Source organism: Aquarana catesbeiana, linkage group LG09, assembly GCF_042186555.1.
Source record: "Aquarana catesbeiana isolate 2022-GZ linkage group LG09, ASM4218655v1, whole genome shotgun sequence".
Lineage (NCBI taxonomy): Eukaryota > Metazoa > Chordata > Amphibia > Anura > Ranidae > Aquarana > Aquarana catesbeiana.
Window position 1 is genome coordinate 64,633,794 of NC_133332.1, and position 144,179 is coordinate 64,777,972.

The 144,179-nt window shown below is 42.7% G+C and overlaps 1 protein-coding gene across 1 annotated transcript; it reads right to left on the minus strand.

Moving 5' to 3' along the window:
* Positions 1-7,642: 7,642 nt before the first annotated feature.
* On the minus strand, positions 7,643-70,922 carry TGFB1 (transforming growth factor beta 1). Its single transcript, XM_073598670.1, has 7 exons — positions 70,044-70,922; positions 25,850-26,016; positions 23,921-24,032; positions 16,823-16,921; positions 14,381-14,528; positions 12,164-12,317; positions 7,643-9,663 (listed from the first exon to the last, which is right to left on the minus strand). Exons 1-7 carry the CDS (start codon positions 70,360-70,362, stop codon positions 9,505-9,507), a joined length of 1,158 nt encoding a protein of 385 aa, XP_073454771.1. The 5' UTR covers positions 70,363-70,922; the 3' UTR covers positions 7,643-9,504.
* Between the last annotated feature and the right edge of the window lie 73,257 nt (positions 70,923-144,179).

Here is a 144,179-nt window from a genome sequence, read left to right on the forward strand (position 1 = left end):
CCTAAAGTCTGACCAGGAAGTAAGGCAGAAGTAATCAAGCAGTGTGTTTAAACATCTATGAAGAGAGTGAGGTAAGACTGTGCAGAATTAATGGAAAGCTGTTTTATTTTTGCAAAATAAGTACATTAATGCTATATTGGTACATAGGGGAGTTGGAATTTAGAAAAAAATGTCCTAATGTGCATGGACACATAGAATAAGATTGAGCTGCTTCTACAGGCAAGAGAAAATAGCAGAAGTCTTGCAGAAGCAGTGTTTTTTAAGCCCATGGACCCTAAATATACCATTGAAAACACTAATAAGTGCAAAAAAACGCTGAGGTTCCAGCTAGAATTCTTGTGAGCTGATAACTTCCTGTGCTCCTGCCTGTGCTGGCTGTTATTAGTTGTATTGTTCCCAGTTCTCCCTGTGTCCTTGGATAGGAAGTGTGTTACTGGCAGGATCACCACGTGAAAATAAAGCGGAAAAAGTCTGACAAAAAGAAAACTAATACAGCCACAACTAATGACTGCATTTTCTTTTTCAGACTATTTTCTCTTAACTGGTAAGCTATAATACATTAAATTTTTGTTCTTTGGTTTAAAGTGGTTGTAAAGGCAGAAGGTTTTTTTTTTATCTTAATGCATTCTAATCTCTCCTCCACTCTATCCAAAACTAAAAGAAAACAGTTATACATTAAAGGGGTTGTAAAGGTTCCAGTTTTTTCACCTTAACCACTTAAGCCCTGGACCATTTGGCTGGCCAAAGACCAGAGCACTTTTTGCGAGTTGGCACTGCGCGCTTTAACTGACAATTGCGCGGTCCTGCGACGTGGCTCCCAAACAAAATTGATGTCCTTTTTTTCCCACAAATAGAGCTTTCTTTTGGTGGCATTTGATCACCTCTGCGGTTTTTATTTTTTGCGCTATAAGCAAAAAATAGCGACAATTTTGAAAAAAACGCATTGTTTTTTTACTTTTTGCTATAATAAATATCCCCCAAAAATATATAAAAAAACATTTTTTTTCCTTAGTTTAGGCGGATACGTATTCTTCTACATATTTTTGGTAAAAAAAATCTCAATAAGCATTTATTAATTGGTTTGCGCAAAAGTTATAGCATTTACAAAATAGGGGATAGTTTTATGGCATTTTTATTTATTTTTTTTATTAGTAATGGCGGTGATCAGCGATTTTTATCATGACTGCGACATTATGGCAGACAAATCAGACACTTTTGGTGCGATTTTGGGACCATTCACATTTATACAGCGATCAGTGCAATTAAAAATGCATTGATTACTGTGTAAATGTGACTGGCAGCGAAGGGGTTAACCACTAGGTGGCGCTGTAGGGGTTAAGTGTGTCCAAGGGAGTGATTCTAACTGTGGGGGGGTGGGGCTGTGTGTGACACATCACTGATCACCGCTCCCGATTACAGGGAGCTGTGATCAGTGATCAGTGTCACTAGGCAGAACGGGGAGATGCTTGTTTACATTACCATTTCCCCGTTCATCCTCTCCGTGAGACAATCGCGGGTATCCCAGCTGACATCGGGTCTGCGGGACCCGCAATCACGCTCACAGAGCTCCCGGGCACGCGCATGCCCGCAAGCCGCTTCTCTTAAAGGGCAACATACAGGTACGCGATTCTGCCTGCACGTGCCCTTCTGCTGCAGTATATCTGCGTGAGGCGATCGGGTAGCGGTTAATGCATCCTATGCATTAAGGTGAAAAAACATTTGATGCTTACTGGCCCCCCAGCCCCCCCCGTTTACTTACCTGAGGCCTCGAAAGTCCCATGTTGAGAACGCGCTGGATTTCGGCCCGATCTTCTCGGCTCTTCATTGGATAGATTAATAGCAGCGCAGCCATTGGCTCACGCTGCTGTCAATCAAATCCAAATGTCGCGGCCGCCGGGGGGGGCGGGACTGAGACATACACTCTGTGTCTATGAACGCAGAGTGTATGAGAAGGGAGCGCGCCCGCAAGGTAACCCCCTCGGGAGAGTGCTTCTCAAGGGGGTTATCTATTGCGGGGAGGAGCCGAGACAGCTGCCGTGGGACCCCAGAACAAGAGGATCGGGGCCACTCTGTGCAAAACGAGCTGCACAGTGGAGGTAAGTATGACATGTTTGTTATTTAAAAAAAATTAAAAATGAACCTTTACAACCACTTTAAATCTAAACAATTTTTCGCAGACATGTAAAGGAGGAAAGAAGAATATCACCATGTGCACCCCACTTTCTGGATCAGGTCTGATGATCCCACTCAGTTTAGGGTCATCAGACTTCGTTGTTGTTGTCACAGTGACAATCGATGGTACATCTGAGAACAGTCAGATATACTGTACATTGCATATCTTTTGCAAGAGATGTTGAGGCTGGTCACTGGCCACATGCAGGAATAAAAATTCAAACCTCTCCACATGTTTGCTGGCTAAGGCATAGGGACAATGTAACATGATTTCTGGATTTATATGGCCTTTGTAGATCAACATTTTGTTCAACTGATTTCACATTTATTGCGTCAGGTAATTGGATCAATGACGCATGCGTTCTGAACATCCAAGAAAATATCCTTTTATTGTAACTGGAAATCCCTCAGCACTGACGTGAGAGCTCTCCTCACTGCGTAGTCACTGTTTGCCTGTGACTGGATCAGCGATGACGTCACTGACAGGAAGCAGAAGATTATAACTGGCAGGAAATCTGTTGTGTACCCGCTCATACGTGCCGCTCTTTATTTGAGCTTTCTATAGAAAAATGATTAATCCAAATATTAACATTAATATACACAGATTGGCGTCTTGTGGGACTAGAACTATTGGTCATGTTTTGCAATGCTTAACATTGTAACCACAACAGAGGTCTTTTATCGATCATTTGAAAAATTAAAGTGAACCTAGCATCAGATATATTTTTACAGTTAAGTTCAGCATGCTAAGTATTGTGTAATTGTAACACCCCCTCTTACAGTACTACCCCTGAACGTGCCTCCGAGTGCACCATCTTTCTCTAGGCATCATCCAGGGTCAACGTTTACTTCTTGACCTGGGATAATAGATCAGAGATGCCATTATTATGTAAATCTTGGTGGCTGTTGGTGTTCACAGTATCTGACACAGGTCAGCCCCTGCTGCAGTCTCTAACTATGTGAATGGCTACAATGTTACAGTGTTGAAGACTGATCTGTCTGGATTTCATCCTGGACACGCCACAGAAACTGCTCTCCTGAAACAGGTGTTCATTCATATTTTTATTGCCGGCAAATTTTAAAGTTTTATACAACATTGGAATTTTTTTTGAACAAATAAATGAACTGTGTTTAAACTATAACACACTATTAGAGGCATTTTATTCTCCTATACGCTACACTCCCATCTGGGAGATCGTGTCTCTGAGCACAGTGGACAGAAGGCCCTTTCTGAAGTGAGGAGGACGCCTGGATCGCAGTGGAATGGGCATCCTGGACTCATCTCAGACCCCGCAGAGGGCTATATCTGCAGGCGCTGGTGACCTCGCTTCTAACAGGAGGTCCTGTTTATCTGGTAAGAGTTTTTACTTCTTCCGGTGTATACTCCAAGGAAGTGTTCATCCCAAGTTCCCTTCGGTGGTGGTGGAAAATCTGGAACATCTTCCTATCTTCTCTGTAATCCTTTTTCATTTCTGGATTGGATTCACTGATTACCCTACATGGACTTTGCACATATATGTTTGTGTATATTATGTGATTTTCATTTGGATTATTTCACGTGGACTTTTTGCACACGTATCTATATTGTCATATATATATATATATATATATATTTTTTTTTATTTATTTGTTTTTGGTTTATGAATCATATTATTATTCATTTAAGGTTTTTTCAGACTTTAATCCTATTAAGTAGCGCAACTACTTCCTATTATACACCTTGTTTTCATGAGTTTTTCGCATGTTTGTGTTGCCGCTTCTTTTTCACAACTAGTTTAAAATTCTTTTTTCATTAGCACGGTATATACCCCACTTCATTACATCACTAGCCTTGTCTCTAAATACCAACCTATTCGTTCACTTCTTTCCTCCCAAAACCTTCTGCTCTATAGCTCCCTTGTCACCTCCTCCCATACCCCCCTCAGGACTTTTCTAGAGCCTATCCCATCCTATGGAACTCCCTACCCCAATCTGTCCAATTATCTCCTACTCTGTTAGCTTTTAGACAATCCCTGAAAACCCTTTTCTTCAGAGAACCCTATCCTGCCCACACCTAAGAACTGTAATTTATTTTTCTCCATCAGCTCACCCCCCATAGCTATTAACTTTTGTTTCACTTGACCCTCCCTTCTAGATTGTAAGCTCTTATGAGCAGGGCCCTCTGATTCCTTCTGTATTGAATTACTGTCTGCCTTTATGTTGTAAAGCGCTGTGCAAACTGTTGGCGCTATATAAATCCTGTATAATAATAATAATAATATGAATCACTGGGAGAGAGGAAACTGAGGAAATGCTTCCTCTTGCTTGCAGCAAACTGATGACATCATTCCAGCCTAGGCAAAGCCACTGGACTGGATCCCCTGAACAGACTTGTAATGATAGAAGGTACAGTTAGTTTGAAAATTATACTATTACTATATTTTCTGACTTGTCAGGAATGTATCATTGAACACTTGCAAAGTTAACATCTGTATAATGCAAACTGATCGCTTTTTTTTTTTTTTTTCTGGAAGCCCCAGCTGACCTCATTATTTTGCTCATTCAACTAGCCGAATAAATTCAGTCTTAACTGCATAACTGAGCCCTGAAGTTTATATTCCTCCTAACTACGGGGCTCTGTTATTTGATCCTGTTTTGCACTCTAGGAGTTGGCAGAGCGGCTAAAGTGTCAGATTCAGACTAAAGTAAAGCTAAATAAGGGCATATAAATCCTAAACCTGCACTGTTAATTTAAGGTTGAATATTCAGATTCTTGGATTATTGTAACCAGTTGCAATTTATAAAGTTTAATGGCTGTTTTTAGGGCTCCATGCACACTATCGTTTTTTTTTTTTTTTAGCTCCTAGAAGCGTTACCATTTTTTCTGCTCCTAGAAGCTAATGTTGTCCTATGTGTCCATGCACACTACTTTAGGCTATTAGCATTTTTTTTTAATTCAGCATCTAGGAGCAAAAAAAAAAACAAACAACTTTTTGTAGAGTTTTTTGGGAGGGTTTTCTCATCAGAAAAAACGCTAAACGCTTCTAAAAGCTACTAAAATGCTACTAGAAGTTGCTGTTATCAGTATTTTTCATCCAGCATTTTTTTCTAACGTTTTTTGAGCTTAAAAACTCTAGTGTGCATGGAGCCTTAGGATATGAGGAGGCTTTTCCTGTCCAGAGGAGCCATCCTGTATACTGGTATGTCCTTCCTGACAGCATGCCAAATATTGTCAGGAGATGGTACAGCACAGTGCAGGATCATTTTCTCCTGAGATATGGGATGCCAGGATCTCGCCAGATGCAGGTTGCTTTCACTGTCACCTAGGCCCCACGGGTGGAAATCTGGGGTAGGGTAAGTATATTTAATAGCTTTTCACTGTAAAGCTGCTATTTGTGAGGAGCCCCGGATTTTCAGGAGGAGGTCAATTTGGTGCCATCACTGTCAAGTAAGGTAAGGTAAGTATATTTAATATTTTTTTTTTACTGTAAAGCTGCTATCCATGAGGGGCCCTGGTGTTTTCAGCAGATCACATTTTTACTACAAGGTTCCCTTTAACTATTTGACATTGCATTGGGCTTATGGCATGCAGTCAGTTTAGATCAGGGGTCTTCAAACTATCTATATAGATATTTATATCTTATATTTATTATAATGTTTTTATCCTAAATTTATGGAGATATATCTCTCTTACCCTTCCTAATATACATTGGTATCTAAGGGTTGCGCCCACACTTAAGATGGTGCTTTGTAACTCCCTTTGCGGGACTCAGAGCGAGGCTTGGTGTGTCTATTTATGGTGGTTGTTCAGCACGCTGCCCGTTCCCCATTGAAAACGTCATTCTATGACGAAACGCGTCTGGGAGGTACATACGCCTCATTGAGGAGGACGGGAGAATTTTATGTCGCCGGCCGGCTTCGTTTTTAGCATACAATGATCATTTGTTTGTAAGTGTAATAGGGCGTACGCACGGTCGGACTTTGTTCGGACATTCCGACAACAAAATCCTAGGATTTTTTCCGACGGATGTTGGCTCAAGCTTGTCTTGCATACACACGGTCACACAAAGTTGTCGGAAAATCCGATCGTTCTAAACGCAGTGACGTAAAACATGTACGTCGGGACTATAAACGGGGCAGTGGCCAATAGCTTTCATCTCTTTATTTATTCTGAGCATGCGTGGCACTTTGTCCGTCGGATTTGTGTACACACAATCGGAATTTCCGACAACGGATTTTGTTGTCGGAAAATTTTATCTCCTGCTCTCCAACTTTATGTGTCGGAAAATCCGATGGAAAATGTACGATGGAGCCCACACACGGTCGGAATTTCCAACAACACGCTCCGATCGCACATTTTCCATCGGAAAATCCGACCGTGTGTACGGAGCATTATTCTTTATATCATTAAATAATTTAAACGCTATCACGCTATTGGGATTTTCTATTATATTTTTGGGACTGGTTTCATCTATACCATGGGAGTTATGGAACCTCCGGTTCAATGCTGCGGGTTATATCCATCCATCCATTAGCCCCATCATATCCAGCTGGCGTTCGATCTGCTCGTTAGGATACCTGCTTTTTGATTTTACAATTTGGTAAGGAGGCCCTCTGTGTGGAGTTGGTGCACTATATCTGTATCTTCACCGGTTGATGTTCTTACATCCGTTGGGATTTCTTTGTACTTATAATCTGCCATCTGGTAAGGAGGCTTTCTGTATGGTGTTGGTGATTGGAGTTTTCTTTACTGGTTTTACAAATGTGAGTGCCACTCTATTTTTCATGTACTATTTCTTGTGTGTCAGTATTACGCTATGTTATATATTTTTTTCTGGGATGCTATCAACGCCAACCTGTGATTAAGTTGTATATCGATCTATCTTGCTGGGACTGGTCCGTGTCAAGACCTTGGCAGGGTTAAAGCCACCTGTTTATTTGGCTTACGTTCTGGTAGGCATGCCAATTATCAGTTGGGGATATACTCCGTGTGTCAAGTCACTGAGTGTTAATTTCTGAACTATTTGAATATTATATTTTTTTGGACTTTTATTAGCACATCACCCAATTTTGTGTTTTTTGGGGTGTTCCAATCACCTTCTTATTTTCTTAATGTTCACATATTTTTATTGAATATTCACTCTTTTAGGTATAATGTATTAGCGCAGCTTTTCCGTTTCCTATATTGTTTTGTGTTATCCCACAAGAAGCTGCTGCTTTATCTTATTTAATCTGTCCTAGCGCAGTTTTTTTCTTTTCTATTGTCTTCAAACTATGGCCCTCCAGTTGTTCAGGAACTACAGTTCCCATCATGCCTAGTCATGTCAGTGAACGTCAGAGTTTTACAATGCCTCATGGGATGTGTAGTTCCGCAACAGCCGGAGGGCCATAGTTTGAAGATCCATGGTTTAGATAAAGACTTCTTAACTGATGTCCCCTTTATTATAAACTGTTTTTTCAAACCTTTGTAATAAACACACACAGATCTTTTCCAAGTACCAATTTTATTTATGAACTTTAAATCATTTATTTTTAAATAAGAAAGTCAAACTATATTAAAAAAAAAAAAAAATGATGAAGACAAAAATTTGCCTTAGAGAAAGAATCTGCCTTCCAAACCACTGCAATTAGTCAATTTATGTCAGGTGATTACAGCTCACCCTGAATTATTGTCCACCACTGCAAGTGATGGTCTATCTTGTGTTTGTTTTCCCTGAGTAGGCACCATTTCCATTCCAATCCGAAGATGCAGAATTGCTGAAAACTTTTATTGGAATTATTGAGTATTGCAATTTACAGAAGATGTCCATTAATAAATTATTTCTACTAATTGTACATCCCCTCCCCAGAAATTCTGTCTCCCAGCATTCCAAATAATCTGCCTGCTTCACAGACTGTCATTGACTCGTGTAAGAGTCAGCAGGTTTTCTGCGCAGAGGCTGTCTGACTCTAATAAGCGAGTCACAGCAATGTTGTAAGGACAGATTGGCCAGCATCTTTACTGACAGCAGCTATGACATGGCTCCAGCCTTTGAGGAGCAGAACTAGACTTTTCATGATGGTTACTAAGCACCTGTAAGCTTATGTCTGCTATTCTTACTAAAGAGTGGCTTTTCAAAAGCAAGTTTTTTTTGTAAAAGTTCTACCTTTTAGTCAGCAAAGGCAACATAAGCCTTGAACCCTAACTCTGGCTACATTAACTGCTCCTCCAGAACCCAACTGGTCTTGTGAGATCTTTCGAAGGGGAAGATCGGCCAGAAAGTGTCTCTACATTAATTTCAATACGCCATTCAGCAGGCAGGCATTGCATAAGCAATGGTCATTTAACTAGCCAATGTCTGTCAAATACCAGAACAGATGTTTCTACAGTCGAGGTAAGTATTTTATGTATTCTGCTATTTTTACTGGCTTTGACGGTCCAGGGTTGGCTGGTTAAAAATAGAGCAGTCTCATTTGAGTCGATTTAATGTGCCTGTGGATATCTGTGTATGCTATGGAATCAAATGCATTATTGTAATCTTTAAAATGAAGACGAGCGAGATAGCAAATGTGGTAGTGGATATAGGTACAGCAGCAACTGGTGGGTTATGATGCCACAATATAGGGACAACCTGCACATCAACTCATCCTACCTGATTTGAGGCACTCTTGGAATTATGTCTCATTCATAATGCATAGCATATAATACATAGCAGTCTGTTATCTTGTGTTGCCTAAGACAAGACCAATAAAAGGAGTGGAAGTGCCTTGACATGTCACTGAGCTGTATAAACTCAAAGCTCTGCTCAAATGTACTGAGCAACCTCCGTCACTCCTTAGTTCATTTCCTTGGTAATGACTGAGATGTCATCTAGGCTTCATGCTCATCACTCTACCAAGCTGGCACAGCCAGCAGAAGAAAGTCATAGCCATAGTGGATGAGGAAACATTCTTGGATTTTCTTTGCTTGTCCGTGGTTTGCTTGGTATGCTTATTAGGCTTGTATATTCCAGTTTGACTTTGGTGTTTCCCAATGACATACAATGTTACGAAAATCAATTTGACTGTAGTTTGTATAGCAAAGGGAGTAGAAGGGCAAGGCTCTTCGGGAGTGTTGAATTTTGTGGGAAAATGGTGAGTTACTGTATACTGGTGATGTTGCCGAGCAGCTATTTGTACTTAGCAGGAATATTGTCTGCTGAACTTTGAACCCAAGCACACTGAAAGCACAAGATAGGAAAGTTTCTTTTGACCTAAGACCTCAGATTTGAGTGCAAGGGCAAGTGCTGACCACAGGTCTCTCTGTTTATTGTTGGCGGCAGCAAAGTCCAGTACCGTGTTGTTTCCTTAACCTCTGACCTCCAATGTGATATCTCAGCTGCACTGACAAGATCGGACCACCATGTTTGACAGTTTCTCCACTTTTGGCGTTCGGCCAACATAGTAGATAATAGGGAGTGGGTCCAAGACTTCTGGTACACAGCATGGTGAGATAGAGGCACCTGGATTGTTCTGGTTATAGAGAGACAGGACCTGAAACAAATGAAAATTGGGCTTTATTATAAATTGTCAAAACTATTGCTTGTTCATGCGCTGGGAAAGCTTTCTCTTGTTGCTACATAAAAATACGGACATTGGACTGTTTTTTTTATGTTTCAATATATTGAGTCACTGACCCGGGGCAAGTAACTAGATACTGCTCAATGACAGTGGGAGGGGCAAAGATTATCTCTCAAAGCCCCTCTTCTATCTTTGTCACCCTGCCGTAGGAGGGACAGTCTCCATGGGGGCTATTTACGAAAACTGGAGTGTGCAAAATCTGGTGTGGCTCTGCATAGAAACCAATCAGCTTCCATGTTTTATTGCCAAAGCTTAACTGAACAAGCTGAAGTTAAAAGCTGAATGGCTACCATGCACAGCTGCACCAGATTCTGGGTGCAACATTTTTAGTAAATCTCCCCCCATGTCTCTTATAGCTCCCTTATAGCTGTGTAGCCCTTAGGTAGGAGAGACACACTCCATGGGGTTGATTTACTCAAGCTGGAGCATGCAAAATCTGGTGCAGCGCTTCACAGAAACCAATCAACTTCCAGGTTTATATTTGTCAAAGCTTAATTGAACAAGCTGAAGTTAGAAGCTGATTGGCTACCATGCACAGCTACACCAGATTTTGCACTCTCCTGTTTTAACCCCCCATGTCTCATATCCCCCTTCTGTCTGGTTCACCTTTCAGTGGAATTAACAATCTCATTTTCTTTTTGTGTCACCCTGCAGCTGGAGTCATTACTCCATGTCCCATAGCCCCCCTCTGCAGCGGCAGGGACAAGCTCCTTATTCAATAGAAATGCACAGGTGCAAGTTGCAGTGCCCCCAACAAACCAGTCATCTTGTGCTGGTCTGATTTTTGGAAAGTGAAATTAAGTGGTTTTTTTTTTGTTTTTTTTATGGATTACTGTACATATTTTGGTGCTTTTGGCCCTTGCCCTGTTCATTATTTGTGACCTGGTGTCTTTTTTCTTTTATCCAGTAGATCCAGATTTATAAAGGTGGTTCGGGTGCCACATCCCTGAAGAATAGTGTGTAGAAATAGTATGGGATTTTTTAGGCACCCAAAAAACAATTGAGATCAATTAAATCGAAATGCGTTGGAGTTTACTGCTATTTGTAACAGTTTGGGGTGACGTTTGTATATTGTATCAGACCATGTTGGTCATTTTATATCTATATGTGTTTTTAAAAGTACAATTTTGTCAATTTTATATACCCGTATATACTCGAGTATAAGACAAGCTTTTCAGCACATTTTTTAGGCTGAACCCCCCCCCCCTTGGCTTATACTCGAGTGAGGGTCTCAAGTGAGGTTTCAGCCTCACTGTGCCCATCTGCAACCTCACTGTGCCCATCTGCAGCCGTACCTTTGATAACTAAAACAGCGGGTGTCTCCTGCTGCGTCATGCAGTCTGTTCGGCGGCCGTCCACTGTAGCAAAGCCCCGCCTCCTCCTCGTCTTTGATAGACGGAACACTGATACAATGTTGGGAAACTGAATCAGTGTTCCATCTATCACGGACGAGGAGGAGGCGGGGCTTTGTTACAGTGGACAGCTGCCGAACAGACTGCATGACACAGCGGGAGACACCCGCTGTTTTCGTTATCAAAGGTACAGCTGCAGATGGGCACAGTGACGCTGCAGATGGGCACAGTGAGGCTGCAAATGGGCACAGTGAGGCTGCAGGTGAGCACAGTGAGGCTTCAGATGGTGACAGTGAGGCTGCAGGTGGGCACAGTGAGGCTGCAAGTGGGCACAGTGAGGCTGCAGGTGAGCACAATGAGGCTGCAGATGGGCACAGTGAGGCTGCAGATGGGCACTGATAATACAGGTGGGCACAGTGAGGCTGCAGATGGGCACAGTGAGGCTGCAAATGGGCACAGTGAGGCTGCAGATGGGCATTGTTTACCCAGTAGCTGCTGCATTTCCCACCCTAGGCTTATACTCAAGTTAATACGTTTTCCCAGTTTTTTGTGGTAAAATTAGGTGCCTCGGCTTATAGTCAGGTCGGCTTATACTCGAGTATACACAGTACTTGTTTTTGGGTGCCTAAAAAATCCCATCCTCTTTCTACACACTATTCTTTTTCTTTTAAAAACATAGACACAGAAAAATGATGGCAGAAAAAGACTGTGTAGTCCATCAAGTCTGCCCATTTATTTTTGGGGGTTTTGTTTTTTTTCATATTTTTTTTGTCTGAGTATAGATCTATGTTTGTCTCAAGCATGCTTGAGGCCATTTACTGCTGAATGTCTCACTACCTCAGCTGGAAGTCTATTCCAAGCATTAACTACCCTTTCAGTAAAATAATACTTTCTAAGATTAGCTTTAAACTTTCCTCCAGATAGTTTGAGGTCATGTCCCCGTGTTCTTGATTTTGGCTTTATTTTGGAAAAATTGCCCTCTTGAACCTTATTTACCTTTTAACATTCTCTTTGTTGGAAGGGCCTTATATACTCAGTTGCCACCATACTCCAGTGCTTACCTTGCTGTACTGTTTGTCCATGCTCCAAATAAATGGACAATTTCCTAAACAATAATTGGCTTCATATCCTTTAGGTTCGTGAATCCATTTCCAGCCAAGGTCCTTTCGGAAGTTAATATAAAGAGGTTTTACACAACAGTTCTTCCCACTGTTCCTGTAACGGAAACACAAAGTTTTCTAATTATCCACCAACTTTCAGAATGTCGGCACTTGTATAAGAGCTTCAGCTGGTGTTGGTGTATTGTGATAAGTTAAGGTAACCTGGGGTACCATAAAGTCTTCTCTGCACCGCATACCGTATATGCTTAATGGGTTTGGCTATTACATGGGAAATTTTATTTATTTATTTATTTTCTATTTATAAATTCTTTATTTCGAAAACATATTTTCCAATACAATCAAGCTGATCTCATCAAAAAGGACAGTCTATTACTTTATATTATTACATATATATAAAAAATACAGTGCAATTAATACTATTTATTTAATCCTCCTACCCTTAGTATTTATCCAGGGATTGTTTTTCTTTAATCTCTACACAATAAGGTACCCTCATTTGCCTTTTTTTTTTTTACTTCTACAGTTCCATCAAAAAGAATATTATGTACGGAAAGAGTAAATCAGTAAATCTTTCCATCTCTCCCAATATATGTATTTCTTGGATCCATTCTTTTGGCCTTGGTATCTGTCATTCTTTCCAGTTCTTTGGTATCAACATCCTAGCTACATTTACAATGTGAGATAAAAGTTCTTATATTTGCCAAAATCATGGCTTTAATGTAACCGAAACTACACTGTATTCTTCAGGCCCGGAACTTTAATTATTTTGCTCATTAAAAGCAAAAAAAATAAATCTGTTCAGAGGGAATTGTCAAAGTATATGGAAGAGGGAACCTTGATCCTCCATATTATCCAGCATTTTGTATGGGATAGCTGATACACTCTCTGTGATTTACCTATTAAAATTAGTGTGATACAATTTTAACCACTTAATCCCCAGAAGATTTACCCCCCTTCATGACCACGTCACTTTTTTTAACTGACAATTGTGTCGTCATGGGTGGCTGTACCCAAATAAAATGTATGTCCTTTTTTCCCTACAAATAGAGCTTTCTTTTGGTGGTATTTAATCACCTCTGCGTTTTTTATTATTTGCGCTATAAACAAAGATCGACAATTTTGAAAAAAAAAACAAAAACAAATATTTTTTTACTTTCTGCTATAAAACATATCCAATAATAAAAAAAAATGTCTTCGTAAATTTAGGCAATATGTATTCTTCTACATATTTTTGGTAAAAAAAAATCCCAAAAAGCATATATTGATTGGTTTGCGCAAAAGTTATACTGTCTACAAACTATAGGATATAATTGTTTATTTTTTTTTTTTCATTTTTTATTTTTTTACTAGTAATGGTGGTGATCAGCGACTTATAGCAGGACTGCGATATTGCGGTGGACAATTGGACGTTAACTGACACTTTTTGGGGACTGGTGACACTCATACAATGATCAGTGCTAAAAATTTGCACTGTCACTTTACTAATAACAGTGGCTGGGAAGGGATTAACATCAGGGGTGATCAAAGGGTTAACTGTGTACCTAGCCAGAATTTGTGCACTGTGTGGGAGGTGCAGGGAAGGCATGGATTCATGTCCTTTGCTTTGCAGGTACACAGGATCAGTGCCTTCCCTACTGACAGAACGGCAATCTGCCTTGTTTACTGCCTTTCTGCCTGTGTACTGAAAGATCGGCGAGTGTTGGCAGACATTGAGTCCGCGCTACCTGCCGCTGGGCTCCTGCTGTGTGAGATCACAGCAGGAGCGAGTCGCCGGTGGCGTGTGCTTGCATGCACGCCACCGGCAACTCGCTCCTGCTGTGATCTCACACAGCAGGAGCCCAGCGGTGGGTACCAAGGACTCGATGTCTGCCAACACACGCCCTACCCGGAATATATATGTGATCGAGCACACAGGTACCGCCTTGTAGCAGTAAAATTGTTAAATAGCAAGCACCCTCCAGTGCTTGTATGTACCTGTGAAAAACTTTGCTACATCCCCCAAAACTCAGAGCGCCCTGAAATGCAAATAGAAATATCGCTTTTTAAAATCAAGGGCCCCTCTCTTGCCTATGTTCATTCCTATTATGCATGGCTACATACTATATACATGACATTATATATATATATATTGTAAATTATTGTAAATTGGATACTAACGTGCGGCAGTATTCCTCATCCACTGCTCTCCTGCGGCGGGTGCTGGGATTCTGCTCCATTCGCCCCGCTGGGGTGTACGTGATTAGGAGGTAGGGAGGAAATTCATTCCGTGATAACTCTTGCATGTCTCCTCGTTTCAGTGAGAAACCTGAAAAACAAAGCAGAACATCTGTAATTTGCTCAGTCTACTATTGAACATAACAGAATGCAAAATCGTGAGCAATTCTTGGAACCCGATGTTCAGTCCATCATGCTGAGTTATCAGCATAATGTTATAATCATTAAAGTAGAACAAAAGCCAAAACTTGTTTTTTTTTTATTTTGAATAGTGTAATGGGGTGTTATAACCAACATCAGTTTTTTTTTTTTTTTTTTTTTTATATCTGTGTTTCATTGGGGAGAGTTTCCTTTATTTCCTGTGCCATAGACATAACAGGAAGTTATAGGAAAACCCTACAAAGATTTGGGAATAATTGATTGTCACCAGAAGAGTGTCCCTATCTGGAAGATTTCCCCTCTATTCCTGTTTATTTGATAGCAATAGGCACAGGATGTGCCAGGGCACACCCTAATCACCCCTTGTGGCGCGTATTCCCCCTGTTTAGACATATTTCACCAAATAAAAAGATGTTTCTCCTTTTTTCTCCTAAAAAATAAAAATAATAAAAAATAAAACAAATTGTAAAAAATAATACAAAATAAAATAATAAAAATAAAAACTACTGACACTGTCCACTGCCCTATTGACACCAATCACTGCCCTTATGACACCATCCACTGCTCTACTGACACTTTTTCTGCTCTACTGACACCATCAGTATATATACACATGCACACACACGTATATATGTTTGAGCATTGGGGTGCACACCGTAATTCAATAGGCTTTGCACACCTATAGTGATAACTGAACATTTGGGATTTTTTTTACTTACTCTCTCAGTGATATTGGTAACCAGGACAAATAGAGGGTGAATCTGAGTAACAGGGACACAGACAACAATACAAAAATAAGACCTAGCGTAATGGCTGCAATATAAGCCCTACCCCCCAAATAAGCCCTAGTTAAAGTCCTTGTAGGTCTTATTTTCAGGGTAGGGCTTATTTTCGGGGAAACAGGGTAGGGCTTATTTGGGGGGTAGGGCTTATATTGCAGCCATCACCAACAGTCACGCTAGGTCGTGTTTCGGGGAAACAGGGTAGAAACTTGACATTGGCTCTGATATTTTTCCACTCTATCCTAGACTACCCTTTTCCTTAAAGAAGAAAAGAATGCAGGCCCCTCTGAGTGCAGACTGTTAAAATTATATTTGTAAATCACATAGTACAACTCGCATTTTAGAATGCAATGACAGGCCAATCTGTGGTAGTTCGCCCATTTCTCATAGCTTGAGAAAGGAGCGCGCATTCCTCCCACCACCAGGATGTGCTAGCTCAAAAACGCATCCAGACCAGCGCTGCAGTCCTTCTGGACGTTCCACCCCTCCTTTTCGGCTCTCCTCCATCACACCACCATCTTGCCAGCCACAAGAGTCTACTGAGCGTCCAGGATGGCTCCCCTTGCAGACCAGTGCTATGGATGCATCACCGGGCGAACTACCACAGATGGGCCTGTCATTGCATTCTAAAATGCGAGTTGTACTATGTGATTTACAAATATAATTTTAACAGTCTGCATTCAGAGGCGCCTGAATTCTTTTCTTCTTTTACATATCCTGGAGATTACTTCTACTTCCCTGCATAAGGCTGGCCCTGATACAGTAGACTTCCTCTCCCCATTCTCTTGTTTGCTGCATTTGCAGCTGTCAGACAAAAGACTACATAGACTTTTCAGTACAATAGGATCTGTTTCAGATCTTGCGCCACATATGTATATTACCCTTTTCCTTAAACTACCCAGCACCTGATCATTCTCATCATGGGGTTTTAGTTTTTAAAAAAAAGTAAAAATTGTGTCCCATGACCCCTCTGGAACCTAACTTTAAAGTGGTAATAAACCCAAAACCAAAAATGTGATATATTTCAGCTTACAAATCCTTAGATATGGTGGCTACATTCGTTTTCTTTTTTAAGGCTTATTTCCCTATGTTTTTACCTGGTGATCTGGCCAGTAACACACCTTCTGTATTAGAGTGCCCCCACTCTGGATGAAGGAGCAACAAAGACACCCTTAGGCTTCACAACTATGGCTAAGTTGACCTGACATGTTGCGTTGTAGCCTGCTGCCCAACAAACACGGCAAGCAATGCAATGCACGCAGTTATAGTGAGATTGTTGGCCAAAATGGGGTTAAAACAGGTGGTGAGGAGGCATCGCATCGCTTCCTTATTGCCTGGCAGTAGCCTTTGTAGCAAGATCCAGAAGCGGATTGGGCTTCAGAGGCGAGAAAGATTTAGATGCACATCTGAATCTATCCATAAAAGAATATATATGTATCCTTACCACCAATTTCTATCTTTTCATCTTCCGTGACGCTTGAACAAGAACAAGGCATTTGCAGTCTGAAACTTTGCCTCTCATTTGTGGGAGGTGAAGCAATACCTGAAAATACAAACAGTTTTAGATGTGCTAAAGCAGTATTATTCTCATGGGTGCTATACATGAAAACTGTGTTGCCAGTAGACTATGGAGGCAATTTACTAAAACTGGAGAGCGCAAAATCTGGTGCAGCTCTGCATAGAAACCAATCAGCTTCCAGGATGCCCCTGGAGTCCAGCAGAGTGAAAGCTGGACAAGCTAGCTTTATAAGTCCCCCACACCGTCGGCGTCTGACGTCACCGATCGTGAGTGGACAACGAAGGCCCTCACGCATGCGTCCGCTTCGGCATCAAAGGCCTACAAGGCCCATAGTGCCGTGTGGGATAACATTCACATCACATGACAGAGACATCAACGTGAGGCGGGTTAAGGTGATCACCTTAACCCACGAGGGCCTTCGTTGTCCGCTCCCAATCGGTGATGTCAGATGCCGATCATATGGGGGACTTATTAAGCTAGCTTGTCCAGCTTTCACTCCGCTGGACTCCAGGGGCGCCTATGATTGCTGCTGCTAACCTGATGGTAGGCTATGTCACTTACCCTGATTCTTGATATTTTTATTTGGCGGTTTTGGCACTTTTTACAATTGTTTATTCATACTACCTTTCTAGGTGTTCCATCCCTCTGACATCAGGCTACATTTTGCTTTGTCAGCAATACGTCCCACCATTACCCTATTCGGGGGATTCATACACCCGGTATTGGGGTAGGGGATTAGATTGTTTAGGTGAGTTCTCTATTTGTGCCTCTGTGGTGTTTTAATTGTAGTTACCAGTCCCAGCTGTGTTTTTGGTGTCATACCGTAAATGTTTTATTTTTATTTTCCTTTTTTTAGTGTTTAATGGTGTTTGACTCACCCACATCCTTATTACCATCCTTCCTTTCTATGGTTAACACTGATATCCTTTTAACGCCCCTCCATTTATACTTATTTTAATATCACTTGCTTGTAAGTATTGAGGCTATGTTAGCCCTTTTGTTCGGGATACAATTTATTCCGACCATGTCTCCCATGTATTATACCGATACATTTTTTTCTCTTTAATCTGCTAAGTCTTTGTCAGCCCCCTGCAGCCACAATTGTCACGGCTCTATCCTGTTGATTGGTCTGAGGGGGTCCCGGTGCCGTGTTCGCCATCAGGGATATGAGGGTAGGTATTGGGGTATGGGGGGTTCACCATTCTTGGGGGGCCATTTGCAGCCATGTCATGCTTCCAGCATTTATATAAATATAAAATATGTTTATCTCTTTTTGTATATATGTTATTTATATCAATATGTTCATTATTGTGTGTTCTTTTTGTTTCATTTAGAACCTACATATTTGCACAGGTTATTTAACATCATTTTCCCTGAAGAAGCCAATGTTTTGGCGAAACATGTAGGGACATGTAAATGTAGATTCCGTTTTTTTGTTTGTGTTCACACACCCATGTATGTACATATCAAAATGTTCCTTGTTTTTATCTTTGTATCAAATAAAATTTAAACCCTTTGTGTATTCTATGTAGTAATTACATTCTATTGGCACCGTTACAATCCCCTTTCCCTATCCTCACTCAATCTTTTTAAAAAGGCACAGCCTCTAATCGGCATTTCTAAGAATCTGAAACTCCAATCTTGAATTGTAGCAACGGTGCAGCCTTGCTTATAAGGATTATTTGATTTTGATTTTTTATTATTTACTTGTATTCTTTCCCTGCCATGGAAATGTCAAGCTGTAAGGCCATTTTAATTCCTGCCTGAGCTCAGGACTGACAACAAAGTATGAGTCAGCAGCTGTCATTCATCATGACTGACGTGGACCTACATCGCTGGATGACATGATTGATGATGGATCTGCATCGGGGGGGGGGGGGGGGGGGGGCATTTTTTTTTCCTAACCACTTCCAGCCTAGGCCAATGCTGGCATTTCTCTCCTACATGTTATAATCATCATTTTTTTTTCTAGAAAATGATTCAGAACCCCCAAACATTATATATATTTTTTTAGCAGGGACTCCAGAGAATAAAATTTGCAATTTGTTATGTCACACAGTATTTGCGTAATTTTTTTAATGCATTTTTTTCCCAAAAATATACTTTAATGAATTTTAATGCAAAAAAAACACAATACATACCATTTTTTGGTAAAATATAAAAGATGATGTTATGCTGAGTAAATAGATACCTAACATTTCACACTTTAAAATTGAGCACACTCGTGGAATGGCGCCAAAAATTCGGTACTTAAAAATCTCCACAGGCTACGCTTTAAACATTTTTACAGGTTACCAGTTTAGAGCTACAGAGGAGGTCTAGTGCTAGAATTATTGCTCTCACTCTAACATTCGCGACGATACCTCACATGTGTGGTGCGAACGCTGTTTACATATGCGGGCACCACCTACATATGCATTCGCTTCTGTGTGGGAGTACGAGGGGACAAGGGCGCTTTCATTTTTTTTTTTTTTTTTTTTTTTATGTAGCACCCTAATGTTTAGGCAGGGTTGCTAGTAAATTTACCTGCCAAGTATAGTTGTCTTGGCACCTTGATGGCTGTCTGGGTGGACGTGTGTTGTACTGCCCTGGGCTGCTAGGCCAGAGCCTGAGGCCTATCCTGGGGACATCTGGCTGCTAGGCTGTCTGAGGGCCTATCCAGAAGCAAGAGAGCAGCGCAGGGTTGGGACTGCGGCTTGCAGTCCAACCAAGAGTAACGGTTCTGCCAGCCGGAGAACCTGTCGTGTTCAAAGGTAGAGGGGAAGCAGTTGCCACAGGGTGTGAGGAGAGGAGAGCCGATCAGCGGCATCTCCTCACGGGGGGACAGCTAGGTATGTAATCAGGGCACTGATCATCAGTGCCCTGATTACAATTAAATGCTCACCAGTGCCAGCAATGATTGCCCACAATTGCCACCAATCTGTGCCCACAAGTGCCAGCAATCAGTGCCTACAAGTGCCAGCAATCAGTGTCCATTAGTGATGCCAGTCAGTGCTGGCTATCTGTGCTGCCCATCAATGCCTATCACTGCTCATCACTGCTGCCCATCAATGCCCATCAGTGCTGCCCATCGGTGCCGCCTATCCGTGCTGCCTATCTGTGCCCACCAGTGCTGTCTATCTGTGGCCACCAGTGCCACCTATCTGTGCCCACCAGTGTCCCCTATCTGTGCCCAGTGCCCACCAGTGCCACCCATCAGTGCCACCTATCAGTGCTGTCCATAAGTGCGGCATATTCGTGCCTCCTCATCAGTGCCACTTAATCAGTGCCCATAAGTGCCGCTTCATCAGTGTCCATAAGTGCCACCTCATCAGTGCAGCCTATCAGTGCCCATCAGTGCCGCCTCATCAGCGCCGATCAGTGAAGGAGAAAAATTACTTATTTACAAAGTTTACTGACAGAAACTAAGAAAATTATTTTTTTTTTTTTAGAGGAAAAAATAAAAAACCCAGGAGTGATTAAATACCACCAAAAGACAGCTCTATTTGTGTGAAGAAAATGATAACAATTTCACATGGTTACAGTGTAACATGACCGCGCAATTGTCATTCAAAGGGTGACAGTGCTGAAAGCTGAAAAATGGCCTGGGCAGGAAGGGGGTGTAAGTGCCCTGTATTGAGGTGGTTAAAGAGGGGTGGGCTCCCTCCAGGCTCTACTGCACTCTGCCTATTCATTATAATGCATGTGCTTCCACTGGGGTGCCTTGACGGGGCTCTGCAGCTTAAGCGTGTGTTTGCAAATGTGTGCAAACCAAACCCCTGCTTTTAACGCATACTGACAGGATAATTTGGTTGGTTGCAGGCTGGTTGGTAAGTTGAGCTGGGAATATCTTTGCTTTTATTTTACATGCGCTGCCCTTCCATGTGCTCCTTGCTGCAAAGGCCAGTTATAGGTGAGGGCAGTGGGCATTTGTTTGCACATATACAATATATTTGTATGTTGTCAGGCTGGGTTCACACATGTTGTGCAGGGGGTCCGGTGTGTCCCCATTCACTGTTTCAGGTCTGAATTCAGCCCGAATTTTTGGCTGAATTCGGACCTGAAATGGACCAGAAGATGCACGGGACTCCTGTGCAAATCGCACCAGAGCTGCTGCGGAGATGTGTGAACCAGCTCCATAGAGAGCCGGTCACAATCTCCTGACATGCGAATTGGATGTGGGGATACCCACACCCAATTCGCAATAGTGTGAACCCATCCTAAAGGAAATAAGGAAGACATTATTCCTTAAATATATCAGTTAAAAAATGGAAGAGATTTGGATTCTGATTTGCTGAATGATAGTTGAGCTCCCTCTCAATCTTACTTGGCACACTGGCCTTGGTAACAAGACATACATGCACAAAGGAGTGGAGTAGGCTATAGGTTGCCCTTAAAGTGCTTGTAAACCCTTGAGGTTTTGCACCTAATGCATTCTATGCATTAAGGTGAAAAACCTCCTGTGCTGCAGCTGCCCCCCAGCGCCCCCCTTTTACTTACCTGCACCCGGTCTTTCCAGTGGCAGGGACAAGCATACCAGCTCCAGCCGGTGTCTCGGGTCCTGATTGGATAGATTGATAGCAGCGCAGCCATTGGCTCCCCCTGCTGTCAATCAAATCCAATGACACAGGGGGGAGGGGCCAAGTCCTGCTGTCTGTGTCAATAGAAGCAGTAGCAGGGCATGGGAACTGAACCTTTAGTTACCCTTTAAACAGTTGAAGGTTGGCTCATCATCAGACACAAATTGTAGGCAGTTGTATGTAATGCCTGCTACTGCACTGACATGTTTGCCCCACAGGAACTTGTTGCTCATCATGAAGATCAACTGAGCTCCTCTAACATCTAAATTATTTTAAATTTGGCCCATGTGTAATTACACTAAAATTATGATTCTATTACAAAAAATTACTAAATTATTTGCAAATTAAATAAATTCCTGTTTTTTTCAATTTTACATGTTTTTTTAATCATGTAAAAAAATTAAGGAATAAAACAATTAAAACAAAGAATAACCTCAGCTGCGGAAGGTTTTATCCCCTTCATCACCAGGCCATTTTTTGCTATTCAGCACTGCGTTACTTTAACTGGCAATTGTGCAGTCATGCAACAATGTATGTAAACAGTTATATAGTTGGTAAGGTTGAAGAAAGACACTAGTCCATCCAGTTCAGCCTGTGTATGTTCATTTTTTTTCACACAAATAGAGCTTTCTTTTGGTGGTATTTGATCACCACTGGGTTTTTTTTTTTGTTTTTGCAATATAAACGGAAAAAAAAGACATAACATTTTGAAAAAAAATGTTTCCTAATTTCTGTTATGAAACACATCCAATAAAATATAATTTACTCATAAATGTCAATGCCAAAATGTATTCTGCTACATGTCTTTGGTAAAAAAAAGTAATTTTGTATCATGTGATTAGCAACAGCTAATCACATGATACAGATGGGCTGTGATTGTCCTTGTCTGTACCATGTGATCACTGTGACCAATCACAGAGATCAACACAATAATACACAAAGGAGGGCATAAATGAAAGCCACCCATTGTGTACAATTGTCATGTGATCTGCTGTGATTGGTCACAGCGATCACATGGTACCAGCAGAGGTCGGTACACTTGTCCAGTGAACACAGCAGGTGACAAATCACGCCACAGCATGGCCTGTACCAGCGGGATGTCATATGACATCCACCCAGCACAGTGAATGTCCCACCAAGCTGTTATTTGTCTATAGGTCAGACGGGAGCTAGTTAAGGACCTCCAACATGTGTTCTTGAGCTTCCATGATTGAAAGAACTGAAAATCAATGAATGAAAGGGACAGACTAGGGATAGGCTGGGGAGGAAAGAGCTGGTCAATGCTGCATGTTATACAGCCAAGAAATGAGATGTGCTTTATCTGATTTGCTGCAGCTTCTAATGCACACTGTGAGAAGGTGACTGAGTGCATTAATATCAGTGTAAACGATTTCCATAGAGGAGAGAAGCCTGTACAACTGTGCAAGACTGAATGGAAAGCTGGAGTTCTCCTTGAAGATGGTGATGACAGGGTCTCTCTTTTTTTTTTCAAGTAATGAATTGCAAAATGCCAATACAGTACATTACTTCTATACAGCTGCTCATATAGGCAAGGCTTTCACTGACAGATACTGCACATTTCCAAACGCACTACTGCTGAACTGGCACATCCATCTACCAAAATGGGCTCATTCTGTGCTATAACCCTTCTCAAAGTAAACTATACTACCTCAGGCTGGTCTTTTTTGAACCCCCTCACCTGGACGAATGGAAGACAAACAATATGTTGAAATAGATAAAAACAGAGGGCACACTGACCTAGTGCATTATCCAACAACAAATTTATTAAAAATAAGATACAAAATAAAACTACTCACGAGTGTTGGTAGTAAAATTGTTCATAAAGCCACTGCAGGTGGCTGCAATCTCTTAGCTTGCCAAAGTCTCTAGTTCGAATCGAGGAGGTCCTCACCAGGGTCCCTGCTGGCTGACATGTTTCGAAGGATGTCCTTCTTCATCAGAGCCAGGGAGGTGAATCGGCTAAGGCGGAAGGTCATGTCCAAGGAAGAGCAGGAAGGGTCCACTGAGGAGGGACAGTAAAGAGTCTGGCGGTGGAGGAGCCTTCAGATTAAATTTTTTGTTTAGGGCTGATAATGAAGGAGATCCTTGGAAACGCATCAACCAGCAGGGGTCCCTGATGAGGTCCTCCTCAAACTAGAGGCTTTGGCTAGCTGAGAGATTGCAGTCACCTGTAGTGGCTTTATGAGCGATTTTACTACCTACACTTGTGAGTAGTTTTATTTTGTATCTTATTTTTAATAAATTTGTTGTAGGATAATGCACGAGGCCAGTGAGCGCTCTGTTTTTATCTTTTTTCACAGTGTTCTGAGGACAACCTCAGTCCTAGAGGACAGCAAGGCTTGATAGTAATATCCACTGCTGACTACAGAGATCTTTTTCTGATTTGGACTATCACACCAATGCGCAGGAGAATATTGTTGCTGTTGTACATAACGTATGTTACCTGACAGCCATTGCTTTATGGACTCTGTCACATCAAATGAAATCCAGTCATCATCGTTTGTTATCCACACATACATGCTATCAAGAAATCGAGAGGAGATGTTGCTGTCAACCTGAAAGAGAACAGGGAGCCTGATTGTTAAATTGGGTGTAAGGAAAAAACATTATTATAAAGTATGGGAAAACCTAATACAATATTTTTTTTTAATTGAATGTAGCTTCAGAATATTATTTTTTTTATGTTATGTGCATGGAATCTAAATAATGTGTAAGGGCTTTTTCACAATCGTGCAGGAATTGGCGGTTTTCTGCACTAGAACAACGCAGATCACTGCAAGGGCACACAGAAAAAAATTGCTTACACTTAAACGCAACCCTCAGGTGAGCAACAGTGTGGAAATTTGCACCATGTCTACAGTTTTCTGTCCCCCATCATGACCCAACTGTAGCTCCATTTCTGTCTGCATTTCTACGCACCACAGCTCAGCTTTGGTGCGTAGAAATGAATGAAATGTCATGTGTTTGAATAAAGTTTTAAAAAAAAGTAAACAGTACTCTGCTCACTGCTGGCCAGAGCTGACACTACCTGTATTTTGGCTTTCCATTTTACCATACAGGTAATATGAAACAGCCCTAAGTGTAACACTTCTAGGTATCCATTATTTCTTATAGGGATCACAGTACACCCCCTGACAAAACTTTCATCTCCTTTACTCTCCACAAGTACAGAGCCATTTTTGTTGCCGGTAACGTCAGTGCCTTTATATGGACACATGCCCATATTTAGTCATTGACTAAATATGGGCATGTGTCTATATACGGGCACGACTATTGATATTATCCTCATTTGTCAATGACTAAATATTGGCATGTATGGAAAAATTGGAAAAACTGCGCTAAAAACCAAATGAATAATTAGATCGTTTGAAAAGCTGCAAATCCGACAATAAACATTAATTGTGAATAAACATAGGAAAAATAAGGAGTTGCGCTAATACCTATATAACATACCATAAAAATCTACGGTGAAAGAAGATAATGGTGATAAGTATAAATAAAGGTGAATCTAAAAAGCATGTGATTATAATCAAAAAAAAGGTCCCATTGAGTGAAATTTCAATAGAATATCCTAGTGGCTGCAAATCATCAGCGAAATATAAAAAACAAGTCCACGTGATAATAAATGTTAATCCGTGACAGCAAGGGAGGGTCCACCACCGGGAATGGAAGGGGTTACTCCTTACCAGATGGCCATGACCCCCCACTACAGAGGATCACAGCAAGCAGATAACCTTGTGAGCCAGAGAATGGAAATTGTTAACGGCGTCCACTAGAGGTCATCTCATCGTCAGCCACACCAGCGAAACCCAGGGCAAAGGTACCATAAAATATATGAAGGGAACTCACATAGTGTAAAACCGACAAATTTATTCAAGTTTAAAAACCACAAAATGCACACTTACAAAGCGTAGTAGATAAAAAAGCCTTAAGTCCGGTTCCTTGGCCACAGGAGCGCGGACAAACCCGTCCTACTGGAATACAATTTGCTTGGGGGTGACGTCAGCGCATCGTCTGGCTCCGCCCTACGCGTTTCGTGACATCATCACGTCTTCCAGCCCCTGTGTGTCGGAAAATCCGATGGAAAATGTGTGATGGAGCCTACACACGGTCGGCATTTCCGACAACAAGGTCCTATCACACATTTTCCGTCGGAAAATCCGACCGTGTGTACGGGGCATTAGACAATTTTCAGAAGCTGAAAGCTAAGTTTGCAGGCGCCACAATCTGAATATACTTCAACCAATGTTAGGTTGGACAGTTTTCAAGGAAACTTGATTCACTAACTAAGAGCAACATGTAACATTTGTCACTACAGTTAAGTTATACAGTAATAATGCTAATGACCCCAACGATGTCCCCATAGACTCACCCTGTACAGCTCCACTCTGATCTCTTTACCCTCTGTCAGTTTTGTCGATTTTTTTCGAAATATTCGCAGTTCAGCCTGGTGCAGCATTTCTTGAGTTGCCACACTCTCTCTTACTTGGGTCATGTTGAAGGTGAATAGGAACTCGTTGGGCTTACCTTCTGGAGGTTCTGCAGGGAGAATCATATGAACAAACTATGTCTGTGCCATTCATGGAAGTATTATGTACATACACACATAGACCCTTGTACAGTAAAAGTCCACTGTTGGCCTATTAGAGAGCATGCACTCACACATCTGCTGCTGGCTATGAGTCTTGATGAGTGCGGTGATGCTTAAAGCGGTATTAAACTCCCCAAAATATTGAATATATTGCATTTTAGCAATTCAAAGATGTGGTGGCTGCATTTGTTTTCTTTTTTAGGCTTTGTTTCCTTATTTTCACCTGGTGATCCTGCCAGTAAGTCTGTTAATTTGAACTTCCTTTAAAAGACCAAGATGTGCAGCAAAAATGGCATTTTAGAGGATTGAGACAAACAATTTAATATTGGCAAGAGTACTTAAAATGGTCAGCTTTTTTAATTTATGTAAAACCTTAAAGTGGTTACAAACCCTCACATATACCCAGTGAAGTGAACAGCCTCAGATGATTCACAGAGATGAAACAAATCCTCTTACTTAAGTTGTACCTGTTTATCTGCAGTCTTCTCTTCTCTACAGCTGATTGTGTTAAAAAATCTTTCTTCATTTGGCAGCAGTACATAGGGAAGGGTGGAGAGACTACATTTACACTGTGTGAGAGCTGTTTGGTAGAAAGGGACACCCCCTCCACTTTCACATAGGCAGAGGAACGCAGTAACATGCAGAATAGACAAGCTCCCTGCTAATCTCCTGCTAAGACACAAATTTTAGCTCATGTTATTTCATGTGTCGGAGAACTTGTCAGAAGTGACTCATGCTGATAACAGAGGAACGAAGCACCAGAGAGAAACAACACTTAGAGCTTTGGCGAGAGATAAGTAAAAACTACAGATATACGTGCTTAGTTCAAATTTTATGAATGGGGTTTACAACCACTTTAAGGGCTCTTGCACAAAGATGCCTAAAACATTTTAGACATTCAGGCCTTTTTTTTACGGACTCTTTTTACTCTAAATGCAGCCCATTGTTTTTAATGAGCCTGTACACACAGGAGTGTAAACTAACACTGCATCTAGATCAGTAAAAAGATACAAAAATCTATATTGATGGTCGTCAGTATTTTTTGCGCATATGCCACATCCCTTGATAAAAACAAGTTGGAAAATGCTTTACACGTATACACATATGCACATTTATATGCATGTGCACATGTACTATACAGTCCATCCTTGCGTTTTTAAATAGGAACTTTTTGCCAGAAATATCCAATGTTCATGCATCAGTACCATGTGCAAGAACCCTATCACTAAAGGAGAAAAAAAGCGTTAGGGCGGCCATAGAAGGCTTGAATCTCTGCCAGTTCAGCAGGAACCAGCTGAGATTCAAACCATGTATAGGCAGGCTGAATGTACCAAGTTGATCAATTGATCAACTTGGGCACAACCAGGGCTGTAGATAAGGGGCTACCACCAATCCTCCTGCAGGGGGCCTGGGCCAGCAGGGGGGCCCAGGCAGCAGGTTGATTTGGATGTGGGCAGGGAAGCAATTAATGGAACCAATCCCCCGTATGGCTCTCTATGCAGCAGCTGAAAGCTGGCTTCTTCTCCTCTCCCTCCCATTGACTTTCAGATGCTGCAGAGAGAGCCATAAAATAGATCTGTTCTAGTAATTGCCCCCCCCCCCCCATGCCACACCAATCATCCTCCCTGTGCCCTGTGCACCATATGTTTCCCCCTGCTGCCCAGTCCCGCCTGTGTGCCGCCTCTTTCTACAACCCCGCAGTGCTGATGGCTTCCATCCTCTCCTTCCCACCAGAAGCTGCAAGCACACAATAGGATCCTTCAAGATTGAGAGTGGAGAAAGGGTCACATAAATATGTCATATTTAGCAGCCCCTTCCTTTCCTGAATGAACACAATGAGTAATCAGTACCGATCACTCAATATGTATATTCATAACTGAAGCATTGGCTGTACAGGGCCCCATGTTAGGTTGTCTGTAAAGGACAGGCAAGGCAAGGCACCCTTGTAAAGGCAAGGGTACTGCTCCCCAATGGTGTCTCCATTATTCCTCCACCCAGAGGGGCGACGCCCTAATACTGGAGGTGTGTTACTGGCCAGAGCACCAGGTGAAAATAAAGGACAAAAAAGGTTAAAAAAAGAAAACAAATAAAGCCACCAAATCTAAAGATCGCTTAGCTATAAAATATAACATTTCTGTTTTGGGGTTTAATACTGCTCTAAGGCTTAATTCACAAAGCTTTAACACAAGGATTCTTTATTTTAGCTATAGTGCATTCATAAAGTAGTCAGACCCCCTTCACTTTTTAAATATTTTGTTGCAGCCTGATACTGCAGTTGTTTAAATTCATTTTTTTTTCTCATTAATCTACACTTAGTACCCCATAATGACAAAGTGAAAACAGAATTTTAGGGATGTATGAAAAATTAAAAACTGAAATATCACATTGGCAGAAGTATTCAGACCCTTTGCAACAACACTTGACATTTAGCTCAGGTGCCTCCCATTTCTCTTGATCATTGCTGAGATGTTTCTACACATTGATTGGAGTCCACCTGTGGTGTGACTAAACCCAGGACCCTGCATTCACTATATCTGGTCTCCCACAGTACACAGAACATGGAAATGCAATTATTTTAGTAAATATAAACTGCTAAAAACCTTTTCTCATCAGCAGTATATAGCAGTCTTGTGACTTCTATCAGTGTCTGGTTAAAGCTTTTAGGAGGAGTTTGTATTCGCCCCTGATTGTCCTATGAGGCTGCATGACCCCCTGACCCTCTGTCTGGACAGTGTTGTTTGGCCCTGTGCTGATCACATGCACTCTCCCAAGAAAAAAAAAAACTCTCTAGCAATACACACCAAACCAAGCATGTGCAGAGTGACCCCAAGGCTCTGTTTTATTAGGAGACAGTTTGGGGACAGTGGAAGAAGAGGAGGATCAGAGAAGACAGGATCAAACAGCCTTTTTACACAATGCAAATGATTAACCCCTTAGGTTGCACAGTGAGTATAACAAGCATGCCTTACTGCATATACAGACTGATTTCAGTGTTGTGGGTTTAGTAACACTTTTAATTGATTGGACATGATTTGGAAAGGCACACACCTCTCTAAAAAAAAGGCCTCACAGCTGACAATGCATACTGTATCAGAGAAAAAGCCCTCACAGCTAACAATGCATACTGTATCATAAAGTCAAAGGAACTGTCTTCAACACTTTAAGAATTTTAACCACTTACTGACCGCTCCATAGCAGATTTACTGCTACAGGGCAGCCGTTCTGTGCAGAATCGTGTATATATATAATATATATGTGATTCTGTACTTCTGCATAGGGGGGACGTGCCGCTTCTGATGTGATTAGTCACAGCAGAAGCCAATCAACGATTGCCCGCCAATGGATGTGTGCTGGCACCCACCGATCGTTAAGAAAAGAGGCTGCATGGAGCTCTGCATATGTAAACAATGCAGAGCTCCGTCTTGACAGCGCAAATGGGATGGATTTTCTTTCCTGGCAAATCCTTTAAAAATCCTTCACATCCCTTAATGAAAGCAGCACACTCTGTACACAAAAACACAGGTTAGGCACACATTTAACCCTTTGATCGCCCTAGATGTTAAATCCCCTTCCCAGCCAGTGTCATTAGTACAGTGACAGTGCATTTTTTTAGCACTAATCACTGCATTAGGCCCTTTTCACACGGGCGCTTCCGTTTTGTGGAATCTGCTTTCTCAGCAGGGGATCGCTCCACTGAATCCCGCTGAGCAGGCGGATGACAGGTCCATCTTCGCTCACTGTGCAGAGCAGAGGCGGGCACAGTCCTGTTCTTCTCTATGGGGAAATAGGAGAAAATAGACCCGCCTATCTGATGCACCAGACGGATGGAAAATAGGACCACCATCCTTCTGGAGTTTGCGGGTAGGATCGGATCGGACATGTGTCAACTGACATCCGCCACTCCATAGGGGTGAATGAAGGGTCCGATCAGGTCCACCTGAAAAACTGACAGGCAGACCTGATCAGACAGCCCTCGTGAAAGGGGCCTTAGTGTGGTCCGGTGGTGTCCGATTGTCCGCTCCAATATCACTATCGTTCGCTGATCGCCGCCATTACTATTTGATAATTAGTGTGACATGCATGGCCATCATTCGGAATGTATACAAACGAGAAGAAAAAGGGGAAAAAGGGGAAGAAGGATATCTAACTGTACAGGCCAGAGAGAGGAGCATAAAGTCAACTGGTAAAAAATTACATATTTTATTTAAATATCAAACATTTTAAAAACATTGATGCCAACGCATCCATCTTCCACTTAAAACACAAGAGTTACATGAAGAAGTTTCCTGTATGTGGTTTTATAGCAAGAGAATTAGCACTAATGTATTGGGTCCTTACGTGCCAACACGTTTCGCCAACTTTGCTTCATCGGGGCTTATATAGACCACACAGTACTCATCTATGGAGGAAAATAATATCATTTACAACCATGTTTAGGTAGGTTACCTAAACACCTATCTATAGCAGAAAGTAAAAAAAATTTTTTTTTTTTTCAAAATTGTCAGTCTTTTTTTGTTTATAGCGCAAAAAATAAAAAACCCAGTGGTGATCAAATACCACCAAAAGAAAGCTCTATTTGTGGGGAAAAAAGTACATAAATTTTATTTATGTACACCGTTGCATGACTGCACAATTGTCAGTTAAAGTAACACAGTGCCGTAACGCAAAAAATGGCCTGGTCATGAGAGGGGGGTAAATCTTCCAGAGGTCAAACGGTTACTAAAATTCTGAAAAAATGAAAATAAGGGTCCTTATCCTGGTGTGGTAGCTTTGTGAAATGAATTCATAGTATGTAACAGTGACTGCTAATACTCCACTTTTAGCACCTTAAGGACGGGTTCACACATGTGTGGCCACAGGTTCGTGCCTGGGGTCCAGTGCATTACTATACAGCGGTTCAGGTGTGCGATTCAGGTCGGAATTTTAGCCTGGATTCGTAAATGAACCGGACCCAATGATGCACCAGACCCTTTTTCAATCTGAACCATGGCTACCATTGAGAGCCGGTCACACTTGCCTGTCATGTGAATTTTCCGCATCCAATTCACATATGTGTGAACCCAGCCTAAAAGACAGCAAGGCCAAGTATTTTATTCTTCCAAGTCCCTTATTATTGGGGCCTTCTCAGACATGCAATTTGTAGCTAACGACTTAATCTATAGTCGCTAGGAAGCGATTTGGTGCTGCTTTGGGTTAAGCAAATGCTTCATCATTTAGGTTGTTGTACTTTACTATAAATCACTCTCTGTCAGTGATCTGTAGCTAAGTCGTAGAGGTAAATATAGTGGTGAGTTGGTCAGTAAGATGAAATGTCTCACCAACTCAGCTGTAGAGCTACAGCTGCAAATTGCTGTAAAATTAGCAAGTTAGCAATTCCATAGAAAAAACTCTGATTTCCTTTAAAAAAACAAAAGAAGAGAAAAAAAAAAGAGGATCACTGCAAATAAATTGGCCACCTGATATGGCCCTCATGCTCCACCATCTCTTGGCTTATTAAAATAACAGAAACTAAATTTAATAAACACCATAATGATTATAAAAAAAAAAATAACAGATGAACAGGGACTATATACAAGATTTTAGTAATGAGAACGGTATCATTAGCAGTAATCAGCATGGATTCATGAAGAATCGTTCTTGCCAAACCAATCTATTAACCTTCTATGAGGAGGTGAGTTGCCATCTAGATAAAGGAAGGCCCGTAGACGTGGTGTATCTGGATTTTGCAAAAGCATTTGACACAGTTCCCCATAAACATTTACTGTACAAAGTAAGGTCCATTGGCATGGACCATAGGGTGAGTACATGGATTGAAAACTGGCTACAAGGGCGTGTTCAGAGGGTGGTGATAAATGGGGAGTACTCAGAATGGTCAGGGGTGGGTAGTGGGGTTCCCCAGGGTTCTGTGCTGGAACCAATCCTATTTAATTTGTTTATAAACGATCTGGAGGATGGGATAAACAGTTCAATCTCTGTATTTGCGGACGATACTAAGCTAAGCAGGGCAATAACTTCTCCGCAGGATGTGGAAACCTTGCAAAAAGATCTGAACAAATTAATGGGGTGGGCGACTACATGGCAAATGAGGTTCAATGTAGAAAAATGTAAAATAATGCATTTGGGTGGCAAAAGTATGAATGCAATCTATACACTGGGGGGAGAACCTCTGGGGGAATCTAGGATGGAAAAGGACCTGGGGGTCCTAGTAGGCTCAGCAATGGCGTGTTGCTAGCAAAGCAAACAGAATATTGGCATCCATTAAAAAAGGGGACTAACTCCAGAGATAAAACGATAATTCTCCCGCTCTACAAGACTCTGGTCCGGCCGCACCTGGAGTTATGCTGTCCAGTTCTGGGCACCAGTCCTCAGGAGGGATGTACTGGAAATGGAGCGAGTACAAAGAAGGGCAAGTAAGCTAATAAAGGGTCTGGAGGATATTAGTTATGAGGAAAGGTTGTGAGCACTGAACTTATTCTCGCTGGAGAAGAGACGCTTGAGTGGGGATAGGATTTCAATATACAAATACCATACTGGTGACCCCATAATAGGGATAAAACTTTTTTGCGGAAGGGAGTTTAACAAGACTCGTGGCCACTCATTTAAATTAGAAGAAAAGAGGTTTAACCTTAAACTACGTAGAGGGTTCTTTACTGTAAGAGCAGCAAGGATGTGGAATTCCCTCCCACAGGCGGTGGTCTCAGCGGGGAGCATCGATAGCTTCAAGAAACTATTAGATAATCACCTGAACAACCGCAACATACAGGGATATACAATGTAATACTGACACATAATCACACACATAGGTTGGACTTGATGGGCTTGTGTCTTTTTTCAACCTCACCTACTATGTAACTATGAACACAGCTTATTTCTACAAATACAAGTGCCTAGAGTAAAATAAAATCAGATATGAAAAATGCAGGATAAAAGAGAAAGTTTTACATATTCGTTTATGTCCAGATAAAACTAAATTTAACTCAGATAGAGTGGAGAGGGGTTAGGACGCCGTTTTTACTGCTATCTAGGGCTCCATTAGAGACATTTACCCTCACTTCCTGTTGCACTGTCAATGTGTTCACCAGACAGAAAATTATTTTAAATCTCAAGGGCAGGCTCTTTTCTCAGCTTTTTCTTGTTGGCCGTTTCCCTACTGTAGATTTTGGATCGCGTCCTGTCTGGTTGTTAATGTGACAGAGGCTGAACATGTACTTTAATGATTTTGATATGATTTTTGCAAAAAAAAAAAAAAAAAAAAAAAAAAAAAAAGATTTTCACTATTTAGGTGCTGCAAAATTATTATTATATTTGTTATGCTCCTTGTTTAACCTGATTTATATAAAGATTGCAATACTTTCTTTGTCCTCCAGGTGCCACTTTTACATTTGCTATCAAAGTGAACTTGCAGTCAGTAGGATTGATTTACTAAAGGAGCAAATATTGCGAAGTGAATATTCATGGAGCTTTATTGTGGAAACACAAAAGGTTTTATTGTCACATGGTTGGTTGATTAAAGTGAACACAGCTTTATGTTGTTCACTAAGCTCAATGAACATTCAATTGAGAGAACTGTCTGTATCTACTACTTTAGTGTATTAACTCAGGTATGTGAGTGATTTTTTTTTTTTTTTTTTAGCAATAACGGTAATACACTATATGGCCTATATGATAATACAATATATGGTCACTTTATGGCCAAAAGTATAACATAGTTACATAGTAGGTGAGGTTGAAAAAAGACACAAGTCCATCAAGTCCAACCTATGTGTGTGATTATGTGTCAGTATTACATTACATATTCCTGTATATTGCGGTCATTCAGGTGATTATCTAATAGTTTCTTGAAGCTATCAATGCTTCCCGCTGAGACCACCGCCTGTGAAAGGGAATTCCACATCCTTGCTGCTCTTACAGTAAAGAACCCTCTACGTATTTTAAGGTTAAACCTCTTTTCTTCTAATTGTAATGAGTGGCCACGAGTCTTATTAAACTCTCTTCTGCGAAAAAGTTTTATCCCTATTGTGGGGTCACCAGTACAGTATTTGTAAATTGAAATCATATCCCCTCTCAAGCGTCTCTTCTCCAGAGAGAATAAGTTCAGTGCTCGCAACCTTTCCTCATAACTAAGATCCTCCAGACCCTTTATTAGCTTTGTTGCCCTTCTTTGTACTCGCTCCATTTCCAGTACGTCCCTCCTGAGGACTGGTGCCCAGAACTGGACAGCATACTCCAGGTGCGGCCGGACCAGAGTCTTGTAGAGCGGGAGAATTATCGTTTTATCTCTGCATTTGATCCCCCTTTTAATGCATGCCAATATTCTGTTTGCTTTATTAGCAGCAGCTTGGCATTGCATGCCATTGCTGAGCCTATCATCTACTAGGACCCCCAGGTCCTTTTCCATCCTAGATTCCCCCAGAGGTTCTCCCCCCAGTGTATAGATTGCATTCATATTTTTGCCACCCAAATGCATTATTTTACATTTTTCTACATTGAACCTCATTTGCCATGTAGTCGCCCACCCCATTAATTTGTTCAGGTCTTTTTGCAAGATTTCCACATCCTGCGGAGAAGTTATTGCCCTGCTTAGCTTAGTATCGTCTGCAAATACAGAGATTGAACTGTTTATCCCATCCTCCAGGTCGTTTATGAACAAATTAAATAGGATTGGTTCCAGCACAGAACCCTGGGGAACCCCACTACCCACCCCTGACCATTCTGAGTACTCCCCATTTATCACCACCCTCTGAACACGCCCTTGTAGCCAGTTTTCAATCCATGTACTCACCCTATGGTCCATGCCAACGCACCTTATTTTGTACAGTAAACGTTTATGGGGAACTGTGTCAAATGCTTTTGCAAAATCCAGATACACCACGTCTACGGGCCTTCCTTCATCTAGATGGCAACTCACCTCCTCATAGAAGGTTAATAGATTGGTTTGGCAAGAACGATTCTTCATGAATCCATGCTGATTACTGCTAATGATATCATTCTTATTACTAAAATCTTGTATATAGTCCCTTATCATCCCCTCCAAGAGTTTACATACTATTGATGTTAGGCTAACTGGTCTGTAATTCCCAGGGATGTTTTTTGGGCCCTTTTTAAATATTGGTGCTACATTGGCTTTTCTCCAATCAGCTGGTACCATTCCAGTCAATAGACTGTCTGTAAAAATTAGGAACAACGGTCTGGCAATCACCTGACTGAGTTCCTTAAGTACCCTCGGATGCAAGCCATCTGGTCCCGGTGATTTATTAATGTTAAGTTTCTCAAGTCTAATTTTAATTCTGTCCTCTGTTAACCATGTAGGTGCTTCCTGTGTTGTGTCATGAGGATAAACACTGCAGTTTTGGTTACTGAAGCCCCCCGATTCACTCGTGAAGACTGAGGAGAAGAATAAATTCAATACCTTTGCCATCTCCCCATCCTTTGTAACCAGATGTCCTTCCTCATTCTTTATGGGGCCAATATGGTCTGTCCTCCCTTTTTTACTGTTTACATACTTAAAGAATTTCTTGGGATTTTTTTTGCTCTCCTCCGCTATGTGTCTTTCTTGTTCTATCTTAGCCATCCTAATTGCACCCTTACATTTCTTATTGCATTCTTTATAAATTCTGAATGCTGAGGATGATCCCTCAACCCTGTATTTTTTGAAGGCCTTCTCCTTTGCTTTTATATGCATTTTTACATTGGAGTTAAGCCATCCAGGATGTTTGTTCGCTCTTTTAAATTTATTACCCAATGGGATACATTGGCTAATGCCCTTATTTAATATGCTCTTAAAGTAAACCCATCTCTCCTCCGTATTCTTTGTTCCTAATATTTTATCCCAATTTATGCCTTTTAGCAAGGTTTGTAGTTTAGGGAAGTTGGCTCTTTTGAAATTCAGTGTCTTTGTGTTCCCTTCATGTTTCCTATTTGTGTGATTTATACTGAAACTAATTGACCTGTGATCGCTGTTACCTAAATTGCCCCGTATTTCCACATCTGTTATCAGGTCTGTATTGTTGGTAATCAGTAGATCTAGTAATGTTTTATTTCTAGTTGGTGCGTCTACCATCTGACCCATAAAATTGTCCTGCAAGACACTAAGGAACCGGCGAGCCTTAAATGAATGCGCGGTTCCCTCCGCCCAGTCTATGTCTGGATAATTAAAATCCCCCATTATGATAACACTTCCCATCCTTGCTGCTAATCCAATTTGTGATAGGAGATCCGTCTCCACTTCCTCCCTCAGGTTAGGGGGCCTATAGCATACTCCCAGTATTATTTTCCCCTTAGCTTCATCCCTTTGGAGCTCTACCCATAAAGATTCCACCTCCTCCCTAGCTCCCTCAGTGATGTCATCTCTCACATTCACTTGTACATTATTCTTGATATATAGGCATACCCCTCCCCCCTTTTTACCCTCTCTATCCTTGCGGTATAGGGTATACCCTTGAATGTTTGCCAGCCAATCATGAGAGCTGTTGAACCAGGTCTCTGAAATTCCCACAAAATCCAAATCCCTCTTGTACAACAGTATCTCTAGTTCACCCATCTTGTCCGCCATGCTCCTGGCATTGGTGAACATGCCACATAGTTTAGACCGGTCGCATATTGTCCTCGTATTGGGTGTTTCAAGATTGCAACTAGGACTTGCTACTATACTCACCTTGTGTTTTTGTGCTTTGGTTAACCTACCACTAATGCCCCCAATACTACCCTCTGGAATATCTTCCGCGCTGGCTATCACTGTCTCTGGACCCTCCCCCCCATCGCCTAGTTTAAAAACCCCTCTAACTTTTTGGCCATCTTCATTCCCAGCAGATCTACACCCTCCTCATTTAGGTGCAGTCTGTCCCTTCTATAGTACCGGTTACCGACTGAGAATACGGCCCAGTCCTCCAGGAACCCAAACCCCTCCTTACTACACCAGCTCTTCAGCCACTTGTTTACTTCCCTAATCTCCCTCTGCCTTTCTGGTGTGGCTCGATGTATCGGTAGTATTCCTGAGAACACTACCTTGGAGGTCCTTTTCCTCAATTTAGCTCCTAAGTCCCTAAAATCGTTCTTTAGGACACTCCATCTGCCTCTGACTTTGTCATTGGTGCCAACGTGCACCATGACAGCCGGGTCTTCCCCAGCCCCTCCCAGTAATCTGTCCACAAGATCCGTGATGTGCCGAACCCGAGCGCCCGGTAGACAACATACTGTTCGGCGCTTCAGGTCTTGGTTACAAATTGCCCTGTAAGAATTGAGTCCCCTACCACCAGAATCTGTCCTTCTAAGAATTGAGTCCCCTACCACCAGAATCTGTCTTTCCTTTCCCTTTGCTGCCCCCCCCCACTCTCACTGGAGGAGTTCTTCCCCTGGCAGCTAGGAGAGTCCCTCATCTCCAGCAGTGCTGGTCCCTGACTGGTTTCACCAATGTCACTCAATGGAGCGTACTTATTGGGATGCTCCAGTCCTGGATCGGCCTCTCTGGCACTTCCCCCTCTACCCCTCCTGACTGTCACCCATCTACTCTTTGCTAGTGCCTGCACCTCTTTGTCTCCACCCGCCTCTGTGCTGGCCCCTGCCGGCACCTGCCGTGTACGTTCCTGGCTCACCTTTAGTATGGAGGGACTTCTCAGTGCTGACAGTTGCTTCCCCAGATTCAGAACCTGGGCTTCCAGGGAAACAATGTGCTTACATTTTGCACAGCAGTATTCGCCCTCGATCGGATGATCAAGGAACGCATACATGCGGCAAGATGTACAAAGAGTCACCTCTCCACACCCGCCGGGCATCGTACCTAATAAATTTAGTGAGGATTTGGGGATTTTACTCTGTCCAAATTACCTAACAGCTAGCTTCCTGGCACTAATACTCAAGACAATACACAGGTACACGACAATACACAGGTACACAACAAGACAATACACAGGTACTCACAGACCTACGTGCACTCGCAATACACAAGTACACAATACACAAGTACTAACGATCCACACACACTACTCAGACAACACTCAGATACTCACACTACACAGGTACTATGACCCCTGTTATAACCTCCTGTTTTAAACTCTGGTTTTTAACTCCCACTTATTCCAGCTCCACTTACACCAAGCTCCACAGCTTCAGACTGAGCCAGTCTGAACATCAAATTATTGACCTCAGGCTACTGTTAATGCTACATCCTACAAAGTCAATTTTGGACAATTGTGCTCTTCCAACCTTTTGGAGGAAGGCCCTTTTTGGCATGTGCACAAAGCCAGCTCCATAAAGACATAGTTTGATGAGTTTGCATTGGGAGAACTTGAGTGTCTTGAACAGACCTGAATACTATGGGACACCTTTGGGATGAATTATAATGCTGATTGTGAGCCAGGTCTTCTAATCCAACATGATAACCTGACCTCACAAATTCCTATAGACACGCTCTTAAATCATGTGTAAAGTCTTCCCAGAGGAGTAAAGGCTATTATAGTCACAAAAGGGAGGCCAACTCTATTTTAATGCCCATCGTTTTGGAATAGGACATCCAACAAGTTCATAAAGGTAATGGTAAGCTGTCCAAAAACATTTGGCCATATAGTGTATTCTGATATGAGATGACCATCCAAAATTGTTTCTGCAGGCGATTTGCCAAATATAGCCCTGTGATCCACATACGCAGTCAGACATTTGCAGATCTGAAACGACAAGGTAAAGGGGTCTAAAGAAACCTGTAGTGGTTTACTCCCATGCTTCCTCTATTGTCTAGAACCTGTAAATGAATGAATCACACTCTGTAAAGGACCCTTCTACCATGTCATTTAATATGGTCTAAAAGTCTAAAATTAAGCAGTTACCAGTCTCATGGGTGGCACCATAACCATAACAAAAATGCAAAATTTGTGCAAAAAATCTTACATTGTGAAGATTTAATATGAAATGGACACTCTAAAACTTCCTAGTCTCTAGGTGCCCAGGCAACTCACTGTCTGCTCGATGCATTAGTTGAGATTGCTGTCAACCGTATTCTTCCTTCTAACTGGTCTTGCCATGCCCCTTAAGCTGGCCATGCACTGTTTAAATTTTATCTGGTTCCCAAAGAACCGGTTAAAATTTGCTTAGTGAGTGACCCTGTTGGTCCCTTTTCCCTCGTGACATCTGTTGATTCAAAATTGTCAGCAGTACGGCAGCTGCATCCAATCAGATGCAGTCACTGTACAAGTAATACAGTAGTCCAACATGGGATTTGTCCATTCTTCCAGGGATTCATCCAAGCATGTTCTGTCCTTGGTAAGCTCCAGTGGAGGGGTCGAATAGACTTACAGTATTTACTTAATGCAATCCTATATTTTACCAAAAAACTGGATATTATACTGTTTTTGTGCAATCAGAGTTGTGCAAATATCCTGTGACATCGGTCATGGATGCAAATTGAGTATAGTGTTTTGGATAGTGTGGGGTAGTTGAAAAACCCTGTCATGTATTTATCTCTCCTGTGTCCCAGCACCCTCTCTTTTTGTCCCAGTAGCCATTGTGAAGGAGTAAAAAGTGAGAGGATATCCACTATTTTGTTGTCAATAGACCTGGAATAGAGGGAAAGTGTTGTCACTGCAAAATAATTCCATTTCACTTCCTGTCGTGTCTGCAGCCCAGGAAATGAAGAAAAATCTCTCCAATGGGTTACAGGTGGCAAAAACAACCTGATAAATGTTTTAACCCTTCCCATTATCCACAACTAAAATAAAACATTTGACTTTAGATACATGTTAAAGTATAACTAAAAGCAAACCTTTTTTTTCATTTTGGATAGAGTGGAGAAGGATAAGAACATCTGTCAGAATTTTTATGTCTATGTCTCCATTAGGGAGATTCCCCCTTTCTGTTCAAAAGCAAAAGAAAATCCCACATTTTGGGTTGTCACCAGAACAGGAGTAGAGGGGAAATCTTCTTATGTGGCTGCTATTTCTGGTGACCATGGTGACAACCAGGGAATCCCTCACATTGAAGAGATTTCCTCCTACTTCCTGTTTTGTCTTTAAAAGACTCAATGGGACACAGATGTCAAAAAATGACAGGGGGTAATAATCCTTCCTTACTTTCCAAAATGAAAAAAAATTGCCTTTACTTCTACTTTAAATTCAAAGCTAAATAATATGGCACAGTACGCCTCAGATGATGTCCAATGACGAAACGCGCAAGGCTGGACTTCGTCAATGTAATTTCCGGAACTTCCGGTTTTCCAGCTGTGGTCTGTGGAACGCACGCTATCCAGACCCAGGAAATTGTCTGTGCGCTTATATAAATCGGGGTAATTGGAGCCCCTTCTTTTTAAGGAAAGATTTTTTTACTCTTGGCAAATAAATTTTGATTTTACCGGATTTACGTTATGAGTGCCCGCTTTTATTATTATTTCCATGTGGATATCCTATTGCACAAACAACGCCACAGAGCAGGAGGTCATACTGATTATTGGGACACCAGGATTGGAGGCATATCTGACTACATGCTTATTACCCCTGCAGGGGTAGGGGTTTCTAGTGAGTGCATAAACCTAAGCAGGGGGGGAGCGCGAAAAAGTCACTTCATTCATTTTCTGCACGGAAATTGTGATAAATCGTTATCACTTGGAATTTGCACAAGTCAATTTTGGGAATATGGACTTTTATTGCAGATAGTTTTATATTACAGAGTTAGACTCAATAGTGTCCTTAATTTATTACATTTTTTCCATATATATATGGTACGTATGGTACGGTGGTAGTATACATGTAATTTAAATATCTGTTGTAAGCAGCGCCAAATTCCCTTCCAAGGAGTCTTTTTTCAAGGGAGGCTGCAGCTTAGCATATACCTAAGCACGGAATTTTAGTTAAATAGATTCCCCTTTTCTGTTCGTACTGTTTAACATTATCACCAAAAGCGAAAAGAAAGTCCCACATTTTGGGTTGTCACCAGAACAGGAGTAGAGGGGAAATCTTCTTTTCTTGCCATTATTTTGATATGAGTGACCTGGACCCTGAGGGAAATTTCCAGTTTTCCTTCTTCGATTTTCTGAAGCTTAGCATACATCAGCTGATAACCTTCTAACTTTCCCCAATCATTACATGGTGAAGCTGAATTCTTAGAACATGATGTCAGGTTGGGTTTGTTTGCTGTCCATTATAAACAGAAAGCAGATTATAAAAATACCATTCATTCCATTTAGGTCAGTTACAGAGAAAGGGAAAAGCCTGAGATTTATGCAGATTCTACTCATAATGGCATACATACTATATGACCAAAGGACACCTGATCATCACACCATTATGAGCTTGTTGGATATCGCATTCCTAAACCATGGGCATTGGTATAGAGCCGCTCGACTTGTGTGGCTATAAGGTGATTGTAGCCGTATTGGTGCACTTGCGACAGAGACAATTGAGTGCTGTCCGCAATCCTTTTTTTTATTTGCACTAATATACAGTATTTCAGGACAGGCTTTCGGGGTATGTCCCCTTCTTTAAGTTCCAATTGATTAGTACTGCTTGAACCTTGAAGAAGGGGACATACCCCGAAGGCTTGTCCTGAAGAATTGCATGTTAGTGCAAATAAAAAAGTATCACGGACAGCACTAAATTGTTTCTGTGGCTATAACAGCCTCCAACTTTTTAGGGAGGCTTTCCACAAGATGTTTCAATTTGTCTATGAGAATTTATGTCTAATCAGGCAAAAGAACATTTGTGAGGTCAGGTACTGATGTTGAATGAGAAGATTTGACTCACAGTCGGCATTCCAACTAATCCCAAAGGTGTTCAGTAGGGTTGAAGTCAGGGCTCTGTGCAGGCCACCCAGATTACTCCATGCCAAACTCATGAAACTATGTCTTTATGGACCCGAACTCAAAAATTTGAATGAGTGCTTTGGTCATCTATCAAGTGGCATAGGAATATAGGTTGCAGTTGAGACTGGTCTCAACTGCAATCAGGTACTGATGTTGGATTTGAAGGTCTGGCTCACAATTGGCATTCCAACTACAGTAATTCCAAAGGTGTTCAGTAGGATTGAAATCAGGGCTCTGTGCAGGCTACCCAGGCTCCTCCATGCCAAACTCATCAAACTATGTCTTTATGGATTTGAACTAAAAAATTTGAAGGAGTGCTACGGTCATCTATCTAGTGGCTTAGCAATGTAGGTTGCAGTTGAGACCCTGGTCTCAACTGCAATAAGGTACTGATGTTGGATGAGAAGATCTGGTTTATAATTGGCATTCCAACTAATCCCAAAGGTGTTCAGTAGCGTTGAAATTGGGGGTCTATGCAGGCCATCCAGGCTCCTGCATGCCAAACTCATCAAACTATGTCTTTATGGACTTGAACTAAAAAATTTGAAGGAGTGCTTTGGTCATTTATCTAGATGCGTAGGAACAGATGTTAAGTCCCTGGTCTTGGAGGAGCCCATACAGTCATAGCTCCCAACTGTCACTCATTCAGAGGCATTGTTCCTTTTTTGAAACCAAATCCCTCTGTCCATATTTCTTCCTCAGTTGTCCCTTGACATTGGCCTGATGTATAGAACTCTTTAAGAAAATTTATTATTTAAATATCAAAAAATGTTTTATACTGCACTAAACTATTGATCTAACATTTCATTGATTCCACTTGTCATATGAAAAGCCAAAATAAAGGAAAAGTAGTGATTAAAAAAAAAAACAATTTTGGGTTAAACCGATTATTTTTTGTAAAAATTCTTCTTGAACGAATAAACAATGAATGTGGTTTTTGGCTGGCTAATTCCATTCACTCCAAAATCAAATGTTAAAAGCATATGTATTTTGAAGTACTTTCAAAGGACATTTGTCATGTCATGGAATGTACCTCTGAGAATTTTCATACAAATATTTGTAAATTTTGAAAATACATTAGTATACAGTAAAACCTTGTTTTGAGAGTAACTTGGTTTGAGAGAATTTTGCAAGACAAGCTAAATTTTTAAATAAATTTTGACTTGATATACAAGCGATGACCTGATATACAAGTAGCGTCATGTCACAACTGAGTATAAAAGAGAAGAGAGGCGCTTCTAAGTGCAGCAATACAGTTACATTTAATGAAGGCACAACATTTAGCAACTCACATGGTTGATGATTAAAACAGGAACATCTAAGTATGCAGGCATCTGGGGTAAGGCTGTCCACATAGACCATCCTCCTCACCGTCTTCAACATCGTCCCTTCCACACTGTGATCCATGAGCCGTTCAATCGCTCTACTGCAGGGTAGTCTTCCTGGTCACAATTGCAGACTCACAGCGATGAGAGCCGGCGGTGAGGAGGATGGTCTATGTGGACATCTTTACCCCGGATGCCTGCACCTTAGATGTGCCTTTAATCATCAACCATGTGAGTTGCTAAATGTTGGACCTTCATTAAATGTAACCATATTGCTACACTTAGAGGCGCCTCTCTTTTCTTTTATACTCTGTAGCTCCTGCTGGATTTTGCTTCTAATCCCATTGTGGAGGCTTCCATGTGTGGATGGACATTTTATGGTTACAAAACCACATTGCTTTAATCTTTTTATATGGACTTTAAACTGAAGGACCTATGAATAAATGGTTGTGGAACGAATCTTTTGAGTTTTCATTATTTCTTATGGGGAAATTTGCTTTGATATACAATCGCTTTGGATTAAAAGCATGTTTCTGGAACGAATTATGCTCGTAATCCAAGGTTTTACTGTGTAGCCAGTATTATGCCCCGTACACACGGTCGGACTTTGTTCGGACATTCCGACAACAAAATCCTAGGATTTTTTCCGACGGATGTTGGCTCAAACTTGTCTTGCATACACACGGTCACACAAAGTTGTCGGAAAATCTGATCATTCTGAACGCGGTGACGTAAAACACGTACGTCGGGATTATAAACGGGGCAGTGGCCAATAGCTTTCATCTCTTTATTTATTCTGAGCATGCGTGGCATTTTGTCCGTCGGATTTGTGTACACACAATCGGAATTTCCGACAACGGATTTTGTTGTCGGAAAATTTTATATCCTGCTCTCAAACTTTGTGTGTCGGAAAATCCGATGGAAAATGTGTGATGGAGCCTACACACGGTCGGAATTTCCGACAACAAGGTCCTATCACACATTTTCCGTCGGAAAATCCGACCGTGTGTACGGGGCATAAGAGTAGTGTGGATTTTCATAGATTTCACAAAAAAGCAAAGCATGACTGACTGTCTTTTATTTAAATGTAGGTTTTGTTACCGAAAGGTCAACTTTAATACAAAAAGTATGTTATAGATTTGTTCAAGCTAAGACATAATTTAATATGGACGTCATTGCTTTGTGGTTTGCTGTTACATAATGGATCATCTTTGGCAAAGATCAGCTTGCTCATTAGCAATCGATTCTACAGCGAAGGCAGTTATACGAGCGCAGCAGGCCGAGGTGTGAGCGGGCCTGTGGAAGACAGACGGGGACCTGCGCTGAGTGCAGACGTACAGCTGAAAATGCACAGAGTTGTCAGTGTAACAGAGGCTGCTACACATGTGTGCTCCAGACGGGCCTGTGCTTCACGTGTAGATCAGACGGCAGCTCCTGCGTGTTTACAATACAGCCTGTTGGGGACGTTTCTGTAACAATCGCTTCATAGTTTAAAGCCCTATGGGATACAGGGCACGGGGGCTCAGACAGACGGTCAAATAAATAGTTTACTATTCCCAGCTCTGCTCCCTCAGTAAGCGATTGAAAGCTATTAGCTACACAACCTCTCGTCTGACTGGCTTTCCTCTAAATCACGTTCCGATTATACAGCTCCTGGCTGTACATGAGCTTGTGTAAAATAATCCCCTTGCCCTCTGATTCATTTATGTAGCATCAGACCTGAACGGTGTAGGCCATGATCCTGGTTGGCACATCTGTAGACCTCAATTATAAAAGGTGGATCACTGAAGAGCAGTTATTTCCAGCGCTAACAACCAATGACATGCCTGTTTATTCAGGGCTTTTTTTCAGCAGGATCTAGGGGGAACTCAGTGCCACCACCTCTGGCTCAGGTCTTCTGCTCCCTGCTCACCACTATCACTTGGTAACACTGAAGTCCAGCTTCTGCTTTTCCAAGTGATAGCTTATCTCCCAGTAGCTCCCACCGGTCAGATCTCCTGCGTAGATCCCACTGAGTGCCAGACAGGGACAAGGGAAGTACAGAACAGGTGCCCAGGGTTCAGTGTAGTCATGGGCAGGAGAGGGTGAGTGGTAGACCGCACCCTCTGTGATCTCCATTAATTCCTTGGTGACCAGTTGTTGATACTCCTACTGCATGATCTCCCTTGTAAGTGACTGTAGTATAGTATAGTATGCTGGGAGGTACTACAGCTGGATAGGTGCTTCATCTTAAGAATATTACAAAGGTAAGATATATGACAGATGGTGGAGCTTTTAAGGAGGGGGGAGAAGATGAGGGCAGTGGAGGGAAGGGGTTGTATGCAGAGGGAAGAGCTACTATTTGATGCCATTTGGCAGGTATGTGAGTGTGGCGGGCATGGTTGAGTTCCTGCACCTATTCTCTGAGAAAAAAAGCCCTGTGTTTATTCCATTCAGCAACACTTCACCAGGAACAAGAATGAGGGTATCAAGTTGCTATAGATAACAAGGCCCGCTCTTCCATTATGATGAATAAGGCCTGCAATAGTAATTGTAAACTCATGTAGCCACCCTGGCAGTATGATTATGTCAGATATTTGCATTTCAAAGGGGTACATTGTTTTGCATAGAAATTTGGCATTTTATATTGTAGGCCTGTAATTTTTAGTAATAACACAGTGGTTGTAAACCCTTACAACACACTTTTTGCTACAGGTAAGCCTATAATAAGGCTTACCTGTAGCTACCCTGGATATCTCCTAAACCTGAACGGTTTAGGAGTTATCCCCTGTATTTGCATGTGCCAACATCATCACCACATGCGCACTGAAGCAAACCGAAGCAAGGGCATGTAAGTGCCCTTGTTTCAGTTAGACTGTGCCGTTACCACGGGCTCCCGCGCGCATGTAGTGACGTCATCGCAGCTCCGGCCAATCACAGCACCAGAGCCCGCGATACCCGAAAGTAACGCCGGGAGAGATGTCGCCGGCCGAAGTGGTTAATGAGGACTGCTGTGGGGGCTTCGCTCTAAAGTAAGTGATACATAATGAGCTAGTATGCTATGCATATAATATAATATAATATATAAAATATAATAGTAATAAAATTAATTTCCTCACGATTCACTATCGCTCAATTATGCAAGTGATTCTAATTTACTATCGCTGTTTTCTAACTGGTCTAAAAAACGCTTTTGACGTAAAGAGACACTTTTTGGTTGCTATGGACAATCTCCAGTTTCCAGGTAGAAAGAACAGTATATATCATATAAAACTGCATGCAGGACATTGGACAAAGAACTAGGGACAAAAGGGATGTGAAATTATTTCATACAGTAATGTAATCTATAAGATTACAGTGTACTGTAGGTGTTATGAATGTTGTACTTTTCGAATTTACCGCCAGGCTCCGCCCCAATTGGTCACGATGCTCGCAGGGAACGGAGCCCGGCACACAGCGGCATTGGGTGGAGGACACAGCCCGCAGACACAGCGGGAGGACATCGCAGGATCCTGGGGACAAGGTAAGTAACCTGGACCAGGATTCTGAGATGTAATCCCGAGTGTGGCTCGGGGTTACCGCTAATGGTACTAAAAGTTAACCCCGAGCCACACTTGGGAATACCCCCAGGGAGGTTAAACCAGAGCTGCTTTTTGTATCTTTTGTACGTATGTTTAACCACTTGTCCACTGGGCACTTCCTACCCAGGCCAATTTTTAGCTTTCAGCGCTGTCGCAGTTTAAATGACAATTGCACGGTCATGCAACATTGTAGCCATATGAAATTTTTATCATTTTTTTGAGACAGAAAGAGCTTTCTTTTGGTGGTATTTAATAACCACTGTTTTTATTTTTTATTTTTAGCTAAACAAATGAAAACAGACAGAAAATGTTGGAAACATTTTGTTTCTTAGTTTCTGTTATAAAATTTTGCACATAAGTATTTTTTCTCCTTCACTGATGGGCACTGATGATGCTGCACTGATGGGCACTGATGATGCTGCACTGATGGGGCGGCACTGATGGGCACTGATGAGAAGGCACTGATATGAGGCACTCATGGGTGGAATTGATGGGCACTGATAGACAGCACTGAATACAGCACTAATCTACACTGATAACCCATAAGTGCATATGTCCCTTGTGAGAATCGCCAGTTACCGTCCCTCTTCTCGTCACGCTGTCACGGCGTGCGAGGAAAAGACTGCCGATAACCGGAAAGTCTGTTTACACTGTGGACGGCTGTGACTGGACACAGCTGATCACGTGGTAAAGGACCATTGTGACTGGCCCTTTACCGAAGCACACAGTGATCGCAGAGCATGCCCCTTGTGTGCCCCGTCTATAGACACCCTCCCAGAACCAGCCGTCCGCGGTATAGCTGTTATTTGACTATAGCGCAGTTGGCGATTACTTAAAACCCAAGACATTATTCCTGCAATTCAGAAAGACTAGTGCAGGCAGATTTTGAGAAAGTGTCTCTCATGCATTCTAAAAGTGATATGAATGAAGAATGCACCAAATTCATATACCTGTCTAGAACATGTACTTGAATTTAGCTCATGCTGCACCACTTTTAGAATGCACACTTTCACAAAATCTGTCTGAGCTTCTCTGTACATCAGAAGAGAGTTGGTCTTAATTAGCTCCACTTTTATATTTGGCACATTCAATACAACACAATGAAAAAGTGCCGCATTCAATGGAACACAATGTGAAAGTGGTGCATTCAGCTTGAAACAATGTAAAAGTGACACGTTTTAGAACTACCTGAATTTAGTGCATGACTCACAGTCAGAATCAAAAGTGTCACAAATGCTTCATGAATTTGGCACAATACATTAACAAGACAGATGAACACCAGAAAAGTGGCGCAGCAGCTTTACTGAATCCCCCCCCAATATCTTCTCTGAAAGCAGACAACCGTGAACAATAAAATGGTGGTAGTGCCAATATTTTATGTCACACAATATTAGAGCAATGTCAGTAAAAAATACACTAACGTTCATTTTAGGGCACACAAATGCAATATAGAACCCAATTTTTGGTAAAATATAAAAGTTGAGGTTGTGCCAAGTAAATAGTTACCCATCATGTCAAACCTTAAAATTGCAGGCACCCATTGACAATATTGTGTTTCTTTACGTCAAGAATTTTTGTATTCTGATACACAACTAATGTACATTATTTGCAGTCAATGTACTTGTTGAATTTTACTTTTTTACCGAAAACTTTCAATAAAAACTATTGGAAACGAAAATTGCGTGCACCCGTGAAATTGTGATAGACTTTGTACCATACATTTTCTGTAGGCAATTGTTTAAAAGCCCCTACAGATCATCAGTTTAGAGTTAACTGTGAATAATATTATTATAAATGTGCTCCTACTATAGAGGCTCTCAAAATTCATAGAGTTAGGGCTGCAAATAATACTGGGGTGCCTTGTCGCGCCCTCTGCAGCTTACGTATGTATTTGCAAATGTGTGCAAACTAAAACCCTCTTTTTATCAAGAACTGTTAGACAAGACAATTTGGTTTGTTGCAGGCTGGTTGGTAAGTTGAGCTGGGAATTTTTCTTTGTTTTTGTTTGACATTCATTGCCCTTCCATGTGCTCCTTGCTGTTAAAGCCAGTTATTGGTAGGCGCAGTTGCTGTTTGTTTGTACTGTTGGTTATTTGGTGAGGGGGTGCACTGGACATCTTAGCCGCCATTGTGCTATTTGCTGGGTGTCCAGTGCACCCGCTGTGCCTTTAAGTAGGGGTGGGCTCCCTCCAGGCATACCTGCCCTCAATCCATTCATTCTATCTATCTATCTATCTATCTATCTATCTATCTATCTATCTATCTATCTATCTATCTATCTATCTATCTATCTATCTATATATCTCTATCTATCTATCTATCTATCTATCTATCTATCTATCTATCTATCTATCTATCTATCTATCTATCTATCTATCTATCTATGTGCTTCTTCTATGGGGGCTCTCAAAATGTATAGAGTTAGGACTGCAGATAATACCGGGGGGGGGGGGGGGTTTGTCGGGGCCTCTGCCGGTTACGCTTTGCAAATGTGTGCAAACTAAACCCCCTGTTTTTATTGTGAACGGTTAGACAGGACAATTTGGTTTCTTGCTGTTAAGTTGAGCTGGGAATTTTTCTTTGTTTTTGTGTAACTGTGAACAATGGCTCTAGAATTAGTGCTCTCACCCTTATGTGTGCAGCAATATGTAATATGTGCAGCAAAATTGATGCTTTTATGCTGAGGTGCTCCTGAAGTGTCTGTTTACAATCATATATGCGTGTATGTGGCAGTGGGGGGGGGGCTCAAAATATTTTTTGTTGGGGGGGATTTTGGTTGTTTTTTTTATCACATAGGGGAAAAATCTGTGTACAAGTTCAGCAATGCCGAGATGAATGAACTCCTGTGTGGGAGTGACATCAATGAAAATGGGTGAAGATCGGTATCCGGAAGCCGACTGGCCAGGGGGGGCTCAAGGACACCGCAGCATTGGAGAGAAACTAATGAATGGGGGGGGATGTATTGGGGTAGCTTGGAAGTGATTGGGGCACGATCTAACAGCAGATAGTGAAGGGGGCGTACGTACCGGGGGAGCTTGGAAGTGATCGGGACATCATCTGACAGCAGATAGTGAAGGGGGGCATATGTACCGGGGGAGTTTGGAAGTGACCAGGACACCATCTGATAGCAGATAGTGAAGGGGGGCATACATACCGGTGGAGTTTGGAAGTGACCAGGACACCATCTAATAGCAGATAGTGAAGGGGGGCATAAATACCGGGGGAGCTTGGAAGTGATCGGGACACGATCTAACAGCAGATAATGAAGGGGGGCATACATACTGGGGGAGCTTGGAAGTGATCTGGCCACCATATGACAGCTTCTCAGATTTACACATATTTCTGGATGCTGTAGCTGCCAGGGGTATTTGTAAACCCCCAAACCTACCCGCTAATGCCAACATATGAAATACGTCTGTAGCAGCTAAATGTTTAAAATCCGGGAAACGTATTAGTGGGGCTGCACTTGTACTGCAAGGGTTAATTGCTTGTTTAGTCTAAGGGAGAGGGCAAGCACTTTTACTTACTTGCTCCTCCACTCCCCCATGTTCCGTCAGTGGAATGCCCCTTGGAGTCATCATGTAAATATATATAGAGACCCATATAACTTGTATGTTATGCAGGATAACACAAGAAGATGGGCCAATAGGTGTTAAACATATCCAAGTCACATGACCTGCATGTCAGCGAAATGATGCATAGAGTATTAATCAATTTGGGAAAGTCCCTGGACTTTTCACAGTAGGTAAGAGGTGTAAAGTAGTTATTAAGTAAACAGTCATACAATACATGTTTTGGTAGTTAGAGAACAAAAGCATTACAAAAAACTTCCATTTATTACGTCCATATCTGTGATTTATGACACCCTTCATTAGCAGTTGGTGAGTAATCCACATTTATTAATTGCCGGGTTAAAATGAACCTATGAGGATATGAATATAGGATCTGTTGTAACTGACTTGGTTTGGAAAGGTACGACTCATTCTGGTTTTACTACCTAATGAGTCATTGATAAGGAACTAGCATGCAGCCAGTGAAGTCTAAACATCCATCCTATATCCTTGTTCCAGCTCAGTGGCTTGGTGGGTAAGGGCTCATTCGGATGGGCACAGATACCCGCAGTCCATAGTCACAGACTACGGGTTTGAGCAATGAGCACCCATCTGAATGAATCCTTATAAAGGTGGGATCAGGATGAGTGCTCTGGAGATGGCGATATCAGTAGTATTATGAATTAGAAATGGTAGCTTTCTTAGAACCTATTTGCACCTTTTCATTTTTCTGCAATAAATTAGACATTTTTATTTTATTTTAATTTGTGTGTTAAAATGATTTCAATGGACCCTGTTCTTATTGCCTTTCTGTAATTCATTGCTCTATTTTCATGTTAATGTGCATTCAGAAGACCAGTTAAGGTGAGGATTAATACAAACATGCATGTACAACACAGTGATGATGTCATTGTTTTTTTTTACAAGCTAATATTTGGGTTTAAAAAGGCCTTTGGTGCACACAAAGTGAATTTATATCATGTGTGGCTAATAAGGAAAATACACTATATTGTCAAAAATATTGGGACACCTGTTTTTAAATGCACATGAACTTTAATGGCATCCCAGTCTTAATCCTTAGGGATCAATATTGAGTTGGCCCACCCTTTGCATCTATAACAGCTTCAACTCTTCTGGGAAGGCTGTCCACAAGGTTTAGGAGTGTGTCTATGGGAATGTTTGACTATTCTTCCAGAAGTGTATTTGTGAGGTCAAGCCTGGCTCGCAGTCTCCACTCTTATGCCCCGTACACACGGTCGGATTTTCCGATGGAAAATGTCCAATCGGATCGTGTTGTCGGAAATTCCGACCGTGTGTGGGCTCCATCGGACATTTTCCATCGGATTTTCCGACACACAAAGTTTGAGAGCAGGCTATAAAATTTTCCGAAAAACAAAATCCGTTGTCGGAAATTCCGATCGTGTGTACACAAATCCGACGGACAAAGTGCCACGCATGCTCAGAATAAATAAAGAGATGAAAGCTATTGGCCACTGCCCCGTTTATAGTCCCGACGTACGTGTTTTACGTCACCGCGTTTAGAACGATCGGATTTTCCGACAACTTTGTGTGACTGTGTGTATGCAAGACAAGTTTGAGCCAACATCTGTCGGAAAAAATCCTAGGATTTTGTTGTCAGAATGTCCGAACAAAGTCCAACCGTGTGTACGGGGCATAATTCATCCCAAAGATGTTCTATCGGGTTGAGGTCGGGACTTTGTGCAGGCCAGTCAAACTCCTCTACCCCAAACTCACTCATCCATGACTTTTTGGACCTTGCTTTGTGCACTGGTGTGCAGTCATGTTGGAGCAGGAAGGGGCCATCCCCAAACTCTTCCCACAAAGTTGGGAGCATGAAATTGTCCAATATGTCTTGGTATGCTGACGCCTTAAGAGTTCCCTTCAATGGAACTAAGGGGACAAGTCCAACCCCTGAAATGCAACCCCCCACCATAATCCCCCTCCATCCAATGATTTGGACCAGTGCACAAAGCATGGTCCATAAAGACATGGATGAGCTGTTAAAGTGTGGACCAACTCAATATTGAACCATACGGACTAAGGCTCGCCATACTTGGTCGAATTTCGAAAGAATTTTCTTTTGAAAATCAGAAAATTTGTGCGTTTTGTGATCCGATGGTGCCACCATTGATTTAGAAATTCGACCAACCAAGCCTTCAATTTCACCTCATGTTGCTACAGAAAATAATTTTCGTGGCTGGGAATCTTCTTTTCTTTCTGGGAATTTTCTTTTCTTGCACATGCGCATTTCTTTCTCGATTACATTACTCGCATGATTCTCCCATCATTGATTAGAAAGTCGTTCTTTTTTCAAAAAACATATCCGATTACTCAAATTTGATTTCCGCACGAAAATCGGCTGTTGCTGCAGCCCACTAATGGTGCAAAATACGAACGAAAATTCTTAGATAAGATTTTCAAAAGAAAATTCTTTTGAAATTCGACCCATGTATGGCCTGCCTAAGATTGGGATGGTATTAAAGTTCATGTGTGTGTAAAGGCAGGCGTCCCAATACTTTTGGTAATATAGTGTATTTAAATAATTTTTTTGTACCCTGGAGTTCAGCTTTAACATCTCCATTTGAAGGTGCTTCTACTCTATCTCTTATTAATCTAGCAAAAGAGTCATTTTAAAGCAAAGCCCCACTTTTGTTGAGGAATAATCGTCTCTTTGTAGATTCCTCATTACTGCTGTTTAGCAGAAATTACCATGTAAATTCCATTCCCTTCCTCCTTCCTGTGTGCAGAGTAGAAGGGTCTGCCTGAAAATACGTATATTATTAGTGCCAGCGGTGTAATGACAGCAAAACTGCCTGAGCCACTTGCAAGAGCAGGAAATGACATTTCTGGGGACGTTCTGTACAATGAATGCCCCCCAGTTGCCATGGTTACAAGGAAGGAAGATCTGATTGTTTTGGCAGTTACAGAAAATCACAGCTGTCTGCAGATTGAAAGGGAAAGGTCATTTTTATTTTTACTACAATTAAATTACAGATAGCTGCTGCAGCAATAATAAATGTCATTTCAATTATTTTACAAAAGTGGAGTTACCCTTTAAGGGTCCTTCAGGTGAACAATCATCGGCATCATGCAGGCAAAGTGCAGCAATTGATTTGGTGAATTTCACATTTACTGATTTATAAATAGGTTCCTAAGAGTCAAAAATGCAGCCTGAATTATTTTCTGACCACTGAAATCGGATTCTATATTAACCTGAGCTGTATATGAATGACAGCTCCATTCATCTATAGACATGTACACAGGACATTTCAGTAAAGACAAAACTCAGGTCAATGGGATGTATCAATGATGACTGAGCTGTGAATATAGAGAGAAGGGTGATGCAGTGATACAGTGATGGTGTGTACCTATGGATTAGCAATACATTGATGGTGCATCAATGGATTAGGGATACAGTGGTTGCATATCAATGGATTAGGGATACAGTGGTTGCATACCTATGGATTAGTGGTAACATGGTTGCATATCTATGGATTAGTGATACAGTGGTTGTATATCTATGGATTAGTGATACAGTGGTTGTATATCTATGGATTAGTGGTACAGTGGTTGCATATCTATGGATTAGTGGTACAGCTCTTCTCAAGACCTCCTGCTCTCAAGCTCTCTCATCTCCTCCTCCCATGCTCGTCTCCAGGATTTCTCCAGAGCCTCTCCTATCCTCTGGAACTCGCTACCTCAATCTGTCCAGCTATCCCCTAGTCTTGCTACCTTCAGGCGATCCCTGAAAACTCATCTCTTCAGGAAAGCCTATCACATCTCCAACTAATCTCCTACCACTTCCATGAGCTCATTCCCCACAGTTACAACCTTTTGCACCACCTGCCCCACCCTATTAGATTGTAAGCTCTTCTGAGCAGGGCCCTCTTAATCTTCTTGTATGTTATTGTATTATAACTGTATTGTCTCCCTTTTATATTGTAAAGCGCTGCGTAAACTGTTGGCGCTATATAAATCCTGTATTATAATAATAATGATAATACAGTGGTTTCATATCTATGGATTAGTGGTACAGTGGTTGCATATCTATGGATTAGTGGTACCACGGTTGCATATCCATGGATTAGTTATACAGTGGTTGCATATCTATGGATTAGTGGTACAGTGGCGGTGTAACTATAAATCACTGGTACCATAATGGTGTAAATACGGATTAATGGTATAGTTATAGTGTAGATATAGATTAGTGGTATAGTGATGATGCAACTTTGGAGCAGTGGCACAGTGATGATGTAACTATAGATTAATGGTACAGTAATGGTGTATCTATGGATTAGTTGTATAGTGATGATGTTACTATGGGTTGGTGGTATTCTGTAGCAATGGTTTAACTATGGGTTTGTGGTTCAATGAAGGAATAACTGTGTAAAAGGCGAATTTATACATTGGTGGTAGTTGGATAGCATAACTTGGGAGAGTAAAATGAAAGATTGATGGTAGAAGGATAATGTAGCTATGAATCAGTGGTACCGGGAGGTGAAATTATAGATTGGTGGTAGAGGGGTAGTGTAGCAATGGATCTGTGGTATGGGGGTTGGTTGTAGAGGGATATTATAGCTGTGAATGAGTAGTACGGGAGGAGGTGGTGAAATTATAGATTGGTGGTAGAAGGTGAGTGTAGCTATAAATCAGTGGTACGGGGGGGGGGGTGAAATTATAGATTGGTGGCAGAGGGCTAGTGTAGCTATGGATCAGTGGTACAGGGGTGGGGGTTACATTTTAGATTGGTTGTAGAGGGATATTGTAGCTATGGATGAGTGGTTCAGGGAGGAAAAAAATACAGATTGGTGGTAGTAGGCTAGTCTATATATGGATCAGTGGTACGGGGGGCAATTGGGGTGAAATTATGGACTGGTGGTGGAAGGATTGTGTAGCTTTGAATCTGTGGTTCAGGGAGGGTACAATTATGGAATGTTGATAGAGGGGTAATGTGGCTATGGATCAGTGGTACGGGGAGGGAAAATAATAGCTTTACTATAGAGGGAGGGTGTCATTATCGATCAGTAGTACAGTGAAGTGAATTTACTTTTACGGTGAGGGTTTAGGAATAAATTAGTAGCACTGTTAGGAAATATTTATGGGTCATTAGTACTCCTGTTGCTAATTATATTCCGAGTTACTGTGAACGAACATGTAACTATAGATTATTGGCAACTACCAATCACTAAATGTAGTAATGGCAGACATCATGAAGGCGTAATGACTGTCATGGGACTTAGTGAGGGTTGAGTGGCTGATAAGGGACAATAAAATGCTGTTGCTGATAATAAGTCCTTCATGAGAAAGTAATTACATATAATTACTTAAAAGTGGCAGAGAGAGGATGTAATTGCTCCTAACTGGCATGGAGGAGATAATTGCTGATAACTGCCACAGAGGATATGACTTCTAATGACTGGTGATAAGTGGCACACTGAAGCTTCCCTTGGTGATCAGTAACATAGTTACATAGTTACATAGTTACATAGTAGGTGAGGTTGAAAAAAGACACAAGTCCATCAAGTCCAACCTATGTGTGTGATTATGTGTCAGTATTACATTACATATCCCTGTATATTGCGGTCATTCAGGTGATTATCTAATAGTTTCTTGAAGCTATCAATGCTCACGGCTGAGACCACCGCCTGTGGAAGGGAATTCCACATCCTTGCCGCTCTTACAGTAAAGAACCCTCTACGTAGTTTAAGGTTAAACCTCTTTTCTTCTAATTGTAATGAGTGGCCACGAGTCTTATTAAACTCTCTTCTGCGAAAAAGTTTTATCCCTATTGTGGGGTCACCAGTACAGTATTTGTAAATTGAAATCATATCCCCTCTCAAGCGTCTCTTCTCCAGAGAGAATAAGTTCAGTGCTCGCAACCTTTCCTCATAACTAAGATCCTCCACACCCTTTATTAGCTTTGTTGCCCTTCTTTGTACTCGCTCCATTTCCAGCACGTCCCTCCTGAGGACTGGTGCCCAGAACTGGACAGCATACTCCAGGTGCGGCCGGACCAGAGTCTTGTAGAGCGGGAGAATTATCGTTTTATCTCTGGAGTTGATCCCCCTTTTAATGCATGCCAATATTCTGTTTGCTTTATTAGCAGCAGCTTGGCATTGCATGCCATTGCTGAGCCTATCATCTACTAGGACCCCCAGGTCCTTTTCCATCCTAGATTCCCCCAGAGGTTCTCCCCCCAGTGTATAGATTGCATTCATATTTTTGCCACCCAAATGCATTATTTTAAATTTTTCTACATTGAACCTCATTTGCCATGTAGTTGCCCACCCCATTAATTTGTTCAGGTCTTTTTGCAAGATTTCCACATCCTGCGGAGAAGTTATTGCCCTGCTTAGCTTAGTATCGTCTGCAAATACAGAGATTGAACTGTTTATCCCATCCTCCAGGTCGTTTAATTGACAAATTGTCATTCTCCAACATTTTCCTAGTATAGGTTTGCGTGTGATTGGATGCCATAGGGCAACACAGGCAATCTGTAGTCCAGACAGTTTAATAAAGACCATATGATAATATTTCAAGGATCAACTAGAAAAATAGCTATGGGTTCATAGCATTGACGGGAGAACCATACAAACAAAAATTTGAGGGGTATCTGGTATTTTATTATTATTAATTTCAGCTAAAGTCAAGGAAATGGGTACTCTATATGTAAACAGGGTAGCACACAAATTTGAACTAACCATAGCAAAAATACCATACCATACCATAATGATGACAAATAAATCAAAGTACATTTATCAAGATCATAATGTTTATCACATCATCAAACTACACAACCCTATATATAACCATGGCACATATATGATGATAACCACTTTATTTATGAGGACAATACAAGATGCTCTATAATGTTGTGAAATTGTGTAAACAATCACCAAACTTGGAAGAACTCCACTACACTAGACCAACTGTAGGTCAGATGAAATCCACTTGTAAGGCTTAATGGTGCTGTTATGTACACTATATTGCCAAAAGAATTGGGACACCTGCCCTTTCACGCAACTTTAATGGCATCCCAGTCTTAGTCCATAGAGTTCAATATTAAGTTGGCCCACCCTTTGGAGCTATAACAGCTTCAACTCTTCTGGGAAGGCTGCCCACAAGGTTTGGGAGTGTGTCTATGGGAATGTTTGACCATTCTTCCAGAAGCGCATTTGTGAGGTCAAGCCTGACTCGCAGTCTCCGCTCTTATTCATCCCAAAGGTGTTCTATCGGGTTGAGGTCAGGACTCTGTGCAGGCCAGTCAAGTTCCTCTGCCCCAAACCCACTCATCCATGTTTTTATGGACCTTGCTTTGTGCACTGGTCCAAATCATTTGGTGGAGGGGGGATTATGGTGTGAGGTTGTTTTTCAGGGGTTGGGCTTGCCCCTTAGTTGCAGTAAAGGGAATTCTTAAGACATCAGCATACCAAGACATTTTGGACAATTTCATGCTCCCAACTTTGTGGGAACAGTTTGTAGATGGTTCCTTCCTGTTCCAACATGACTGCGCACCAGTGCACAAAGCAAGGTCCATAAAGACATGGATGAACGAGTTTGGGGGTGAAGGAACTTGATTGGCCTTCACAGAATCCTGACCTCAACCGGATAGAACACCTTTGGCATGAATTAGAGCAGAGACTGCGAGCCAGGCCTTCTTGTCCAACATTACTGCCTGACCTCACAAATGTGCTTCTGGAAGAATGGTCAAACATTCCCATAGACACACTCCTAAACCTTGTGGACAGCCTTCCCAGAAGAGTTGAAGCTGTTATAGCTGCCAAGGGTGGGCCAACTCAATATTGAACCCTACGGACTAAGACTGGGATGCTATTAAAGTTCATGTGCGTCTAAAGGCAATATAGTGTATTACTATATTACCACCATATTATGATGGATAGTGGCCCTCAGTCTTGTGTGGGACACAACATAAGATAGTTACATCACATGCTAAAAGTCCATGATGGTAACCTTGAGGCAAGGTGTAGAAACATTGCCAGCTATAGTTATGCACCAAACATGCTTTAAATATTGTACCAAATTGTAGTAGGTAGCTTTATCACCTCCCATGGCAAATATATAACGTTACACAAAAATCTCATAGTGTTGAACAAGTCATCAGATGGCAATACTGTATATTTATATGCAAATATTCTTCAGGACACGGTTGATAATCAATCCCATATGGCACAAACAAAGTATAAAAAATAGAAAAAAATGGAACACAGCGCCAAAGATCTTTGATGGGAACTGAGATATAGGAAATGCAGTAAATGTAAACTATAGATTTCGGCTACCATGATTTTTGGCAGGATCATAAAGTGAAACTAAAAAAGAAAAGGAAGGCAGCGCTGATCAAATATTAATCAATGCAAAAAATATTAGTTCATCAATGCAAAAAATATATAATAGTGACACTCGGTGATATCTTGTATGCCGATCAAATGTGAAAATAGCACCCAATGTGATCCAACACCAGTCTTACCAAACTGACTCACCAGGTCAAATGGCTGGTAAGATTATAAACCAGCAACTGTGCCTTTTTTCCAATCAATGCTTAGATCCAAGGTGCTGTTTGCAATGCACAAAGTCCTCTCCAAATCTTGTGCCATGATACACAAATATATGTAAAAAGGAAGAAGGAGGTTCCAAAAGTGTAATAACGCTTTTTAAAGGATTTATTAAAACAATAATATTAAATTCCACTCACATTTTAAAAGTGTCAGACCTGACACTAGGGATTATATGCATTTATGTATTCCAAATCGCCTCTGGACGCTAAAGTTTGAATGTGAGCAGCGAGTATGATCGTGGAGAGCGTGTCGATGTCAGCATCCTTGCTCCCCCCACGCGTTTTGTCATAAGATGTTTTCCCAGGTAACGGTTACTGCGGCAGGACGTTGCAAAAGACAATAGTCCATCCAGTTCAACCTGTGAAGGTGTATGTGTATTAGTGTCTATAATGATTTCCCATATTCCTGTATGTTGTGTCCTTTTAGATATACGTCTAAGAGTCTTTTAAGAATATCCATACTCCCCGCAGTCACCATCAATTGGGGAAGAGAGTTCCACATCCTTATAGCCCTAACAGTGAAGAACCCCCTACGCAGTTTAAGGTTAAACCGCTTCTCCTCCAGTCTCAATGTGTTCCCCCATGTCCTTATACACTCCCTCTAGCATTACACAGACACATTTGGGTGCCCCAAAGAGAGTGGTAATGTAGCGCGCTAGTGGGTGTGGCCAAATTGCCCTTGCTGAAATCATCACCTTTCAGTGAAGCCAAACAGCCGCCTACAGCGGCCACAGATTTGTGTATGACTATCTTGGTTACTTGGGGAACCACAGCCTGGTCCGGGTTATATGTCCGGGTCTCAGGTGGACTGAAACCCTGACAGATGATTCAAAACCCGAACTGTCAGGCTGAATCCTGGACAGGTGGCACACCCTAAGTGTCTGGTGCCCATGAATCTACTTTGCACTGCACCTACTATGCCTTACGACCCACTCTATGTGGAGGGAGGTCAACAACTCATGGCTCTGGAGGTTCTCATTGGACTGAAGGAGGCCTGGGTCCTTGCTACATATATTACAGATGCAGCAGTCTGCTACTCAAAATAGGGTGGCTGACCAGGAAGTCTACCCTAGTTGCTTGTATAACAACTGGAAGAGCACCCTAGCACTTTGACGGCTAGGGAGGCCATTTGGTTGAGACCCTGGGCTGCGTATTGCTTCCTAGAAACAAAAGTGGGGAAGAATGGAGGGGGTTCGAGAAAAATGCCCGTATAAACAGGCTGTGGAAACTGTATACCCTGAACAAGATAAAGGTCAACCTGCTCCTACATACTGTGGGCAATATCCAGCCCATGTACTGGGTGAGTCTAATGGGAATGGTTTAATAATTATCAACCAGCTGCTGCACCCGCATGGACTCTGAGGTGAGTGGCAGGGTCTGCATCCCTTTAGACATGATTTCCTATTGGGAGTTTCTTGCAAAAAATGACATTTTAGTAGCAGTGGATGCCAAAAATCTGACTTGTGTCTTAGAGCAGACTTCTGGGAAAATCAGTGAGCCAGTCATACAAGGGCATGCCCAGACTCTTAAGGTAAGACCTAGAAGGCACGCTTCACAGGTTTCTGGACAGCATGTTGTACAGAGCCTTGGATGAAGGTATCAGGCGCTTAGGGTTACTTTGGGAGATTCCTCAATGCTCCTTCTCCAGACCATTTCTCTCCCACGGAGCTGCCAAGTCCACCACAACAGCGGATGGGCAGCTACAATGCTTACAGACACCTCAGATTCAAGAGGGATTGCAGGTTTTCTACCCAATCCTGTTTGAAGTTCACAGGGGAGGTTGGTTAGTGTCCAGTTGCAGATCGGAAGAGGTCGAACCCTTTTGGACCCTCTTTGAGATCTTTAAGACAGAGTCTATTAAACAGTATAACCACATGGCTGGAGGCTGTTGCTGGATCGTCAGGATGCCTATCCTATCCTCACACCTTAGAGGGAAAGCAAAGCCAACTTTCTCCATCCCAAGGGTTAGTGTACCTGGGGGTGCTCTGCTAGTTCCTCTGGTTTACTTCTATCAGAGGAAGTGGTGACAGTTGGGAACAGATTTCTGAGGACGGATACTTCCGCTTGTTTGATGGCTTCTCAGAGCCTTAGTCATTTGGGCACAACGTCATCATGCGCATAGATGATTCCCAGGGTGCATGGGCACCTGCGCAAATTTCAACTAAAATTCTTAGTGGAAGGGAGGAGACAGGATCAAACACAGTTAAAAAGTGTTATTCAGTATGAGTAGCAGTCCGCGGTGATGGAAAGACCTTCGAGGAAGTCTCGGTCCGTTTGGACCTGTAGACTGGAAAATTGCTACGAATCATGTCTGCAAGACAGCCGGGAAGGTGCACTGCGAGGGACTTTCGGTCAAGGCAAGCAGATTCCCTGCCAAGGAGGGTAATCTTGAACGCGCTGGGGGTTCAAACAGCCCTTTTATCACTTTGGCCTTACTACACAGAATCAAGGAGGATCAATCTCCTTGCAGTTTAGCAACGGGGCAGCAGTTGCCTATAATCAGCTCAAGGGTAAAACTCGTAGTAATTTGCTATTGAGAGAGGTGAAACCTATAACGCCTGAGGTGGAAGATCACCAGCAAAATTCCGGAAGCAGTTTACCTTCCAGGGGATTTTTTTTTTTGAACAAGTACAAGCTTCCCAGAGCACGAGTGGGTCTACGTCCCAGGTCTTCTCTGAACTGATCCACAGGTGGGGCCTACCACAGACAGACCTCCTCCTTTCCCACAGTAATGTCAAACTTTGGTCTGACTTTGTTTCTGTACCCCAAGATGCAGGGGGCAGATGCTCTGGTCTCTCCCTGGGACTGCAATATAATCTATATATTTTTCCCCAACATTTCCCGTAAATGAGATTCCTCTTGAGGCCGTCAAGGGAGAACATAGTTGTCATAGCCAGTCCTCCATATTGACCAGGAGGCCCTCAGTTTTCCCTGGCCATTCATCCAGGATACAGAAGACATTTCCCCTCTAAAACATATGCAGACAGGGACTGCAAGCGGGGGGCACTAAAGGGGGAGGATGTGCAACTCCGTTGCTCCAGTTTCACTCCAGAGTGATCACTACTTTGTTGTGTGCGAGAATACATTCTACTTGCAGCATCTAGGCCTAATTGTGGAACAAGTTTGCTTTTTCTTGGTAGGGCGAGATATTGATCCTACTGCACTTCCAGTGTCAGCTGTTCTATACTTCCTCTAGGCCTTAGCCTATTCTCACATAGCTCACGAGTGTGGGCTATATTGGCAATAACACATTTAAGTGGGCCAAGAATCCTTCAGTTTGCACAACTTTTGAGGGCAGTTGTGAGGAGTCGGTCACAGGAAGAAAGATCTATTAGAGTTGCTATATATATTCCTTTCTTTCCAGAAAGATTAGAGTTGGGTCCTGTAGATCATCCTGCATCAAATGTAGCAACAGACTGCTATTTAACAGACAGCTGGACATTGCCTAACTTTCCAGAACATCACACAGGAAAGTCACATGTACTGTTCATTTTCAGAACTTTAAAGTAGTATCTCTCCACAATTGTCCCTTTCAGGTCATCTAAATAAACCTTTTGTCATTCCAGCTGGGAATCATCAAGGGAAAGAGGTTACTGCCTGGATAGCAGTCTTGGACTAGGGGTCACAAGCCTCCGTCAGTGGCGGCGGAACACTCTACCAGGGGGGTGGAAACCTCATAGGCAGCACATTCAAGAGAATCTATGATGCCCATCTGTATAGGGGTATCATGGTCGCTCCAACATTCCTACTCAAACTTAATGGAATAGACCCGGGGGCCTTGTCATCAGGGGGCTTTGTAGGAAGGACTATTCAGCCCTCTGTCAAATCCTAATTAGAAGATTGGTTTGACAAGTAGATCCCACCCTATCAGCTAGTTATTTATCACTAGTATGCTGCCATGTTGGTGTCAGGAAAACGGAAAATTGTATCAAATACTTACCGTAATTTTCCTTTCCTGACGCCAAACCATGGCAGAATATGAGTCCACTCATGTGTGTTCCGGTATGTGGCTTGTTACAAAGAATGGGGTGGTGGCTAACCATGCTTTCATTTATGGAATTCACTGGTCCTGAGGGAGTGGTCAAGAGGCGGAGCTCTATCACTAGTATGCTGCCATGGTTTGGCGTCAGGAAAGGAAAATTACGGTTAGTATTTGATACTGATTTTATAGTGATTTTCCCCCTTCACCAAATACTTTACGCTTGGCCCAGCTTTGACTACTAAAGTCGACTTTCAATCTTTAGCAAATTGAGCGACTTTTGTGGGCCCCTTCCTTTCCACTTTTTCTTTTTTTTTCCCTTCATTCTTCTTGCCTGTACATAGCCTCTCTTCACTACTCTATCATCATTTTCTTTTTTACTCCAGATTCAATTACTCGCCAATAATTGAATGCAAGGCACGATTCCTGTGCCTATTTGTACTAGTTTATAAGTAACATCATGTGACTAACATACACTGATAATTTCCCTAACATGGTGGTGGTTCCTCTACTGTTTTTCACAATTTCAATTTCTCACAGCCAATTTGATTGTGTTTTTTTCTTTTTGAATTTGTTCTTAACTCATGTCAAATGGGTCTAGACATGTGCAGAATGGAAAAAATGTGTCTTACTTTTCCATTTTTTCAGGTTCGGCAGTGCAGCGGTCATCGTGATTGACGATTGATCTATACTGTCTTTATTCACTTTTACACTTTTTTTGGTGAATGGGTAGTTGTATTATGTACCCCATACTCATTCACATGGGGGGGCCAGGATCTGGGGGCCTCCAGATTCCCATAAATCCCCCCCACCCGCAGACCCCCACAATCACTGACCAGGATTGTGGTAAAGAGGCTCTTGTCTCCATCAACATGTGGACAAGATGCTTTGGGGCGGGTGTTGAGGGCATTTGGCCTGGTATGGTTCAGGAGGGGGTGAAGGCGCTCACTTGCCCCCCTTTCCTGGCCTGCCGGGCTGCATGCTCAGGTAAGGGTTTGATATGGATTTTGGGGGACCCCAGACTCAAAGGACCTGGTATGGATTTCTTCTGAATTTTTCATTGGCAGCATTCTTTTGCTTACATTTCAGCTGCCAGTGGGAAAGCCCACTGACAGCTGATGAGTCATCGGTTGTTAAGGACGTGGCAGCTGGCTTCCGGGCCCGCTCCTTAACAACCAGCTATTCCTCACACAGAATTTGAATCCTTCCGAAAATTTGGAATTCGTTAGAAAACGAAACGAAATTTAACAAGTTTCAACCTAATTTGTTACTATTTTGTTCGTAGATTTAACATTGTTAGGCACATTACACGCTTTGTGCCTGTTTTGTATGAAAATTGCCTGTTGTTATCAAAAATTTTTTTTTATACCAAAAAATTACGTTATAGCAAACTTATGGTTTGCCCATGCACAGTTTACTTAACTGCTGTCTTCTCCAGCCTCAAATTCTACCCTTCCTTTCACTTTCTTGTGTCTGTATCACCATAGAGTAAAGAGAGGAAGTTATCTTCAAGTTCCCAAGTTGGCTATACACCAGTAGAATTTCGTTTGAAATGTTTTATTTTTGGAACCTTTGATTTGGGGTCACATTAGCATTCGTTTTCGACTGTATTGAGGAGAAAATTCAAAGGAGCAGGTTGGAATTTTTTTTCAAACAAAATTCCAACTGTGAATGTGATTTTCACTTGGGAAAAAATTGAATATGTGTGTTCTAGGCACAAAGGAGCCCTGTTTAATATGGGGGTCTATTGAAGTAACAGGACTAAACAAAATTTTTTAGGGTTTTCTGATGGAGTTAGTTGACTCAATGATGGCAAGATCGAATGCTCTGCTGCACATTTTTTTTAAATTTCTGTACAAACAAAATTCTACAGGTTTATAGCCAGCTTAAAGCAGAAATAAAACCACCAATTTAACAGTTGCAAAAAACAGTTATATTCCTGGCATGCCTCGATTGCTAACTGTCACATTTGCTTGTGTTCTCAACCAAACTGTCAAACCATCAATTGACTGGTGTCATTACTTATCACATTTTCAGCACAATGGCAGCTGCGGATGAAACAGAGGCCAAGATGGCAGCTTCCTTGGCTGAAAAGGAGTTCCCCCCCAAAATAATTAAAAGTCAGCAGCTCTAACTGTAGCTCCAGACTTTTAGCCCAGGTTCAGACTGCTGCAGGAGCTGAACTTGTACGATTCCATACTTGCATATCAGTCCAACTTCAGGGGGGGAGGGGGGTGATTTCAGAGACAGCTGTGTGGGTTTCTGCACAGATGTCTATTGAAATTGCACCCGAAGTTGCCAAAAGTAGTACAGAAACTACTTTAGGGAATGGGTGCCGCGCCACAAAGTCAGCGTCGCACTGTTTGGGATGGTGCCATTGCCGGCAATAGCCGCTAATTTGGCATGCAATTTGACATGTCAAATCGCATGCCAAATCGCGTCAATGTGAACCTGGGCTTACCATCAGGGCACTTACCTGTCCAGGCATCCAGCAATGTCCTCACCCAAGTCAATTCTTGAACCAACTCTCGGGTGCTTTCGCCACCATCTTGGCTAAAGAAAACCCTCAGTGGAGCCTTGCAGCTTCACAGCTGGTTTCCTACTGCGCATGTACGAATTGCGCTGTATTTTGTTAATGGGACGGCTGCGGGGGAAAGGAGGGGGGGGACTTCTGGCTTACTTCTCCATAGCAAACTGAGCCGGAAGTGGGATTGGGTTCCTCTCAAAGCCAGGTACCTGCTCCCCCCCCCCAAAGGTGCCAAATGTGGCAGCGGAGAGAGGAGGGCAGACAAGCGGAGCTTCCCCTTTTGGGTGGAGCTCCACTTTAAGTCATGACTTGGAGCCTACACAGAGCTTTCTCCTCGGCCCCATGTAACAGCTCTGGATATCTGATTGACCAATCATCGCATACAAATGCCGTTACATAGAGGGGAAGGGGAGCCAGTCACAGGCTTCCTCATAGTTGGAAATGCTGGGTATTTCCCTTTACTTCAATGAGTGAACAGACTAGAAGGGGAGTAAGGGATGATAATAATGTCTTTGGGAAGGGTTATAATAAATCGACTTCATTATTGATTTCATTACCTTGTATGGGCAAAACACACGTTCACTTTACGTTTAACATTACAAGAATAGCTTAAAATATGCACTGAATAAAATACACTATAGTTTCTCTTTAGAATAAGCAAACAGAAACAGAAAATAGATAAAACACAGCTGGAGAATAAAGGAAGAGCAGGAAGAGTGACCGGTGACATGCAAGGGGATATTAAAAGCTTTGACAAAAGAGGAAGGGGAGCAGGACAGATGGATAAGGAAATGGTAACCAAAAATACAGGAAGAGATGCAATGTGGTCACAATATGGTTCCTTTTACCCTTTCATTGCCTCAGCAGTGCTGCTACAACTGGATGTAAGTTAGTATTGAAATGTTTTTCATTATAGCCAGACAGCACTCCTTACTTTAATTAGTTTTCCTCTGACTTCTCATGTATGCTAGATTTACTTTCCCCATTCATAAACCAACAACAGAACCGCACATGCACAACATTCAGTTTTACACAAATATCGCAAAAATAATGTACAAAAACCACTAATGTAAAGCAGCTTAGGGCTCTTTCACATGGGTGGCAATCTCCACCGCCTTCTGAGAAGTGATCCCCCACTTTTTGGAACGTGGTAGAGCAGTGGCTTTTAGGCGTTCAAGAGGTGATCCTTTTTTCAGTCCCAAGGAGGATATTGTATTGAAATACACGCCACAAACCGTGCATCTGGCTCGCGGTTGCAGAGCAGTCCCATTCATTCCAGTGGTTGAGTTTGACGGGCGTTGGTGCCTATCCAACTCGTCAAGCTGAGGTAGATTTGCCGTGGCCACGGTATGTGTACCAACCCCTCCAACTACCGTGTTAGGCTTTAGGTGGGCAGTTGGGAGCTGGCAAAAATGAGGATCAACCACCTGGTCTAACTGCCCCCTTGCCACCCATGTGAAAAAGGCATAAGGGTGATCATCAGAGTAATGATAAAGCGCACTTGGAGTGTGTGAAATGCGCCTACCAGCTGTCTGTCAACACTTTGGGATGTTCTGAATAAAAGAATTTTGATCAAGTACAGAGTGCAGCCATTTCTTCTTTTGATTATATGCGTAGCGAGCCGAGGTGGGCACCTGTCCAGATCATCAGGCTTTCAAAACCTCACCTGGAGCAGCGAGTCTTCTTGTTAGGGTGATCATCAGAGCCAGATTTTATCACTGAAGCCTTTAGGCACAGCCTTTGCCACCAAATGCAAAACCCCTCTAGGAGCACTGCCTTTGCATGGAACATTTTCTTGTTTTACTGTTTCTAACAGTAAAAAATGTGTAGCTGATATTACACAAAGAAAAGCTGCCTCTTAGTCTCTGCCGCCTATAGGCATAAGCCTACTGTATCTAATACAGACCCAAATCTGTTGTCCAGGGAGGTTGAGAATTCTGTTCATCTTCCTTTAGACTGAACATTGCTTGGACTCTTGGGATGGATTTACTAAAACTGGAGAGTGCAACATCTGGTGCAGCTCTGCATAGAAACCAATCAGCTTCCAGGTTTTTTGTCAATGCTTAATTGAAGAAGCTGAAATTAGAAGCTGATTGGCTACCATGCACAGCTGCACCAGATTTTGCATTCTTCAGTGTTAGTAAATCAATCCCATTGTAACTTTCCTCCCTGACCAAGCTGTTAATCCAAGGATTTCCAATTGGTTATACAGATTTTCCAAAAAACTGAAAAATAGGTGACTTCAAAATTGAGCATTTCCAAAACTCCTTAATAGGCATTATCAATATTGCGTTCAGGAAATGCTGGAATCAGTCACATTCCTTGAGAACATGTGGCTGTGAATGGCTATTTAGAGCTGCCAACACTTTAAAATAATTTCTAGGGACATTTAGCTTCTGATTTAGTTTTTCTTTTCAAGCACTGTGTGCCAATGGATCATAGAGCACTTTAAAATACATTTCATAAATAGAATACAAATTCTGCTTGCACAAGGTATATCCTGCTAAATAAAATATTTTTAGTGAACAGGAATGCAAAGTGTGCACTAATACATAATAAGAATATCAGTTTATAGTCCATGTCATACCAGTGATCCTGTTGTTGGTGGCAACTTGTCAGTAACAGGATCACCAAAAGACCATACAGTACACTCACCTGCTGCTACGGCGTCACTCTCTAGTTGGCTGAACCAAAGAGCTGATGCTTTGTTGCAGTCCCTTCAGTGGCAAGTGAGATTTTGCAATATTTTGGACAGAGAGGGAGAAACGTAATAAGTGCACATAAGTGATCTTTTTGTTGCCATCAGTAACAAGCCCATTAGTGTGACATGGCCCTTAGCCAGATAAAAACAGTGGGGTTGATTTACTAAAATTGGAGAGTGCAAAATCTGGTGCAGCTCTATATGGAAACCAATCAGCTTCCATTTTTTTCAGCTGATGTGAACAAGCTGAAGTTAGAAGCTGATTGGCTACCATACACAACTGCACCAGATTTTTCACTCTCCAGTTTTAGTAAATCAACCCCAATGCTCAAGCTGGCCATACGCACAAAAATTGAACAGTTTCTCCAGCTGCGGCTATTGTATCCTGAAATCCGGCACCGGCACTGCCAGCTGTCAAAATACCAAACAGTGGCTGCATCTGATTGGATATAGGCACTATTCAGGTGACAGTTTTCCACCCAACTCCCAACTGCCTTCTGTTTTCTAATTGAAGGTTGTCAGATGCCAACAGGGCCACCCACAGAGCGAATTTTGCCTAAAAATCACTCCATGTATAGCCAGCTATATGTCACAGGGAGCCCTGGTAACCAGGATAATTTCCGGGAATAAACCTTTACAATCTAGTACAATCCCAGAAATTGTTGACAGTTAGCAAAATGCATATCAAAAATTAATAGTTCAGTGCAGTTAAATGCAAAAATCCTGATTTCTGATTTTTTTGCTATAGATAAGCATCATTGTTCTTTTCACTGTCTTATCACGGATCATTTCATGGCTGATATGTGAAAGGAGTTCTAAAGCAAAAATATTCGTGTTGGCTAAAGCGACCAATGAACTTTCAATTTTGCATTCCAGTTTTGAAAATGAAACAAGGGATGTGATTGGTTGTTAAATAAAACAAGACTTTTTTTTTTCCTAAATCACACTTATAATGCATCTGTGATACTATTGTACCATTAATGCTAGATATAGGCATATGGGTCACTGAGCAAATCCTACATTTTAAAGATTGTAGAATTTTGCCAATACACTTAACTTATAAAAATGTGTTTGGCTGCTTTGGCATGTACGAGAATGCTCAAACATACAGCTTAATCCAAAAAGGATAAACTGCGGGGTTTATTTACTAAAACCAGAGAGTACAAAATCTGGTGCAGCTGTGCATAGAAACCAATCAAGAAATCAATCCAGGATTTTTCATCAAAGCTTAATTGAACAAGCTGAAGTTAAAAGCTAATTGGCCACCATGCACAGCACCCAATTTTGCACTCACCGATTTTTATAAATAAACCCCTGTATGTTATATTCTAGCATCACCATCTTTTTACTAAAAAGGTAGTAGAGTCTCGTGTCCTGCAACCAGCAGATGTAGTGTCAGAATCAGTACAGAAAGGAAGTATGCTTCCAATGAAAACAATTAAAGAAAAAGTGTAATTAAACAAAATTAGCTAATTAATTGGACCACTGAAGAGCAGTGATGATGTACAAAGTGTAGCCACCCACATCAACCAATCTGACTGTATTTTCATTGGTTTAGAACGGCCAAAACGAAAAAAAAAAAGTTTGCCGGTTGGATGCTCTAGACTGTTAAACACGATACTCTACTCTTTACTCTATGAAAGTCTTTATTTGCTCTCAGCGTTGTGTTTCTGTGGACGTTTCTAAGAACTGCTGCCCATGCACTTCTATTAAATAGTTAGAACCTTTCGAGTTTAATTGGGATAAAGTGTTCAGAACAGCAATATCTCCATCCTCCCCTCATTTCTCTTCTCATTTTCTCTGTCGTTTTCTACTTTTTGTGTTGGTGATTTTTAATTTAATCAGCATACATTTCCCCTAACAAGCCTGTTATGTACTCTATAGAAATAAAATACAAAAAAAAAACAAAACATAATGAACACCCAAAAATATATTTAAGGAGGTTACGGTTATCTTACCAGTCGTGATAATCTCAATCTTTTCAACCTGTTTGGAGTAATATTCCTCCACGACAGGCTTTTCCTTCTTTATTTTTTCTTTTATCATGTCCACTGTGCTATTGTAAACAGACAGGACCTCTGTGGGAACTGTGATCTCCTCACTCTGTACTTCTGGAGGTTCAGTGAGCTTCAGTTTACTAAGAATTTGCCCTCTAATGGCTTCGATCCTCCTCCTCTTCACCTGTTCCATGTCCACTGCCTTGCACGTAGACATTGACATAGCCACATGGAGAAGGTCCACTATCAAAACCAATGACCACATCCATTGGAGCCCCATGGTCTAAATTTTACGACACGGCAAATAGAAGAACCTTCTTGACTTTCAGGCTTTAAGGGTTTCCTTGTTACCTGCCTTGTCCCTCCAATTTTTTCCCCCACTTGGCCGACTTAAATCAAGACTTGTTTTGAGCTCATCATCTAAATACTTTCAGAGCATCCACTTCCATGTGGAACAGTCCAGTCTCAAAGCTTGGATGATGTACAGCTTGGCCAAAGCATAACTTCACAAAAAAGAGAGGCAAAGTTTTTACTTGAGACTAGTAAACAGCATCCCACCTGGGTGAGGATGTAGAAGAACTTTAAGCTGCTTTGGTGATGTCTGACACTCCTTAAAGTGTGTGCCAATGCCAGTGCCTTGAATGTAGTTTGCTCCCACTCTCTTCTATGTAATTTGACGGCCTTGTCTCTCAGCTTGCTAGAACATGCTTCTACCGGCCCCCTGTTTCTCTCTCTCTCTCTCTTCTTCCTCCTGTGTGCTGTAACAGGCTGAGTTTTTTTTTAATGCTTTTTCTGTAACTTCAAGCTCCACCCAGGATATGATGGTATGATTTTAAGTTTGACACACACAGACACAGAGTAGTTTAAGGAACTGTTGCTCGGTCCTGGGGGTGGTGAGGGCGCACAGTGAAACCTGATAATGTTTTATTAGAAAACAGCCGCAGCAGAATGTACTAACACATGGAATATCTCACATGACCACTGCATGCTACGTTACACAGAGGACTATCATGTAACAATGTGGACCAGATCATGAAAGGAAAAAAAAAAATGTGCAGTTCCTTAAAATTGTCTGTGTGCCAAACTTCAAAGGAAACTTTTGTTAGACGAAATGTTTGTATGAATGGTGCTGGCATAATAAGGAGACTGCATGTTCTGTCACACACCCTGCAAAGCAATGTTATAAAAATTTGGACTTTGGTTTCTAAAGGTTGTTTCCTTCCAGCCTTTTGTACTTTATTACTGGTCAATGAGGCCCCCCATCATAGCTATCGATCAATTTAAGAATAAAAAATCCATAGTGCGACTTAGGTTGCTGAAGCACGAATATACATAAAATAACTCTCCCGGTAGAGATGTGCATGACGGAAACATTTGTTTATTTTATTTTTGGATTAATTTGTTAAAGTCGCAGCAAACTCTATAATAAGGCTTACCTGTAAGTACTGTGAATATCTCCTAAGCTTGCACTCAGTGGCGGCTGGTGGTATATTTTTTTGGGGGGGTGGCAACAAGCAATACACCCCCCCGGTCGGTTGGTCACCAGCCCCACTTACCCCATCTAGGTTGCGGGCAGCGCTTCCTCCGGCCAGCGGGCGGCAGCTTCACCCTGCTTCTCCATCTCCTCGGCTTTGGCAGCTTCCCCTGCATCTCCTTCCTCCTCCTCATCAGCGGCCAAAAGGACTGCTTCTCCTATCGGCCAGTTGGGTGACGGATCTTCCTGATTGGCCAGGAGGAGAATCAGGAAGACAATAGCGAATATTCATTCACACAACTGGGAGGGCTCGGGGCGCAGTGCTCTGCGCCCTGAGCCCACCCTTTTTTCAAGCCAATTAGAGCCTCAGGCTCTAATCAGGTGCTTCTAAAAAAAAAAAAAAAACCCATTGGAATCCAAGTGTCCAGAGCCCTGCATGTAAATTAGGGGCCGGGCGCATGGATTAGGGGGTCGGCACCCCTGCACCCGTATGGATGGGCTACCACTACTTGCACCGTTTAGGAGATATTTAGAGTGCATGCAGTCAGTGACATCACCAGTGCATACGCTCTGAAGGTCCGGCATACCTTTCCAGACCTTCAGAGCCCGTGCAATAAATGCGTAAGTGCCTGTCAGATGCAGCCTACCAGTGCCTGTTAGATGCAGCCTACCAATTGCCTGTCAGATGCAGCCTACCATTGCCTGTCAGATGCAGCCTCACCAGTGCCTGTCAGATGCAGCCTCACCGGTGCCTGTCAGATGCAGCCTCACCGGTGCCTGTCAGATGCAGCCTCACCAGTGCCTGTCAGATGCAGCCTCACCAGTGCCTGTCAGATGCAGCCTCACCAGTGCCTGTCAGATGCAGCCTCACCAGTGCCTGTCAGATGCAGCCTACCAATTGCCTGTCAGATGCAGCCTCACCAGTGCCCGGATCAGAGCAGCGATCTCCCGCTGTGTCACGGAGCTGGATTTGAATTTCCCGGGCCGGGTGGCCGCAGTAACGAAATGCCTCCTATGATACGTCACACTGATTCAATTTCCCAGCATTGGATCAGTGAGCCGTCTATCACAGGAGGCGAGAGCTTGTTACTGCAGCCACCTGGACAATTCAGCTCCATGACACAGGGAGATCGCCGCTTTGCGTGACGAGGGGGAGGGAGGGGAGGAGGAGGGAGGAGTGGAGGACTCTGGCTGACCTGCCAGGATGACACACCTGCAATGTGCAGCACCCGAGGTGGACCGCCCCCTTTTCGGTGTCATTATCGGCACCTTTTCTTATTTCAACCGCATGCCGAAAATAGTTTTGGCCGATATGTTTCAGAAATTTTGGTGCACCTCTAATTAAAAGAGATGTATAGGTTTTTTTTAAATTTAAGAATAATGCTTACCTAGGTGGATGCTGCATCTGTCCCCTGGAGCCTCTAACACTGAGAACCGAGTGATTGAACTGTCAGTCAGTGCTCTCTGCTCTGCCCCCCTGAGGCTGAGCGGGGTGCTGATCTACAGTTGTGGGTGGATGTCAACTTCATTGTCGCAAACTAGCCCAAGCCTGGATCAGCTCTGTGACGTCAGCCGACAGCGGGCTTCAGCCCACTGTCTGCTGAAAATGGGTCACAGGAGCTTTGGCTTTACTTCTCCTTTAATGAGAAATGTTAAAGTATAACTAAAGGCAAAACTTTTTTTTTAGTTCTGGATAGAGTGGAGAGATGTTAGAGCACCTGTCAGTTTTTATTGCGGTCTGTGCCCCTGTTAGGGAGACTCACCCTCTCTATTTGTCCTGTTTACCATTATTATTGAAAGTAAAAGTAAAAATCCTACATTTTGGGTTGTCCCCAGAAAAGTATTAGAGGGGAAATCTTCCAATAGAGACACTAGTTTTGGTGACCTGGGAGTCCCCAAGGAATCCCCTTAATTTCCTCTCACTTCCTGTTTGGCTATGGGACAGGAAGTGAAGGGAAATCTTCCCAATGGGACATAAATCTGACAGGGGTTACTACCCTCCCTTACTCTATCCAAAATGGCAAAAAAAACTGTTGCCTTTAGTTCTACTTTAATGCAAAAATAATCGGCTGATTATCCAAAAGTCAAAGACTACTGCGCCCTCTCCTGAGTAAAATTTTTTATTTCGGATTCGTTGAAATCCGTTACTATTGTGATTCAGAGATTCAGGGGTCTTGGATAGAGCTGGTTCTGGACAAAGGAAGCATTTACGGCGGACATAGTCCTGTTGAGTCTGGGGGTCCATCACAATTTCACAAGTACTTCCTATGAGAAGTCATACATGTTTCTGGTCAGTGGCTCGGGTTGTACAGAAGTCCCTGGATCACAATAGCCTGGAATCTACTGTTTTCAATTAGAGAGGTTGGCAATTGCATCCTCTGAATTTCTTTCAGCATGTTTTCTTTAGCTGCTGAGGGGGTCATATCTTTATCCAGCGATTCATATCTTGCAGCTGGCATCCCTGATCACAACATCTCTATAGCTGTCAGTACCCAGGCTGGTTTTCCCAGGTTCCAAACAGTAGTCTTCTGCACCAGAGAATGGCATTTCAGTGCAGGCTTTGTGAAGATGTGGTGCAGCAGCTCAAGACTGACAGACAGACAGAATTAGGTCAGTATGGTATAGAGAGTTGTGTTACCTTTTGGGATTAGAATAGGGTTTAGGCTAGCATTAGGGACTTAGGGAATTTATTTTAAATGTTAAAGAGAACCTGTCACCTTGTCAGTTTTGGAAAAAGTGTCTAGCTCTCTTTAAAACCTCTTTCACACAGGCAGCCAAGAAACTGTAAAAACAGGTGGTTGGGCCACGGTTTTACTGCCCACTAACTAACTAAACTAACATACATCCCAAAAGGGACTGTAGACATGCATTACGTTGTGTCAAATTTTACTCGGCTTGCCAAGTTGACAGGTGGCATTGCCTGAAAAACTTGCCTGTTCAAGTAACGTCTTCAATATCAGTGTGAAAAACATCAACGCGTTTCAACTCATTAAGAGTCTTCATCAGGAGGTAAGCAGTATATTCTGAAAGAGAGGATGCTACAGTGGAAGTTACAGTGCCTTGCAATAGTATTCACCCCCTTGGCATTTTCCGTGTTTTGTTGCCTCACAACCTGGAATTAACATGGATTGTTTGAGGAATTGCATCATTTAATTTACAGAACATGCCCACAACTTTGAAGATGTTTCTTTTTTCTATGTAAAGCAAACAACAAATAGGACAAAATAACAGAAAAAGTCAATGTGCATAACTATTCACCCCCCTAAAGTTTAGACTTTGTAGAGCCACCCTTTGCAACACAGCTCCAAGTCGCTTTGGATAAGTCTCTATGAGCTTGCCACATCTTACCACTGGGATTTTTGCCCATTCCTCCTTGCAAAACTGCTCCTGCTCCTTCAAGTTGGATGGTTTGCGCTTGCGAACAGCAATCTTTAAGTCTGACCACAGATTTTCTTTTGGATTGCGGTCTGGACTTTGCTTAGGCCATTCCAACACATTTACATGTTTCCCCTTAAACCACTCAAGTGTTGCATTAGCAGTGTGTTTGGGGTCATTGTCCTGCTGGAAGGTGAACCTCTGTCCTAGCTTCAAATCACACACAGATTGGTACAGGTTTTGCTCAAGAATATCCCTGTATTTAGCACCATCCATCTTTCCCTCAACCCTGACCAGTTTCCCAGTCCCGGCTGCTGAAAAACATCCCCACAGCATGATGCTGCCACCATGTTTCACTGTGGGGATGGTGTTCTTTGGGTGATGTGATGTGTTGGATTTGCGTCAGACATAGCGTTTTCTTTGATGGCCAAAAAGTTCAATTTTAGTCTCAGACCAGAGCACCTTCCTCCATACATTTTGGGAGTCTCTCACATGCCTTTTCGCAAACTCAAAACGTGCCATTTTGTTTTTTGCTGAAACTAATGGCCATAAAGCCCAACTCTATGGAGCTTACGGCTTATTGTCGTAGTATGTACAGATACTCCAGTCTTTGCTGTGGAACTCTGCAGCTCCTCCAGGGTTTCCTTAGGTCTCTGTACTGCCTTTCTGATTAATGCCATCCTTGCCCGGTCCCTGAGTTTTGGTGTGCGGCCGTCTCTTGGCAGGTTTGCTGTTATGCCATGTTCTTTCCATTTGGTTATGATAGAGTTGATGGTGCTCCTAGGGAACGTCAAAGATTTGGATATTTTTTTATAACCTAACTCTGACCTGTACTTCTCAACAACATTGTCCCTTACTTGTTTGGAGAGTTCCTTGGTCTTCATGGCAATATTTGGTTAGTGTTGCCTCTTGCTTAGGTGTTGCAGCCTCTGGGGCCTTTCAAAAAGGTGTTTATATGTAATGACAGATCATGTGACACTTAGATTGCACACAGGTGGATATCATTTCACTAATTATGTGACTTCTGAAGGTAATTGGTTGCACCAGAGCTTTTTATGGGCTTCATAACAAAGGGGGTGAATACATACGCACATGCCAATTATCAGTTTTTTATTTCTGATTTTTATGTATATATTTTTCTAATTTTACCTCGCCAATTTAGACTATTGTGACCTGATCCATCACATATAATTCAGATTAAAAAAAACATTGCACTAAAGGCTGTAATGTAACAAAATAGGTAAAAAACCAAGAGGGGGTGAATACTTTTGCAAGGTACTGTATGTGGCAAGAGGATGCAGTCCCACCCTCCTTTGCTGAGCTAGTTGTAATAGACTATATAATAGACTATATAAATAACTATAAAAACTTATATTAAGCTTTATCAGTCATTAAGACTTTAGCTACTTTCTGACTGTCTAAAACAGTTCACTGGGGGATTTTTTTCATTGGCATGCAGTAGGGTGGGAAGCAATACCATGAGGGTGACGGGCAACATTTCAATTTTACATATTTAAAAACTGTTTATAAGCTAATTTTAACTCTCCTGTGCTGGTCATGTTACATACAAAAAAACCAGCGTGTCGCTTCCATTCTATGACAGCCTTCTGATCATAGGAGCCACAGAGGTCTCTCAAGTATTAGTCTCCATTCCACCCACGGTATTACCATTAGAAGAATAATCTTTTTGGATGGAGGAAAAATTCTCACCAAATATTTTCTTGACCACAAAGCTTCATGTTACAGAATGATGGAAAACAGCACATCTGACCTTATCCTGGGGTCACTGATAAACATAATGAATTATACGGAGAATAACAAGCAAGTTCTCTGTTTTATAGAGAACACTGAACCACTGACATCAGTGCATACCCAGAGGAAATTATGATCCAATGTTCTTAAAGGGTCAGTCCACCCAAAAGTGATATTATGGTTCTAAATGAAGCATGGTAGAATCAGTCAGCCTCTCCTCATCCTCACTATCATCCTCACTATCATTTGAGGAGAGCACATCCTCACAATCCCAGTTTTGGATGTGACAATGGCACGTACCTTGGCTTTACTAACAGGTTATGGCCCTTCCTCTTCCTTAAAGTGGATGTAAACCCACCACTCACCCAGTATTACCCAATGGCACAGTATTAATGTATATATAGATGCAAGCCTCCTGCATGTATCCCTACCTTGCAAATGTCACCCTCTTTAGCAATAGGAGCCCCGCAAAACTCTGGAATCGGTGGGTGGGTCTCTTTGGCGAAGCTTGGTGGGCAGAGTCGTGATGTCACAAGACTCCCCGCCCACCTCTACACTCTCCTACTCTTTCTGCTGGCTCTGGGAGCTAACTGCACCATGAATATACTCCTCAGTCACACTGATCACGCCCTCATGTCAAAACTCAGGAAAGGCACCACATGACTTCAGCATGCCCAATCATGCTGAGGTATGGAGCAGCCAATCCTAGGAGAAAAAGGAGGAGGGATGTGAAGCTGGAATTGTAACACACTCTCTGCTCTCAGGCTATGCATGAGATAAAGAAATCAGATGTCAGTCACGGCAGTGGGGGATGTGGTGACACAAACTTATCTGTGTGTCATTTTTTAGAGGATTGCTCAGAGCTGGATTAACTCTTTGTGGCAAGACTGGGCACCGATGACTTGGCATCCTCTACTGTACCAGGTAGAAGTCTTCATTAAAACATTTTTTTCAGGTTTACATCCACTTTAAGGCATTAAAGAGTAACTGGGTGATCTATGTACATTGCAAGGATTATAACAAACTTTGTTGCAGATTCCTAACTTTTGTTTTTCTAAAGTAATCCAGGTGTGTTTGTCTGTCCCTCTGTTCTGAGTAGGTCTAATGGGATTGGTTTCATAATTAACTGTTAGGTGTGGAGCTGCAGGGCACTAATGAGGAAATCTGCTGGGCCTGCATCCGTTTAGACAGGTTCCTATTGAAGGTATCTCTCAAAAAATGAAATTTTTGTTGCAGGGGATGCCTAAAATATGACTTGTATCTTAGGCAGACTTCTGGGAATATTGGTGAGCCGATCACACAAGCAGGAAATGATGTTTCTGGGGAGTGGTCAGTACACACTCTGTGTACAGAAAACTCCAGGTAGCCATATTGCAAAGTAGTCTCAGAAAATTAAATTGGCTGCAGATTGAAAAGGAAAGATAATTTTACAAAATGATCATTGTCACAATTATATGCGCTATATTATTTTTTCTTTATTTGCTATTTTTTTTTTCCCCACGAAAGTGGAGAAAAGAATTTAATTGATTGATTTGGTCATGAGGGCTGCACACCGCTCTTGCAAATCATCAGCCTGACTAACAGTTGAACAAACACACTCGGAAGCAACTGCTAGCTGGTCTCTTAATGCCTTAATTTCTGCCTCTGCCTTCTCCCTCCTTTGTGATTCAGTATAGAGAGCATGAAGAATTACCAACCCACTGTGGACACTGTCCTCTTCTCTGCTTTACTTAAATCCAACCCCTTAAGGCTAAAATCTACAAAATGATCTGAGACTTTATCACCCCAAGTCTTATTCAAGGGAGAAGCATACTTTGTAAATTCTTAAGCAAGAGGCTCCTACTCATTGTCTATGGCTCAGATAGGTAAGCTGCACACTTCCTTCTAGCCACCAGAAACCTCTGCAGCCTTGCTTTTCCTAAACAGCTTATGCAGCATTTTCACCTAGCACAAGGTACACAACACACCACAGAAAAACAGGTCTGATTCAGTTGAACTTTAGCGCAATATATCGCGGTACAAGCCCCCAATTGTTTTGCTTGTGTCTATCTAGCAAGGTTACTTTGCAGTAAGTGCTGCGTAAATTGACGGCGCTATATAAGTACCTGAAATAAATAAATAAATAAAATAAATAAATAAGCAAGGAAAGCAACTTCATATTTAAACACTAATGCCGTGTACACACGATCGGACATTGATCGGACATTCTGACAACAAAATTCATTGGATTTTTTCCGACGGATTTTGGGCCAAACTTGTCTTGCATACACATGGCCGCACAAAGTTGTCGGTAAATCTGATCGTTCTGAACGCGGTGACGTAAAACACGTATGTCGGGACTATAAACGGTCCAGTAGCCAATAGCTTTCTTCTCTTAATTTATTCTGAGCATGTGTGGCACTTTGTGCATCGGATTTGTGCACACACGATCAGAATTTAAATGATCAGATCTTGTTGTCGGAAAATTTTATATTCTGCTCTCAAACTTTGTGTGTCGGAAATTCCGATGGAAAAAGTCCGATGGAGCCCACACACGATCGGAATTTCCAACAACACAATCCGATTGCACTTTTTCCATTGGAAAATCCGACCGTGTGTACAGGGCATTACTGTCCAGCCGTTGTACATAAATGACCAGACGGCTCACTCCTGCGAGTGAGCTCATGCCCATGACCGTGCTGTTCCTTCAGAGCGTTGTTCTGTGCCCATGACTCCCGCATGCATGTGTGGCAGTGATGTCATCGTGGCTCAGCCATTCTAGCTGCCGGCGCATGTGAATCTGGAAAGAAAACCGGGTGAGGATGGAAGCCCTATCAGAGGTGGCAACACACCGCTGGAGGGCTTTGTTCTAAGGTAAGTATTTCATAATGTGCTAGTATGCGATGCACACTAGCACATTATGCCATTGCCTTACAGGCCTTGTCACACTTTGAATGACAATTGCGCGGTCATACAACACTGTGCCCAAATTATACTTTTATAATTTTTTCCCCACAAATAGAGCTTTCTTTTGGTGGTATTTAATCACTGCTGGGTTTTTAATTTTTTGTTAAAAAAATGAAAAAAGACAGAGAATTTTGAAAAAAACAAAACAGTTTTCTATTTTGTTATAAAAAAAGAATTCTCCTTCATTGATGTACTCTGATGAGGCTGCACTGATGGGCACTGATAAGGCGGCACTGGTGGACACTGATAGACGGCACTGGTGGACACTGATGAGGCTGCACTGGTGGGCATTGATAGGTGACACTGGTGTGCACTGAGAGGTGGCACTGAAGGGCACTGATAGGTGGCACTGATAGGTGGCAGTGATGGGCACTGGTAGGTGACACTGATAGGCAGCACTGCTAGGTGGCACTGATGATGAGGCCCTGATGGGCACTTATTGGCACCACTGGTGGGCATTGATAGGTGGCATTGATTGGTGGCACTCATATGCAATGGTGGGCACTGGCAGGTGGCACTGATATGCACTGGTGGGCACTGGCAGATGGCACTGCCAGGCAGCACTGGTGGGCACAGATGATGTGGCTGTGCCTCTTCCTCTTCGGGACCGATGTCCATTTCACAGAAGCCAGTAAATGGCTTTTTTTCCCCCTCAAAAAAAAAAAAAACGATTACCGATCTTCTGTTTACATCACGTGATTAGCTCCAGTAAATGGCTTTTTTCTCCTAAAAAAATATCACGTGATCAGCTGTCATTGGCTCTCAGCTGATCACGTGGTAAGGGGCCGGGATCGGCAGGGGGCACGCGGGGAGCGTGCAAAGGGGCGGACATCATATGACGGCATCCCGGCAAAGTAGTTCCGCGCTGTAGTCGTCATTCCGGTATAGCGCTGACGCAAAGGAGTTAAATGCCGCGGTTTACTACCACTTTAATTACACATAGGAACATTTCCAATTTTTCCACTGTGTGATCTTATCGGCATGTTCCAAGTTCCTCTTCACAATTTCTAAAGCTTATGTAAGCCCACGGCCAAAAATATTTATATTCATTTTTTATAGTTTCTGTAATTCTCTTAAAAGAAGCCGAGCATGCTTGTAAATGGCTGGCAGCTTTAATAAGGTGAATTTTCCTTATGTCTCTGTGCATAGGAACATAGTGGAAGACAACGCTGCCTTTCAGTAGAATGTACTCAAGCAAGTGCTGGATGACAGAGTGCCGCTAGTGCTTCTGGGGAACTGGCGACACCGCTCTTTCTATTCATCACCCTCCCAGGTGGTGGAGCCTGACTAGGGGAGCAATACAAATGAATGGAGACTGCAGTGTTAGCACCCACAGAAGCCATAGTCCAAGTACATGCTCTTTTCAATTTATATATATATATATATATATATATATATATATATATATATATATATATATATATATATATATTTTGTAAAAGAGATCATAGATGAAAATAATCTTATCAATGCATGTTATTAATTAAAAAACCTTGCTTCTATGTACAGTTTGTAGTTACATATGTACAAGAGGTCAGCTATTTTTGTTGGCTATATACAGAGGCTTCTTGCTTTCCAGTGATATACAACAAAAATAGAGGCAAATAGACTGGAAAAGGCAAATAGACTGTGCGCTCTGCAAGTGCAATTGCTCTCATTTTCCCCAGAGCTTAGTGAACGTGGTGAAGCTTCACTTTCTAAAGACTACCCAATCAGGTGCAAGGAAAACTTAAAAAAACAGCATTTTTGCTTGCACATGATTGGATGATGGAAATCAGCAGTGCTTTACCACATTTAGTAAGCTCTGAGGAAAATAAGTTCAGCTGCACGGTATGGTATGAAGTGTAAATTGCAGAGTACACAGGCGTTTCGCAAGACCATGCTCGCTTCATCAGGGGTAGATGCGTGTGTAGTACATCAAAGGCTGGATCAGACTACTAATTGCTTGATACCCAGAGGCGGCAGTAATGAGCGTCCGGCTCCGGAGCTGAGGAGGCAGAGGAAAAACCAACCCAACAGAGCACAAACGGGGGGGCAGACATGGCCGGGATGGGGGAATGTGTCACCAAAAATCTCCCAATATCCATTAATAATGTCAACTTGAATAAAGTAAAACTCCTGCATGTGAGTGAAACAGGAAACAGGAAGTGACAAAACAGGTCAAGTCTGTTTGCCTTTAGTAAATCCACCTCTATGAGTCGGCTGACCTATTGAAAAAATTGCACTTTCTGGGTGCCTGATATCCTATCTCAACTTTAAGGCCTAACTCCTATCCCCATGCTCCCCCCAACATATGTTAGGTCTTCTTCCTTTTCAGTCTTCTCCTTGTGGTGGGAAGTCCTGGATAATGCAGAGAGTGGTGCCCAATGGCATTGATAGCTGGTGCTTGTCTCTGGTTCCAAGCATTTGCCTGAGACAAGCGCTAGCAAGAGGAATCCAGTGGGAGGGGGTTGTTGAGCCTCCCATCCCTTTGCATTCCTCTTGCCAGCACTTGTCTCAGGAAAGTGCCTTGAGCTAAAGACAAGTCCCGGATATCAATGCAGTGTCTCCTTGCTAGCTGCATTGCCAGATGGCCATGGAGTAGAGGGGCATCCTGCCGGACCATGTAGCTATTTGAGTAGGAATGGTCTAGAAAAGGACCGTTAGTGGTCTGGTCGGCAGAGGTGCACATTAACATGGGTTTAAGAATGGGTCGGAGACATCTAGTTTAATAAACATTGAATTGCTTTATTTCAGCAGAAAACACATTTCATGACTTTAAATTGCCATTTATTCAGTTCAGGGTAATATACAACTCCACTTAGACAATATGGCAATGACTGGGAAATACAAAACATTAGTGTATCCCCCTGAACTGAAGAAGTGGAAATTTAAAGCCACGAAACGCATTTTCTGTTGAAATAAAGCAATGCAATGTTCATTAAATGACTCTAACCTATGTTAAGCGGGGGCCTCTGCCTATTGAACCACCGCCGGGCTTTTTCTAGACCTTTCCTTCTCAACAAGTTCAACACCTGCCTGAAAACTCTGTAGAGGATCCAGGATTGGGACCCCTGTGCCATTGAGAGCAACCTCTTATATCTTACATGGGGACAGGCTTTTTCTCCATCTGTGCCTATGAAAGGTCGCACATCCCTATGTCCCACATGGTGGCCACACCCTCAACAGAAGAAAATTATTTCTCTCTTTTTTTTTTTTCTTCTATCTTCAACCCCGCTAAGCTTATTGTCATATTTGAGCAAACTAACTACACTCTAAGGGCCCTCCCGCCTCCCTCTTTTCTTTTCCCATGCACAACCCAAGCTGCCCTAGGGGATGATATTCAGTCCTTTGTGGCCAAACCCATCAGCGTCTGTGGACCCAGGGCCGGTGGAAGGATTTTTGACATCCTAGGCGAAACCCAATTTTGCTGCCCCTCTTGGCTCCACCCCTGACTCCACCCCCTTTGCCCTGCCCATGTAAACCCCCACCTTTTTAATGAAGTGCCTATCAAATGCAGCCCACCAGCGCCCATCAAATGCAGCCTCACCAGCGCCCATCAATGCAGCCTACCAGCGCCCATCAAATGCAGCCTCACCAGTGCCCATCAATGCAGCCTACCAGCGCCCATCAATGCAGCCTCACCAGCACCCTTTAAATGAAGCCTCACCAGTGCCCATCAAATGCAGCCTACCAGTGCCAATCAATGCAGCCTCACCAGCACCCATCAAATGCAGCCTCACCAGCGCCCATCAAATGCAGCCTCACCAGCGCCCATCAAATGCAGCCTTACCAGTGCCCATCAAATGCAGCCTCACCAGCACCCATCAAATGCAGCCTCACCAGTGCCCATCAAATGGAGCCTCACCAGCGCCCATCAATGCAGCCTCACCAGCACCCTTCAAATGCAGCCTCACCAGCACCCTTCAAATGCAGCCTCACCAGTGCCCATCAAATGCAGCCTCACCAGCGCCCATCAATGCAGCCGCCTCACCAGCGCCCATTAAATGCAGCCTCACTAGTGCCCATCAAATGCAGCTTACCAGTGCCCATCAATGCAGCCTCACCAGTGCCCATCAAATGTAGCCTACCAGTGCCCATCAATGAACGTTTGCTTGCTCCCATTTTTTCAGGAGTCGGGACACAGACACAGTCCTCCACCACTGCTGCACCTCTGACACTATGTGCCAGCGGAGCATGGGCTGCCTGCTGATGATGATACTTAGTTGCTTGCTGCAGAGAGAAGAGATTAGGAACACCAGTGGCCGGGCCCCTTAGGCAGCAGTGCACCCTAGGCGGCAGCCTCGTTTGACTAGTGGTAGCACCGGCCCTGTGTGGACCACAACTTCATAGATTACAACCATATAGCTAGTCTTTCCACAGCACATAGGAAGATGGGCCAAATTACTACATGTACTTTGTTCCCCGGGGGACGGAAAACTGTGATAAAAAATTAGACTTGTTCTTTAAGCAATTAAATAGTCATTGGTATATGTTCAAGGAAGTACAGGAACAACCTGTGCCTCCCTAAGCTCCAGTGTCAACTGCTTTGACCTGCCTCCTATGCCATTGGATGCATTAAGCCAGAGAGCACCAGTCAATGAGCCTTTTTGGAAGGATATTAGCCATGGCAGCCCCAATATTTCTGTCCATACAGGGTCCATTCAAGAGTGGACACCAACACAATCATGACTGTTCATGGTCCACTGTATCCCAAATACAATTGTATTGATGTTTATGAGACCATGACGGCATGACTGCCTGTTTTGTTCACAGTTATTATTAACTTGTTCAATGTGAAGTTCCCTGTACTAGCGGAGAAACAAGACCCGTAGTGTAATACATAGACTACATAAACTCTCAGACTTAAGCAGCGATAGAGCAACTAATGCAAAACTATGTGTCCTCTACAGCCCTGTAATACAATACACTCTGCAAACACGAGCACATCTCCTCCACACTCATTAAAAACGTGATGGTATGGGAACCATGTGTAATGAGCCATTTTCTCTTTCCATCAAACTAATTCTGAGTCATGTACGGAGTTACGATGATCTCTGTTCTTAAAGCTGAACTCCAGGCAGCTAAATGCATGGATGAAATATATTGGTTTTGTATTTTTGTCCATCCAGTTCAGAAATTTACGCAGCACTGTATGATCTGCTTTCTGATGACGTTTAGGAACACTTATGGCCCATTTACATTTTTTAATTCTGGTGCATCATGTTAATAAGTGTCATGTACATGCAGTGTATTAAGGCAGCCCGTTTAATAATTTTCTCTAAAAAACAGATGAGCACCAATTTCTCAGATGCAGTGCTCGATAATCAATGGTTGTATTGTTACCTTTAGGAGTGCTAGAAAGCAGGTGGATTGTTGAGGTGCATTGAGGTACCATGAATGGTACTGCAACGCACCAAGGCACATCACTCGCATTACACCAACTCAGTGGTATAAATGGACCCTGAAAAGTCTCCTCCCCCCTTCATGCCCACCCCCACCCCCCCAAACAGCACAACTGATTGCTTCCTTGTGCTGTTTCCCCCTCCTCCAACATAAGCTCTGTTGTACAGTGGATTGCAAAAGGCTGATACCACATCTTCACATACTTACAATGTTTGCGTAAAAAAAAAAAAAAGACAAATTAATTTGAAATATTCAAATGGGAGCAACACAGTGGCTAAAAGGTTAGCACTTTCTCCTAGCAGCACTAGGGTTGCTGGTTCGAAGCCTATTATTATTATTTAAGGTACTTATATAGCGCCGTCAATTTGCACCAGAGTACCCGGAGGAAACCCATGCAGGCACAGAGAGAACATGCAAGCTCCAGGCAGGTAGTCTCGTGGTTGGGATTTGAACCAGCGACCCTTTTTACTGCTAGGCGAGAGTGCTACCCATTACACCACTTTGCCACCTGTCCCAACACTACCTCCCTGGCGTTTGCACGTTCTCCCTGTGCCTGTGTGGTTTTCCTCTAGGAACTCCGATTTCCTCTCACACTCCAAAGACATGCTGGTAGGTTAATTGACTCCTGTCTATATTGGCCCTAGTATGTGTATGTATGTACGAATGTGAGTTAGGAACCTTAGATTGTAAGCTTCTTGAGGGCAGGGACTGATGTTCATGTATAATATATATATGTAAAGTGCTGTGTAAATTGACAGTGCTATCAAATTACCTGTAATAAATGAATGAAGCTGTGTTAATTAGTCAAACACAAAACAAATCTCTCCTGCGCTCAGGTGTCCAGGAACTGAACATGTGGTGCGACCACCTATACCAAGGTATTGCCTAGCGTCTTGCAGCCCTCCTCTGAACAATGGGTATTCATGCTAGAAAAAACAGAAAAAGAAGGAGGGCGCACTAACCTAGTGCATTACCACTATAAAACTTTATTGCAGCATAAAAACAGCAAAGATTATACTCACAAACGAGCTATCGAAGCCAGCTTTAAAAAGGGCGCAAATGCGCTGTTCTATGGATCGACACACCAGGACCTATTGCCAAGAGAATCAGACCGGTGCAAATGGCCAATGGCTAACGCGTTTCAGGGGAGCACCCCCTTCTTCAGAGCCTGAACGGGCAATGGCTAGTCTCTCGAAATTGCCTCTCTATAGATATATATATGTGTGTGTGCATAAGTACCTGTGTTTGCCACACCCAATTGGTAGCGACGCCCCCTCACAAACAGCAACACCTACCCATTTGGGCTTACTCTCCCTGCACCCCTCCCTCTATGTACAAGCCCCATTTGCAGCCAAAAGATAGTACTGATAAAAAACAAGCGACAGGCCTCCCTCTATGTTGCTTGCTGTATTTGGAGCTAGCAAAAACTGTAGCAAAATCAGTATGGACCACAAACCAAAAAAAAAAAAAAAAACCAAAAAGGGGGGGTGGTGGTGGGGGGGGGGGGGGGGGGGCCGACCACACATACCTTTCATCCCACAAACAGCTCCATAGGTAACCCCATGCCGTGGACAAACCGCAGTAAATACTACGGGATTTCTCTGGCTCCCAGGAGCCATATGAACACTGCACACAGCGTGTGGAACGCATGCCGCCCGAAGGACCAGGAAGTGCGGGCATTCCTGCGTTCCACCCGCAACTTCCGGCCGATCGTGACGTCAGTTCCCCTTCTACAAGCGTCAGAGGACGCTGCGTGCAGGGGACACGGCCCGGAAGCGCGGGTATGTTTGCGTTTCACCCGCTGCTTCCGGCCGTCATGGAGCTGCCTGTGAGTGGCCAGGAAAGTCGGTGCGCGCGCATCCCCGTTGGTCCGCGCGCCTCCCACCAATAACTCCTAGGCTGATAATGCCTGCACAGTACGGCAGCATTCAAATTACAGCCACAGGCAGCTCGCAGCCCAAATCTCTCTACAAGGACCATTCATGGGATGAGAATAGAGGGTAAAGATGTAATAGGTAGACGGCACATATATTTGCTAAAAAATAGAGATTAATCTCAAATGGAGAGGTTGGTGAGGGGATCAAAATCGATACCAAATGAAATTACTAATAGATAATATTCCGTTGGTGTGATCCGCAGAGGTATCCTTACCAAGGTGCAATAGGTTAATACAACACATAATATATGTATGGTTCATAAATTTGAAACACAGTTGATTAGACAGCATATAATATATATATTTCCATAAAATATAGTATCTTGAAACGGTCAAAACATGAAAATCCATAGCAAAATTAAAATCAAAAAGAGATCCGTGCACTATGGTACCTGAATAATACTTATCAAAAAAATTATATAATAACAATAAATAGAAGATCTAAAAACAAATGCTCATCGGCCTAAAACATTAATAACACCGTTAAAAAACAGTAATAGAGAATACCGGCTAAGAGACTACGCACCACTCTATATAGATACAAATATAATAAATATAGTAAAATAAATAACCTATGGCAGGATATAACATACTATGTCAAATGGCCATAGTGACCGTCCCCCCAGCAAATGCCGTGGAGGATACCTCTGCGGACTAGCGTACCAAAAACGAGAGAGACCATTGCCCGTTTGCACCTAATGGAAAATGAACACTATACCCCAATGGCGGTGAAGTACATAAAATGACATGGACTACATATTGTTATCAAATTAGCTACTGTCTAAACACCAACCACAGCCTGGTAACTAGCTTCTACACATTGAACTGAAAACTGTATGACTACTACTACATCTGAAAAACCTATCTGCCCCAAATCCTGGTCACTACACCTAGTGTACCCCATATGACCCAAAACTGAGCCCCAACCTGCACATTGGTGGCAATACGCACACTTGAAAGGTCAAACCCCAATTGACCTGGCTAGTGCCACCAATGACTCGGGGGCCTTTTCGGGAACTGAAGGAGTTAGACAACATTGTGCAGTTCGATTTCCTCATTCAGGCCTTTTGGGGCCAGAGTTCCTAGGGAAAAAATCCAGAAGGCCTCTCTATTACATAGCATTTGATGTTTTTTGCCGCTATCCAAGTCGCTCGGCATCGCTTCTATACCGAACACTTTGAGGCCGTCTGTACTGCTACTATGGGTTTCTTTGAAGTGTTTTGGTATTGAATAGTTGTCCTTCTCCGTAAGGATACTGCTCCTGTGCTCATTCATTCTGGTCCTCATAGGTCTTGACGTCCGTCCTACATAAAGGAGGCCACAAGGACACAGAAGGCCATAGATGACATACGGGGTACCGCAGTTAATGAACTGCTTAATCTTGTGGATCCTACCGTCTGTTCTAACAACTTCTTTCTTTCTATGGCACATATGCACGCAGTTCCCACAAATGTTGCTCCCACATCTGTAATTTCCCTTCTGGTCAAAAATCGTGCTCCAAATACTACTGAGCCCTCCATTTCTTTGTTTTCTCACTCTACTTGGGGCAATAATGCTCCTTAGGTCCTTCGGTCTCCTAAAGACCAAATTGGGGTGCGAAGGAAGGCTTGTCTTCAAGATAGGGTCTGATTCGAGGATCCTCTAGTTCTTTTTGAGGATTTTTTGTATTGAGAGGGCCTTGTTGTTATACCTAGTGCAAAATCGTACTTGTGGTCGTTCATCCATGTGAGGATTTGTCTTTTTTTCTTCCTCTCCAACACGAGTGTTGTCATATAGCACAAGGTATTTTTGGAACGCCTCCTCTATATGCTCCTCTTCGTAACCCTTTTCCTTGAACTTAGTCTTGAGGACAAGGCTTTGTTCTTCATAATCGTGCTTCAGGGTGCAGGTCCGCCTGAGTCTGCAAAACTGACCAAAAGGTACATTCCTAATCCATCTAGGGTGATGGTGGCTCCGGGCGTGGAGATATGAATTACCAGCGCTCGGTTTGAAATGCGTTTTTGAATAGATGGCCCCAGTGTCGTCAACCTGTAGCTCTAAGTCCAGGAAAATCAAGGACTTATCGTCTACCACATGTGTGAAGGAAATCCCATAGGGGTTCCCTGCACAATGTGCCAGGAATCCCTTCAGTTCCTCATCAGTGCCGCTCCAGATGATGAGAATATCATCTATGTAACGCGAGTACAACACTAGGTTCCTCCCATAAGGGTTATTGGCCCAAATATAGTTCTGCTCCCAGTAGCCCATGAACAAGTTCGCATAGCTGGGAGCGAACCTAGCACCCATAGCTGTACCCCTTACCTGCCTATAGAACCTGTAGAACTAAAGTTCAGCTTTAATAAAAAAAATATACAGTAAAACCTTGGATTGCGATCATAATTCGTTCCGGAAACATGCTTGTAATCCAAAGCTCTTATATATCAAAGTGAATTTCCCCATAAGAAATAATGGAAACTCAGTTGATTTGTTCCACAACCATTTATTCATAGGTCCTTCAGTTTCTAGTTGATATAAAAAGATTATAGAAATGTTATAGGTTGTGTAACCATAAAATGGCCATCCACAAATGGAAGCCTCCACAAGGGGGTTAGAAGCAAAATCCAGCAGGAGCTACAGAGTATAAAAAGAGAAGAGAGGCGCCTCTAAGTGTAGCAATATGGTAACAATTAATGAAGGTACAACATTTAGCAACTCACATGGTTGATGATTAAAAGAGGCACATGGCACAGGCATCTGGGGTAAAGCTGTCCACATAGACCATCCTCTGCCCCGCCGGCTTTAACCGATGTCAGTCTGCAATCGCGACCGGGAAGACTACCCTGCAGTAGAGCGATCTGAAAGCGATCCTGCCAGGTAACTCTCTTCAATCACAGACTTCCTCTATTTCAGTGTTTCTCAACCAGGGTGGCGTCTGGTTTCCCCCCGGGGTGCAGCAAGCACAAGACTCAGTTTGCCCTGGAGTTGCCAGCTGCCACCACCATAACAACCAATGGCTTTGTGATGGAAGGACTTTGTGATGTGGGGGCTGTGTGTTGGGGACTGTGTGATTGGGAGGCTCTGTAGTTAAGGGGGTTCTGTGGTGACGAGGGAACTCTGATTTGATGGAAAGACCCTGATGTGTTGTGGGGACTCATGTATTAGGGGTCTTTGATGTATAGGGGTGGCTCTGATGTAATGAGGGACTCTCATGCATGGGGGGGGGGGGTCTGATGTGATGGGAGGACCTCTAATGTGAAGGGGGTTCTGATGTGATAGGCAGCCTCTGACATGAAGGGGTGATTTTGACATGATGGGGGCCTCTGATGTAAAGGCAGGACACTGATGGGATAGGGGACCTCCGATGTGAAGGGGAAGACTCTGATGTGATGGTGGGACAATTGATGTGAAGGGGGGACTCTAATGTGGGGGGGGGAGCTTTGATATGATAGGAGGACCTATAATGTTTAGGGGGGGCTTCTGATGTGAAGTTCATTTCATCAAGGCGGTTGTTTGCATCGTTCCAGGCTCAGGTTTCCCAGTGATAAGTAACATTTACTGTTTTTAGATTTTAGACTGGGGTGCTTTGGGATTTTGCATACTTTTAAAGAGTGCCGTGACTTAAAAGAGGTTGAGAAACACTCAATGGGGAGCCTGCTGCTGCTTCACAATTAGTGAATTGGATAGTGGTCCTGTAGACTTTTTTTTCTCTGATTCAGTTATACATTGGTGGAGCAAGTAATGGCCCTCACCATGGAATCAGCCAGTCAGATTTCAACTATCAACAATGTGACATGCTCAAATTAGAAAAATACATGTCCTGAATAGGGATGAGGTCAGGATTCTCCATTACCATGGGTTCAAGGCGAATCCTGCATATTTTGGGTTTGCTGCCCCGTAAATTCATGTTAAATTTTGCCAGGCTGAATTTTTTGCAACCACAATGCTCTGTTTGACGTTTGACGTTAGGTCAGCTGGCTTAGAATGGCCAGTAATGAGGACTTTGTTATGTTCCAGTCCCCTCATTATAAAAAGGTTCCATTTGCCAGGGTCTGCTGGAATAGTATAGCGAGAACTGATGACAATCTGCTTTGGGAGAGGTAAGCTGGCCATACATGGATTGAAATCCTTCTGGTTCAGCAAGGATAGGTTGAATTTCTTTCTGTGTATGGGCAGTTGATCTATTGATCGACTTCTGTACAACCACCCCGTCTGTTTTTTCTGAGCAATCAGTGCTGCCAGCTATAACCAGCAACACTGATCAATGTTTTCTGACAGCAGGGAATGCTCCCTGCTGTGAGAACACAATAGCATAGCAGGAGTGATTCTCCTATCCACCTTGAATGTGTGGATGGGGGAATCGGCACATTTTTTTCCCATTGGTTGAACAAAAAAAATGTATAATGTTTGGCTTGCCTTAGTTGCTATATAATGTTATACTGTGCTATGTTAGTGCTAAATTATTGCAGACTGCTGTAATGTAGCACATATTATTGTGTCACTTCTAACCCCCCCCCGTGTCCCCAGTTCAAGTGTGTTTCATTGATGAGGAAGGAGGATGATGAGGTGGTGGACCACCTTTGGGTGTCTTTGGTTGGAGAGAATGAATGTTTTGAGGGAGAGGAAAAGCAAAAACAAGGGAGGATTTTGTCCAGGGGCAACTTGTAGAGGAATGGAGAAGGCAGCTGTCTTAATCCATCCACAGGTAGGGTTGCCACCTTTTCTTCAAGCCAAACCCAAACACTGTAGCAGCCCAGGACACCTTTGGTGCCCCAATGAGACTAGTAATGCGGTAACCATAGCGTGCTGTAGCGAACAGTGGGGGTGGCCAAATTTCTCTTGCTGACATCATCGCCCTGCCCCCCCCCCGTGATGCCAAACCTGCCCCCAGACAGCCATCCACAGCTTCTGGGTGGCAACAAATTTGTGGTTACTTGAGGAGTCACAGCCCAATCTGAATAATGTGTCCAGGTTTCAGTCTGCCTGAAACCCGGACACACAGTTCAAAACCCGGACAGGGGTGAATCCCGAACAGGTGGCAACCCTAGGCACAGGTAAGGACCACAGATATCCCCAGAATTGGTCCAAGGAGCTCTGTAGTGTGGTTTTTCAATGCATCTTCTGCCAACAGCACATTGTGGTCCGCAGCCTCTGTCTGCAGCATAATAGAGATGAACTCCAGGTTCTGTGTGATCCCATGTTCGGACCGAATCTTGCTTGTGAGGAGGTTGTTCAAGCAGCCAAATAAAATGTGTGTTTAGCTGGGATGAAGCTCTGGCTGCAGCATGATGCTGTACATTTAGCAGAGTTATTTCTACAACTGCTAAATGCAACAGCTTCCTGCCCAAGCTGGTTGTTAGGGAGCTGGCAGCTGCTGGCATCCTAACAACCAGATATGTATTCCCATTCTGCAGGTTATGTAATCTACTTTCTCTACTTCTCTGCTTCAGCTGTCCACTGAAAATCAGCCTCTAAAAATCTACTGCATTTAGTGGTAGCTTGTAACCTGTTGGCTGCATATGAATCATTTCATATTTACTTAAAGTGGTTGGAAACCCAGTGAAGCGACTGGCCTCAGGTGATACACAGAGATGAAACAAATCCTCCTACGTAAGTTTTACCTGTTTCTCTGAAGTTTTCTCTTCTCTACAGCTGTTCAACGTGCATAATTTATAAAGCTTGTCTGCTTGTCCTTACGAAGTAAAAAAAAAGGACAAATAAAATACATTAAAATTCCCCTTCATATCCTTCACCCTGATGCAGCAATTGTAAAATGCATTATGCGCTACCCTCTGCCAACTTCTAATAGCCCACTGCTAGTAAAAAAAAGTTCACAAAAAAAAAAAAAAGTCACTGCTAATCTTGCTTATGCCCCATACACACGACCGGAATTTCCGTCAGAAAAAACTTGGATGGTTTTTGCGACGGGATTCCACTCAAGCTTGCCTTGCATACACACGGTCACACAAAAGTTCTCTGAACTTTCGACCTTCAAGAACGCGGTGACGTACAACACTACGACGAGCCGAGAAAATGAAGTTCAATGCTTCCGAGCATGCGTCAAATTGTTTCCAAGCATGCGTGTTTTTTTGCGCGTCGGAATTACATACAGATGAACGCATTTTCGGATAGGAACCGAAAAATAGAGAACATGCTCTCAATCTTTTGCTGGCTGGAATCCGGCCAGCAAAAGTCTGATGGAGAATACACACACTCGCATTTTCCGACCAAAAGCTCTCATCTGTCTTTTGCTGGCCGAATTTCCGATCGTGTGTACGGGGCATTAGAAGACAGGGAAAGGGTTTGGTGTGGTTAGAACAGGCATCCTAACTGGAAATCTGAGTTTGGGTGCCAACCCAGAATGATGCCCTGTGTAGCCGCACCATAGACAATGCCATCTGACACCATCCTTTTGGCTTTGTAGATGTGGCAGCAACTGCATGAAGCTGGGAATGTTGATATCCCCCAACAAGATGCCAACGTGGGACTCAACCTGCCAAAATCCATGAAAAATAAATATCAGTTCTGGATGAAGTTGGCACTTAAATAAACCTTGTAGTGTCTATGATTAAAGGATCTGTACAGCTGGACGAGGTGCGAGAATATTCACAGAAATCCACGTACAGATCCAGCTCTCTGTATTCCCGGGTTCAACTCTTCTGGGTTGGGCAAAAACCAACACGTCAGATCATGTGTCTATTGCAGATTTTATTACAGCTCTAGAAGAAGGGCCCCGCAGGCTGGAATATCCCAGGAGCCTCTCACACCCAGCAATGAAAGGGCAGACCGTATTAACCCTCTCATCTCTGCATAGACTTACATATCCAAGAGCCTCCTATACTGAGCTCAGACCAAAAATGATTAACCCTCTAATGTTTCCACAGGCCAGTAGTGATAAAACAGGCATTATTAACCCTCTCATCCCTATATAGACTAAAGTATTCAGGAGTATTGTATACTGAACCGAGACCAGACAACACTAACCCTCTCATCTGTGCATGTATTGGAATATTTAGGAGCGCCCTACGCTGCAATATTGACCCTTGAATGTCTTAGTAGGCCAGGCGTGGTGGAGCAGAGATTGTCTCCTCGGGCTGGCACTGGTGAAGCAGAGCTTAATAACCCTTTATCATAACCACAGCTCAACACAGAAAGAGGAGAGCTCATTAACTACAGTAGCTAATATCACCTAGATTGTAAGCTTTTATGGGCAGGGATCTCCTTTGGTGTCATGTGCCCTGTCTAGAGTTTATAAATCACCCTCATTTACTACTGTACAGTATAATATAATGGAGCTTTATTTAAAAAAAATACTAATATTAACCATTTGCCTACTGGGCGCTTTTACCCCCTTCCTGCCCAGGCCAATTTTCAGCTTTCAGTAGTGGCGCACTTTGAATGAAAATTGCGCGGTCATGCAACACTGTACCCATATGACATTTTAATCATTTTTTTCATACAGATAGAGCTTTCTTTTGGTGGTATTTAATCTCCACTGTTTATTTTTTATTTTTTGCTAAATAAAAGTAAAAAAGACAGAAAATTTTGAAAAAATATCAAAACTTTTTCGTAGTTTGTACGACCCCTTTCACACTGAGCCGCCCCGTGTGTTAGCGGTAAGCCGGCCCTATTTTTGCTGATGAGGCTTCACTGGTGGGCACCGATGAGGCTGCACTGATAGGTGGCACTGAAGAGCACTGGTAGGTGGCACTGATGGGTACTGGAAGGCAGCACTGATAGGTGACACTGATGAGGAGGCACTAATTGGCAGCACTAATAAGCACTGATTGGTAGCACTGGTGGGCACTGATTGGCAGCACTGGCGGGCACTGTTGGGACCTCACTGATAGTCAGGACACTGATAATCAGTGCCCTGATTATCAGTGTAAATGTCCCTTTTACACAAGCCGGTTATTGGCTGTCATCTCCTCATGCTGTCCGCGTGAGGAAAGGAATGCCGATAACCAGCTTATGTTTACATCGTGATCAGCTGATTCCAAGGGTTAAAGTGCACCAAAGAGCTCCACGAGTCCGACCGCGGGTCCCGCGGACTTGATGTCCAAGGGGATACCCACGATCATCTCCCCTACAGTACCCCCTCCTGGTTAACCCCTTCACTGCCAGTCACATTTACACAGTAATCAGTGCATTTTTAATCGCACTGATTGCTGTAAAAATGTGAATCCTGCTGAAGAAGGATGGGCGGCAGGATGGAGGGACAGACGGATGAATGGATAGATGGAAGGATGAATGGATGGACAAACAGAAAGATGGCTGGAACGAAGGATAGATGGATAATACAGTGCCTTGAAAAGGTATTTATACCCCTTAAAATTTTCCATGTTTTGTCATGATGTTACAATTGAAAAACTAAATGAATTTTATTGGGATTTTTTGTGATAGACCAACACAAAGTGACACATAATTGTGAGGTGGAAGGAAAATGATAAATGGTTTTAAAAAATGTTTACAAATAAATATGTGAAAAGTGTGGTGTGCATTTGTATTCAGCCCCCCTGAGTCAGTACTGTGTAGAACCACCTTTCACTGCAATTACAGCTGCAAGTCTTTGGGGATGTCTCTACAAGCTTTGCACATCTAGAGAGTGACATTTTTGCCCATTCTTCTTTGGAAAATAGCTCAAGCTCGGTCAGATTGGAAGGAGAGCGTCTGTGAACAGCAATTTTTAAGTCTTTCTTCTAAGATTGCTCTGTATTTGGCTCCATCCATCTTCCCATCAACACTGATCAGCTTCCCTGTACCTGCTGAAGAAAAGCATCTCCACAACATGATGCTGCCACCACCATGTTTCACGGTAGGGATGGTTTGTTCATTTGTGATGTGAAGTGTTAGTTTTCTGACACACATAGCATTTTGCTTTTAGGCCAAAAAGTTACATTTTGGTCTCATCTGACCAGAGCACCTTCTTCCACATGTTTGCTACATGGCTTCTTACAAACTGCAAACGGGACTTCTTATGGATTTCTTCTTGCCACTCTTCCATAAAGGCCAGGTTTGTGAAGTGCACAACTAATAGTTGTCCTGTGGACAGATTCTCCCACCTGAGCTGTGGATCTCTGCAGCTCCTCCAGAGTTACCATGGACCTCTTGGCTGCTTCTCTGATGAATGCTCTCCTTGCCTGTCAGTTTAGGTGGACGGCCATGTCTTGGTAGGTTTGCAGTTGTGCCATACTCTTTCTATTTTCAGATGATGGATTGAACAGTGCTCTGTGAGATGTTCAAAGCATAGGATATTTTTTATAACCTAACCCTGCTTTAAACTTGTCCACAACTTTATCCCTGACCTGTCTGGTGTGTTCCTTGGCCTTCATGATGCTGTTTGCTCACTAAGGTTCTATAACAAACCTCTGGGGGCTTCCCAGAACTGCTGTATTCATACTGAGATTAACCGGTTGCGGACCTTCCGCAGTTTTACTGCGGCAGGTTGGCTCCGCTGCGTAAAATCACGTTATTGTACGTGATCTTGTGAGGTCCGGATAGCAGGCGCATGCACGCGCCCGCTGCGAGCTCCACGAGTCCAACCACAGGTCCCGCGGACTCGATGTCTGAGGGGATACCCACGATCGTCTCACAGAGACAAAAAAACGGGGAAATGCTGATGTAAACAAGCATTTCCCTGTTCTGCCTAATGACAGGACACTGATCACAGCTCCTTGTGATCGAGAGCGGTGATCGGTGTTGTGTCACACACAGCCCCTCCCGCCCACACTTAGAATCACTCCCTAGGACACACTTAACCCCTACAGCGCCCCCTCCTGGTTAACCCCTTCACTGCCAGTCACATTTACACAGTAGTCAGTGCATTTTTAATCGCACTGATCGCTGTAAAAATGTGAATGGTCCCAAAATAGCACCAAAAGTGTCCGATGTGTCCGCCATAATGTCACAGTCATGATAAAAATCACAGATCGCCGCCATTACTAGTAAAAAAAAAAATTAATTAATAAAAATGCCATAAAACTATCCCCTATTTTGTAGAAGCTTTAACTTTTGCGCAAACAAATCAATAAATGCTTATTGCGATTTTTTTTTACCAAAAATATGTAGAAGAAAACGTATCGGCCTAAACTGAGGAAAAAAAAAAATTTTTATATATTTTTTGGGGAATATTTAATATAGCAAAAAGTAAAAAATATTGCTTTTTTTTCAAAATTGTCGCTCTTTTTTTGTCTATAGCGCAAAAAATAAAAACCGCAGAGGTGATCAAATACCACCAAAAGAAAGCTCTATTTGTGGGGAAAAAAGGACGTCAATATTGTTTGGGTATAACATTGCACGACCGCGCAATTGTCAGTTAAAGCGACGTGGTGCCGAATCACAAAAAGTGCTCTGGTCAGGAAGGGGGTAAGTTCTTCCGGGGCTGAATTACACACAGGTGGACTCTATTTGCTGATTAGGAGACTTCCGAAGACAATTGGTTCTACTAGATTTTAGTTAGGGGTATCAGAGTAAAGGGTGCTGAATACAAATGCACGCCACACTTTTCAGATATTTATTTGTAAAACATTTTGAAAACCATTGATCATTTTCCTTCCACTTCACAATTATCTGCCACTTTGTGTTGGTCTATCACATACAATCCTAATAAAATACATTTATGTTTTTGGTTGTAACATGACAAAATGTGGAACATTTCAAGGGGTATTAGTACTTTTTCAAGGCACTGTATCTCAGCAGTTTGGGATTGGTAAAACAGAGACTATTAACCCCTTAATCAGCACAGGCGAGCAGAGAGATCAGAGGTCTCCAAAACGAGCTTGCCATTGTTGTCTGGTGGGAACTTCATCCTCATACGACCAACCAACCCCTCACTTCTTATGGCAACACATTGATAAACCTAACAATATTTGCAAAAAGTATTTCTTCTTTTTCTTTGAAAACATACTTTTTTTAAACATTTTTGTTATTAAATACTTTTGCTACCTGTGTGTATAAAAACATCTTGTCAATGTTCTGATGCAGAACAGGCCTTACAGCTGTCAACAGACTTGAGAAAGCAATGGTTCATATAAACACAAAGGGGCTGATTTACTAAAGGCAAATAGACTGTGCAAGTGCAGGGGCTCCAGAACTTAGTAAATAAGGGGAATCTTCACTTTGCAAAGAATACCCAATCACATGCAAAAGTAACACAAAAATAGCATTTTTGCTTGTACATGATTGGCTGATGGAAGTTTGCAGAGCTTCCCCTCATTTACTAAGCTCTGGAGCTACTGCACTTGCAAAGTGCTCAGTCTATTTGCCTTCAGTAAATCAACCCCAATGTGAGCATATTCAAGGAATTCAAGGAATACTGTTAAGTGCATGTGCGCAATCCAATGGCATTCATTACAGCGCATCACAACGCATGGTAACGTACCATTGTGTGTTGTAGTGAGCTGCGTTGTGAAAAAATGCTGCATGTACGTTATTTTGAATAATCTTGTGCTTAAAAAGCCTGTTTAAAATGAATGGGTTGCCTTAACACAAAGCATTTTAAAGAGGTTGTAAACCTCAGACATGAAATATGAACAAAGCATATAGTGTTTACTTGCCTCAATTAAGAGCACTAAGTGTCATTTCTGTCTGCTGCTTCCTTCCTCTGTTATCAGCATGAGTCACTTCTTATGCCCTGTACACAGGACTGGACTTTGCAGCAGACTAGGTCCGACGGTTTTCCCGGCGGACTTCTGACGGACTTTCCAAACGAACAAACTCGCGCACACACGACCGGACTTTCCGGCAGAATAGGTCCGACGGTCTTCCCGACTTTCGACGGAGTTACAGCGGACTTCCGAACGAACAGACTTGCCCACACACAGACTAAAGTCTGTTCATTTTGAACGTGATGAGGTATGATGGGACTAGAAAAGGAAGTCAATCTCGCAGCGAGATTAACACCTTGCAAGCATAGGAGGCCCTCAGGTTTGGTATGGATTTTAAGGGGACCCCCCTACGCCGAAAAAATGGCGTGGGGGTCCCCCCAAAATCCACACCAGACCCTTATCCAAGCATGCAGCCTGGCCGGTCAGGAAAGGGGGTGGGGATGAGCGAGCGCCCCCCCCCTCCTGAACCGTACTGGGCCGCATGCCCTCAACATGGGGGGGTGCTTTGGGGAAGGGGGGCGCCCTGCAACCCCCCCACCCCAAAGCACCTTGTCCCCATGTTGATGAGGACAAGGGCCTCTTCCCGACATCCCTGGCCGTTGGTTGTCAGGGTCTATCAGAATCCGGGGGCCCCTTTAATAAGGGGGCCCCCAGATCCCAGCCCCCCACCCTATGTGAATGAGTATGGGGTACATGGTACCCCTACCCATTCACCTGGGGAAAAAAGTGTCAATAAAAAAACACACTACAAAGGTTTTTAAAGTAATTTATTAGGCAGCTTCGGGGGTCTTCTTCCGACTTCTCCGGCCTCTTCTCCCGGTGTCTGGTTCTTCTCCCGCTCTCCGGTTCTTCTCCCGCTCTCTGGTTCTTCTGGCGGGCTCCTCCGCTATCTTCTGCTCTTTTGCCGCTCTCTTGCTAGCAGTGGCCTGGTCTTTTCCATCGTCTTCTTCCCTGTTCTCTTCTTTCGATGTTGACACAACGCTCTCTCCCGCTGTAATGCTATGTTCACGGTGCGCAATGACTTATATAGGCTTTGGGCGTGGTCACCTGGTGATGTCACCCGGTGACCCCGCCCATTATGACGTCACAGTCCCAGCATGCCCCGGTGGAAACATTCTCGCGGGCAGGTGCTGTAGCTGCCCTTACGTTGTATTTGATTCTGTCAGACCAGCATACAGACGAATGGGCTTCCCGATAGGAAGTGGGTCCGGCAGAGTTCCGGCGGAAAGATTTGAAACATGTTTCAAATCTAACATTAGTGACACGGCAAATTATGAAATCTCGAAATGCAGCGCACAATTCTCTTCTTCTTTAATGGGATAATAATGAAGCTGCTTTGCTGGTGATACTGATGGAGTTATTGCAAACAAATTTTCAAAGGCTTTCTTTTTTCTAGTGATATCAAGAATAATATTATTATGTTTTTTTTGTTACCACAACACCATTATCCCGTAGTTTTTAAGATCAAAGATACAACTATGTTGGTGTCCCTTGTTAATTTTACATTGAATTTTTTTAAATGTAACTGCCTACTCCAAAACTGTCATTTGAAGTAAAACACATAGCCAAGTATTATTCTCCACAATTTTTTTTATTGTGCATTAAAAAAGAAAACAAATAAAATTAGACATGTTATCTGTCAATAGAACTTAACCAAAAAGTGCATTCTATACATCCAAAAATATAGAAAATATACCAAATCAAATCATTATTCAACCAAAAAAATAATGTCAAAGCAATAACTCCAAGGCCAATAATAAATAACACGTTATCTCCTCCGATTCCGCAACATGGCTGGTTGACGAACGGCCGTTCAGAAACGAACTGAAAAGCACGAAATGAAAAGCGCGACTCAACACTCACCAAACTTCTACTAACACGAAATTAGCACCACCAAAGGGTGGCGCTAAAGAGCTGAAAAACCACGAAGTATGTCTAGTATGTCACTACGTTCGTAATTGTTGGCCAACAATTGTGAGCCGTGTGTATGCAAGATAAGTTTGGACGAACGCCCTTTGGACAAAGTTCCACGGTTTTGTTGGCCAACAATCCGATCGTGTGTACGAGGCTTTACTGTTGCCTTTCTATCATCTTGAACCAGTCTGCCCATTCTCCTCTGAACTCTGACACCAATAAGGCATTTTCCTCCACACAACTGCCGCTCACTGGATATTTTCTCTTTTTCGGACCATTCTCTGTAAACCCGAGAGATGGCTGTGTGTGAAAATCCCAGTAGATCAGCAGTTTTTGAAATACTCAGACCAGCCCGTCTGGCACCAACAACCATACCACGTTCAAAGTCACTTAAACCCTCTTTCCTCCCCATTCTGATGTGCGGTTTGAACTTCAGCAAGTCGTCTTCACCACATCTAGATGCCTAAATGCATTGAGTTGCTGCCATGTGATTGGCTGATTAGCAATTTGTGTTACCAAGCAATTGAACGGGTGTACCTAATAAAGTGTCCGGTGTGTGTAGATGTAAGGAGTTCCAACACTTGGCGATTGACTCACCAAGTAGGAAAGCAATGATAAAGGATGACAGCCACGGAGTTTGTATTTAACAAAAACAATCACTCATAATAAATCCTCATATCTCAGTCCTGACAAGTTCTCTTTGATAAACCCATGGGTCAGAAATGATGGATCGGCGTTATTACATTCTAATGTAACCACAAGTCAACAAGAAATGTGCGGAGAGGATTAGAAGATAAGTAAGCCCTTAGGGCCCTTTCCACACCGGCGTTATCTGTCTGTCAGTTGTTCAGACTGAACCACAATGTATGTCTATGGGAGGGCGATGTAAAGGGATGATCATGCGTTTACATCCACCTACATCCGTGTCCATTCAGGGCTGTTTTTTTAAACTGAACAAAGCTGCGTCCTTTTCCATTTAGATGGATTTGAATGGATGTGAACAAATGCTGTCCCTTTTAGTAGGCAAGAAAACATTTTTGTTTCTACTTTTGTCACCTTTGATTTCTTTCTGCAATAACTAAAAAAAAAAAAAAAAAAAAAAAATCCAACAAGGGATGTAAGTTCAGATCAAATGCAGTCCAGTGCGTTTTTTGTCTGCAGCAAAAACGCATGGAAAGTAGGTTACGTAGGTTCAAGTGGCAAAGTTCACACCAGTGCTTGCAGTTCTAGGGCTTTCCAGTTCCAGAAAAAAAAGTAGAACATGCTGCATTTTTTCCTGCACCAGACTGTGCTGGAACGCAGTAAAACGCATCAAAAACGCACCGGAACGCATTGGAACACATCAAAAATGCACCGGACCCCAGTACAGTAAAAAAAAACAGGAAAAAAAAAGAAAGAAAAAAAAGCAACAGGAATGCATCCAGAAACGCATCAAAAACACGCCAAAAACATGTTTAAAACGTGCATGCAGGAACGCATCCGGAACGGTTCTGGAGTGCGTTTTGTGTTGTAAACAGCCCCAAACAGATGTAAACTGAACACGGATGTGCAAACTGATGTAACCTGAATCCATATTCATTATTTTTTTTTTCTTAAAAAACGTGATGTGAAAGGACCGGCTGCATTCACACCTGCGTGTCGCACTTGCAGTGACATTAATCGGTGATGGCACCTCAAGTGAGGCGTGTTTTGTAGACGTTTTGTCACTCCACAATGCGCATTGAAAAAAACACGTGACATTCCACGCCCGAAAGGGTTGCCCTATGCGGGTAGCATGAAAAAAAAATGCCATGCTAGGTGTGAATGGGGCCTAAAGGCTGGTTCACACCACAGAAATGCAGTCCCGATGCAGTTCTGTATGCGCTTTTTTTTTATGTGTTGATGCATTGCAGCGCGTTTTTGAAGCTTTTTCAATGCGTTTCTTCCCTCTTTTTCTTTTTCTCCAAAGTTTCCTGATTTATTTTTTTTGCGGTAATGCGTTCTGGTGTGTTTTTGATGCATGTAGATGCGTTGCGGTACATTTCGCGTTTTTTCGCATTCAAGTGCAGTTACTTAAAAATGCAACATGTTCTACTTTTGTTGCCTGTCCTGGAACGCACTGCAATAGTGAGAACTTTGCTATTGAGATCCATGGAACCTATTGTCTATGCGTTTATGATGCAGAAAAAAAAATGCACTGGACTGCATGCGGTGTGAACCAGCCCTAAGGGTCCTTTCACACTGGCATCATCCTTTCGGTTAGATTTTTGCTAAGAAATAACAGATTCAGTTTACATCCCTTTTTGAATCTTTTTGTTTTAGTTGTTGAAGAAACCAATCAGAGGTCACAAAAGTACAAACAAAAAAATGTTTTTTGCCTACGGCTTCATTCTCATTAGTGCAACTCCAAAGTCGTGCCATTTCCAGTGCGACTTTTCAGCGCGACTTTCATCAGACTTAAATGGGACTTATTACAATCTATGGCATTCAAGTTGCAAGAAAGTCATGCAGGAACCTTTCTTGGAGTCACTGCGATTCAGGTCGCAGGAATTAGAACAGTGGCCATTGAAATACATGTTTTTTGACTTGTTATGTGACTTCACATGTAGCATGAAAAGTCGCACTAGTGAAAACAAATCTGTTTACATCCATTCAGATCCATCTAAACAGAAAAGGATGCAGCCTTGTTCCATTAAAAAAAAACGGACCTGAACAGACATGGATGAAGGAGGATCTAATGGATGATCTTTCGCCATTTTCATTCGCCCACCCATAGACAAACATTGAGGTTCAGTCTGGATCCATCTGAAAAACTGACAGATGGATCCGGACTGAACACCGGTGTGAAAGGGCCCTAACAATAAACATATTTGTTTCTGTTATGTTAACTAAACCATTGGAAGCATTTTGTTATATCTGTTCAATAATAATTAAAAAAAAAAAAACGGTGATCCTGCCAGAAACTCAGTGAGCTCCAAACTTCCTGTGAACGGTCTGTGCTGCACCATATCAAACAATGTTATCAGCTCTGCCAAGTTCACTTCACTAGACTACAGATCACCTCCCTGATATATTAGGAAGAATCAAAGACTGGGAGGAGTCCTGTAGTCCTTTCCCTCGATGGTAACGTGGCTCCTCCATAGATAAGGAGCCTGTGGGCAGAACGAAAAAAAAAATCCTTGTGTTGCCATCTTAAAGTGGTTTTAAAGGCTCAGTGTTTTTTTTTTACCTTCATGTATTTGTAGTAGGACGAGACTTGCCAATGTGCTATTAACCACTTACAGACCGGAAGATTTGCCCCAGGCCATTTTTTGCGATTCGGGTCTGCGTCGCTTTAACTGAAAATTGCGCAGTCGTGCGACGCTGTACCCAAACAAAATTGACGTCCTTTTTTTCCCACAAATAGAGCTTTCTTTTGGTGGTATTTGATCACCTCTGCGGTTTTTATTTTTAGCGCTATAAACAAAAAAAAGAGCGACAATTTTGAAAAAAAAACTATTTTTTAATTTTGACTATAATAAATAATATAATATAATTATAATATTATAATAAATATCCAAAAAATAAATATAAGAATACAAATTTCTTCATCAGTTTAGGCTGATATGTATTCTTCTACATATTTATGGTAAAAAAAAATTTGCAATAAGCGTATATTGATTGGTTTGGGCAAAAGTTATAGCGTATAGGGAATAGATTTATGGCATTCTTCTTATTTTTTTATTTTTTTTTTTTTTACTAGTAATGGTGGTGATCAGCGATTTTTAGCAGGACTGCGACATTGCGGCAGACAGAACGGACACTTTTTTGGGACCATTGGCATTTATACAGTGATCAGTGCTATAACACTAGGGGGGGCGGGCCAGGGGTTAAATGCATTCCCTGGGAGGTGTTTATAACTGTGGGGGGAGGGGACTGCCTGGAGGAGGAGAGAGATCGCTGTTCCTGATCACTAGGAACAGACGATCTCTCTGTATTCCCCTGACAGAACGGGGATCTGTTTGTTTACATTGAGAGATCCCCGTTCTGGCTTTCTAAGGAGTGATTGCGGGTGGCCGGCAGACATCGCGGCTGCCGGCTACATGCATTAGCTCCCCCGCCGTGCAGCAGGCATGCCTGCTATAGCTGTTTAAAGGGCCAACCTGCCGCAGTATGATTGGCAAATGGTTAAAGGATCAATGTTTTTTTTTTTTTACCTTCATGCATTTGTAGTAGGATGAGACTTGCCAACGTGCTATAAAAAAGGGTGTTGGCAGGTTTATTTTACCTGCCACAAGCAGCATCAATGAGGAGTCGAGCGAGAGGTGCAGCTCCTCTCTATAATATTTGCATGAAGGTAAAAGAACCTTTTCTGCGTAGCAGCCCCTCCCAATACTTACCTGAGCCCCATCTTGATCCAGCAATGTGCACAAGAGCCTCGGCTCTCAGGGGACTCTCCCTTCTCTTTGGCTGAGACAACAGCAGGAGGCATTGGCTCTGGCTGCTGTCAATCACAGCCAGTGAGCCAATAAGGAGAGAGAGGGGGCGGATCCGAGCTGCAGCGTTGTGTCAGAATACATACCTCCCAACATTTTGAGATGGGAATGAGGGACACCTACTAGCAAACGTATGTAGGCATAGGACACACCCACTGCCACACCCTCTTAAAGGAGAATTAACCATAAAAAAAGGTTAATGAATCCACAAGGGCTTTTTTTTTTACCACTACTATTCCTTTATATTGGCTTTTAAAATGTACAAATGCAGCAATTTAGAAATTAGATGAAAGGTTTAGCACTGGGAAACACTTTTTGAAAGATAAAAAGTGCATTTTATATACAACTATATAGATCAGACCAAAATGAGGGACAAATGAGAAGGAATGAGGGACATTGCTCCAAATCAGGGACAGTTGGGAGCTATGCTGAATGGACACACAGAGCAGTGGCTCAGGATTGAGCCTGCTCGGGTGCCCCCATAGTAAGCCGCTTGCTCTGGGGGGCACTTGGCAGGTGGGAGGAGCCAGGAGTGGCGGAAAGGAACCTGAGAAGAGGAGGATCGGGGCTGCTCTGTGCAAAACCATTACACAGAGCAGGTAAGTATAACATGTTTGTTATTTTATTTTATTTTTTTTTTATTCAGCTTTTGATATTACTTTAAGGTTTGTATGTTTGCTCAGGTATTCCACAGGCAAGGGTAAGGTCTGATGGGCATTTTCTGCACTGTATGTCAAACAAAAAAAAAAAAGAAAAAACCTTTACCAGGAGAATTCTCTGTCTGTCTTTGGAGCATTTCAGATGTGTGTCATGGTAAGGAGGGAAAATACTATAGAGAGGAGCAGCACCTCTCGCTCGACTCCTCTTTGATGCTGCTTGCGGCAGTTAAAAGAAACCTGACAACACCCTTTTTAATAGCACGTTGGCAAGTCTCATGTTCTACTACAAATCACCTTCATTAAAGAATGTCTGAAGGCAAAACTCTTCTTTTTCGTTTTGGATAAAATAGTAGAGAACTAGAACTTAAACCTTAAAGCATCTTGCCATTTGTGTCTCATCACCAAAAGAAAATTCTCACTTAGGTTTAGTTTACACTTGCTTTTCGGGGGTGGTAATACATAATGGCGGCTGGTGCTCAATTTTTTTGGGGGGTGCCCCCCCAGTCACCCGTCCACCCACCCCCCCCGCCCAGCAAGCCAGCCGACCAACCACCCCCGGCTCTGGCTCGATCAATCGCTGCTCCCCCCTCGTCGCTCTATCACCGCATCAAGGCAAAGAGTAATGTGACGCTATCTCAACCAGAATATATCAAATAAAATAAAGTGCAGTGTTCTAAGAAAAATCACTTAATAGCAGTACTAACTACAATCAATGAATCTAGAAGTGCAGTGTTCAATCTTCATAGAAGCAACTCTGTGACAGTACTAACTACAGTAGATGCATAATAAAGTGCAATACTCAGAAAAACTTCATCGACGTGCAAAAAATACAAATTTAGTATCTTTCAAAGTGCAAGAAATCTTCAAAAGTAAAGTGCAGAAATGCTCCAAAGTGATAATAGTGCAATGGTAGTGTCCAAGTAAAGAAAATCCAGATAAACAGTTCATAGAAAAAAGTACATGTGCAAAAAGCAGAGAAATCGACTTCATCCAAATGTTCCACCATCCGCTGTGAGCCACTCATTTGCCCCAGGATCTCACCTCATACGAAGACCCCTACAGGTCAAGTCAAGCCTTTGTATTGGAAGAATGATGGACAGGGCAGGTGCTACCACTAGGCAAACTAGGCAGCCGCCTAGGACGCACTGCTGCCTAGGAGCGCCCGGCCGCTGATTTCCTTCCGTGTCTGCATGCTCTGCAGGCTGCAGCTTGTAACGAACTCAGTCTCTGGCAGCTGCTTCGTCTGGCCAGTAGTGTAATTAGAGGCGCAGCGCTAGAGGAAGCAGAGCCGATGCTTCCTGTATAGCTCCGCCTCCTGTCACATGGGCAGGACAAAGGGGGTGGAGTCAGGGGTGGAGCCAATGGGGGCGGCAAAATGAGGTTTCGCCCAGGGTGTCAAAAATCCTTGCACCATCCCTGATGATGGATCCTCAACGATCGATCGATTCCCAAAAGTATCCAAAACAATGCCGATAAGAGGGTAAGATTCCAGGCTCATCCAATGCAGTTTACATGCAATAAAGAAGGGGGGCTCCATAATGTAGTAATCCAATGCAGTTTATTTAAAAAAAAACGAGTAGAAACTTACAGTTTACAAACACTCAGTACAGCTATACAAATAAAGGGACTTCTGATCTCGGCCGCGAACGGAAGTGACGACACCCGGCTTCTCCCTGAAGTGTTTCGTCACTGAACACGTGACTTCATCAAAGGGTATTCACCACATCGTTCGCCTGTTGCTCACCAGGCCCCCTGCCAGGCCTCCTGCCAGCCCTGCACTTACCCCATCCAGGTCACGGATTCGGAAGCTCCCCCCCTTGCGTCTCCTCCTGAGTCCCGGCGGTCGCTTCTTCTCCCGGCCAATCAGGATTTAAGATTCGCAGCCAATCGGGTCTTAAGACTCCCAGAGAAACAGGAAGACATTAGCAAACATTATTTCGCTATTGTCACACAAGTGGGTGGGCTCAAGGCGCAGTGCTCTGCGCCCCATACCCGCCCTTTTAGAAGCCAATCATGTGCTTTAAAGAAAAAGAAAAAACATTGAAATCAATGCATCTGGTGCCCTGCATGTAGATTAGGGACCAGGCGCATGGATTAGGGGGGCGGCACCCCTGCGCCCTGCATGGGCAGCCGCCACTGATGGTGTGGCAAAAAATGACTCCTCCTGTTGCATTGCAACATTTGGTGAGCAGTCCTGCCAGCTGGACACAATTCCTGCAAGTGAATGGGACCTTACTGCAACAGCCCCCCTCCAACAGGTGGTGAGGAGGTGGACCAGAAAGCAAAAAAGGAAGCGTCGCACACCGGGTCCCACCTCCCATACAATGTAGTATAGATAAGGTTTCAGCCCAACTCTTCCTGGACACGTCTGCTGATGCGTTTCACCCTTTGGACAGGGCAAAATGCGTCAGTGGGCATGACTAGGAGGAATCAGGCTGAAGCCATATCTATACTACATTGTATGGGAGCTGGGACCCGATGTGTGACCCTTCCTTTTTTTGCTTTCTGATCCATTTTTGTGAGCTTGGATGAGCTTATTTACTTAGACACTTGTACCCGATCAGTGTTTTGGACTACAGGGGATAGGTTTTATAGTGCCTTGAGTGACGCTTCAAGTTCCGTATGCATGGGTCACAGGTGGTGAGGAGGTAACATGACATTACCTCGCTGCCTGTCAAACACCTTATGAAAAGCAGCTAGCTGCCATAACCCCGGTATCCTCTTCTTCAGTGAGCGGTCCGCTTTCAGATAAAAGTGGTCTCTGCGGGGGATTCGCCGCAGGATCACTTTTATCAGCGGCGGGAGAGGGGCCCCCCGATCGCGTCCTCTTGCTGGCTTGGTATGGAGACGAGTGAGGTGAAGATGGCTCCCACCCGTCTCCATATTATTGCAGGACGGAAGCGACGTCAAAACGGGACATTTTTTTTTCACATGACACTTTTATTTTCTTTATTTTATTTTATTGCATTTTAGTGTAAATATGAGATCCGAGGTCATTTTGACCCCCCCAGATCTCATATTTAAGAGGTCCTGTCATGCTTTTTTTCTATTAAGGGATGTTTACATTCCTTGTAATAGGAACAAAAGTGACACATTTTTTTTTTAAAGAACAGTGTAAAAATAAAAAATAAAAGGTAAAGTAATTAAGGAAAACACATTTTTCTTTAAACACGCCCGTCCCGCCAAGCTTGCGCATAGAAGTGAACGCATACGTGAGTAGCGCCCGCATATGAAGACAGTGTTCAAACCACACATGTGAGGTATCACCGCGATCGGTAGAGCGAGAGCAATAATTCTAGCCCCAGACCTCCTCTGTAACTTAAAACATGCAACCTGTAGAATTTTTTTTTTTTTTAACAATCAGGAGTGCTTTATTGAAGGAAAAAAGTAACATTACAATAAAATAAAATATGCAGCCATATTATATAACAGGCATGGCTGCATCAGTTTTTTTTTTTTTTTTTTTTTTTTAAAAGAACATAATGTTTTATTGAACAAGAAAGTACATACAGGTATTACAGCGCATACTTGTGCTTACATTTTCATAAGATAACATAGAATTGTATTATGTAATCATCTATATTCAACTCATATTAAAGTTATTTTAATTACCTCTATGAGGTTAGTGCATTGAAACAATAACCACGCCCCCAGGGGCTAATACGACTATAATAATGATATGCATTAATTATGAACATGTTTCTGAGTCTTGCGTCCATCGATCCCAGATCTTGTTAAATTTGTCTGGACAGCCTCTGTTAATGTATATAAATCTTTTGTAGGGAAGAGTTGTATTTATGTCTGCTCTCCACTCTCCAAAATCTGGAGGTGTCTGTCTCATCCATTTTCTGGCTATTATTTTCCTTCCAGAAAATAGAGTTTCCTGGAGGAAAATTTTGGTGAACTTATCAGGAGGGTCAGGGAATATCCCTAGCAAACATTGTTTTGGGTCCATCGTTACGGGGGATCCCATGTTGTCATGCAAAAATGTTACAATTTGTTGCCATAATCCCTAGATCCGCGGACAGGACCAGATAAGGTGAAAGAATGTACCGGTTGTGGAGTCGCACATTGGGCATTTAGCTGGTTGGTTCTTGTTGTATTTGGCTATTCTGAGCGGGGTTAGGTATGCTCTGTGTAGTACATATATTTGTGTTAATCTGTCTGAGAGTTTGGGCGACACTTCTTTACAGGATTCTAACGCTTCCTCCCATTCCTCATTCTCCATCTGACCCACATCTCCCTCCCAGCGTGGTTTAAGTGCGTATGCCACTCTAGCCGATATTGGTGCATTTAACATATTATAGAAGCAAGATGTTAATTTTTTGGGGTCCGTGTCTTTTATGATTGCGATTATGGGGTTGGGCGTGGATTGTAGTGGGGATTATAAAAATTGTGATCGGGCTGCGTGTCGCAATTGAAAGAATCTAAAGAACATGTTTTGTTGTAGTGCAAATTCTTCTTTCATGGTGTTGAAGTCTTTGAGGGTGCCAATCGATATTATGTGATGTAGATAAAATATTCCCTTTCTGATCCAGGCCCCTGGATCTTGTACGTGTTGAAACTCTTGGAGATCCCTGTTGTACCATAGGGGAGTGTGATCATTGTGTGAGGGAATATTCAATTTACCATTTGCAAGCTCCCAAATACGTCTGTAGTGGTGAAGCAGAGACTTCTTGTCTTCTCTGCCCTCCATAGTCTTTGTGCCCATAGTTATAGCATAGATCGGGTCTGTAGTTTGTTGTGCCCATTGTGGGAAAAGCAAGAGCAGAAACCTTTCACTGTCTGTCTTGTCTACATGAAACAGTTGTGACAGTTGGGAAGCAATATAGTAGTGGTTAAAGTCTGGGAGCGCTGTACCTCCCATATCTGTCGGGTTTTTGAGAGTCTGCCATGATATCTTATGTCTATTGTTTCCCCAGACAAAGGGTTTGAGTAAGGCTTCAATTGTCTTAAAGTATTTTAAGGGTATATATATCGGGGCGTGCCATAGTATATATAGTATTTTGGGGAGTAGGACCATCTTTATCAGGTTAATACGACCCCAGACCCCCAGAGGTAGGCGGGTCCAGGCTTTAATTTTGGCTCTAATGAGTGAGAATGTTGGCTTAATATTCAAAGTTATGTAATCTGATGGGGTTCTGGAAATGTATATCCCTAAATATTTAATCGTGTCAGCTCTTTGCAGTGGTAGTTCAGCTTGGGATTCTGTAGGCGGAAAGCTATCAATTGGCAAGATTTGAGATTTCCCCCAATTGATCTTGAGTCCAGAAAATTTCCCGAACTGTTCGATTATCTGAAGAGCTTTGTAGAGGGATTGGCCAGGGTCAGCTAGGTATAATAATGTGTCGTCAGCATACATGCTGATTTTTTCAGTGAGTGGTCCAAACCTAAGTCCTTCAATCTCAGGGTCCGCCCGGACAGATATGGCAAGTGGCTCCGCCGCCAGCGCATAGAGTAGTGGGGAGAGGGGGCAGCCCTGTCTCGTGCCTCTGCCGAGGTCAAAATTCTGAGACGGCCACCCGTTCGCCACCACCTTGGCTGTGGGTTGTTGGTACAGTAATTGGACCCATTTGATGAAATTGGGGCCAAATCCATACCTCCCTAGGCAACTCCAAAGATATGCCCACTCCACCGAGTCAAATGCTTTGGCCGTGTCTAGAGTCGCCACCACTCTTGTGCCAACGTTTTCATGTGAAGCTTGCAAATTTATAAATAGTTTTCTGAGGTTGAAGGAAGTGTTACGGCCTGGCATGAATCCCATCTGATCCGGGTGTATGAGGGTTAGTATGACCTGATTTAATCTAATGGAAAGTGTTTTGGCCAAAATTTTTATATCGACTTGTAGCAACGATATGGGGCGGTATGATTCCGGCAGGCTTGGGTTTTTGCCTGGTTTAGGTATTAGAATTATAGTGGCTTCTCTCATAGATATTGGGAGGGTGAAAGTTTTAAACATTTCATTATATAGAATCAGTAATTTGGGGGTAATCACTTCACTGTATTGTGAGTAGAATTCAATAGGTAGGCCATCTGAACCTGGGGACTTGGACCTGGCAAAACAGGCTATCGCCGTCGTGATCTCCTCCACCGTTAGAGGGCCTCCAGGAGGCGGACCTGCTCCTCAGTAAGCTGGGGAAACACCACCCCATCTAGGAAGCAGTCCATATCAGTGGACTCTCCCCGTACCGTGGAGGTGTATAGGTCTCTATAAAATTCCTCAAACCTGGACGACACTGTTGGAGGGTCTGAGATTTTTTGTCCCTCTGGGCTCTGTAGTGTAATTACCACTGGAGGTTTGTCCTCACTGTGGACCAGATATGCCAACAGTTTGCCAGCCCTTTCCCCCTGCTCAAAATGTTTCTGTTTGGTGAAAAATAATTTCTGTCTGGCTTTCGTGTACTGTATTTGATTCACCACTCTAGTCTGCATTTTAAGAAGGGAAGCGTTAGCCGGGGAGGGATTCGCCTTATATGTTTGTTCTGTAGATGCGAGATCTAGTGCTGCTTTATTGTATATTTCTATCGACCCCTTTTTCAATTTATTGATGTATGCTGTTAGAGAGGAGCGTACATGTAGCTTAAAGGTTTCCCACACCACTAGAGGAGAAGCAGAGTCAGCATTTTCTGTATAAAATCTGTCCCATTCATTGGCAAGGTCATCGTCTTCGGGGAGCAGAGACAACCAGAATGGATTCAGACGCCACGGCCGTGGCGGCATGTCAAATGGAAAGTGCAACGTGATCCAGTATGGGGCATGGTCAGAAAGTATTCTAGGGCCGAACTCGGAGTCAAGGAGACGTGGGGTGAGTTTTTGTGATATTAATATAAAGTCGATGCGGGACATGGTATTATGTGAAGATGAGAAGCACGAGTAGGCTAGTTTAGTTGGTAATCTATGTCTCCATGTGTCTATTAAATGAATTGGGGAGATAAGGTTTAGCAGTCTGGTGTCTCCAGTGTGGCCTGTGTCTGTCATTGAGGGTCTAAGTCTGTCTAGTTTGTCATTCAATGTGGACCTGTAGAATTTTTTAAAACGTCGCCTATGGGGATTTTTAAGGGTAAAAGTTTGTCGCCATTCGATGAGCGGGCGCAATTTTGAAGCGTGACATGTTGGGTATCAATTTACTCAGCGTAACATTATCTTTCACAATATAAAAAAAAATTGGGCTAACTTTAGTGTTGTCTTATTTTTTAATTAAAAAAAGTGTATTTTTTCCAAAAAAAGTGCGCTTGTAAGACCGCTGCGCAAATACGGTGTGACAGAAAGTATTGCAACGAGCGCCATTTTATTCTCTAGGGTGTTAGAAAAAAATATATATAATGTTTGGGGGTTCTAAGTAATTTTCTAGCAAAAAAAACTGTTTTTAACTTGTAAACACCAAATCTCAGAAAGAGGCTCGATCCTTAAGTGGTTAATAAATTTGCAACGATTTCAAACAAACTTCTTTCATGTCGTCATTATGGGGTATTGTTTGTAGAATTTTGAGGAAAATAATGAATTGAATCCATTTTGGAATAAGGCTGTAAACATAACAAAACGTGGAAAAAGTGAAGCACTGTGAATACTTTTCAGATGCACTGTGTATTCAAAAATATATATATATTATACGTTTCTTTGTATATATCATTATTTGGGCATAATAATTTTAATAGTCTTTTTTTATGTATATGGAAGCTGTGCTTGCAGCACTGGAATTGCGATATCACTTACCATATCTTAAGCGTCACTTTTAACACCTATGAGGTTTTTATTTCACTAGTGTTAAACTGTTGTTTTTAGAAAGCATTGGATATTTTCACATCACTTTGGTGTATGTGAAGGTTACATTTTGGTATAAAGCACCGCAACCCTGGTTGATGATTGTACACAGCACCAAGGCCACATGCACACGGACGTTTGCAAACATAAAAAAAAGCAACCATAAAATTCCCAATATTCTGCACCATGCAAGATGACGCAGATGGCGTGTGCGTACCTCCCAACATTTTGAGATGGGAATGAGGGACACCAACTAGCAAATGTATGTAGGCATAGGACACGCCCCCTGCCACATCCCCTTAAAGGAGAATTAACCAAAAACAAGGTTAATTGAATCCACAAGGGACTTTTTTTTTACCACTACTATTCCCTTATATTGGCTTTTAAAATTGACAAATGCAGCAATTTAGAATTTGGATGAAAGGTTTATCACTGGGAAACACTTTTTGAAAGATAACAAGTACATTTTATATACAACTATATTGATCAGACCAAAATGAGGGACAAATGAGGGGAAAAGAGGGACAGAGGGACATTGCTCCAAATCAGGGACAGTCCCTCGAAATCAGGGACAGTTGGGAGCTATGTGTGTGCAGCCGGCCATAGAAGTGAATTTTTCAAAATGTGGAACTTATGCTTTTTGGTGAAAGACAGATACACAAACATGCAGGTGAACGCCAATGTGCAGACGCATTAGAAGAATACAGGGTGCACATCCATTCACTTCTACACCCGGCTGTACACCCCACCTGCAGCACCTCAGGCACAGATAAACTCCAGAAATAATACACTGGGTGATCTCGGAGAGCAGGACGCATGCGCGGTTGGATTAAAGAGAGGGCTCCCTGGGACATCTGAGAGTAACTATTAAAGGGGTTGCAAAGGTAGAATGTTTTTTTTTTATATTAATACATTCTATGCATTAAGATAAAAAGCCTTCTGTGTGTAGCAGCCCCCCTAACACTTACCTGAGGTCCCTCTCTGTTCAGCGATATCCACACGTGTCTCAGCCGTCCAAGATCCCCCCTCCTGATTGGCTGAGACACAGCATCGGTGCCATTGGCTGCCGCTGCTATCAGTCAAAGTCAGCTAGCCAATCCGGAGAGACAGGGGGCGGGGCCAGGCTGCGACCTACATGTCTGAATGGACACAGGGAGCTGTGACTCGGCTCGGGTGCCCCCATAGCAAGCTGCTTGCTGTGGGGGGCACTGAACAGGAGGGAGGGGCCAGGAGCACAGAAGAGGGACCCGAGAAGAGGGGGATCCAGGCTGCTCTACAACAGAGCAGGTAAGTATAACATGTTTTGTATTTTTATAGGACTTGTGTACATTTGGTGACGAGGTGGAGGTGCCTTTTCTGCACTTGGGGACATTTCTCTTTATTTGTGAATATATGAATTATGGGACATGTATTTTTGCACTTTATGATATCATGGTCCATATTTGTTATATGAGTTATTTGCTAGGAGGATTTCTACCACTTTAGGATTGCTGTTTTTTGCACATTTATGATTTTGTATATATTATGTTTGATCTATTGAGGTACTTTTTTATATTTCTGATCTGGAGTAGAGTGATGCACTTTGTCTTTTTAGGACATATTTTATGCCTGCAAATGTCTGTGTGTATGAGTCCTTAATGTAGAACACCAGTCAAAATCTTTCAGATCAGTCTTGGGTAGAGTAGGAACAGGTTTTTCATTGCTGCTGTGTCCCCGTCAGGCAGATTTATCCTTACTTCCTGTCTGTGTCCTGCTGGATAGATAGATTTCCCCCAATGAGGAGAAACACAACAATGAAAAACCCAACAGAGGTTCTAACCCCCCACCTCCTTCTTGTCTGACATCTCCCATAGCATACACCTTGTAAAGACCGGCTGTTTAGTGCCCACACTGGCTGGATTATCCCACTCTGCACATGAACACAGCTCATTCTGTAGGCACTATAGGGCAAACGGTCCCTTCTGCTGTTGTACTGCCAGAAAGCTGGAAGTAATGCTGACATCAACAGAATACAGATTTCCACATTTTCTTGCGGTCGGTGCTACTGCCAATGTTCCGTGAATACGACACTGTGTAAAATAACCCTGTGCTGCTTAAAGGGCCAGTACACCTGGACTGTCACTGATAGGGACATACTATTACTATATTATCATAGCTTATGTTCAATCAAGTATGTCCAGTGATGTGATATGTACTGTTGTTTTACCATGTATAGAACAATTTAGGTATTTGCATTAACTGGTTTCAGTTTTTGCTATTTACGGTATTTCTTTGACGTTTTTAACAGCTTCAGCCCCAGAAGATTTTACCCCCTTCCTGACCAGAGCACTTTTTGCAATTCAGCACTGCGTCGGTTTAACTGACAATTGCGCGGTCATGCGACGCTACACCCAAACAAAAGTGACATCCTTTTTTTCCCACAAATAGAGCTTTATTTTGGTGGTATTTGATCATCTCTGCGGTTTTTATTTTTTGCGCTATAAACAAAAAAAAAAGAGCGAAAATTTTGAAAAAAAAGAAATTTTTTTACTTTTTGCTATAATAACTATCCCCCAAAAATATATAAAAAAAAATTTTTTTAGGCCAATATGTATTCTTCTACATATTTTTGGTAAAAAAAATCACAATAAGCGTATATTGATTGGTTTGCGCAAAAGTTATAGCATCTACAATATAGGGGATGGTTTTATGGCATTTTTATTATTAACTTTTTTTTATTAGTAATGACAGCGATCTGCGATTTTTCTCAGGACTGCAACATTATGGCGGACACATCGGACACTTTTGACACTATTTATTTTGGGACCATTCATTCATAAAATTGCACTGATTACTGTGTAAATTACACTGGCAGGGAAGAGGTTAAACACTAGGGGGCGATGAAGGGGTTAAGTGTGTCCTAGGGAGTGATTCTAACTGTGGGGGGGATGGGCTACAACTCACATGACAGAGATCACTGCTCCCGATGACAGGGAGCAGTGATCTCTGTCATGTCACTAGGCAGAACAGGGAAATGCCTGGTTTACATAGGCACCTCCCCGTTTTGCGGCTCCGTGACACAATCGTCCGCCGGTCCCACGGGCGCGGTCACGCTGTACACGGCGGGCGCGCTCCTGCTAGCCCCGGCTCTTAAAGGGGACGTACAGGTACGCCCATTTGCCCACCGCTGCCGACGTATATCGGCGTGCAGCGGTCGGCAAGTGGTTAATTATTATTATTTTTTTTATTTTCATGTAGTGGGTAATTGAGTCAATTAAAGCAGTAATAGCCATTTTTTTCTTTGATGTTTTTAATTATTATAATTTATTATTATTAATAACATTATTATTATTATTTTCTTGTAGTTAGTAATTGAGTCAATTAAAGCGGTATTAAACCCAAAAGCAAACATTTCTTATTTTGCAGCTTACCAATTCTAAGATGTGATGGCTGCGTTAGTTCTCTTTTTAGGCTTTCTTTCTTCTATTTTCATCTGGTGATCTGGCCAGTAGGTCTGCTTTTTCTCAAAAGAACAAGCTCTACGGCAGAATGCATCAGTTACAGGGATGAGACAAACCGTTTACCACTGACAGGGGTGCTCACAATGATCAGCTTTTATTTATGTGAAATATTTGACCCATAAGGAAAAAAAAAAAAGTCTGTTGCTGTATCTGCTTATACAGTGTTAGTTGGAGTTTGGCTTTAATTTGTTAGTGTATTTATGTTGAATCTGTTTTATTAACTTCTAAACAGCATATAACATAGTATAAACACGAGAATGCTAGTCCATTTCCAGTAGGTGTATAAGTCTACATTAATACCATTGCAATAAAAGGATGAACATCGCAGGGTTATCATAACATAAAGGTCTGTAAGGCATTGTAAAGTAAACATAAGATATATACAAAAGACCACTAGTCCCGTAATGTTGGACATCAGGATAAGTTTAGCCTGAAGACATGGTGGTGCTATAATGAATAAGACCATAGCTATATAATGCTAAGCATCAAAGATAAAAGAAGCCCAAGAGGAAAATAACAAATAGCAGACAACAAAGTAAAAGAAGAAGACAAGGAGAGAACGAAGAAGGAAGAGAAGGAAAAAAAAAGAAAAGAAGGGAAGTGTAGGAGAGGGAAGGGGAAATTAACAGTTGTTAGTGTATTTAAATCTGTTGGTACATCTACAGTAAAATTCCCTTATTCTCCAGACTGACAATGCTGCTGTCTAAAGGTGCCCCCTGTGCTCCTTCATCCAGAGCGGAGGCACTCTAATACAGGAGGTGTGTTACTGGCCAGATTATCAGGTGAAAACAGAGAGAAAAAAGCCTAAAAAAGGAAAAACGAATGCAGCCACCACATTAAATGATTGTTAAGCTGCAATATATCACATTTTTTGTTTTGGGTTTAATACTGCTCTAACCCCATAGTGATGAAGATAAAACTAACTATAAAGCCTGACTCCAGTTTTTCAACTTTAATATGTGGTAGTAAAACTGTAATATGTTTGCAACTACTTGGGGGTTGATTTATAAAAAAAAAAAATTTCATTGCCATTTATCCAGCAGATCTGTATTCTTTGAGCTAAAATGAATGTTCTTTAGGCTATTTTCCCTTCTGAACAAATATTGTCCTATTCCACCTAGTCATTGGTTCTAATACCAACCATGGCACTACCTGCCTGGAGTTTGCATGTCCTCGCTGTGCTTGCATGGGTGTCCCCCGGGTACTCTAGTTTCCTTCACACTCCGAAGACATGCTGGTAGATTAATTGTCTCCTGTCTGAAATGACCCTAGTATGTGCATGTATGAATCTGAGTTAGGGACCTTAGATAGTAAGCTCCATGAGGGCAGGGACTGATGTGATAGTACAATGTATGTAAAGGGCTGCATAAATTGTTGGCGCTATATAAATACCAATAGTAAATAAATTATGGGCAGTAGTAAAATACCACATTATGACCACTAGATGGGGCTAAGGAGCATGGAAAATACATACACCTTTGTAACAAAGAGATACAATGTAACAATTCTACAGAACATCAGATTTAGGCCCCTTTCACACAAGCTGACCAATCAGGTCCACCTGTCCGTTCTTCAGGCGGACCCGATCGGACCACCCAAATTTTTCTCTATGGGGAGGCAGATGTAAATGGCATGGGCGGGTGGGCATCCATTCCCCATCCATCTAGTGGATCGGACGACAGTTGGATGGAAACAGACAGGTGATCCACTTCCATCCAACCATCCTATAGAGAACAGCGGGCTGTGTCTGTGTCTGCTCTGCATAAGCGGAGCAGACACTGACCTGTCATCTGTCTGCTCATAAGGGATCAGCGGACAGATCCCCCACTGAGCAGGTGGATCCGCTTGACGGAGTTCTCCCCGTGTGAAAGGGGCCTAAATTAGAAAATAAACTTACAAGTGGTAACGTTACTTGCACATTTCCTCCTCTAGTGTTTTTAAATTGAAGTAATCTAGAAATCCAAATCTATTTTATTGAACTAAAAATACAATGTATAATAATATATCATTTTGATTTTGCAATGTAATGTTTTAACTACCTCCTGCTCAGCCTATAGACAAATGACGCCTGAGTAGGAGCTTTCTAATCCTGAATGTCTTCCAGGTGCACCCCTCCTGCATGCTCAAGAGGCCGCTCTTCAGCTTAATCTATCACCCGCTGTGTGTTCACCAGACACAGTGGATGACAGATCGTTGTACCGGGCTTGCCCCAGTGCCAAGTTATCGCTGTGACCAATCATAGTGATTACATGTGAAATGTACACCATGAATGGCTTTCATTCACAACCATTCATTGTGTATTATTGTGATCTCTGTGATTAGTCACAGTGATTACATGGTACAGACAGGGCCAATCAAAGTGCATCTGTACCATGTGATAGCTGTGGCCAATCACAGCTGACACAATTGTACATGATGGCACATGGATGGATGCCATTCATAAAAATGACTGCTTATACAGTGATCATCACTGTTATAAGCAATCATAGTGTAAAAAAAATCACCTCCATAGAGTAATACAGTGTCACTAAGGTAACACTGCACAGTGCACTGCTCTGGTCAAAAAAAAAAAACAATTGTAAAAAAAAAAAAAAAAAAAAGAAGAAGAAAAAAGATGTAAAAAAAGAAAAAGTTAAAAAAAAAATTGAACAAAGTAATAGTTTTTTCTTTTTTTCTACATACTGCGACCACCGACCAGTCAATATCCCTGATGACGGCCACACCAGTATGCTGGCGCTGTACTGCTCTGGTGACAGTATGTAAAAAAAAACATTTTAAAAAAAAAGAGAAAAAAAAAATACCCCAAAATTTTATTTTTTTCTTCTTTCTCTCAAAAATTGTGACAAACAAATTACAACTTTTAAGTTTCCATGCCTCTTACTAAATACCCTGGACTGTCTACATTCCAAAAAGGAGTCATTTGGGGGGTATTTGTACTTCCCTGACATTTTAGGGCCTCCAGAAATAGAGATAGGCTGTCAGTAGATCAGGATTGATCAATTTTCAAATATACTGTATATACCATAAGTTGTAAACGCTACAACAGAAAAGGAAGAGATGGCGCAACGATTAATCAAACATTTTACCAACAATCAAAGTTAAATAAATAATCATATGTATAGAATGTTTATATCTCAAAGAATTATGTATATAGATAAATAGATTAAAAAAAGTCCCGGCAGTACCTTTTATTTCTTCATTAAATTGGTCTATACATACTGCACTTAGATTGGCGCACCTTGTCTTTTTTTATTTGTAAACGCTACAACTACACTGGTTTAAGTTATTCTTACCAAAGAAATGTAGCAGAATACTGTACATTTGGGCCTAAATTCATGAAGAAAGCTTATTTATTTGCAAAATTTCATAACAGAAACGAAGAAAACGTGTATTTTTGCAAACGTTTTTTTGTTTTGTTTTAATAGCAAAATAAAAATAAAAAACCCAGTGGTGATCAAATACCATCAGAAGAAAGCTCTATCTGTTTAAAAAAAAATGATAAAAGTTTAATTTGGGTACAGTGTTGTATGACCGCGCAATTGTCATTCAAAGTGCAACAGCGCTGAAAGCTAAAAATTGGCCTGGGCAGGAAGGTGGTGAAAGTGTCCGGTATTGAAGTGGTTAAACATGACTTTTTTATTACCTCTGCAGTCACTATAATTTCTTAGAATTGTCAAAATATGCGGATGACACTTCCTTGTGATATAGAAACCTGAGGGCACTCTGTATGGTGCACAGAATTCCCCAGAAATTCCATTTCCTACCAACTGATGGCTCATAGCTTTTCTCAGTAGTTTGCACTGATGTAGAAGTCACATTTCTGGCATGACAAATGTACCTCCGCAGTGTCATTTTGGTACCATCCTACCTAAGTGCCTAGTAATAATTCTGCAGTAATGCTGCAGTAAAGCACCGTACATGCATTGCAGTACCATTTATGTTGAATGGCATCAAATGGCACCCAAATGCCATTCATGTTGCAGCATACCACAATGCATAGCAGTAAAAAGAAAAAAAAAAAAAAAAAAAGACACATCCGGGTGTGCTGGCAGGCCATTCAATTTTTAAAGTGTTGGGCGAGCAGTTCAGACCGAGCATAAGTTCAGCCCGAACATCGCCCATTCGCCCCGAACACCCAAATTTGCGGGTCGCACAGCGGGATGTCGGCCTGCCGAGCTCCCCACAATGCACTGCATGCTGCACAGTGCATTCTAAGCCCTGATTGGCTGAAGCAATGCACCTCAGGTGCAAGGCTTTGCCCAATCAGGGCACAGTGAATAGCTGGTTGTTAAGGAGCAGACCGGGAAGCATCCTCAACAACAGATGATTCATCAGCTGTCAACGGGCTTCCCCGCTGACAGCTGAATGAAAAAAAAAAACATTGCTAGTGTGAAATAAAAAGGCTGTGGGGGGTCTTCCCTTCTATCCATACCAGGCCCTTAGGTCTGGTATGGATTTTGAGGGGAACCCTATGCCAAAATTAAAAAAAAAAACGGTGTGGGGTCCCCCCCAAAATCCATACCAGACCCTTATTCGAGCATGCAGCCTGGCCAGGAAAGAAGGAGAGGAGCGAGCGTCACCCCCCCCCCCCCGAACCATAGCAGACCATATGCCCTCAACACCCCAAAGCACCTTGTCCCCATGTTGATGGGGACAAGGGCCTCTTCCCCACAACCCTGGTCTGTGGTTGTGGAGGTCTGCGGGCAGGGGGCTTATTAGAATCTGGACCCCCCCCCCGCAAAAAAGTGTAAAATAAAAACAAATACACAGTTTTTAATAATACCTTTATTAAAAATAAAAAGAACAATGGCGGTGCGGCAGGAATCATGATTGACGATCTATCTACATCGGGGAGCATTGTTTTTTGATTTTTAATAAAGGAACTGTGTGTGTGTTTTTATTTATTTTTGGCACTTTTTTTGGAGAATGAGTATAGCCACAATGTTGAGGGCATATGGCCTGGTATAGTTGTGGGGGGCATACTTACTCGTAGCCCCCCCTTTCCTAGCCTGCCAGACTGCATGCTCAGATAAGGGTCTGGTATGGGTTTTGGGGGCCGTTATTGTTATATTGGCCACAATTGCTTGCAGCCAGAATTTAAGTGTCATTCTTTATATATGTCAGTTTTGCAGCAGCAGGTTCTATAGACAGTACAATGCGCCACTTTACAGGCAGACTAAGGGACCCCCCGAGTACTATATTTAACCACTTAAGGACCGGAAGGATTTGCCCCCTTAATTAACAGGCTATTTTTTGTGATACAGCACTGCGTCGGTTTAACTGACGGGTGTAATTCTTGTACCCAAAAAAGTATTTTTTTCACACAAATAGAGTGACAATTTTGAAAAAAACTATATTTTTTACTTTTTGCTATAATAAATATCCAATTTTTTGGGATATGCAGACACTGCAGATTTTCTCATCACAATCTAAGACTGCCTCTGGCAGTTATAAAGAAGACTGACCATCTCTTCAGAAATCAGTTTGAGAAAGGACAAGGAAATCTCAGTGTTCTACCCCACTCTTATTATTAAACTGCATGAGTTTATCTTTTTTTTTGTGGTATGCTGACATCTAGTGGTAGTATATTGCAACTCGTTTACTGTGTGATTTTGGTATCTTACTCTGTCCTCCCCTCCTGTTTAGTGCTAGTTGGTTAGTCCTAGCTAGACCCACCCACTTCTTCTATGTTACCTTACTCAGTGTTAGTACTTCACAGAGACATGGCTGAAGAAAGTAATTGTCTTCTTACACTTCTAAAGAATGGAGATACGTCCTCTCTACTGCAATTCATTGAAGTATAAAAAATACATTTGATTCAACCGTTGTGTCTTTTTTTAAGAGTTAAGCTGCCTGTGGATGATGAAGCCAAGCAAGCAGGTGCCCATTCTGTCTGGAAAGACTAGGTCTAAGGAGGGATGTCAATGCATAAAGCAGCTTTTGATACACTCATGCTGAAATCACACAGAACTGAGATCCTGGCACCAAAAGAAAAGACTTTCTTACCAGCTAAAAGGCCAATATTGGGCATTTTGCTTTTTTAAGGATAATTCCACATATTTAAGGATAATTCCATATATTACATATATGATTGCCACACAAGCCATAATGTATATTATTATTATTGTTATACAGGATTTATAGTGCCAACAGTTTGCTCAGCACTTTACAACATGAGAGCATACATTACAGTTATAATACAGTTTAATACAGTAGAAATCAGAGGGCCCTGATCATTACAGCTTACAATCTAAGATGAATGTTATTCATTATTTAATGTTGATAATTTTATATTATTTTATATTATTTTAATGTTAATAATTTTATATTATTTTATATTAATTTAATGTTAATAATTTTATATTATTTTATATTATTTTAATGTTAATAATGTTATATTATTTTGTAATTGAATGTTATTAAAAATTCCCTTTCCTTTTCAATCTGCAGCTCTGTCATTTTCTGTAAGATGCAATGCAATATGGCAACCTGGAGGCCTTCTGTACACAGATAGTGTACATTACACCCCCTGGAAATATTTTCTGCTTGTGTGATTGGCTCATTGATTTTCCCAGAAGTCTACACTAAGATACAAGTCAGATTTTAGGCATCCCCTGCAACAAAAATGTAATTTTTTGTGAGATTCTCCCAAAGGGTTAATCATATTCAAAGAGATGCAGACCCTACCACTTTCTTCATTAGAGCCCACCCCGCAAGTGCAGCAGCTGATTGATAATTATAAAGTCAGTCCCATTCACATGCACTTTGCACATTGACACAGACAAACATCTATTCCTTCAGGATAACAAAAGGTAGGAATCTGCAACAAAGTTTGTTAAAATACATCGGTCACCCAGAGGAAAGGGTTGTGTTTTTTTTTATCATCAAAAGAGGAGTTACTCTTTGAATAGTTCCTCAGTAGTGGTAAAAAAAAAAAAAAATCTCTGGCTGCACTAATTCTATTATCCTTCCACAATCATTCATTTTGGCCACTAGATGTCCTCAGTTTAATGATTCAACCTGGAAGACTGAGGACATACTGTGAGTGCAGGGAATGCTGAGATCAGTGCTAGTAATGTTTTCCAGTACAGGGAACAAGGGAGGGAGATTTAGAGGTATCTTTCAGCTGGGTGCAGACAGCAAACAGAGGACTTCAGCAGTGTAATGATGCTCTTTCATTGTCCAGAAAAGTGGACAATCAGAGGTCCCATTTTTTTCAATTTAATATAGTCATGACAATAAAAGCTGCAGTTAGAAACAGTGGTGTCATCCTCCTGACTATGTAGTGGCAGGGGGTTGTGAAAAACCAATACTGAATTGTTTAGTGGATTTACAGTTCATATACTATATATGTATTTTAAGTGTGTGCTGTTTTAGATCTATATGTGACCTGCTTGATCCCAGTGGTCACCAGGTGTCTAACAATGAGCCATTAATACTAAACTTCTCAGAACCATTAAGAATAGTTTAGCCTGGGGTGCTCATTACCTGGAACACCTGGCCATACCTACCTGTGCAGGCAGGACCGTCCAGCTGTCAGTGTAAGAAATAAACAAAGTTTTCGGCAATGCTCTAAAAGTTTATGTAGTCCTGTATATTATAAAATCACATGCTTGGTTCTATTGAAGCAACCAAAGCCGGCTTTCACTTCTGTGTCCTCATAGGTCAGTTATATAAATCTGTCCTCTAGATGAGTTTTATTCTCACTGTCCCATATGCCTAAGGCCAGTCATAGACGGAGCGATTTTTTTTCTGCAGGAAAGTAAATAATTTGATTCCCCCATCAACAGTCAGTGTTGATGGGAAATCTCTTCTCCTGGCGGAGGAGCGGGGAAAGCCACCCCACCGGGAGAACACAGTGATTATTGCTAGAGGCTAGAAAAAGGATATCGTTGGATTGTGGGATTTTAAAGCAACAACACCACTAGCGTAGAATAAAAACTCGTTTATTTATACATATAAAATTAGATCACTCACACATGTGATGATCAGTTAAAACCATGACATAACAAAACAAAAGACAAAAAGAACACATTGTGAATTCATAGCAAGCATACAAAATTTATTTAAATGATAGTACTCTCCAAACTCTGGAAAAAACTCCAGTGCCCGGCGCGTTTCTGGTTCAAGCCCTTCATCAGGGAAATTGGATAGGAGAATATGTAATCATATATTTGTCAAAAGGTAAGCAAAAGAGTTGGTGCGATGTACACTGAGCTATGCAAGCAGGAATCACAGTGGAGCACTGCGGAAGGTGGCATCAATGGAGGCCTCCTGACACTGCCCCCCCAGGATCAAAAGGCAGAGTATCTTACAAGAGCCCTCCACACACTAGTTAGTCACAGATCAAGGTGATATACAAAATACAGCGAGGTAGGTATGTGAACATATGTTCAATGTGATGAGTATCAAAAGGTGTCTGAGCCTTGGTGTCTGGGCATGGAGCCTTGAGCCCTTCTTGGTCCGTTAGATGTGCAGTCAACAAAGGTAGGTGACCTGTCCCCTCATCCTTTGATCTCCCATTTTGAGGTTCTTTTCTGTTAGGGCACCATCCCTGGCAGTGATCTCCCGTTTTGAGGTTCTTTTCTGTTAGGGCGCCATCCCTGGCAGTGATCTCTCGTTATGAGGTTCTTCTCTGTAGGGCGCCATCCCTGGCAGTGATCTCCCGTTTTGAGAAGAACCTCAAAACAGAAGATCACAGGAAAAGGAGGCAGGTCACCTGCCTTTGCTGACTGCACATCTAACGGACCAAAAAGGGTCGCATCAGGGCTCAGACACCTTTTGATACTCATCACATTAAACATATGTTCACATATCTACCTCGCTGTATTTTGTATATCACCCTGATCTGTGACTAACTAGTGTGTGGAGGGCTCTCGTAAGATACTCTGCCTTTTGATCACGGGGGGGCAGTGTCAGGAGGCCTCCTTTGATGCCACCTTCCGCAGTGCTCCACTGTGATTCCTGCTTGCATAGCTCAGTGTACATCGCACCAACTCTTTACTTACCTTTTGACAAATATATGATTACATATTCTCCTATCCAATACCCCTGACGAAGGGCTTGAACCAGAAACATGCCGGGTACCAGAGTTTTATTCGGAGTTTGGAGAGTAATATCATTTAAATACATTTTGTATGCTTGCTATGAATTCACAATGTGTTCTCTTTGTCTTTTGTTTTGTTATGTCATGGTTTTAAGTGATCATCACATGTGCGAGTGATCTAATTGTATATGTATAAATGTATGTATAAATGTATATATATTCTACACTAGGGGTGTTGTTGCCTTAAAAATCCCACAATCCAACTATTTCCTTTTTCTAGCCTCTAGAATAATCACCACTTTCTGACACAATGAAAACATATTCATTGCTAGAGGCTATAACATCTGCTAGCAACAATTGCATGTAAAATCTGACAGACTGGTTGTACCCAAGTTGATTGATTGATCAACTTGGGTACATTCAGTCTGCCCATACATGGCTTGAATCTTGGCTGGTTCCTGCTGAACTGGCCGAGGTTTGACCCGTCTATGGCCAGCTTTAGGCTGTTTTCACACTGCTCCATTGCAAAAACATGGTAAAAATGCATATGCGTTTTTGCCGCATTTCCAATGCATTTTACACCTGTGAAAAAAAGGACATGTGACTCAAAAACCGCACCAAAAACACAACCACAGGGCGTTTTTGATGCGTTTTCCATTCATTTCAATGGGGAGGTGTGTTTTTGGTGCAGTTTTTTTACTGTCCCAAACATGCAACAAAGATGCAACATGCAGGACTTTTAAAAATGCAGCTGACCAGTGTGAAGAGTTTCATAGGATTTAATGGTCATGCATTTATCTTCCGCTTTTGGTAAGGCAAAAATGGAAGAAAAACTGATCAGCATGAAAGGACTCTAAAATAATAAGACCCCTTTCACATGGGGGGGGGGTACTCATGTAAGCTCCATGTAAAATCTCTGGGGGGGTTGGGGGCGGTGGTTGTTACATCCGATTACCTCCGAGTTCATCCAGGTCCAGAAAAAAAAAAATGGAAAACATCTGCATCCTTTTTCATTTTTCTGGAACCAAACGTGACAGATCAGGGGTAGTCTCATGTAAACAGATGCAAGTCCATTTTCATCAGGCTGCTCATAGATCCAATATGGATTCAGAAAAACTCCGGTTTACAAAAGCGGAAAAAAACTGGTATGACATGAATGTCACAAAAATGATATCCATCCCGTTCTGTTCTGATTCAGTGATTTGTTAAGGGATCCCCTGCTGATTGGACCGCATGGTGCCTGTTAAAGGAGCCTCAGAGTACATGCACATGACCATAATCAAATTACTGATCATCCAGGCAGGATATGGCTGGCAAAAAGAAAGATCCTGCATAAAAAACATAGATGGTCCATAAAGCGCTTGTGTTTACACGTGTACTGTATAGACGTGCAAACATCCATATAGCATTTAGATGCATACATTTCTACTCTCATTCCATTCCATTGAATGAATGTACGTACATGTGTACACTTGTACGAACGCTTACATGCGGTATGCATACTACAGTAATAGGCCTGGAACTGTATGCCTAGCATAAGAGGAGGGCCTACATGACTGAGATTGCAGTCTAGGCTGTAGTTAGGCAGGTTAAATGATTTGGATTTAATAGAAGAAGGAGGTTTCCTTTCCCCTTTTCCTTTTTCCTTTTCCTTTCCTTTCCCCTTTTCCTTTTCCTTTCCTTTCCCCTTTTCCTTTTCCTTTCCCCTTTTCCTTTCCTTTCCCCTTTTTCTTTTTCCTTTTCCTTTCCTGTCTTTTCCTTTCCCCTTTTCCTTTTCCTTTCCTTTCCCCTTTTCCTTTCCTTTTTCCTTGTGCTTTTTCCTTTCCCCTTTTCATTTCCCCTTTTCCTTTCCCCTTTTCCTTTTTTTTTTCCCCTTTTCCTTTCCCCTTTTCCTTTTCCTTTCCCCTTTTCCTTTTCCTTTCCTTTCCGCTTTTCCTTTCCTTACCCCTTTTCCTTTCCCCTTTTACTTTCCCCTTTTCTTTTTCCTTCTCTCCCTTCCTTCCCTTTCCTTCCTTTCCTCCTTCCCTCCCTCGCTTCTCTTTATTTCCCTCCCTCTTTCCTTCCCTCCCTCTTTCTTTTCTTTCCTCCCTCTCTCTTTTCCTCCCTCTTTTTCTCCCTCTTTCTTTTCCACCCTCTTTTCCTCCCTCTTTCTTTTCCACCCTCTTTTCCTCCCTCTTTCTTTTCCACCCTCTTTCCTACTACCCCCTTCCCTCCGTCCTCTCATTGTTATGGTTGGGTTAGTTGGTTTCCCCTTTTCCTTTTCATTTCCCCTTTTCCTTTTCCTTTCTTTTCCCCTTTTCCTTTTCCCTTTTCCTTTCCCCTTTTCCTTTTCCTTTCCCCTTTTCCTTTCCCCTTTTCCTTTCCTTTCTCCTTTTCCTCTTCCTTTCCGCTTTTCCTTTCCCCTTTTCCTTTCCTTTCTCCCTTTTCTCTTCCTTTCCACTTTTCCTTTCCTTTCCCCTTTTCCTTTTCCTTTCCTTTCCCGTTTTCCTTTCCTTACCCCTTTTCCTTTCCCCTTTTCCTTTCCTTACCCCTTTTCCTTTCCCCTTTTCCTTTCCTTACCCCTTTTCCTTTCCCCTTTTCCTTTCCTTTTCATTTCCTTTCCCCTTTTCCTTTCCCTTCTCTCCCTTCCTTCTTTTCCTTTCCTTTCCTTCCTTTCCTCCTTCCCTCCCTCCCTTCTCTTTCTTTCCCTCCCTCTTTCCTTCCCTCCCTCTTTCTTTCCTTTCCTCCCTCTCTCTTTTCCTCCCTCTTTTTCTCCCTCTTTCTTTTCTACACTCTTTTCCTCCCTCTTTCTTTTCCACCCTCTTTTCCTCCCTCTTTCTTTTCCACCCTCTTTCCTACTACCCCCTTCCCTCTGTCCTCTCATTGTTATGGTTGGGTTAGTTGGTTTACCCTCCTCTCTTTTCTTTTTTTCCTTGACGGTGGTTTACCCTCTTCTCTTTTCTTTTTTTCCTTGACGGTGTTTGGTGAGTATTGGGGTGTATGTTTCTTTTGCAATCTCTACGCGATTGGGGTCTGGTTGAGCAATAGCAGCGGGCAGGGGGTCTTGGAGTTTTGAAGGTGGGCATGATCAAAAAAGTCTTCGGAGAATGATGGGCTGGGCCCATCTCTGGTATGGGTGTAACTTCCCTACTAAGTGACCTCAGAAATGGAATATCAGTCTTCGGGCTGCATCGGGTGGTAATTTGGTAACTAATTGTCCCAGAGACAATGTAATTGTGGTTGGGGGCCGTGATATGGAACTTGGTGGTTGATACAGCTGATTCGGTAGACCAAATGTGCCTTCAAAAACCTAAAACCTAAGAGAAGGTCAGTTATGTAAATTATTATTATTATTATATAGGATTTATATAGCGCCAACAGTTTACATAGCGCTTTACAACTTGAGGGTAGACAGTACAAATACAATACACTTTAATACAGTAGGAATCAGAGGGCCCTGCTCCTTAGAGCTTACAATCTAAGAGGGAAGGTCAAGAGATACAAGTGGTAATAACTGTAGGCGATGTGCTGAATGAGAAGATAAATGTACAGTTGTTAGGTGGGGGCCAGATAGGCTTCTCTGAAGAGATGACATTATCAGTGTAAAAGTTTGTTTTCGTGGAATGTAATTTAAAGCCATATTTGTAAATCGCGGTTTGTTAATAAAAGGCCGCTATGGCCGTTTAAATCCACAATAAGGTGGTCCTGTCTTTATTCACATATGGCGGGTCATGCGAGGGAAAGTCTGCTAAGGTCTTGGCAGCTGGAAAAACAGCAATACATCAGTCATGAAAATTAATGACCTCAGATGCAGATTTTTTTAATTTTGATTTTACAAATCTCAACGCAGTGTTAAGCTTCGTACACACGATCAGATTGTTGGCCAACAGAGCGTCAGACTTTTGTCCGAAGGGCGTGTGCCAGGAACTTGTCTTGCATACTAACGGCACACATCTGTCAGCCAACAAACACGAACGTAGTGACGTACTACGTGGAATTTCAGCTCTTGAGCGCCACCCTTTGGGCACCTTCTGCTAATGTCATGCTTGGTGAGCATTGATTGCAAAAAAAAAAACGCAGTGCTGATAAAAAGCTGCTGTCTTTGACATTCATGTTCACAAAGCCTGATGTACAAAGACCAAGCTAGGCATAAAAAATTGTTGTTTTCCCACAGCTGGGGAGCTGCAGGTGGGTCCTAGAGCCAGCCATAGAAGCGGGTGGCTGTACACCCCTGTACTTGTGTAAGGCCCATGCTTCTCTATATCGGTGTTTTCCCACACACGCATGTATGGCGTAATTTCCCAGGCAGACACTTCTGCATTCATTAAAATACAGCTAAGCAAACGTTATTATTTCTGGTAAGCTAGATACTGCCTAAAGCTCCATTCACACCTTAGTGCTCTCGATTGCGGACGGAATCACCATGATTCTGCCTGCGATTCCAGAATCGCGGCAAAACACCAGATATGTTTGCGATGCCATTATTTCTTAATGGCACCCCAAATGCGGGACGTTTTTGCTGCGATTGTCAGGTGACAAATCATGCTACAATCATGGCAAAAATTGCGACTGCATTTTTGGAGAGGAGGGAGGACCATTCAAATGAATTGTGCTGCTCCAAAAACGCTAAAAAAAAAAAAAAAAAAACGAGCAACTGCAGATCACTTAGGTGCGAATGGAGCTTAAGGCTGGCTATACATTATACAATTTTCTTGTACAATTTTCCTTTATGCCACGTACATACGACCGGACTTTCCAGCAGAAAAGATCCGATGGAATCATTCCGTTGGATATTTCGATCGTGTGTGGGTTTCATCTGACTTTTTCTTTCGAAAATTCTGACGGACCTAGAAATAGAACATGTTTTAAATCTTTCCGACGGAATCAATTCCTATCGGGAAAACCGTTCATCTGTATGCTATTCCGACGGACCAAAAACGACGCAAGGGCAGCTATTGGTTACTGGCTATTGACCTTCCTTTTTCTAGTCCCGTCGTATGTCATCGCGTTCTAAACGATCGGACTTTGGTGTGATCGTGTGTAGGCAAGTCCGTTTCAGCGGAACTCCGTCAGGAAGACCGTCAGAGTTTATTCTGACGGAAAAAACGGTCGTGTGTACGCGGCATTAGATTTACCAAAACCATATAATATGAGGTCAAACTTAAACACTTAATTCGTACGCAATCAGACAGTCCCTTACACTACATAGCTGAAGGTAAATATAAAGGAAATTTAATAAAAATAAAATTGTATAATGTATGGCCAGCTTAAAGGGTCAGTTCACATCAGATTGCGGTGCAAGAAACCTGTTCCGTACGCGTTTCCGGCACCACGTTAAAAACGCACTGCACTTGCGATCTCCAGCAGGTGTCAGTTTTAACAACACCCCAAACACAGGTAGCAAACGCAGTGCGTTTGCCAGAACTGGATTGCACGGTACAGTAGTATCATGCGATCAGTTTCCTGTGCGTTTTCTTAAAGCAGTGCATGCATTACTTTTGGTGTGGTCCGGATGCATGGGCTGAAATCACACTGCTCCCAGGTCACTTGTGAATCACACTTTGACATTGTGCGATTCGTAGTGTGAACCAACCCTTAACCACAAAACTTGAATTGGTAAGACTACGGTCACTTCTGATTATAAGAACAGATCTACACTGAGCAAAATTATAAACGCAACACTTTTGTGTTTTCCCCCATTTATCATGAGCTGAACTTAAAGATCTACGACTTTTTCTATGTACACAAAAGGCCTATTTCTCTCAAATATTGTTCACAAATCTAGGTTCACACTGAGCTGCGGGAATTAATCCGTCAGCTGAACTCGCACAATTTCACTCCCGCATGTCAGTGCCGATTTCAGCCCGCGATTTCAGAGACATTCAAATGCAGCGTCGCACCGATTAGAACGGTGCCATTGCCGGCAATTTCCGCCGATTTGACATGCGATTGACATGTCAAATCGCACCAACGTGAACCAGGGCTAAATCTGTGTTAGTGAGCACTTCTCCTTTGTGGAGATAATCCATCCACCTCACAGGTGTGGCATATCAAGATGCTAATTAGACAGCATGATTATTGCACAGGTGTGCCTTAGACCCCTTTCACACTGGGGCACTTTGGAGACGCTACAGCGCTAAAAATTGAGCCTGCAAAGCGCCCTGAAAGAGCCGCTCCATTCACTGTAGTGTGCAAGTCCGAGAGCTTGCACACTGAAACGGTGCGCTGGCAGGACGCTAAAAAAAAGTCCTGCTAGCAGCATCTTTGGAGCAGTGAAGGAGTGGTGTGTATACCACTACTCCACTGCTCCTGCCCATTGAAATCAATGGGCAGTGCGGCTATACCGCCGGCAAATTGCTGCTGCAGCAGCGCTTTGAAGGTGGTTTTAACCCTTTCTCGGCTGGTTTTAAAAGTGCCCCGCTAGTGGCCGAATAGCGCCGCAAAATTGAGGGTAAAGCACCGCTAAAAATAACGGAGCTTTACCGCCAATAAACCCACCACCCCAGTGTGAAAGGGGCCTTAGGCTGGCCACAATAAAAGGCAGTTTTATCACACAGCACAATGCCACAGATGTCGCAGGTTTTGATGGAGCGTGCAATTGGCATGCTGACTATAGGAATGTCCACCAGAGCTGTTGCCCTTGAATTGAATGTTGATTTCTCTACCGTAAGCCATCTCCAAAGGCGTTTCAGAGAATTTGGCAGTACATCCGACCGGCCTCACAACCACAGACCACGTGTAACCACACCAGCCCAGGACCTCCACATTCAGCATCTTCACCTCCAAGATCGTCTGAGACCAGCCACCCAAATAGCTGCTGCAACAATCGGTTTGCAGAACCAAAGAATTTCTGCACAAACTGTGAGAAACCGTCTCAGGGAAGCTCATCTGCATGCTCGTTGTCCTCATCGGGATCTCAACCTGACTGCAGTTCATCATCATAACCGACTTGAGTGGGCAAACGCTCATATTCAATGGTGTCTGGAACTTTGTAGAGGTGGTCTCTTCATGGATGAATCCCGGTTTTCACTGTACAGAGCAGATGGCAGATAGCGTGTATGGTGTCGTACGGGCGAGCGGTTTGCTGATGTCAACGTTGTGGATCGAGAGGCCCATGGTGGCGGTGGGGTTATGGTATGGGCAGGCATATACTATGGACAATGAACACAGGTGCATTTTATTGATGGCATTTTGAATGCACAGAGATGCCGTGACCAGATCCTGAGCCCCATTGTTGTGCCATTCATCCACGACCATCACCTCATGTTGCAGCATGATAATGCACGGCCCCATGTTGCAAGGATCTGTACACAATTCCTGGAAGCTGAAAACATCCCAGTTCTTGCATGTCCATCATACTCACCGGACATGTCACCCATTAAGCATGTTTGGAATGCTCTGGATCAGCGTGTTCCAGTTCCTGCCAATATCCAGCAACTTCGCACAGCCATTGAAGAGGAATGGACCAACATTCCACAGGCCACAATCAACAACCTGATCAACTCTATGCGAAGGAGATGTGCTGCACTGCGTAAGGCAAATGGTGGTCACACCAGATACTGACTGGTTTTCGGACCCCCCGGACCCCCCAATACAGTAAAACTGCACATTTTAGAGTGGCCTTTTATTGTGACCAGCCTAAGGCACACCTGTGCTATAATCATGCTGTCCAATCAGCATCTTGATATGCCACACCTGTGAGGTGGATGGATTATCTTGGCAAAGGAGAAGTGCTCACTAACACAGATTTAGACAGATTTGTGAACAATATTTGAGAGAAATGGGCCTTTTGTGTACATAGAAAAAGTCGTAGATCTTTGGGTTCAGCTCATGATAAATAGGGGAAAGCACACAAGTGTTGTGTTATTAATTTTGCTCAGTGTAGTTGACAATCCTGAACTCCTTGGAGTATCCGCTCCATTCCTATTTCATTATCAATGAATATATTAATAAATGATGAGAAAGAACAAATATGATGACTCAGCTCACAATATATTTTTATGATCTTTTAGGGCTTATTTACACCAGAAACTGCACATAACTGTGCTTTTTTGACTGCATGTCTACATTTGCATTTGAAGCGCGCTTGACGTGCACATGATGTGCGCTTGAATGCATTTTGCATTGCGTTTGCAGTGCATCTTTATATACAATTTTGGGCTTGGCTTTTTTGGCTTAACCGCTTAAAGACCAGCAGCCGCAGTTATACTGAGGCAGGTTGGCTCTCCTGGGTGAATTGCCGTCATTGTACGTCGGCTGCTTAAGAACTCTAGGGGGTGCGCGGGGCGCCAGAACGGGGATCTGTCAATGTAAATAAACGGATCCCCATTCTGACAGGGGAGGAGAGACAGATCTGCTGTTGCTAGTGATTAGGAACAGCGATCTCTCTCCTCCTCCAGTCAGTCCCATCCCCCCACAGTTAGAAACACCTCCCAGCTAACACATTTAACCCCTTGACTGACCCCTAGTGTTAACCCCTTCCCTGCCAATTACATTTACACAGTAATCAGTGCATTTTCACAGCACTGTTCTCTGTGTAAATGTCAGGGGTCCCAAAAATGTGTCGAAAGTGTCTGATCTGTCCGCCGCAATGTCACAATCCCGCTAAAAATCACTGATCACCGCCATTACTAATAAAAGAAAATGAATAATAATAAAAATGCCATAAATCTATCACCTATTTTGTAGACGCTGTAACTTTTGCAATATATGCTTATTGTGATTTTATTATTGCAATGGAGAGTCTACATGTTTCATGCTGATTTAGCGCTTTCTCATGAGTAAGCGCTAAATCAGCACGAAATGCATTGACTCTCCATGCACCCCCTGCTCGTATTTGCCTTTATTTGCCTGTACATGTGATTTCTTTTAATAAATTGGAATTTAGACTCTCCTTGCACCCTGTGCTCCTATTTGCCTTTATTTGCTGTACATGTTATTGCTTTCAATAAATTGGAATTTCGCAGAGTGCAGCCATCCAGAATGTGTGCATCCCATCCTAGTCTTCAGCTGACAAGCTGGGCATTGCACTTACATTTACGAGGATAGCGTAGGAGACCAAGTAGCAAATCCACCTGTCTGCATTTTAGAGCAACACAATGCACTCAGATGAATGTAAACGCAACTTAAAGTAAAGATAGAAAAAAAAATAGCAGTTAGTATTTTTCTCTTCCAGGGACCTGTCACTTCAAAATGACATGAAAACACATGCCAGTGCACATATTAATGCAAAATGTAGGGCGTGTCCAAGATGGCAAGCTGAGAGGACGTGGGTTTCAGAGCTCTGCCGGTCTTTATCTATATATCCTGCTCTCAGGACGATTTCTCCTACAAAAAACCTACCAAACTGATCCGGATGCCCTACCGGTCACAGCGGAAGGCGAAAAGAATCGGTTTCCCGCACCTCCTCGTAGATACAGCCGGACCTGTGGAGCGACACGTGGCGGAGTCCCCCAGACTGCTCACCAACATGGCGTCGCAGATGGAGGCTGAGGACACGGCGGAGTCACAGCTCGGATTCCCGGAGGTGATGGCTGCTACCGCCTCCTGTCAAGCCACGCTGACTAACAAAATTGAGGCAGTACAATTAGATGTGGGTCTTATCCGCCAGGACTTAGACAAACTACGTTCGCGGGTATCGGAGGTGGAGCAGCGAGCGGGACAGACGGAGGACACTGTCATGGAGCACACTGCATCCATCCGCACCCTACAAACCAGGGTTCAGGCCTTGGAATATAAAGTGGATGATGCTGAAAACAGGAATCAGAGGAACAACCTCCGGATCGTGGGCATGCCTGAAGGAGCCGAGGGGAAGAATCCTCCGGTCTTTGTGGAGGAGACACTGAGAGCCCTACTGCCGACTGCCCAATTCTCCCCATACTTCACCGTGGAGCGTGCCCATTGGATCCCTCCAGTTCCTGGGCCGCCGGGCTCCAACCCTCGCACCCTGATATTTTGGATGCTCAACTACCGGGACTGGGACGAGATTCTCCGGGCAGCTCGCAGGGCCGGTACATTGAAATTTCAAAATGCTAGCCTGCTTTTTTTCCCGGACTACTCCATGAAAACTCAAAAGCTCCGCAGATCATTTGATCAGATCAAGGTGGCACTGCGTGTACGAAATATTAAATATAGTATCCTCTTCCCTGCCAGACTGCGGGTTCAAGGCGGCGAGACAGTGAAGTTTTTCACCTCTGCTGCTGTTTGGTTGGAGTCCCTGCCACCACCCCGCTGTCTGATCTGCCTGCTGTCTGTACAAACCTGTGTCTGCTTGCTCATGGAGGACTGGGAGATATCTCTTGGTTTTGCTGGGGACACACTGATGGACACTGCTTGCCGGCATCCACCTTGTGGGACTACATAGGATAACCTGGTAGGATCCTTAAAACAGTTTGCTGGCGTTGGGTGTTCTCAGGGGTTTTTTTTCTCATGGGCGCAATCCCCATTTGATTTACCATATCTGCTAACTGTAAATGGCTGACATGGGGCCTCTGTGGCATTATCCCCTTGAGAGTTGATGTCATGTTTATTGCTATGATGGGGCACTGACTGTAGCTGTCTACGTTTGGCACCCGGACCTCGGAACTGGCCTCCCACTAAATTGTACTCTATGTTCTTTACCCCAATCCCCTATGATGTACCCAACTGAGAAGAAAATTACTACGAATTGGTCGTTGGGGTGGGTGACAACCTCTACCCTTGACATCCAGGCTGAATGAGAGGGGGAGGGAGTTCTTGTCTGCTGCCGTTGCTCCTGTTCTGATTTTGCCCCTGTCCTGCTCTGGAATACTGACTGCAACAGGCTCTCCTTTGTTTGCATCTTTTGCTGTTGGAGCTGAACACTCTCTGCCCAGACCCGAACTCTTCTGATGGGAGACCCTATGCAGCACTGCCCCCGTTTGTCATGTTTGCACCCAGCGGTCCCAAGACTTGCAGCATTCACAGAATTTGGATATGACCAGTTCTCTGTTCTAGGGATATTACATGTTATTCAGGTTAAATAATTTGTAACTAAGTGTTGTGCCCCTGGGGACATCCAGGAGAACATATTCATATTTCATGCCGGTAACTGATTTTCCTGCTGGCTATGCCTCTCTCAATGTTATCTACTGCACCTGAGTTCACACCCTCTTTGTTTTAGTAACTGTTGGGGTTAAGTGATTACATAAATCAAATGCATCTGCTGGAGATGCGGGGTGAGGGGGTTTGTTTTCTGCCGTTGCAGATACTGTGGGGATGTTTAATGGGGATGTGCCTTATGTTTGTTGGAGACCTGTTGTCTCCCACTCTCAAATATATGGGTTTGCTAATATGGCGTTATTATGTACGGTGTCTGTCCAGCTACAGTGTGGGGTACCGAGAGCATGCAGAGCCTGTCATGGAATTTTTAAGCATAGGCAATCAGACTCGGTGGGTCGCCCATCCTGTTCATCCATTATCGTCGCTTGTCGATGTCTAATATTTCCATAATCTTCTGGAATGTTACGGGCATGAACTCGGCTATCAAAAGATCCCTTGTTTTTAAATTCTTGCAGAAATATGCCCTTCAGATCTGCATATTACAGGAGACCCATTTGCTCGGCTCCAGGATTCTTGGACTTAGAAGGGCATGGGTGGGGAGCCATTACCATTCTACCTATTCACAGTATGCTAGGGGAGTCAGTATATTGATTCATAAATCTCTCCCACTCCAAATCCTAGATGTCCGTACGTACCCCGGGGGTAGGTATGGTGCTAGTGGGATTGTATCTGCCCTCCCCTGCAAATATACAAACCTTGTACGACATCATGCAAATAGTAATGAGCTATGATACTTCAGAGATTTTCCTATTTGGGGATTTTAATCTGGTGCCCTCTCAGGACTTGGATAGGCTCCACCCTGTGGTCTGCCCCTCCTCAAGTCTTCAGCAGTGGGCTGATACATTCATGCTGACAGACGTATGGAGGCATTTTCATCCCCAGGGTAGGGAATTCACATGCCACTCTACCACTTACCAAACCTTGTCTCGTATAAATCTGATATACGCCTCATCTGGTGCGCTGTGCTGGACGAGGGAAGCAAAACATTTACCTAGAGGAATTTCAGATCACGCCCACCTTTGCCTTAACATTTCCCTGGCTGATTCGTCTGGTCTGCAGCTGTGGCACCCATCTAGGTTCTGGGCACTAGACGATAGATTACAAGAACCAATGATGGAAAGTATTTGTCCTTACATAATGTTGATCAAACTAAAAAGTCCATGCCAAGAATGGGAGACTACTGGCTTGGTTGGCTAAGGATCGGGCGGGGCTCACACATATAGCTAGCATACATGACGCGCAGGGAAATAAGCTATCTTCTCTTGCAGACATTGACTCTCGGTTCTCTGAGTTCTTTAAGGAGGTTTATACCTCTAGTTGCAGGAATATCTGAGACCCATTCCCTTTCCTACTCTGTCAGACAGTCATAGGAAACAACTTGAAGTGGGTATCACCCTTGAGGAAGTTCAGGCTGCCATTGGGGGACCGCAGAGAGGGAAAACTCTGGGTGCGGTGGACTGCCGACAGAGTTTTACTCTCAGTATGTGGATCTGTTGGCCCCTAGACTCAAGGCCCTCTTCTCTGAGCTTGCTGACCTGGACTCCTTGTCGGGCTCTATGGATCCGCAGGAGTGCGCCTCATATATGCCCATATCGTTGCTCAATGTGGATGCCAAGATCCTGGCAAAAATATTGGCCTCTCGACTGTCCACGGTTATCTCCACTTTGTTCCACGTTTATGATTTATGCAGGGCAAGGGGAAAGATATAAACATCAGACGTCTATTTTTGAATTTATTAATAACTCATGAAAATGTAGGCTCTCGGATGATCGCCTCCCTAGATGCCGAAAAGGTGTTTGATTCGGTAGAATGGGATTGGCTTTGGGAGGTACTACAGCACTTTGGGTTTGGGCCGAAATTTTTACGGTGGATCCAATTGCTATATAGTGGGCAGAAGGCAAGGGTGCGCACTAGTGCTAGGCTTTCGGATCCATTCTTGTTGCATAGAGGCACACGACAGGGGTGCCCATTATCTCCCAATCTGTTTGCCCTGGCCCTGGAACCCCTGGCGATTTTGATAAGGGAATCTGTGGAAGTTCGGGGCTTACAGATTGGCGGACTGGTGGAAAAACTCTCGCTTTATGCCGATGACGCTCTGCTGTATTTAAACGATGCTGGCCCATCTCTGGTAGCGGTCCAGGAAATTTTTAACAAATTCGGAATGTTCTCGGGCATACGAATTACCTGGACAAAATCGGTCCTCTTCCCCCTGGATAGCCAGGCCTCGGCTTTGGCCTCCCCTATGCTACTGAACTGGGTCACCGAATTTAAATACTTGGGGATTCGGGTGGCTAGGTCTACTGCCCTTTATTTTAATCTTAATTTGGCTCCCTTGCTGTCCCTCCTGAGGGAAAGATGCTCTTCATGGTCAGGACTTCCATTAAATTTGCTGGGCCATATCAATCTACTAAAAATGATAATCCTGCCCAAGTTCAATTATCTATTACTCAATAGCCCAGTGTGGATACCGATCTCTTTCTTTCGGGAGGTGGACTGATGCATTAGTTCTTTTATATGGAGCGGATCTGCTCCCCAACTGGCCAAAACCACACTACAATTGCCGGGACACCTCGGCGGACTGGCCATGCCAAACTTTCAGGTTTATTATTGGATGGCTGTCCTGGTTATGGCGTACTGGTGGTTTGAGGGCTTGCTCACTAATGCCGCGGTGTGCGTGGAGGCGGCTCGCTTAGGATCCCTACAGGATCTACAAAATCTTGTTTACAGGGGGGTAGGGGCCTATGACGAGATTCCCGACCCAACTAAAGCAACACTGAAGGTGTAGGCAGCAGCTAGACGTCGTTTCCTACTGGATGGACGATGGTCTCCTGTCCAGCCTCTATGGAGGAACCCTAACTTAGTACATTTTAGGACAGTCCCTGACCCTCAGATATGGGCCAGATACGACATCAAGACCCTGAGGGATATCATGCCTGAGGGGACATTGCTGACTTTTTCTCAGATCTCTAGAATACATAAATTACCCGGTTGGATGTTCTTCTGGTATGCCCAACTTCGCCATGCTACTAGGGCCCAGTTTCCTGAGCCTCCCCTCCTCCAGTTAGACCCGGTGGAGGATCTGCTATCCCATAGTGGTCTGGAGAAGCCTCTGTCTGCCCTATACGGAACTCTGCTAACCACAGAATCCTCCATTATAGACAAAATTTGGGATAGATGGAAATTAGATATCCCCAATCTGGATAGGGAGGATTGGGATGAGTATCTGGAGCAGGGACCTTGACTGGTAATCGCTTCTGGAGATAAGTTAATCCAAGTAAAGTTCTTGCACCGTTTCTATTTTACTCCTGCACGGCTACATAAGATGTACCCCGATAGAGACCCACAATGCCAATGCTGTCAGACACAGCTGGGTACATATTATGATATGTTCTGGGAGTGTCCTGTTATCTCTGCCTTCTGGTCTGCTATTTTTGAACAACTTAACATCCGGCTTGAACTGTCTGCCCCTATGACACCAGAACTGGCTCTTCTAGGGATACATGCAGGCGAACAACGGCCCTATCATAGTAAACTATTGATTTCAAATCTTTTATTCTACGCCGAAAAAGAGATTCTTTGTAAATGATACTCCCCTGGCCCCCCCCCCCCCCAGTGTCCCCCTGGGAAAATAGAGTCAATACTGCATTGCCCCTCTACAGACTCACGTACATTAGCTGGGGTTGCTCCTGGAAATTTGATAAGGTGTGGTTGCCCTGGACATCCCAATATATTACCTTCCCCCCCTCATACTGACCAATGAACAGCCACTAAAACATGACTACATTACTGACCCCGAAGACTCTGCCCCCTTCCATGGCTCTCGGTTCACCTCTTTCACGTTGTCCCTCCTCCCCCCCCCCCCTTTTTTTTGCTAGGTCCTGGCCCTGACACCGATATAAGAAATACATGTTCTATGTTTGATTGTTTAGTTTTGCCTGGATAAGAACTGTCCTCAAATTGTAACTATTTCACTCAGTACACCATGTACACCACGTTCTGCTGTGTATAATGTTCTTCTTTTGTTGTAAATGCCCTGCTGTACCAATTCTTCAATAAAGCACTCCTGATTGTTAAAAAAAATAAAATAATGCAAAATGTAACGTAACACAATGCGCATGAAATCGCATGGTAAATGCACGTTAACACACATGCATTTTTTGAAGGGTTGCGGTGAGTTTTTATGTGCATTATGGTCAAAGACCCCTAGGGTTTGTCAAACTTAAAAAGGTGATTGAGCCATGGTTTTACCGCCCCATCATCTCCACCCTTAACCAAACACAGTGACTGGAGGGGGTTGTACACATGCCTTGGCCATGATGCCTTGCTTCACAGCAAAAATGATAATTCGTCATGGACTCTGAACATGACCTATTCAAGTTTATGGGGCTATGCCGCAACAGCCCTGCAAACGGCAGGCTGTACGCAGCACCTGGGGCTCCCTAGCTCAGGAAAATGCATTCAATTTATAGGCAGCATATCTTCAGCTTCTTTCTGCATAAGTCTTTAACATAAACTGCATTAACAAAATGCTGACTTTAGCCAAATAGAAAGAGCGCTGTCACATGTCCTCCTTCTGAGCCCTTCCTTATGGAAAGTAAACATGTTCTCAGTAATTAGTTCTTTCTATAATCCCAGCCGTGGGTGTCTGTTGAGAAATCGGCCACTAATCCACTGACATGGACCTACTGAGCTAATCTTCCTCCTCCCTGGGACTGGATCTTTCTAGGGCTTGTCCCGGTGACATCAGCACAGGTCATCCCAGAAAAGTCCCTTTAGTCACATAGAAGTGTCATCTCATTTCTAAGTTTAGCATGCAGATTCCACTATAAATGCTTTGTGTGCTGACCACAGAGACAAACTTCCCAGCTCTACTACCTATTGTACTGTACATAGAGAGAAGCCAGAGGAAAACCAAAATTAACGGGACATCTCCAACCTGGTGGATCAACCTTTTTTTCCCATTTACACACAAGTCAAAAAGGGCTCATTTACATCAGCGTTGTCCTCTTTTGTTTTTCAGTTGGCGTTTGACATGCTGCAAGAAGGCGATTTGTCCTCTCTTCATCGTCCCTTTTTTAACCCCTAAAAGCCCATACCACAGGGCTGCAACAGCATGTATTGCATGTGATTGCAGGGTGGCTGCTGTGTGACCCGTTCAAGGCGAGCTTACTGCCTGCTGAATGCAATGGGTGGATGATTCTTGTCACGCCGCAATGCATCGCAGCCGCGGCAAGCATACAACCTCGTCCAGAGCTTAACCGCCTCCGGTCCAGGCCAATTCTATCGTTTTTCTCGTACATGTAAAAATTAGCATTTTTTTTTTCTAGAAATTACTTAGAACCCCAAACATTATATGGTAAGGAAAAATTTGGACGAATGGCAGCACTCCCATGTAGTGCAAAAAGGCTTTATTGTATCCAAAACATGTAAAAACAATCTATACGGGCAGGGGAACAAAAAGGCAGACGCGTTTCACACGTAAAGGTGCTTTGTCAATACCATATGGAAATGCGAGTGTTATCCCAATATATATATATATATATATATATATATATATATATATATATATATATATATATATATATATATATATATATATATATATATACAGTATGTATATATATATATATACAGTATGTATATATATATATATATATATATATATATATATATATATATATATATGTGAATAAATTTCAAAATTAAACTCAGGTGTGTCCAATTCCACACTCGCATTTTCTGTTTCAAGTTCCCATCATGCACAATCAAATTTAAACAACATTTGATATAATATAATATGAACGATGCAATTTTAACAAGCAACATTCTAAAAAAACATAAACCAGTACATGAGCAAACTAAAAACATTTATAAGCATAGCATACATGAAACTGTGGAGGATCTATCACAAGGACATCATGTGGATATCAATGTATACGTAGGCTTGATCGTTCTTATAGGCGGCGAGAGGGGATGTCCCCCCCCCACCAGCACCCTCTAGTGCTTCTACCGACTCACCTGTGCGATCGGTGAGCCGGAAAAAGGATCCGCTGGCGCCGGATACTGATGATAGTGATTTCCGGCGGGCCAGATGGTCCCCGGGGTCACTATGGTCGTTCGGAGGCCGGGGGCGATATTATAATGTCACACAAAGCCTCTGCATTTGAAAAAATGCTGCTGCCTTGGCTGGGAAGCTGAGACCTTTTTTTTTTTTTGATTTCAGGCTTCCCAGCCTAGAGGTGAGATCTGGGGACTTATTGACCCCATATCTCACTGTAAAGAGGACCTGTCATGCCATATTCCTATTACAAGAGATGTTTACATTCCTTGTAAAAGGAATAAAAGTGATTAAAAAAAAAATGTAAAAAGAAGGCATCAAACTAGGAAACTAGAGTAAAATTTCCAATAATAAAAATCTAAAGTGCCCCTGACCCGGCGTGCTCGCTGGCAGAAGCGTACGCATATGTAAGTCGCGCCTGCATATGAAAACGGTGTTCAAACCATACATGTGAGGTGTTGCCGAGAACGTTAAAGCAAGAGCAATCATTCTAGCCCTAGACCTCCTCTGTAACTAAAAACATGTAACCTGTAAAAAAATTTAAAGTGTCGCTCTTGGGGATTTTCGGGTACCAAAGTTTGGTGCCATTCCACAAGCGTGTGCAATTTTGAAGCGTGACATGTTAGGTAGCAATTTACTCTGCGTAACATCATCTTTCATATTATACAAAAAAATCGGGCTAACTTTACTTTTTTTTTTTAATGCATTAAACTGTTTTTTTTTCCCCAAAAATAGGCGTTTGAAAAATATCGTGCGAGATAAAAGGTTGCAACGACCACCATTTTATTCTCTAGAGTCGTTGCTAAAAAAACATATATAATGTTTGGGGGTTCTTTGTAATTTTCCAGGAGGAGAGAAATGTCAGAATTAGCCTGGGTAGCAAGTCGTTTAAAAGGACCAAGCCACTCTTTTTGTCTGGGTCATTGCTGGGGACCTTCCTGGTTCTACTGGTAGATACCCACAGCACAGGATCACCTGAGCCACCAAGGGATTTGGCCTGAAGTTTTGCTTTAACAGACCAAAAAAAAAAATAGATAGATAAATAGATTAAAAAAATAGATAGATTGAAATTGTAAAGTATTTTTGAGTTATGTCAGCTCTGTATAGGAGACAGGTCCCCTTGACATAGATCAGCATGTGTCATTTGGCACGAGGAGAAGACAGAAATCTTGTCTGTTCCAACAATCAGGTGTATTA

Excerpts from the sequence above, each read along its gene's own strand:
- TGFB1 (XM_073598670.1), bottom strand. The coding sequence starts at position 70,362 with ATGGGGCTCCAATGGATGTGGTCATTGGTTTTGATAGTGGACCTTCTC. Across the intron at positions 26,017-70,043 it reads GATTGAGATTATCACGACTG|AACCTCCAGAAGGTAAGCCC; the intron begins GTAAGATAACCG and ends TTCTCCCTGCAG. Across the intron at positions 16,922-23,920 it reads CATAAAGCAATGGCTGTCAG|GTATTGCTTCACCTCCCACA; the intron begins GTAACATACGTT and ends TTGTATTTTCAG.